Here is a 144,179-nt window from a genome sequence, read left to right on the forward strand (position 1 = left end):
AAGTGGCTCCCGCGCCGGCTCCCCGCAGTCAAGTGGCTCCCGCGCCGGCTCCCCGCAGTCAAGTGGCTCCCGCGCCGGCTCCCCGCAGTCAAGTGGCTCCCGCGCCGGCTCCCCGCAGTCAAGTGGCTCCCGCGCCGGCTCCCCGCAGTCAAGTGGCTCCCGCGCCGGCTCCCCGCAGTCAAGTGGCTCCCGCGCCGGCTCCCCGCAGTCAAGTGGCTCCCGCGCCGACTCCCCGCAGTCAAGTGGCTCCCGCGCCGACTCCCCGCAGTCAAGTGGCTCCCGCGCCGACTCCCCCGCAGTCAAGTGGCTCCCGCGCCGACTCTCCGCAGTCAAGTGGCTCCCGCGCCGACTCTCCGCAGTCAAGTGGCTCCCGCGCCGACTCTCCGCAGTCAAGTGGCTCCCGCGCCGACTCCCCGCAGTCTTGTTCTCCCGCCAGCAGTCTCCTGCGACTCCGCTGCTGTTCCGCCAGCAGTCTCCTGCGACTCCGCTGCTGTTCCGCCAGCAGTCTCCTGCGACTCCGCTGCTGTTCCGCCAGCAGTCTCCTGCGACGCCGCTGCTGTTCCGCCAGCAGCCTCCTGCGACGCCGCTGCTGTTCCGCCAGCAGCCTCCTGCGACGCCGCTGCTGTTCCGCCAGCAGCCTCCTGCGACGCCGCTGCTGTTCCGCCAGCAGCCTCCTGCGACGCCGCTGCTGTTCCGCCAGCAGCCTCCTGCGACGCCGCTGCTGTTCCGCCAGCAGCCTCCTGCGACGCCGCTGCTGTTCCGCCAGCAGCCTCCTGCGACTCCGCTGCTGTTCCGCCAGCAGCCTCCTGCGACTCCGCTGCTGCTCCGCCAGCAGCCTCCTGCGACTCCGCTGCTGCTCCGCCAGCAGGCTCCTGCGACTCCGCTGCTGCTCCGCCAGCAGGCTCCTGCGACTCCGCTGCTGCTCCGCCAGCAGGCTCCTGCGACTCCGCTGCTGTCCCGCCAGCAGACGACTCCGCTGCTGTCCCGCCAGCAGACGACTCCGCTGCTGTCCCGCCAGCAGACGACACCGCTGCTGTCCCGCCAGCAGACGACACCGCTGCTGTCCCGCCAGCAGACGACACCGCTGCTGTCCCGCCAGCAGACGACACCGCTGCTGTCCCGCCAGCAGACGACACCGCTGCTGTCCCGCCAGCAGACGACACCGCTGCTGTCCCGCCAGCAGACGACACCGCTGCTGTCCCGCCAGCAGACGACACCGCTGCTGTCCCGCCAGCAGACGACGACGACTCCGACTCAGACTCCGACTCTGTTCCTGGTCCGCACGACGACTCCGACTCCGACTCCGACTCTGTTCCTGGTCCGCACGACGACTCAGACTCTGTTCCTGGTCCGCACGACGACTCAGACTCTGTTCCTGGTCCGCACGACGACTCAGACTCCGTTCCTGGTCCGCACGACGACTCAGACTCTGTTCCTGACCCTCGCCCCGATGATGCTGCTCCCCGTTTCCTGCCAAAACGTGGCGGTATGGACAACCGAGCACTACCTCGTCGGGGACGCCCGCCTGATCTGCCTGTGCGGTCGCCCAATGTCTGGCGCCCCGGGCGCCCTCCCGATCGACCCGTGCGATCGGCCCACGTCTGGCGTCCTGGACGCCCGCCTGACTGGCCCTGATGGGCTGGTGTTGCTCCCTCCCCCGAGCAACCTTCTGACTTTTTGTTTCTTCAGGACGTCTGGGATCCGTCCCTTGAGGGGGGGGTACTGTTAGGTTTTGTGTTTGTTTTCTCCTAGTGTGACTTGTCCCTGTGATTGCCCATTGATTTCACCTGATGTGCCTTCTCCTAGACTATCCTCCTGTGCTCACCTGTTCCTTGTTGTCTCGTTATCCCTTGTCTGCTTGTGTGTATATAAGCTCCCATTTTCTGTTCACTCCTTGCTGCGTCATTGTCTATGTCTATGTCCGTCTCTGCCAAACTTCAAGTCCGTTCCAAGCCCTCGTGTACCAGTCCCTCTGATTAAAGTAAGTTTTGTTTGATTCTTGCCCGTTGATCCCCAGTGGTTTTGTTTGTACTTTGTGTTTTTGTTAGATATCATTAAAACGTTTTTTGAGTTCATTGCCATCTGCCTCCTGCCTTGCATTTTTGTTTCCTGCGTTTGGGTCCACACACACACCTGCCTGCCCAGCATTCCTGACAACTACGAACGGAGTTCAACCTCCCCAGAAGTAATCCTGCTTACCAGCGGTTAACAACAGTTGACAAAACCTGGATTCCTAGTTTGCGGGTGCTACGACTCTGATTATGAGGTTGATTAGTCGAATCTGTGTCAACCCAGTCATAATTACTGCACGTTCACATAAAAGGGGGTGGAGACCAGAGTCAAACACTACTTGTGAAGATGGCACGGGCACCTTACTTCACTGAGGAGGAATGCGCGACAATCATGTGGAGTTATGAGGAAATAAAATCCACCCTTACCGTGGAATCCAACACCGTTTCAGCGAGTAGATCGCGACTGGTCTGTTGGCAGCGAATTACAGATCGTGTGATTTGCTAATGCTTCAATATACCAGTTTGCTTAAGTCCATGAAAAGAAATAAAGCCTGCTGTCAGGACAATAAAATAAGATTTGGTACCTTAACTGTAAGAAAAAATTGATCGTATGTGCATCACCACATGAAGCAGGATGATTACAATATATGATTAGTTCCCTTGACTGTATGAATATGTATGTCCTTTGAACATCTTCAGAGGAGAGGTTAGATCGGGCCTAAAAAAATCCAGCACGACCCGGCCCGATCCGATCAATTAACTTGATTTGCAGGCTCGAGCCCGAACCCGCCCCCGCAATTTTATGTTATATTTGTGAGGATTCAGGAGAAGAAGGAAATGCGGGGATGCGATGCGTGGTTGTGTTTTGTGTGATCACATTTGTGACGATGCCTGTGCATAATGATAACAAATTAAAGCCTGTTTTTTTTTTATAACAAATTCTCACAGTTAAACAAGACTGTAAGATGCATATTCATTAAACATTTATATCTTTTATATTTGTGTGTCTGTTCTATCAGTGGATTTGACATTTATTTTAATCTGAGTTGGCAGAAAAAACACAACGAAATAACACTGGAAAAGTTTGTTAAATATATTTCTCATATGAGAGCAAAGCGCCACATTCGTTTACTGTACATTCAGCAAAGCCGACACAGGTTTCTATATAGCATCTTCAACAATCAATTTGAAGCCTTCCCATACCCCACTCCTACCAATTTCCGAATCACACGGCATACAGTGCTCTTACTCAGATATTCAGCATCACCGATGGAATACATATATTGTCAGCTGGCGAAATAGCGCAAGGACAGGCACACATTCTGCTTGATTGTGAGGGCCTGACTTCGGCGGGTTACATTAGAGATGTCCGCTTCGATTAGTTGGCACAGATGACGAATTCCCTCATCTTAAAATCTATATGTTTCATGGAGAGCATTGTCCTGGTACGCCAGCGGATTCTCGCGGTCCTTAAATACTCGTGTCCTCCAAAGAGAGCCCCTCACAAGCCGTGCGCCAATGTCATACATACAGTGTCCAGGTACGCTGTCAATGTAAAGGGGAAACGTCCGCGGAGGAGTGCTGTTTCAATAGAGCGTGGTTAATCAGTGGGGGTTAAGCAAGATCTAACTCTGAGACGTATGTCGCCATGGCAACATTCCCCGGTTTCAACATATCCACCTTTCGTAGTCCCGGTTAGCCGGGAAGTTAGGCTGCACGTGATGAAGTTACTCTCGAAATTACCCTGATAAGCCAGAAAACCGGCTTCGTAGTAAAGGCCACTGGTGTTGAATTCTGCTATACAAATAAAATTGCCCTGCCTTACTGATATCTTTAATAGAAGAGGAACAGTTCAACTTTTGACAAGATTTTAAGGTTAAAGGTTCTTGCATCTGAGCATTGTGAGTTTGACCTGTGAATTCACACCAGTACCAAGCAGCAAACAACTACACAGTCATGTCATGTGGCCAAGAAATAGAATGCAAGTAACTGTGTTGATCTCAGTTGCTGTCGACATTTTGGCTGTAAACGCGGCAAGATAAATGAATAGTTCAGTCATTTTCCTGGTATGTTCTACACATTCTGTATGCGGTTGTTTTTTTAATAAACACCCCCAGAGAACTAACAAGTGATCTTGAGTTTAGAACTCCACACCAAAAGCCCCCTTACCCAGAAACCAGATTGTAGAGCAGACCGCCTCCAGAGCTAATATTCGGTCTGCCGTCTTTGGATGCATAATTGGTAGTCTAGTAATTCTTTGACTTTGATCGTGAAGCTGTTGGCTTTATGGGACCTCCGCACAAGTGCAAGAATTATAAGTTACAGTTATATAGTCAAACAGACGGCAGCACAGCGACTTAGTGGTTAGAGTGCATACTTCATTTTGCTGATATTTTGAGTTCGAATCTTGTCTTAGATCTTCCTTTCAGTTTGCACATTCTCCTGACCTCTATAGCTGTAGGATTATGGGAACTGTTTGTTTGGCTGCAGCTATGGTGTAATTGTATCAAATTGTTCTTGGCATTACCAGTCACCTTCTCTCACTTAAAGGTGTTAATGACAGGATATGCTCATAATTGTTTATGTGTCGTGCTTAAGTAGGAACTTAAATTAATGACCCTCAAAAACATACTAACGTTCCCTGAGAATAGATTCAGCAGTGCACCAGCTGGCTAATAAAGTGACTGAGGTGTGCAAAGGTCAAAGCCCAGAGGTTACAACCTGCTTAGGGGTGAGGACCTTACAAATAGAATGCAGCCTAAACTTTCTCCTGTGTGATTTATATTTAGAAATAAGACACATTTTTGTTCCTGTACTGCAGAAAATTCATCTTTTTAATATCAACGTCATCCAGAAAGCAAACTGTTTGTATACAAGACATGACATCGTAAAATGTCTTCTCTTCCAAATGGTTTGGTGGTTGAGGTGTCATGTTTTGCACTGACAAGAGCAACTTTGCAATACTTGGTGCAAGTGATATTTCCATGAATTATTGTGGTCCAGCGCAAACCGCCCCAAAAATATGTGCGCTTTTGAACCAACCTGTCGAGGCAAAATGCGGCGGTATTTTCAAGTAAGCCTCGGGGTGCGATCAGATAGCTTTTTATGTCGTATTCTACATGAAGTGGCATTTTAGTAACTTTTGAGTCGGAAAAAAATTGTGCAGTACCGTTTACTGTATGTATGATTTGTGTGTTTTTCTCCACATAACACCTGTTGCAGTGCATTGAGGTCACAACAAAGCAAAAAAAAAAGCTGCATGAAAATCTTTCTATGAACCCTGCAGGAAGGAAAGGGGGGAGGGAAGCAAAGTTGAGAAGAAAGTTATTTTTTGAGAGGGGGCTTCAGTGGCAGCACGTGGGGAAAGGAGTGGTCTGGGACTGATGGAGGGGGGGACCAGGGAGACAGAATGGGAGGGAAAGTGGGCTCAAGTTTCAGCCTCACTGGGGGTAAGGGGCTGGACTCATATTTGGGAATATACGAAGATTCAATGAATGCAACTGGGACATAAAACTACTGCTTGTGGCCCTCAAAGCGGTCGGTGCTGAGCTGGTACCTGCAGGTCCGAGTCCTGCCCGCTGGATTTCCCCCTCCTCCCCTGGTCGCCGCTTGGCAAGGGTGACTCTCGAATGGTGTTGAAATTACTGGAGATCACACGCACTTGAGAGACTCCATTCGGGCAAGAGGTTTTTCTTCCTCCAGGGCCACTGCGTGTCTAATATTTAGACATGGTCAGCTTCCTGGATTCAAGGACTTTACTGCTACTTGCAGCCGCACATGTGTGCCTATTAGCCGTTGTCAGATGTCAGGACAACAACCGTAAGTGGCTTTTACTTTTCCTGTGAGGCTGATTGGTTAATCTTTTTGCAAAGTAGGGTGATTATACGCACGAGTTGGAAATACTTTGCGGACTCTGGAGCGCAGGTGTGTGTCTGACTGTTAGGTGTGTGGACCTTCTGGCTAATAAGAAAGGTTCTTGTCAGTGTCTATTGCTTTCCATAAGGAATAAAATTCATTTTTTGTTAGAATGTGAGTTAAAGTAATATTTGATGAATAACTTGAACAAAACTTGAGCCAAGATCTTTAAGTTAATTTTTACTTTTCCTGGGTGCCTTTATTACTTTCCTTCAGCCTCTCCCTACTATCAGAAGATGAACACCTGTGGGCGCTTTATGAGCATTGCCACTAGATACACTTGTAGAGGTAGCAGAGGATTTTACAGTTTAAAAAATCCTTCTCCAAGTTCCAACAGAGCCCCAAACTTTTTTTTTTTTCTTTTTTAAACTTAATGCACAGTTGCCCCTATAAGCTGAAACCTGCAATGTAAATCAACTCATGCAGTTAATATCTAGGAAATAGTTTATTTGCCCGAATTAAGTAGTTAATCTCATAATATTCATTTTCTCCATACGGTATATTTTAAACGTTTTTTTTTTAAACAACCAACAACTGGGCTAAGGTTTCAAACAGAAGTTTCGTAGCAACAATAACAAAAAATAAAATACTCAAGAAAAAAATGCAATATTACTTGTTGCACAAGTGCGAGTAGATAAAACGTTTACTTAAATTGTGTCAAGTTTTGAGGGAAAATACATTTTTTAGAAACGTCTGGAGCTCTTCCATAAGACACAACATTAAAGTGTAGTAGTCAGTAGTCAGTGTAGTAGTCCCAAGTGTTCAACAAGATATTAATCATCCTAATTCATTCACTGCCATTGACAGCGATAGACGTCGAATCTATTTGAACTGCGAGAGGCAACGAATGATCGCCGCCAACCCTTCCAGTTCAAATGCATTGGACGTCTGTCGTTGTCAATGGCAGCCATTAAGTAATATTTAATATTGCCATATACATACATAATATATTAAAAATATTCACCAATTTTCACTATATATTATATTTAAACTTTAATTTTTAAAGCATATGAATAATACCCGAGAATTACAATTTTTTTTTTTTTTTTTTTTTTTTTTTTTTAATGCAAATTTACGATTTTGCGACACGCGAGTAGATGACAAGTTTACTTATATTGTTTCAAATTTTAAGGCCAGAATGCCTCCATTTGGGGACAATAACAAGGTCTGACCACCATAAATTAACATTAAAGTACAGTAATGTACTAGCCCTAAACGTTCAACATGTATATGTTTCTAATCCTGAACTCATTAACTGCCAGTGACAGAAATACACGTCCAATCCATTGGAACTGGAAGGGTTGGCAGCGGTAATTCACTGTAAGACTGTCACAGTTCCAGTGGAATGGACGTCTATTGCCGTCAATGGCAGCCATTAAATAATATTTCATATTGTAAATCATGTCAATATTATTCACTGTTTAATCACTATTACAGTACATTAATATTAGAAAAGCTCACATAAATAATACTTAAATCCTGTAATATTTGGACGTTATATTCAGTCATTCTTGTACATACCACTAGAGTGAAGCAGTGTAGCATACTTTGAGTATCACTGGTAGCCAAAAAAATAAATGAAAGGTGGTCAGGCTGAAGGGCCTTTGGTGAAGTTTTCACATTCCATTACCGTCAGAGGGCATCCAGGCGAATCTGAGCTTGCCTACTCTTTTCAAGTTCACCTCTAAATAATATACATGAAAAATTTCAATGGTAGCCACTCCATTGGTGATCAAGTAAAATGCCCTTTTTGTCCCTGTGAAGTCAAATTATTACCCACAGGAGATTTAAGAGTGAAGGATCGGCTCCAGGAATAATGTTCCATAAGCAAGTTTTCCATCTGCTTTAAAGATTACCGGTAGCCATAAAATGTGACAGTCGCTCTGCGTGCAAGCAAGAGATGATTGGAAAAAATATAAGACTAGGGCTTTTGTTATCGTCTAGACTGAGAGCAAATTAATGGTGTATTTACATCTAAAAATGGGTGGGGAAAGAGGGCAAAAATAAAAGCCAGTCAGTTCTCAGGTTACCCTCACCAAAATGTAGGCCCCTGTTATAATGCACCCCATTCTTTTCTCACTGTTAACCAGGGTGAGAAAGCTTTTGGCTGGAGAGTTCTAGGAGAGTCATCTGAGGAGGCTTTGGTCACTTTTTGACCCTTTTAGTAAGTAAAAAAAAAACGAAACCCCCTCAAAAAAATAGTGTCCTGGAGTGCAATAAGCTAACCAGACAGCATAAGATGGAAAACAGCTCTTCAAGATGCACCTGGGAACACTTTATGCTTTTCATTCCCCACCTCCTCTCTTCTGGATGTTGCCAACACCAGAGAGAGGCGACTTATTTGCATCGTCAGAATGTCTTTTAAGATTGAAACGATCAAAATGCCAAAAAGGGTAGTGATGTGAGACAGCAACCCCCACCCCTCCACAACCCGGCACCCAGGTGGGCTTGCATGCTGTGTTTATGGAAGGCAAAAACGTAGTGAATTGCCCGCTCTGTCCGCGCCCACCAGAAAGGCCTCATTCATTCATTGCATACATGGGGGAGCTTTTGGTGACCTCCACCTGAGCATTTTTCCGAAAGGTAAACACGACTACTGTACTTGAAGGGCAGGGGTCTTTTTTTTTTTTTTTTTTTTTTTTTTTTTTAATGCATCCTTCCCCATATGCGAGTGGGAAATTTTATGACCTTGCTACAAAGGACTAATAACATTGTGAGGAGGTCTATTTTTAATGTACAGTAGCAGCATTTAGAGGCTTCAGAGTAGCGTGCCAAGTTAGCGTCTGAATGCCAAGTCTGTCTCTCCTGTTCGATAAATGTAAACCAGCCCTGTACAAATTTTTGCACATGGTCTCCAGCGCTTGTGATTTCCTGCGAGACTCAATCCTGCAATATTATACCATCACCCAGTGGTCATGTCATAGGTTGACTGTAAATGGGGTTATAGCGTTCCAGTTTGTAATTTGGTACGAATTTAACCAATGTGATTCATGACTAACATCGAGTTTGTTTATTTTACCAAAGACAATTTCATTTTTTCATTTTTAGTAAAATTCCACATTCGTATCTACTCACTTTTTTATTTTATTAGTCAGCGGGGGGCCATTTTTTTTCAGCCATCGACATTTATGAGCAAATGACTAAGCAACAATCACCCAATGCATTTCAAGCTTTTGTCGGTTACATTCTTTTAGGTGGCTTTTTAAACACACTTAGCCTCAGGTTGTTTTTCTTTTAAGAATTGCATAGCAGGCCGAAGCGCTTGTGTGCCTTTTATGGGCCACAGGCCTTAGTTTGCCCACCACTTCTCTAGGTTATGAAGATCTCTTGGGAATGGTGCCAAATATAAGGAAAACTATTGGAATGTCTTTCAGTCTTTTGCCACTTACTTGTTTCATTTTACAACAGAATAAATCCACTTTTTAAGGACAAAATTGGACAGGATGTGAGTCATTTTGGGTTTATGTCATGCTTCATTCAAAAGTTTCGAACAGAGAATAATGCCAAAAATTGAGGCATGTATGCACAAAACTGTCTCTTATAAAAGTGATTATGCTTGATTTTGCTATGTTAAGTTTTTTTGTATTGGTGAACTGCATTACACTGAGAAGTATATTAGCATAATACTAAGCCTCTCATTCTGTGCTAAATGTCAAGCATCATGGTAGCATCACAATGCTTATAATGTGTGTTTGTGAAGCAATAATTGGTAAGTATAAGCTGTTAGTCGAATTTTTCTCCGTACTGCTGTTCACATACAGGTGCATCTTGAGTAATTTGAACAGGGGTACTCAAACATGGGCCTACAAATTAATTCGCAAAAAAAAAAAAAAAAAAAAATCTCATGTTGTATCATTAAAAATTAATTCCTACTTATCTGGAACAGAGTATAAAACAAAGTAAACAAATTAGAGTACTCCTCCTTAGGTTATCTTTGAGTCAAATGAAATATTAGTTATTACAGTGATTATTTGATAAATCTGAAATCTCTGGGAAAATAAAGACAGGGTGGGGGCGTGTTTATAGAAAAAGCAGATAGTGACGGGAAAAAGAAAAACCTTTGAGACCAAAAGACAAAGGATATACATATATGGAGAGTCCTTTTTTCTTAATATTTTTTTGTAAAATTACATAATTCCCTTATCAAACTTTAACATGAAATGTCATATTGTGATTTTTTTGAAAAATGATAACTTTATCATTTTAAGGTCATGATCATATAATGTGACAAAATCATCGTAACCCTTTCAATTCAAGAGGATTTTTTTTCTTAAAAATTACAACTATGTGTGTAAATATACAATTTCATGACAATACAATATCAATTTTTTGGACAACGTTGCAATATATGCTGATATTACCAGGTCAGACACGATATGATTCGATTTGATTTCATCTGATCTTTGATCTTCCTTTGATCGATTTAATACAATATTATGTACACCGTTAATACAGACCATAGGACATGGTTCCAGTAATCCATGTACTTTGTTGACATGTCTTCAGCAAACTGTTTGCGGGCTTTCTTGTGTACAGTCTTCAGAAGAGGCTTCCTCCTGGGGTGTCAGCCAAGCACACCAATTTGATGTAGAGTGCGGCGTATGGTCTGAGCACTAGCAGGCTGACCCCCCACCTCTTCAATTGCTGCAGCAATGCTGACAGCACTCCTGTAACGAGTCACATGATATTTTGGAGGGAAAATGACAAGCAGTACTCAATTTGGACATTTAGGGATGTACGTAGTTTATATGGGGTGTAGTGTACTCACTTTTGTTGCCAGGGGTTTCGATATTAATGGCTACATTTTGAGTTACTTTGAGGGGAAAATAAATTAACTCTATCATATAAGCAGCACACACATTTTATTGTGTCAAAGTGTTATGTTGTCGGTGTTGTCCCATGAAAAGATATACTTAAATATCTGCAGAAATGTGAGGGGTGTATTCACTTTTGTGATACACTGTATATATATATATATATATATATATATATATATATTTATTTATATATATATATATATATATATATGTGTGTATATATATATATATATATATATATATATATATATATATGTGTGTGTGTATATATATATATATATTCTTTTTTTTTTTTTAATTGAAAAAAAAATCCGCACGAAGATTGAAGCGCGAAGTAGCGAGGGATCACTGTATTGTAGAAAACTTTGTTTCAAAAGTTCCACAACTGAAATTAATATATAGAGTATACTGTATTAGCCCGAATATAAGACAGTGTTTTTTGCATTGAAATGAGACTAAAAAAGTTGGGGTCGTCTTATATTCGCGGTCTAGACATTATACCCATTCACGACGCTAGATGGCGCCAGATATCATTGAAGCGATGTTCTGTCATGACAGATCTCAGCTACTCTCAAGTTTAACCAGTTTGCATTATTTTATTGCAATGTTTTTCCTTATTCAGATTTGTTTTAAGACTACAGTTACAGTTAGACCTCACTTTGATGGTTAATGCAGTTATTGCAATTTTGTTATTTTATCACAATAGATTGGTTTATTTACATTCAAAAACCAGAAGCCATTCATTTACGAATGTGATTGCACTTTAGTTTACATATTTAAATGTTCAGATAAGGCAAAATAACATGCTTTTTCCTCTCACATGTATTGTTATAATAATTTGTTTCAGATGTACTGTAATTATTTTCTGTATAAAAATTAATTTGGTGTTCAAAAAATCTTTTTCAAACTTGAGTCTTGAAAAAGAGGGGGTCGTCTTATAATCAGGGCCGTCTTATATTCGGGCCAGTATGGTATATTCACTGCACAGATTGTAAGAAACTAGGCTAACTCTATATCAAATTACGATCAAAATATTTATAATTCAGAAATAAGGGAGGAATTGGCCTTCTTTAAATTACCCGCTGCCATTGATGGGGATGGATGTCCACTCTGTTCTAACTGGGAGGGCTAGCAGCGAATGATAGTGGAACCCCTTCCAGTTAAAATAGTTTGGATGTCCATCGCTGTCAATGGCAGAGAAATAGTTAATTAAAAAGTACCTTATTATTTGAACTACAGCAACAAATTAACTTTTCTACTTTACTAAGATGCACCTGTATCTGTTAAATCTATGTAATGTGCACATCTTGTTACATAATCTCACCCACCATCCCCTCCACACATTCTGGCCGACCCAGAGGAGGATGCATCTACCTGCTTGCAGGATGGACAACGCTATAGTGACAAGGACGTGTGGAAGCCCGAGCCGTGTCGCATCTGCGTGTGCGACACCGGGACCGTCCTGTGCGACGAAATAGTCTGCGACGAGCTCAGAGACTGCCCCAAGCCCGAAATCCCATTCGGAGAGTGTTGCCCCATCTGCGCCGCTGACCCATCAACGCCCATTGGTTGTAATTTATTTATCTTAGTTCTAATCATAAATAAATTACCCAACTCTTGCAGGATCATGTTGTTTACTTTGAGGGAATGGAGAAAATGCCATATTTTCTGTTTGAGCCTTCAAAGTAAAGACATGATTTGAAAGTAAAGCAGATTTCACTCTTATGCTTTCCTTTAAGTTTTTCCCCCTCAAGCGCACCTTGGCCCCACCTTGCCGTAATAGACTTTTCCTAGCACGGTGTTAAAATAGAACATGTGGGAGCTATTAAATGAAATACTTCAAGTCAAGGAGAAGCAGCTTCACATTTTTCCTCCATATCCCTCAATCTTTCTGTACTTTGTGTGATGTGGGGAGAAAACTGTGGCAGCCCCTCTATTTAATGTTCATGAATGAGTTTTATATTTTAGGAAAAACAACTTCCTGGGGAAGCATGAGTGAAATCAAGTGCCTGCCTGCTGATTGAATCAGAAGCTTTTATTGTTTCAGCTCATGTGCTTGTTAACTATGCAGCACATACTCTAATGGCAGTAATACTACAGGTGCAGCCATAGCTATCAGCGCTGTTAAATTGCATAGTTTCTTGCTGGATTTCTACATTTTTCAGTACAATTTTTAAGGTTAACATTAGGAAATCTATTTTTTCAATTTTCACTGTCCAATGAAATGTACATCTTTTCCATCCCCCCATCCATCTATTCAAATTCACAACTAGAGATGCACTTAGAAAGAGTAGCTGCTGCCTAAGCAGCCAGATTCAAAGCAGCACCATCATATTTGGTAGCATGGGTGGTACAGTTGTACCTCTATTTACGAACATCTCTACATACAGAATTTTCAGGTTAAGACACGCCTCAACGGGAGAAAAATTGCTTCTTGTTACGATAGAAATTTCAAGACACGAAAGGCAAAAATACAGTATGGTTTACCGTAACGTAGTATGTAACATACTTATAGCTGCTTTGTGAGGAAGCACCATAAAAAATGAACTATTTGATATAGAGCACTGCCCACAACATGACTCGAAAGCACGGATTTTAACTTCTCTCCCAGTTTTTATTTGGCACCGATTGACCACGGAAAACCGGAGATATGATCCTTTTAAAAATTTAATTATGAAGGACTCTTTTTCTCTCGTCGGAATTCAATGATTTGTGTTTTATTTCTTTGGCTTAATGTGGTTATGCAATGGGTTATTGTACAGTATCATTATAACAACAGTTCACATAGATTAGTTTGTGCTAAGAAAAAAAAATACCATTGTTTAAAACAAAAAAATCAACAAAAATATAAGCAGTTACTCAGAATGTTACTCATTATGTGAGTATTCTTTTCACCAAATACTTTTTTACTTGTACTTGAGTACATTTTTTGGATGACTGCTTTTTCTTGAGTAATGATATTTTGAAGTAACGCTACTCTTACTTGATTAAAATTTTTTGGCTACTCTACCCACCTCTGTAATTTGCGCTCATGTTCCTACAGCTTTACATGAGTGTATTAACTTTTATTCTTTATTCTTGTTTTTTTACATTATGCACATATCTGATTTTATGTTTATTGTGCAATAATCTAATTGTAACTTGTATTTGGTACATGTTTTTATGCATTTTTATGCATTATAAAAGATTTATTTTTGAATTTTGGGGGAGCTTGGAATGGATTAGGGCATTTACATGGAAAATGCGTCTCTACTTACAGAATTTTCAGGTTACTTACCCTGCAAATTTGAGTAAAATAGGTCAATGTGTATTCAAGTTATTGCAAAATTTAATCACATTTCCATTTCATATTAAAAAAAAAAAAAGTTTGATACTAATCCTTTTAACCTTGTGTTATCTTGAACATGAACAGACAGACATATGGAAACCAATACGCAACCTCTGCCTTCTGTACGTTTCACTGACTGCTGGAGATAATTATAGTCAACTTAAATATGCAAAGCCCACTTATAAAGGCTAAATGCTGGATTTAAAAAACCACTACAATAACGTGCCAAAGCTTTTAATTCCATACAAAAAACATATTCTCAATTAAATCTATTTCTGTTATTTTAATTCCCTTATACTTTGATCCTTTTCACTGGACAGTGGAAATGCTTTTTTACCTTACTTTATGTCATCAAGTGTTTCAACTTTGCTTTCAATCTAGAACTTTATGTCATCAAGTGTTTCAACGTTGCTTTCAATCTAGAACAATGCGTTAATACATATTGCATATTTACATATATGTGAGGTGCCTCAAAAAATGTACTCACTCTTTGACTGCCCAGTATTTTATGTTCATCAGTGGTTCTAAAACGTTTAGCACCAAGTGCCACCCAAAAAACTTACAAGTACCACCATGATATCATAATTCATAATTAACTCATTGACGAAAGTGGGAGAGCTGGACGTACTGTAAATTGTTGTCAATGGCAGTGGATGAGTTCATATTTTTCCGCTACAACATTATGCACAATGTGCATACTAACATTGTGCTTTAATTGAATATTGTATTTCTTAAATTGATCTGCAGATAGAAAGACTTGTAGTTCTTAAAAGATAAACGTTATTATGAGTTAAAATAATTTGTTATTGAAACCCAGGTTGGTGTTTTCGTTTTAATACAATTTGTAAAATTAGTTTAACTAGAAGGTCACCATTGTTGTTGACGTCGCAGAGCAGTGACGTCAAATGGTTACGCTGCCGGGCTTCCAGAGTATGACCCTAGCGACATAAACATGTCGTCTGCTCAACCTTTTCTATTCAAACCTGAGAAGAACATTAATGAGCATGACAGCACTGTTGATATTTCACAAAACGAGCAGCAAAAGCAAAATGAACAGGAAAGACGGGATGGGTTGTGACGAGAGTATGGTAAAAAAAAAAAAAAACGGTGTTCTGCCAAAATGTGCTACACCGGCGAAATGTCCTACAAGAGGCAAATTTGACACCGAAAGATTACCGTGCGCTTTCAGCTTATTTTGTTTAGATGACTACAGACAGAACATACTAAAGATGCCTTAAGAAAATACTCATTTATGGCAATGAAAAGGTAATAAAACACTCAATAAAAACACAAATAGTAAGTACTCACCGCTTATAACCGATGAGCGCATTTGTTGGTGGACGTCTCGCTGCGTAGAAGTAATTGTAGTAACCCGGTAGTATTCGTCACGTGACAGTGACAATCTACGTCATCACCTTGAGCGTCCATAAAATATGGCGCCCTCCGTAGGACAAAACATGTACTAAAAATTATAGATTTTTAAATCAATGGCAATATTATATGTGTTTCTAATAACATATTTTCGTAAAAGACAACAATTGTGGCTTATTAGAGTCTACAAGTCTTTAAGTCCGAGGTTCCCTTTAAGAAGGGCTTGTACAGGCACTGATTTAAAATCTATTGAATAAACTTTTTAAGAAGATTTGTAGAACAAACAAACGTAGTTAACAGTTTAATATGATATACACACCGTACTTTAAATATAAGGTATATAAAGTGTCAGTCACGATAATATTAGCACATATTGAACATTTAATTCATTCACGAGTGATAGTCGTATCAAATTTGACTTTTTAAATGGCCAGTGACTATTTTTGGTAATTAAAAAAAAGCCCCATAAAGACCTGGTGTCCACATACATGGGCATCCCATTGGGTCATGTAGGCAACAATATTAACATTAGCTATGCATGCCCTCAATTACTAAAAATTGGATATTAGACTCAAGTGCTGTCAATGTTTGTGAATGAGTTCAATAAATGCCCAATGATAAATGTCATGAAATTACTCTCATTTGACTCGTATATACAGTAAGTCAATACTGTAGTTTAAAGCAGGCCAGTCAGAGTGAGTACATATTTTGGGGTGACCCTGTATTAAACCATGCTTTCTACCATTGCCTGTTGTCATACGGTTGGTATGAAGCATCTGCTTTTTCTGCTTTTAATGCTCTTGAGCTCAAGATGGAGAGTCAGCAATATCCAAATGGGTCATTAGGGGTAGCAAAATATCACATTTTTGCAGGTTTCTCTTTAGAGTAGGATGATTTAAATTGGGAATGGAACAGGTTATCAACATGTTGAGAGAGAAATTTGAGATGTCGTTTTTGCATCATTTCATAAAATGTATGCTAACTCTTTCTCTCGTCTCTACTGTTACGCCACAGGAACACCTGGATCTAAGGTGAGCTTTATGTGTACATGTGCGTGTGTTTGTGTACTAAAAGTCCTGTCTTCAATTTCAAACCAGCTCCTATAAGGATTTAGCTGTTGTGGGGGCAGTTTTTTTTTTCCATGAAATGCTGTGCCAAGTGAAACTATACGAAATGTTCATTTCTTTATCTTACTTGGCAGATAATACAAAGAAGAATTTATTGTACAATAACTTGAGTGTAGTCATATCTGGGTTTGTCCATCCACGACTGGGCACAGGGCAACATTTATGATCATGTTATATGCCTTTTATGATGATTTTCTAAGATATTTAACGATAGGGAAAAAAAGAATGTTTCACGTCATCACTCATTTTGTCATTGACTTCACTGTAAAGTAATTCTAGGTAGATGCCCAGCTTGATGTAATATTTGATTTTTATAGTAAACGCCATGTGTTAATGTGTTTAAATTGCAAGGGCAAAAAGGCCTGTAATTGATGTGTGGCATTTATCTATTAAACTAGAAGATGTGTTAATCAAACAAGGAGTCTACTAGCACAACGCTAATATGCAATATACAGTGTGCAAATAAGTATATAGTCAACCACCAATTGTGCATTCTCCTACTTGAAAAGATTAGAGAGGCCTGTAACTGTCAACATGGGGAAGCCTCAACCATGAGAGACAGAATGTGGAAAAAAAAAAACCTGAAAATCCCATTGTTTGATTTACAAAGAATTTATCTCCGAATTAGAGTGGAAAATAAGTATTTGGTCACCTACAAACAAGCAAGATTTCTAGCTGTCAAAGAGGTCTAACTTCTTCTAACGAGGCCTAACGAGGCTCCCCTCGTTACCTGTATTAATGGCACCTGTTAAAACTCATTATCGGTTATAAAAGACACCTGTCCACAACTCAGTCAGCCACATTCCGAACTCCACTATGGCCAAGAACAAAGAGCTGTCGAAGGACACCAGAGACAAAATTGTAGACCTGCACCAGGCTGGGAAGACTGAATCTGCAATAGATAAAACCCTTAGTGTAAAGAGATCAACTGTGGAAGCAATTATTAGAAAATGAAAGACATACAAACCACTGATAATCTCCCTCGATCTGGGGCTCCATGCAAGATGTCACCCCGTGGCGTCAAAATGATAACAAGAACAGTGAGTTAAGTCCTAGAACCACACGGGGGGACCTAGTGAATGACCTACAGAGAGCTAGGACCACAGTAACAAAGGCTACTATCAGTAACACAATGCGCCGCCAGGGACTCAAATCCTGCACTGCCAGACGTATCCACCTGCTGAAGAAAGTACATGTCCAGGTCAGTCTGCGGTTCGTTAGAGAGCATTTGGATGATCCAGAAGAGGACTGGGAGAATGTGTTATGGGCAGATGAAACCAAAATAGAAGTTTTTGGTAGAAACCCAGGTTCTCGTGTTTGGAGGAGAAAGAATACCAAATTGCATCCGAAGAACACCATACCCACTGTGAAGCATGGGGGTGGAAACATCATTCTTTGGGGCTGTTTTTCTGCAAAGGGACCAGGGCGACTGATCTGTGTAAAGGAAAGAATGAATAGGGCCATGTATCGAGAGACTTTGAGTGAAAATCTCTTTCCATCAGCAAGGGCATTGAAGATGAGACGTGGCTGGGTCTTTCAGCATGACAATGATCCCAAACACACAGCCAGGGCAACAAAGGAGTGGCTTGGTAAGAAGCATTTCAAGGTCCCGGAGTGGCCTAGCCAGTCTCCAGATCTCAACACCATAGAAAATCTGTGGAGGGAGTTGAAAGTCCTTGTTGCCCAAGGACAGCCCCAAAACATCACTGCTCTAGAGGAGATCTTCATGGAAGAATGGGCCAAAATTCTAGCAACAGTGTGTGAAAAGCTTGTGAAGAGTTACAGAAAACGTTTGGCCCGCGTTATTGCCAACAAAGGGTACATAACAAAGTATTGAGATGAACTTTTAATGTTGACCAAATACTTATTTCCCACCATGATTTTCAAATAACTTCTTCAAAAATCAAAAAATTTGATCCCCCCCCCCCCCCCCCCCCCACATTCTGTCTCTCATGGTTGAGGTTTACCCATGTTGACAATTACAGGCCTCTCTAATATTTTCAAGTGGGAGAACTTGCACAATTAGTGGTTGACTAAATACTTATTTGCCCCACTGTATGTGTTAATCTTGTTCTTGGGATTTAGATATATATATATAATTTTTTGTTCTCTGGGGGGGGTTTCTCACACAGGGCCAGAAAGGGGAACCCGGAGATATTACTGATGTAAGTCACCACCACACAATAGTCAGCCAACAAGTATCAGATCAGATTGTAAAGTATATGTTGTCAGTGGACTAGAAAGGCCCGATTGTTTCCCTAAAAGGCCCGTGTAAACTGGGGCCACATGTAAATGCTTTGCCCTTTTGAGCGTGCATTAGTTTGCAGTAGCAAATAAAAACGGAATTGTTTATCCTATCTTTGGTTTAAATGCTTTCCCCCCTTCGAGGTTTGCCCTTAACAAGTCTGCTGTGATGAATGATTGGGGAGGCATGGTCCCCTCTCTTTCTAAAAAAGAAAACATCAAAAACCTGGAAAGCTTTTAAAGCTCTGCTAAGGAAAATTGAAAGATTCATTTGTGCCCTGCTCTTAGACTTTTAGTCATGAACAACAAGCCTGTTATTGTATGAATGTAAACGCGTATTCACACGTGTGTTATTCTTCGGGGGTCATTTGAAGGCCCGAGGCAAATACAGTCATGGGCTAATGATTTTAAAAATTAAAAGTTTGTTATTAACTGCAAAGTGTGAATTTGAGTAAGTTATTCTATTTCCTGCGATAGATATATATCTGTAAATTCCTTTGTGTCTTTGATATTTCTTATTGCGTAGTATAGATATATTCTTTTCTATACAATTTCATAAAGTTTTCTTCTTAACCAATCCAAACCATACAGAGCTAATTGATGTCTTTCTCTTATTCCCATTTTTCCCAACACAGGTTATAGGACCAAGAGGACCAGCTGGCCCAATGGTCTTTTCCCATCCTTACTTTTTTCATTGATTCAGTGCACATGACTCAAGTAATCCTCAGATCCAACATAACTTACACACTCAGGGCCCACCAGGTGAGCAGGGACATCGAGGACCAAGAGGAGAAAAGGGAGAGAGGGTCAGTGTGCTTAATTTCGCTGATATTTTGTAATCGACTCAATAGGTCCCTTTTACTGTATGTGGCATGGTCTTACAAAGATGTGCAGGTGGCTTTCCACAAACTGTAGTTCCCTCTGCATTTTAACCAGTGCAACGATATGTGTTTTACAATGAGTTTGTTTCATTTTATGTACAGTGATCCATCATTTTTAGCATTTAATGGGGACCAGAATCCGCCGCGTTAAGCGAAGAAGCACAAAATAGCCCCCCCCCCCCCCCCCCCAAATTTAAAAAAAAAAAACTTTTATATATCAGGCATGAAAATCCCTCACCTTTCGGCGAAATTCGGCGTTTTAAAGTCAAAAAGGCTGACCTACGGGAATTGGGGGGGGGGGCGGACTTGAAAGACTTGAAAATAAATTGGTGTATGAGACAGCCACAAACCCGGCGGTCGTACTCCTGTGCGCAAGTTATTTTTTAGTGCGAGAGTGGAAGAGAGATAGTTCGTTGCTTCTTGCCTTTCAGTTGTCCAGCACTAGGTTCAAGTCGTGTTAATTGAAAAATGTCCCGAATTTGTTGCTAAATCCCGTGTGCGTCTACAATAAGTGAGTACACGAACCCTTTTGCACTGTTTAGCCTTTGTTGTCGTTGTTTTTGAGATGTTATTAGTTAGCGGCGAGCGCTATGCTAATTACCGACTTCGTTAACATGTATTTCCATGTCAAGTTGTGCGTTGTGTGGTGGTGTACCAAAGTTATTCAAGATGCTGAACGTGTAAAACCTGGTGTAAAACCTGGATTAAGTACAGCGGTAACACTACAAACCTGCAAAATAGTTCAGAAATCTGTGAAAACAAAGTATATTGGTTAAAAGTCGTTTTATTTCTGAAGACACTTCCAGAAAATGTGGAATTCATTTAACCAGTGTAAATTTTATTTTATTGTTGAAATTGGTTAATGTTTTTGCCCTGTCTTGTTCAAAAAACAAAAAACAAAAAAAAAAAGCAGTTTAAGAGCAGCTTTTTGTTGTATGGGCATGTTTCCATCGTTCCTGTTGAATCATTAGGATATTTTAAATGAAGAATGGACATGAATTTTGGCTACTTTATTAATTAGTTATGTATGATGCATCGATAATCGTGATAATCGTGATCACCATCAATACCGTCATCATCGTTCAATAATCAAATCATAGCACCCTGACTCGTAATCGAATCCAATCGTGGGGTGCCTCAGATGGCCAAACACTGTGTGGTGCCTCCTGCAGATCACTGAAACACAGTGTGGGTTGTACAGTGTACTGGAACATATTTCCTCCACATCCTTTTCACCTTTTTAACCCCTGACCCATTTTCATGCCTGATATATACTGTATGTATTTATAAATGTTTTTTAGGCACTTTAAATGTATTAATTATGATGAGTTTCAAAATGTTACTGTCCCACCGAATTATTTTTAAACAAGAATAAAGTAGGAAAACGCTTGGCTTTATTAAATGCTTCATTGAGTGAGTCCACTCAAATCCGGTCAAGCTGCTCACTTACACACAATGAGTTGCCAGAGCAACGATGACTGATGCATGCGGCGCTTAGAAGTTTCACTTCCAGGCATCTCTGGCAAGATCAAACCTTAACGTCTGTCAATCATCGTTAACGGATGATCCCGGATTGTGAAAGCTCATCTGTATTTATTTATTTATTGGGGGGAAAAAATCAGCAAAGTTTGAAGCGCGAAGTAGCAAGGGATCACTGTACATGATTTTATGTCCACTCCGTCAATAGTGAAATATCAGCTATATCAAATAACAGATTTTAGGAATTCAAAGTACATTTTGTTAACAATACATTCATCTAAATAACTGATTCATGTTGCTCAGGAAAGAAAAAAACAGATCATTTTATGGATGCAAACATTGGGCAAAAATGTGCATCCACACTTAATGTACATTGCTGTTTGCAAATACATTGTCTGTTTGCAATCACAGTATATGGTCTAAAATGAGGAAGTCTAATAAATACCTTATAATGTTATTGATTTGCCACTTCTTCTTAAGCTGTAGTTGGTGTTTCAGTGACAACAATCTACAATATTACTGAAAGTTATCAGTGATTATCTACGGCCGTGGTATCTTGAGTTGTCCTGGGACCAAAGGGTTAGCGGTCTGATTCCCGGCTACGACTGCCCACTAATGAAGTGCTCTTGGGCAAGACACTGAACCCTAATCTGCCCCCAATGGGTTGGCAGTGCCTTGTATGGCAACAGCACCATTGCTCTGTGAATGTTTGTGTGGAAGGATAAATTTGTGCTAATGTAAAGCGCTTTGGGCATACTAGCATGCTAACCATGTAGATAAATGCGCTATATAAGTACAGTACTCTCCATTTACCACCTGCTTTGTGCTTTGAACAGAAGCATTGCACAGTCGAATGAAGTTTTGATTGACACTGTAAATGGTAAATGGAGAGTACTTATATAGTGGATTTATCTACATGTTTACCATGCCCAAAGCGCTTTACATTAGCACACATTTACCCTTTCACGTACACATTCAGACCCCAATGGTGCTGCTGCCATGCAAGGCGCTGCCATTGTCACTCACTGTGACTACGATGCATTTTAAATGTACTTATGGAAGAAAGCGATTTTTTAAAAATACAGTTAAAGTGTCCCATTCATCAATTTTAATGAAGTTTTAATATTCTTTGCTGTCCTTTTATTGGATTTGCAACATGAAATACCAACAATATACGATTCTTAATGTATTTTTTTTTTCTGCCTTACAGTTGTGACAGTCTGATTTTTTATTATACGGCATGTAAATATATTAAACCTTGTTCTGATTGAATTAAATAGCTTCACTCCCAATTAAATGAACCTAAACAGAGCACAAAACTCATTATGGCCCATTTTATGCTTAAAATACAAAAACATATATATATATTTTTTATTTTATTTATTTATTTATTTTTTAAGTACTAATCATTATGTGTAGTCAATAAATGTTGTTTGAATGTACACAATAGTTATTTTTTCTTCCTATTGATTCCAGGGAACACCAGGTCCACGTGGCAGAGATGGCGAGCCTGGCACCCCAGGAAACCCTGGACCCCCTGGACCACCAGGCCCTAATGGACCCCCTGGCCTTGGTGGAGTAAGTGTCAGCTCAAAGACAGAATTCAGCAAAAATATAAATTGAAAGCTATCATTATTTTTGAAATACAAAAAAGTAGGGTATTGATTGACGAGACAAGGGAAGTATGTACCGTACCTTATTTTTCAAAGGGGCGGGGGGTCTAATTGCTAAAAAACAAGTAGACTTTTTGTGAAGGAGCCACGGAGCCCCTATAATAATAATGAAAACCTCAGGACACAAGGCAGTTAATCAGAATTAAAAATTTTGAGCGAGACCATTCACACAGCTGTAATGTGCGCATGCTTTGAATGGGGAAAAAAAGTGTGACCTGGTGGATAAATACAGTGATTATACATCCAAATTTAAATTTTAACATATAGGGTTGTATTAATTTTTTTTAACTATAGAGAATGAAATATTGTGTTTAGTTTGTGAACGTCGACTTCTGCAGCACTGAACTCATGGTATGAGCTCTAACCAATGATGTGTTTTGTTTTTCAGAACTTTGCTGCTCAGATGGCAGGCGGCTTCGACGAGAAGGCCGGTGGTGGCGCTCAAATGGGTGTGATGCAAGGACCTATGGTGAGCCAGAAACTTCCCCTTTTTCTTTCATTGTGCAAATGCTCATCCAAATGATAAAAAAAGAAAAGAAAATTACAAAATCTGGATGCGGTACCAAATTTTTACCCTGGAATGGATACGTAATCCTCAGGAAGGGGTTCAAAAATGATCAGGAAGGAGAATAAAGCAGTAGGTTTTGGATTGAAGAATCTTATTCTACCTGGAAAGTTCTGGAAGATGGAATAAAGAGGTCAGGATTTGACCAGCCCCTTTACCTTGGCTGTCATTCAGCCTGTAAAAGTGACATTTAATCAAAAAACACACTCGCTGGACCCCGTTTCATACCACACTTTGGAACAACACGACCACTGAGACCCTCTTAAACACACATATACTACTGTATACGCAGAGGTTGTGATCCTACAGAGCTCCATTGATAATCCTCAAGCCACAGTGGTGAAAGCTTCCCGCTCCCACTGAAAGGTGACTTTCATTTACTTCTGAGGACCACTGTGCTACATTTATTTGATTTTTTTTGGATTATTTCAAAACAGAGCCAAGATGCTGAAAGGCACATTTATGTAAAAATATGTTTAAAACTCCAAACATTTGACAAACTTCCATCTATTTTCTATAGTCTTAAAAACAGTTAGAGAAGTGGAAGTTCTAGCTACACATTTATCTCATTGGCTGCCACTGATGGCAATGGATGTCCAATCCATTTGAACAGGGAGGGTTGACAGTGAATGTGAATTCGCTGCCAACTCTCCTAGTTTAAAAGGAATCCATTAAATGGATTTGATCCATTTAAACTAGGAGAGTTGGCAGCGAATTCACATTCACTGTTAACCCTCCCTGTTCAAATGGATTGGACGTTTATTAATGAAAAACTAAGTTCACACTGTAGGGAAACAGTCCATGGTACTCAAAGAGTTATAAATCTTGTCAACGCTTAATGTCTTTTCACCAAAGTGAGTGTTTGGCTCATCACCTTCACAGAATGTGATTTTTTCATGTTAAGCGTTTTAAGTGGTCAGGGTGTGTGTGTGTGTGGGGGGGGGGGTGACATTGAGACTGAACGGAACAGAAATGAGTCAGAGGAATCTCACCTGCTGCTGCTCAGTGGAGCCGGAAGACCCACGTTCGCCTTGATTTTAACTTTGCGTCTCGCCTGAAAGAAGTCATGCAGAGTTCAAACATGTCGCTGAACTGTCAACTATGAATGACACTGTGGAATTCTAAATGATTTTTTAACATGCAGTAGTGTAGCTTGAGGCCTGAGAAAGACAGTGTTTTATGGCCATAATTGGGTTTCAAATACTAACGCTGCCAAAGGTGGCAAAGAAACTGTATTTAAGTAGAGGTACAGAAACTTGTTTAAAATACATACATACATACATACATACATACATACATACATACATACATATATATATATATATATATATATATATATATATATATATATATATATATATATATATATATATATATATATATATATATATGGCAGAAAACACTCAGGTGACTTAAAGTTCCGCTCTGAGACCCCCAATTTAGCCAACTTTCAAAATTGTCCAATATGCATGCGTGATACATCATTGGAAAGCTTAAAATCTCAATTTTTTTGAATTTTTTGAAATTTTGAACTGGAGGGCATTAAAAAAAAAAAAAAAAAGTTTTTTAAACAGCAAAACCCTATCTGGAGGTGAGAGCACGCGAGAACAGAATTACAGACGCTGTGACTTTAACGAGAGATTATCGGGTACTTACCTTGTTTCGATCCAAAAACTCCATCTAGCATGTATCACTGAGTGTCAGGACACAGCTGTGAATGGCCACAGCTGGATTTTTGGGGGATTTTATGGGTGAAACATGGTAATATAACAAGGGTCGCAATGCAGAAATCGCAGACATCAAAGAGTGGTCGAGATTTTCTTTTTCATATATTCACCCTTTTAAATGTTTTTTTTTTTTTTTTTACTTTTTTTGTCTGGATAAATTATTTATCTAACATATGGGAGAAAATGCGATAGTAACAAAAAATATACAATTAAGCGATAGTTATGAGGTAGATATCCGTGACTTTTTTACAGATGCCATTTTTTTCATTGTGATATTATTTGTTTAAAAGTTTAAAATATGTGAGTGAATAATTTTTTAAAGTCGTTTTTTTTTTTTTAAACGAAATATGAGACATCAATGAATGATTCTAAGTTAAAAACGACAGACATTTTGAATGATAAATATAATTAATTACCTTTGTTTTGTGGCTGGGTTGAAACAAAAGCGGTTGCGCGACGTCTGTAAACGGGTGTTTTCAGGGTAAAACGGACAAATTAAAAATAGTTCGGGGGCTTAATGTGCCATGAATCTGTTATGGCAGCATATAGACATATTGTTCTAGCAAACACAACAGTTGTTTTAGCTTAAAATACAGCAGTTTATTTTAAAGAGGGGTTCAAGAGCAGAAACTGCTTTTTCAGTCTTGTCTGTGTTTTCCGCCATATAATATATATATATATATATATATATATATATATATATATATATATATATATATATATATATATATATATATATATATATATATATATATATATATATATATATATATATATATATATATACTGGTGGGGGAAAAAACTGGAATTACTGGTATAACTCCTGTAATTTTAAATGCTGTAATGTAGGAACAAACTCTCATATTGAATTGCGCTGATATAGAAATAGTCCTCCATTTCAGTTTAACTCATTATTTTGATTGAGAGTTGATGAGAGCATGCTTTCACAGAACCGCACACCATGTTTGAGTGCAGACAACAACAGATTAAAAATAAATAAATAAAGATCATACCTTCCCAGAATTTTCAGTCCAGTACAAGACACAACACATTTGGGGAATGTCTTTCTTTGCCGAATATTTTGCAGTTGTGGTATGAAAATGTGTATATCTGTTTCTGAAAAAATAAGGAGTAGAAAGTGCAGATGTCCCTTTTCAAATGTCGCGAGCGAAAGTAAAATTCACCAACAAAAGCAAGAGTGTGCTATCACGAGCTAAAGGCTGTCCTTTACTGGCTAAATCGTAGGCTATAGGCTACAGGCTCCAATAAGTCAATGTGCTGTGCGCACATGACCTCGACTGTTAAATTCTTAACCTATTGAAGGCTTCCTTCTAATAGCTAACTCCTAACACAACTGATTAATCAGCCCTGATAAAAAAAAAAAAAGATCAAAAATCGTGTTCTGAGGATCGATAGATACTGACCAATGTTACATAGCTACCAGGTTTCAGTACAATCGGTTCACAAATTACACAGGAGTAGAACATCAAAGTTGTGTCCACAAGAACAATAACTATTTGAGTGGCTACTTGACAGGCCTTCAGCCTGTAAAAACTAGGTAGCTAAAAATGTTCTTAAAGGCATAGAAAACACCTTGATCATGTGCATCCCAACAAAAAGACTTTTGTTCAATATGAGGTGAAATGACACCAAATTTCATTTTGTTGTCTATGAGTTACAGTGGAGATAAATTAAAAACAGTATTTCCCAGAAGTAGGCGAAGTAACCATTATCAGTGATTTTTATGTTTTTATGTTGTTATTTTAGACATTTACAATGTGTCTCAGATTGTCCCGCCTACTCGTCATAGCTTGGCTACCCACTGTAGTATACGCGGCTATTAGAGAAGAGAAGAGAAACAAGCTATACTGCACACAGGAAGCTTCTTATGAGTCTCAGACAGAGAAAAAAGAAAGATAACAACATATTGAACCGGTAAAGAAATTATAAAGAGTGTGTGCGTATTAGCTACTTGTGCTATATGAACGTCGTGTGACAGACATCATGTTCACTATACAATGGCTCAGCTTGTAAGCAGTGTCATTTTCGTGTTTAAACAATATTTTCTCCATCATCAGATGTCTAAAAAATGGACGATTTGGGTACTTTAAATGCTTTACATGAAAGTCATTTATAACAGATGTTGTCTACAGTATTGCTTTAAGGGTTTACACTGTTAAAATTGTAGCCACATTCCACTAATCACAGCTTCAGCAAAACTACCAAAGCCCAGTGTATCAAGTCAGAGTGCCTATGAGTGAGCTGCAAATAATTCACACCTCGTCATGCTGACAGTTTAAACCAATATGACTAAAGCCCTTTTCACACACACCGAAATACCGGGGAAATCGCAGGATTTACACAGAGTTTACGCGGACATTTCACGGGTCGCGTCTAAGTATAATGTCCGGGACTTTCCCGGGAAGCGGTGTGCGAGAAAGCAGGTGTTAAAGTCCTGGGTCACAGCTCGATGGCTGATGACGTGAATATCATGGCGGGCCGATCGTCACTTCCTCTCTCTTCGCAGTAAGACAAAAAGCGGTAAACAAACATCGCAATTATCAACATAGCAAGCTGAAATAGCTAAATTAAACTGAAAACATAACAAAATTAAATTGCTACGAGATCGTAGAGCCGAGGAAGAGAGTCCATCGTCCATCTTTGGAAATGTGTGGTTTATTTTGTTGCCGATGTTAGGGTCCGCTACTGCGGAAACAAGGTTGTACTTCAAAGCCGAAAACAACGAAGAGATGCGTTCAAGGGTTTATTAAATACAAACAAAAATACACACGATCGCGAAAAAGGGGGAATAACACAATGGGTCTGTGACAGTCAGTGTTGTAAATCTTACTTTAAAAAAGTAAATAATTACAGTTACAAATTACTTCTCCTAAAAAGTAATTGAGTTTGTAACTCAGCTGAATGTAAGAGTAATCAGTTACTTAGCAACGTAATTGGTTGTGCTTTTCATGTTTTTTTCCATTCCAAAAAAAAACAAAAACAAAAAAAACATACATAGCACTATGTGAAGTTCACAGGGATTTTGGGACAGTCACCCTATCCCAATTCCAAGATCTTTTACTCTTTACTTTACTCTTACTCTACTAGACACAGGGGTATTGTGGATATTGCGATAACTAGATAGTAACCTTTGCTATTTTTGGAAGTCATTTATTGTTGTGAATCAACCGTTAAAATTGCTCCCGTTATTGCATTAGTTCCCTTCTGTCTACTTCCTACACGTGAAAGTTTTAAAACTGTTTCATCATATAAAGATAGAGTCAAGTCAAGATTTTGCAGATTTAGGAGTATTTTAGATAAAAAGTTACTTAGGTTTGCTAGGAAGGTTCTCTACACCAGAGCCTTTCTGCGAATTCTGCTGCTATGCTTTCTGCGAATTCTGCTGCTATAGGATGGCGGCTGTTTACTAATGCTGACAAGTGTATCATTTTGCATCTAGTTCTCTATAAATTTTCTATCGCAGCCAAGTCTGTCATTTCACCTCTAGTTCAAATACATGTGGTATGTAGCGTACCATCATGTGGGCGTACTTTGTAGGCTGTCGGCTACAGTCAGGTATTATTGAAGCCACCTAGCCTAGTATCGCGTTTTCAACGGCGTCACAACTCCCTCTTTCCCTCGCAGACTTTTCTCGCATCATTCAACCAATGTAGTAATGCAAAGTAACGTACGCCTTTAATCCTCAATAACAGAAATGGCGTTGCAAAGATGAGAAAAGTAATTAATTAAATTACTCACTATTGAAAAAATAATGCCGTTAGTAACGCTGTTATACTGTAACGCCGTTATTAACAACATTGGTGACAGTAGGTCGACGGGGATCAATAATACTAACCTATATGGTAGGCAGAGAGCCGATAAGACAAAAAAACAAAGCCTGAGGCATTCCTTCTTCCCCTGGCAGCTTTCAGGCTGGCTCTCCAGCGATTAGAAGCCACCGTATGAAATACCAGCACAACGTAGGTGATTTCAAAACAATGGCGGCAGAAGTGTCAAATGGCGCCCAGCAAGTTAATATCATGACAAACTTCTCTTCGATCGACTAGGCTTAAATATAGTCTTGATGAGCTTGAATTGGCTGCAATTACGACATCGGGAATGCTCCCTCCGGAGCAAAACACGATTTGACCAACATTGTAACAGCAGATGCCGCCCCAAAATAACATAATGTCTGGGTTATAAAATCGCACCAGCAAACCCCCCAACCCCGCCCCCACGCACAGAGAGCTCCAGCGGGCACCACGCGAAAAGTCTGTGAAGGTGTCCAACCAGCGTCATTTTCGGGACATCTCTACATGCGTAAAAGCAATGACGCGAGTAAATCCCGCGTCACTTTACACGGGAATTTCCCTGGATATATGTGTGAAAAGGGCTAAAGTAATACATAAGAATGAAAACAAGCTCAACTGTGTCATTAATTTACTTTGAGAATTGCAGGCATTTATGATTGAAGAAATGAATAGAGCAAAACCACATTTATAATTATTAAATGAATATATTTTTGTATCTGCTAGATTTGAACCAAGCACATTGTATGAATTTTATACGAAAAAGCATAAACTGCAATATTTCTTCCCCCTCTCTTTTCAGGGCCCAATGGGTCCCCGCGGACCACCTGGCCCAACTGGATCCCCTGTAAGTACCATCTTTACAACAGACACTTTCCGCTTCCTGTCACACGCTCTTGCAATAATTTTTATCAAGAACTTATACTCGTAAGTAGGGATGGGAATTGATACGATTTTTACGATTCCGATTCCATTATCGATATTGCTTAACAATTCGATTCTTTATCGATTCTCTTGTCGATTCTAATTTCGGGAAAAAGAAGAACAAACTTTTTTTTTTTTTTTTTTTTTTTTTTTTTTGAAACCTGTCCTGTACAGCTGTTTGACACAGAGAATGGAAGTCTAAGTGCCCGGATAGTCTGAACAGTTTTAATGTTTCACATTGAGAGTCTGACATACTCCCATTGTGATCATTCAAAATACCTTTTTATTATGACAAAACAGTGAACAGGAAGGGATTATGGGGGGACAGAAGAAAAGAAATCCAAAAGAAGAAAGAAAAGAAACACATACACAAACAAAACAAGAAATACATTGAACAACTAGACTAGTTACTAATATGCTGGTGCTATCGTCAGCGAGATGTATTTCCGGTTTACACCATGTGGGGGCCTATTGGCCAGTGAAAGAGGGGGATGGGGTGGGGGTGTCTATAAGCCTATAAGCCAAATGATTGAAAGGGGTAGAGTGTACACAAATCAGTTCTGTGATCTAGAACCCAGTAATCGTGTGAATCTCTTATGATATATATATATTGCTATATTGCTTAACGATTCGATTCTTTATCGATTCTCTTATCGATTCTAATTTCGGGAAAAAGAAGAACAAACATTTTGATTGGCATCAAGTTTGTTTAATCAGAAGTCACAACCTTACAAACTCACAATGAGGTCAAAAGAGGCCCAAAGCCTCAATGTTAACTGTGGCAATAAGTTTTACTGAAACATTTTTCTAATAGAAATAAAAAATATTGGTATATTTTGGCATATAGGTCGTTGTTCTGCCTTTGGCAATGCCCCCAAACTTTTTCCTGTGAGGGCCACATAACTTTTCCCTTCTCTGATGAGAGGCCGGGGTCAGTTTGTAACAGAAAAAGTGTGACGATTGCAGGAGTGCGTAAATGTAAAAAAAATATTGTTTTTCAGAAAGCCACAATCAAATAACCCTCTGTGGATTCTTCACGGAACAAAAGTAAATAAAATAAAAATAATAATATAATATAATAATAAGAAATAATAATATCACTGTTAATTAAATAGATAATAACCAAATAACCTCTCTGAGTTATTCACTGAAAAAGGCCAGGAAATAAATAACACTACTGAGGGAGAAAAAAACAAAAAAAATTCAAAATGCTCTCTGGAATTGTTCAGGGGGCCAGACCAAATATGGAGCCGCGGGCCGTAGTTTGGGGACCCCTGTTTTTATTTACCAGTATATTGAAATGCATGCCTTTTAGTTTTTATGGTGCTTTCACGCTCAAGTGGTGGCGCCCTTGCGCTTCCTCACGCGAAGAAGAACACGCAGAAGAAATGCTGCATCCAAGCGAGTGAGCGAGTTAGTGAGAAAGGGAAACACTGCCACGAGCCTACTTCTTTGTTAATGTTTGTAAAATATCTACAGAGCCAACGCCTGTATGTATCACCTTCTGTGTTGTTATTGTGTGTTTCCACTCGCGATCGGACACTTAAATCCAGTTGTGTAGTGGTTTAAACGATGTGCTAATGCTAGCGAACGCATGCTAACTGTTTGTTATTACTGTGTTAGCAGCTAATCATTGCTGATTTACGTTGATGCAAACCTGTTTGTTATTGGGGATGAAATTGATTTGTTTCATTTCTATTTTTAGTTTTAAGTGATGGTTGAATAAAGTCAGCAAATTATACCAATGTCTTCTGCATCGTCATTTGGGAGTTTAGCTAGCTGTATAGCCAGGACTGAGCCTTAGCGTCTCGGTGAGGACAGTGCAGTCTACAGTATTCCCTCCCGATGCAGTTATTTCCATCTCGCAATGACTGCAAGTCGCTTTGTTGTAATTTTTCCTCGTGAAGTGAAGACACACTTACGAGCGTTCGAACCTACGTGCTGTCATTGTTATGTTTACGGCGGCAATGCTCGTGCTAAACTATCGTAACCTTTCATTTTCACCCTTCTTCCTGGTGAAGTGTAGCCAAACTTTGGAGCGAGTGGTTCTTGGCGCCATGCTAGTTTGATTCGTCTGGACAACAAGACATGTCACGACGCAATATGCGTCTTTAGGGATCGTTAAAGGGATTGTTCAGGCTTTTTCATTGTGATGTCGAGGCCTCGAAACACTCGGAACCGGTTCCAAATTGGAATCGGATTTCGATTCCCATCCCTACTCGTAAGACTTAATCATGACAAACTAGATGTTTACAAAGAGTCCTATGTAAGGAAAACTTCCAGCTGCAAGCTTGAGGGTGTGTGATTCACCACCCCACCCCAACCTTTTTCACTCCGCTCCCTGCCCTCGGAACACCTACAATTTACGTCTGGCACCCACAACCTCATGTTCAAGCCTTCTCCTCCTCCTCCTCACCTGTAAGCCTCGCAGCTTTCTCCCAGCCTGTGGAGGGAAGGGAAATTATGAAGGCGGTGCCCCAGACGGGTCTCCACTTGATATACAGTACAAGGACGTGTTTCATGTTTGGAAGCCTCTGGATGCTTCCAGGAAGAGAATGAAAGCTTGTGTGTAATGTTTGTGTGTACATTACATTTCACTACATTTTCGGTGGATTTCATTTGAGTATACATCTTAGCATTTAGTCCATTTTTTCCCTGCATCTGCAACTTTTCTTTGTCTTGATTGAAGCTTTTTTCACTAGACAAAAAGACAAAGCAATATCTCATCAAAAAGCCATACTCTTAACTCATAACTCAAATCTCTAGTCATTCGTATCTTAAGACACCACTGACTTTACTTATTTTCTTTTTTTGTGGTACTTTGACATAAAACTTTTGCATCAATACTAAATTGGTTGCTCCTGTTCTCGTGCCTTGAACATTTTTTTTTTTAATTTAAGTGAAAGGATTTCTTTTATATATGCTACATACTTTTTAGCTCAAACAATCCATTATTTTCACCATGTTTATGTGTTTTATTAATTGATATTTTAACATTAGAATGAGTGATTTTTACATTCTTGCTATTCAGTGATCCCTCACTACTTCGCGCTTCAAACTTCGTGCCCTCAGTCCATCACAGATTTTTTTTTTTTTTCAATTAAAAAATAAGTAAATAAATTAGGGGTGTCAAACGATTGAAATTTTTAATCGAGTTAATTACAGCTTAAAAATTAATTAATCGTAATTAATCGCAATTCAAACCATCATAAAATATGCCATATTTTTCTGTAAATTCTTGTTGGAATGGAAAGATGAGACACAAGATGGATATGTACATTCAACATACGGTACATAAGTACTGTATTTGTTTATTATAACAATAAATCAACAAGATGGCATTACCATTATTAACATTCTGTTAAAGTGATCCATGGATAGAAAGACTTGTAGTTCTTAAAAGATAAATGTTAGTACAAGTTATAGAAATTTTATATTAAAACCCCTCGTAATGTTTTCGTTTTAATAAAATTTGTAAAAATTTCAGTCAAAAAATAAACTAGTAGCCCGCCATTGTTGATGCCAATAATTACTTACACAATGCTCATGGGTGCTGAACCCTATAAAATCAGTTGCACCCAAGCGCCAGCAGAGGGTGACAAAACTCCGAAAAACACAACAAGTACACATTTCACTGTGCTGTCATTTTAATGTTTGAGCGGGGCATGTGCGTTAATTGCGTCAAATATTTTAACGTGATTAATTTAAAAAATTAATTACTACGCGTTAATTTTGACAGCCCTGAAATAAATACAGATGAGCCGTTCTGAACCGATCACGTTGTTTCACTCTCCCTCCTGCTGCTCTTTGTTGGTCAGGCAGTGCACTGGAGTTGCTTATTAAAGTTAACGATGATTAACAGACGTTTGATGTTGGTCCATATGCTTGGAAGCCGAAGCTTCAAAGCACCGCTTGCGTCAATTATCTTTTAACTTGTTAAAAAGTTGCTGTGGCCACTCATTTTGTGTAAGTGACTCACTCAATGAAGCATTTAATAAAGACAAGCATTTTTCTACTTTATTCCTTTTTAAAAATAATTTGGTGGGACAGTAACATGTTTAAAACTTATCAGAATTATTATATATGAAGTGCTTAAAACAAGGGCGTAGGTTTAGTCTCAACATTGGAAGGGACGATATAACTGCATAATCTTCATGTACACTTTTTGCTAAGGACAGGACATTAGAAGACCAAACTGATTGGGTGAATGGGGGTCAAGGCTGCATTCCTCACGAATATTAACCAAATTAATTGACAGCCTAAAGGATAATGCAAAATAAGTGTGTATTGACTTATGCTAACTTTCATATTTATTGATTCAGGTGATAAACCGTTCGATTCAAACCTTTGTTTTCAAAAAAGAAGAAACATTTTGAAAACACAAATGTCTGGATTTTTACTAGCAAATTTAAATTGCAATATCTGAACATATCTTAAATTACATTAAGATACACAATGAATACAAACTTGTTAATAATCTGTTAACTATCCAGGAATGCAAAAAAATAAACAGTTGTCTTAAGACCACTAAACATTGTCGGTCTAAATAAATTAATGAAATATAACTGAAAAGCTTCTTAGTCAGGGAATAACAAAAATAAATAAAAATGGAGCCTTCCTTCAGATAAAACACTACTGCTTATGTCTACAAGCACAGCCAAACTCAACAGAAAATGAAAGCCCCTTTGGGCTGCTTTAAGGCCACATAAATCAAACCAAAATGACAATTGGGGAGAAGGAAGTAAACCTTGGTTTACTACATTTCTTACAGTTTACGGAGTAAACACATACAGGGGGACACTTCTCTCTAAGCAGCTTTCTACTCGAGTTTTTCAGGTTAGCAAATTCACACCGTTTAATGTTAAGCTAACTCTGATGCATGTCGGATTTACAGTGGCAAAATTAGTGGTGTGTTCCCCACCTCCACAACATTGACGTCTTTTTACATTATTTACACTGGCTGCTGGTGCTGCTGGCTGAAAAGAAAAACTTCTAATATCCCTCCTGTATGAAGGGGGCGGAGGAGGCGGCATGTTGTCAAAATATTGTATAAGAAATCAACCAATCAAACATGCGTTTGAGGGAAAAATGGACTGGCACATTCAGCAAGTGAAAAGGGGTAAATGTAAATCTGAAGATAATGAAAATAATTCACTTAATAATGGTAGGGTCAATTCTATCCTTACGGAATATGGGGAGAAAATCTAATATAACTGAAGTCATTATATAATGCAAATAAATTTGCTTAAAAGTTGGTGGGGACAATTTGATCATCCTAAAAAGTTGGTAGTGTTAGTTAGTGTCCCTAAGAATAATAATAATAATAATAATACAAAATATATATTTATATACAAGATACATACAGTACATACATTTTTTAAAAATTATACTTTGGGGGAAAAAAAGTAAAAAAAAAAAACAGGTCTTCTATGTATCGTTTTCCAACGCTACTTCCCGGTTTTTCACCTTTCGCGACGGGCACTGGTCCCCATTAACCGCGAAAAACTAGGGATCACTGTAATGTATTTCATTCACTGTACTCATTTTATTACAATAGAGAATACAATCAGATCATGTACTTGGTTCTTTTATTTTACAATTTTATTTGTTTCTTTCCATTCATTACCGTAAAAAAAAAAAAAAAAATCAGTTTTAGATAACTTATTCATGCATTTGAAATTTATTGTTATTAATTGTACTGTCTTGACTTTAATACACTGCATTATCTTTTATTACTACTACTACTTTCAGTTTTGTTATTATTGTTTCCTTTGGATTTCATAATTTCGTGACCTACACATTGATTAATAATTTTGTTTAGTTTTTTTTTTCCAATTTATTTATTTATTATTTTATACAAAATGTTAGTAGTAATATTATAGTTTTGGAGAATGGTATACATACATTAGCTCGTTAATGTGTCACTATTTTAGCTATTTTTTGCTATTTGTTTATTTATTACAGTATCATTGAACACACCACATTGATGGAATCTGTAAGATTTACTATTTGTATTTTTCTTGAATTACTGCTATTTTATATTTGATTTATTTACACAATCTTAATCTGTGTATTTTTAGGGATTTTATTTTTATTTTAACTTTTTAATTTTCATTTATACTTTTTTATTAGGTGTATTGTATTTTTCAAAAGGTATGAAACACATTAGAATAATGGATTTTTAGCTAATTTTTCCACACTTGGGTATATTTACTCATCTATACCTTTGTAATGTTTCATACTTTTTTTCCATTGTATTTAAAAAAAAAAAAACGTCATCTTTTCTTCATCTTTAACCATTATATTTTCTATTTGTTAAATGTGGATGAGCTTTACAGTGGATGGCTATTTTTCACAAATCTTTTTCTGTTTTCTCCAGGGCCCTCAAGGATTCCAAGGTAGCCCAGGAGAGGCTGGAGAACCAGGACAATCTGTGAGTGTTATTCCCACCTCCTCGCACCTTCTACTACATCTTTCAATACATCATCTTACTTTATTATATGTCCTTTCTTCTGCTCAACCACCTCTTTACTATTCCTCCCTACGGCATCTACTAATACAAATTCACTGCTTTGCTCCACTTCAGCGTGAAAACTGAGCTTCTACCATTGTGCAGAAATTCCCAGGTGCAGATTGCAATAACATCTGTGTTCCTCTTTTATTGATTTATGCATGTAGACAAACTCGCAGTCATTTTACTTCTACTCGCTGCTCCCTCCATCTCATTTATTTACCCATAATGAAGCTTCCAGAAACCACACGACCCTGCCTGGTCTTTCCTCAATCCCTCAGCAGGTAGAATGAACCCTGGGCTGTGCTAATCTTCCCCCGTGGAGTTTGGGATTATCTTGCTTTTCCCCCTTGACGCCGCATCATTATGTGTGATTAAAATCAATGCTCGCCAAACGGGGAAAAACTCGACGGGCATGCAGAGGGGTCTCGTGCAGATCACGTGTTTGGGAAGTAAAGACCCGATGCCAATGGCGTCTTAGTCTCTTACCTGTGCTTGTTTTGTTGCCTTTTAAAGGGTCCCATGGGACCTCGTGGACCCCCAGGGCCTTCTGGAAAACCTGGAGATGATGTAAGTGTGTGAAAGTTGATTAGCATTATTGAGATTTAAAGAGATGGGTTTGAGTTTTCCTTGATCAATTGCATTAGAACCCAATTTAGACCGTAGCTCTACTAGTCCAAACACGCAATGAACCTCATTCGGGGGATGTATATAAAGAGGACAGAATCTGGTTAAAAAGATTGTTTTAATTTTGAAATATTAAAAAAAAAAAAAAAAAAAAATTAAGGGCTAAAAAGTATCAAAATAATCCAGAAATACTATGGCATTGCCAAATAAAACAAAAATATATATGTTTTATACTCTGCAACACTCCTGGGAAAAGCGGAAGAGGAAGTACTGTAAACAGTACAGTACTGTAACATGTTTGGAACTTTGGTTCAAATAAAAAAATAATAAAATACGTTTTTTTCCAGCATCGGATCAAGACTCTGTATCAGCAGATTCTCAAAATTGGGTGACTAGGACTCTGGTGCAAAAATATGCAATCGGACATCCCTACAAATGACATTTTTAAAAATCTGAAGAAAGTTGCCCAATAATGCGTGATGAATCTGACAGGAATGTTTTTTTCATGCACACAACATTTGTGCACTGGGTAAAAACACAATGTAATTATTAGGGAATGAGGCATAAAGTATTTTCAGTCAAAATGCTATTTTTGTGAATGAAAGTTTTAAAATAGTCTAAAATGTTGTACGAGCAACATGCAGATATTTACTATAATTTTTAATGTATGAATATATTTTTTTAATTCTGATTTTACATATCTTCCACTCTGTTTTGGTGTTTCAAATACCTTTTTTAAATTATTTTAATTAAATTATTATAAACTAAAAACCGCAATTTCTGGAGAAATTACGATGGGCCTTTGTTGTGGTAGATACAGATCCATAATGCCACTTTGTGTTGAGTTGGGGACATTTGGGGGTCACGTTCAGTTGCATGGCTGTCAATGGCATCGACTTACTTGGGTGCAGGTTGAATGCCATTGGGCTGTAATACTAAGTTTTTGGTAAAAAATCACAACCACACGTCTTTTCTGCCATTGAAAATGAATGGGAAATTTAGACGTATATGGCCGTCAATGGCTTGGAAGTGCATGACTGTCTATGGCATCGACTTATTTGGGTGCCAGTTTAAAGTCAATGGGCTGTCATGGTAAATGGTCAAAAATCACAAAGGGCAAGGGTTCCCTGCCGTTAAAGAATAATGGGAAATTTGGACGTACATGGATGTCAATGGTATCCAGGTTTTTAGCAAATTTGGGGGGACCGTAGGTTTTTGCCAAATTCTGTGAACAACTTTTATACCCCTTACCGTCCTTTTTATGTGTAAATTTTGTAATTTGGTCAAAAATTGTAGGGCAAGTAGCGTTTTGAATTTTTTTTCTGTTAAAAAAAACCCTGCGTTTACGGGTAAACGGAAACTTTTGGGAGGGGGGGGGGGGGGTCATCCGAAAGAATCCCTGCATCGTGTAAACATTTTTGTCATTTCAATATTGGAACGATGCCGATCGGTCAAACGGTTCAGGTTGTGCGCCGCGCAAAAGAAATGGCATTCAAACAAAAAAAAAAAGGAATTTTACTATATGGGCCTTTGCCTTGCAAATCCCCATCTAATAATCAAAATTGTGTCCAATATTTAAATGTAAAAAGTGGCATTTATTTGGTTGTTTGTGTCATTGTATTTATTTTGTTTTTTTGCCATTTTTTAAAGTTGTTTGAAATTTTTTTGTGATAATTCAAATTCAGACAATTTTCAGTCCGACCAGTGACAACACAATTAGATTCCTAATTGAAAAAACTTTCAAAATGCAATAGGATATTCTGCAATATAATATGATATACAGTGCCTTGCAAAAGTATTCGGCCCCCTTGAATCTTGCAACCTTTCGCCACATTTCAGGCTTCAAACATAAAGATATGAAATTTAATTTTTTTGTCAAGAATCAACAACAAGTGGGACACAGTCGTGAAGTGGAACAACATTTATTGGATAATTTAAACTTTTTTAACAAATAAAAAACTGAAAAGTGGCGCGTGCAATATTATTCGGCCCCTTTACTTTCAGTGCAGCAAACTCACTCCAGAAGTTCAGTGAGGATCTCTGAATGATCCAATGTTGTCCTAAATGACCGATGATGATAAATAGAATCCACCTATGTGTAATCAAGTCTCCGTATAAATGCACCTGCTCTGTGATAGTTTCAGGGTTCTGTTTAAAGTGCAGAGAGCATTATGAAAACCAAGGAACACACCAGGCAGGTCCGAGATACTGTTGTGGAGAAGTTTAAAGCAGGATTTGGATACAAAAAGATTTCCCAAGCTTTAAACATCTCAAGGAGCACTGTGCAAGCCATCATATTGAAATGGAAGGAGCATCAGACCACTGCAAATCTACCAGGACCCGGCCGTCCTTCCAAACTTTCTTCTCAAACAAGGAGAAAACTGATCAGAGATGCAGCCAAGAGGCCCATGATCACTCTGGATGAACTGCAGAGATCTACAGCTGAGGTGGGAGAGTCTGTCCATAGGACAACAATCAGTCGTACACTGCACAAATCTGGCCTTTATGGAAGAGTGGCAAGAAGAAAGCCATTTCTCAAAGATATCCATAAAAAGTCTCGTTTAAAGTTTGCCACAAGCCACCTGGGAGACACACCAAACATGTGGAAGAAGGTGCTCTGGTCAGATGAAACCAAAATTGAACTTTTTGGCCACAATGCAAAACGATATGTTTGGCGTAAAAGCAACACAGCTCATCACCCTGAACACACCATCCCCACTGTCAAACATGGTGGTGGTAGCATCATGGTTTGGGCCTGCTTTTCTTCAGCAGGGACAGGGAAGATGGTTAAAATTGACGGGAAGATGGATGCAGCCAAATACAGGAACATTCTGGAAGAAAACCTGTTGGTATCTGCACAAGACCTGAGACTGGGACGGAGATTTATCTTGCAACAGGACAATGATCCAAAACATAAAGCCAAATCTACAATGGAATGGTTCAATATAAATGTATCCAGGTGTTAGAATGGCCAAGTCACAGTCCAGACCTGAATCCAATCGAGAATCTGTGGAAAGAGCTGAAGACTGCTGTTCACAAACATTCTCCATTCAACCTCACTGAGCTCGAGCTGTTTTGCAAGGAAGAATGAGCAAGAATGTCAGTCTCTCGATGTGCAAAACTGATAGAAACATACCCCAAGCGACTTGCAGCTGTAATTGGAGCAAAAGGTGGCGCTACAAAGTATTAACGCAAGGGGGCCGAATAATATTGCACGCCCCACTTTTCAGTTTTTTATTTGTTAAAAAAGTTTAAATTATCCAATAAATGTTGTTCCACTTCACGATTGTGTCCCACTTGTTGTTGATTCTTGACAAAAAATTAAAATTTTATATCTTTATGTTTGAAGCCTGAAATGTGGCGAAAGGTTGCAAGGTTCAAGGGGGCCGAATACTTTTGCAAGGCACTGTATATTGCAATAGGATATTCTACAAGCAACTTATACACAGAAAAACACAATTTTCATCCTTCGGCTGTGTGTTTATCACTAGTAGACGTCCAATCCATTTGAACTAGGAGCGTGTCAGCGTCATTCGCTGCCATCCCTACCACTTCAAACAGATTGAACGTCTATGGCTGTCAGTGGCAGCAAATGCCAGGCAATGAGGTAATTTTGGGCAATTTAAGGTCATTTACCAGTTGATTTTCAGTTTTTTTCTGTTGATTTTGGGGTATTTTATGGGTCACTTCCTGTTTATTATGAGTTACAGAACAGGAAGTGACCTGGGAATCACCCGAATAAATAGGCAGTGACTCAAACTCAACAGTAAATGACCTGTAATGCCCTAAAATGAACAGTAGGTGATAGGGGTGTGACAAAATATCGAAATGGTGATTTATCGTGATACTATGTATCCCAAAAGGTTATCAATATGCTCCTGTCAAGAATCGAGATATTGTTTTAAAAAGGTGTCAATACAAAAAAAAAAAAAAGGCTGCCATTGACAGTGCTCGACGCCCAATCCATTTAGACTGGGAACATTCGTTCATTCAAAACCAGAGCATTCACAGTCATTCGGTCTGAATTTCGGAGCATTTACAGGTCACTTGCTTTTCATTTTAGGGCATTTACAGGTCATTTCCTGTTGAGTTTGTGTCACTGCCTATTCATTTGGGTGATCCTTAGGTCACTTCCTGTTCTGTAACGCAATATAAACAGCAAGTGACCCATAAAATACCCCAAAATCAACAGGAAGTAACTGAAAATCAACAGGTAAATGACCTTAAATGGCCCAAAATTACTCATTGCCTAGCATTGGCTGCCACTGACAGCCATAGACGTTCAATCTGTTTGAAGTGGGAGGGATGGCAGCGAATGAACGAATGTTCATGAACGAATGTTCATTCGCTGCCACCCTCCCAGTTCAAATGGATTGGACGTCTACTCGTGATAAACTCATTCCAATTCGCAGCAGAAGCTTGCTTGCTTTTGCTGTTTATTAGTTTTTTTGTAGAATATCCTAGAATGATTTCCAGACCAATGTATCTAAAATCATTGTATCGCTATACGGTCAGATCTTCGTTATCGTGAGCTTTGTATCGCAAATCGTATCGTATCGTGAGGTACCAAGAGGTTCCCGCTCCTAGCAAGTGACTTGTAAATGCCCTGAAAATCGGACCGAATGTCTGTTAATGTTTTGGCTTTGAATGAACGAACGTTCCCAGTCTAAATGGATTTGGCGTCGAGCACCATCAATGGCAGCCTTAGAGTTAACTAAGACACGATTATGGTGGAAGATTTTGTTAGCAACTCGATGGTTCTTTTTTTTTTTTTTTTTTCTAAAAACACCTTTTTAAAACAATATCTCGATTCTTGAAAGGAGCATATCGATAACCTTTTGGGATACAAATTATCACGATATATCATTTTGGTATTTTGTCACATCCCTAGTATTCATACTTCATATCCTTACACGCTTCAAGATGTAATTCTCTGTTGAGCCACTGGATGGCAGAAGACATAAAATGTCCATATGTAACCACAAGATCCTAATGACTAGGCAGGCACAAACAATAAATACAAACAATAATTAACAAATAATAGTGATAAGATGTAGGACTTAACAAAGCTCATTTGTTGAAATGTATTTATTTCCATTTTTGTTTATAATGTAGGGCGAGGCTGGCAAACCTGGCAAATCAGGTGAGCGTGGGCCTTCTGGACCTCAGGTGAGTGCCACATGGCATTACTTAACTGTAGAAGCTTGATGCACTGGTTTAGTCTAAAAGTGACTTCTTTTGTAGGGAGCACGCGGATTCCCTGGAACGCCCGGGCTGCCTGGCATCAAGGGACATCGAGTGAGCGCATTGACTTTTCTTTTTGTTTCCAACATTGTTTTTCAAATTCTTTATTAATTATATTTTCCTTTATCTGTTCTTTTAGGGATACCCTGGTCTTGATGGAGCAAAGGGAGAGACTGGTGCAGTTGGGGCAAAGGTATTATCAACTGTGTTTGTTTATCCATTATACCTATTCCCATTTATAGTACTTGCTTATGTTTTTTCCGTGTTCACTTTTTTGTAATTGTGATCAAATATATTTTGGACAAATTTTGAGGCATTTTTTAGATACAACAACAAATTAAATTTCCGTGTTAAATTAGAAACTGAATTTCGACTTGGTTATTCCTTATTTTTATTTGAACAATAAGATGGGGATTATCCCCCCCCCCCCCCCCCCCCAAAATGGCCTTTCTTTAAAAAATATAATTACTGTATTTCTCTATGCTGAAAAAATAGTACTTTGAAAAAATATTTTATTCTTGTCATAAAATGGCTTTTTTAATGAAAGAAAAGTTGACATTTTCAAAAATATGATACAATTTATCGTAAAAAAAAAAAATACAATGAAAAACTTTTTTTCTACTATCGCCAAAAGAATTGATTTTTTTCCATAATATTATGACCACATGTCATATTATGAGCACATTCATTCTTACTTTATTACAGCTTTTTATTTCCCCAAAAAATAAAAATTATTTGGAAAAGAAATCAATCTTTTTAATCATGTTTTAATCTTAATAAATATTTTTTCTTCTCTCTCAAGATTTAATTTTATAACTATTTTACTCTATTACCTTAAACAAAAATCTAGTTAAAAAACAACAACTTTTTGTTGAATAAAATATAAAGTTTCATCCCAATAGCATTTTTTTTCCTAGTGTAACTCAAAGTAGCTGTAAAGTCAAGAAAATATATGATCATGTTTTAAAAATTATGATTATGAGATGAGATGTCAATTTCCTGTTTGTAGGGAGAGTCTGGTGCTGGTGGAGAGAGTGGAGCTCCTGGACCAATGGTATGTATGTTTACATTATTTACGACAGTACCTTGATTTTAAGTGTTTTTCAATAGATGAGCTTTCGCTCATGTCAGGGAAATTCAACTTTGAACTCCAAGACAAGTGTCAACTCGATAGCTCGATGAGAAATCAGACCAGCCAAAGATTGCCGACTTCGAAGACTTTATGAACAAGAGCTCTCGGGTACAAACGTGGAGCCACGCACAAGGCGTCCTCTCCGCATGTGGACAAAAGAGAAATGCAGGGCATGCCTCTATTTATGGGTTGACATCATAGTAATAGTAACAAAACCGAAACTTACTATAGGATAACCTGGTAAAAACATCTCAAGTTACAGAAAAATATCCTCTATTAGGGGAAAAACACCTAAAGTTATGACCTTGAACACTGGCTCTGGCTAGAAAGATGATGAGCTCAGCCTGATAAGCCACAGTCCTCCCTTGTATTCATTCAGGGCATATTGGAAAACACAGGAACATAACAGTCCATATTTGGGCATATTGTGATACAGTCTACTATAGTCAAGGCTATGAGGAGGCACACTCCAACAGATTAATATAACAATGGTGCTGTATGCTACAATGTTCTCATGCAAGCATAACAAAAGCATACAAAATATAATGTATAATGGTTGTGTTTTAAGCCTGATTAAAATTCTCTCACAGCTCGGTGGACAATAATTGTTGTCACCAGCTCAATGCTAACACTAAGTAAAATGTTATGAATGCACAACAAAACCAGGGGTAAATACACTTTGAGCTTCTCATATTTGAACACTAACAGACTAAGACTGAACAAATGAAACACATTAGTCTAGCCTTGCGTTTGAGTCCAATTTTAATGACACCATCGTCACCTGTACAGGGGCCTCGAGGTCTTCCGGGTGAGAGAGGACGTCCTGGACCCAGTGGTGTTGCTGTGAGTGCCCAAAAGAATTAAGCGCCAATCAGAAAGCAATAGTTCATTTAACATACCATGACTTTGTTGCTGCTTTTGTTTATTGCAGGGTGCCCGTGGTAATGATGGTTTGCCTGGTCCTGCCGGTCCCCCGGTAGGTACCCAATGTTAAAGATGTCTCTGTACAGCCGTCCAATGGAAAGCATGCATGCAAATTTGGAAATTTTATGAGTCCGAAAATCGAAACTTCACACAGCAAATATCCAGAAAGTTCCACATATTTTTCCGTCTCCATCTCATAAAAGAGATTCAGAATATACAGTACGAGTGACTTCCCTGCTGCTTCATTCACATGAGGAGCACCTATAATGTATATATATATATTTTTTTTTCTGTTCTTTGTATAGGGCCCGGTTGGTCCTTCTGGAGCTCCGGGCTTCCCTGGCTCTCCTGGTTCAAAGGTCAGTCAAAACTGTCAATGAACATTCAAAGAAAATGTTAACACACTATTCTCTCTTTGTATGTTGAGAAAATGAATGACATATACTAAAATAAAAACTTTTCATCTAATACCAAAAAATATTTTTATTCAAATTAATTACATTTACTGTATTCATATAATACTAATAACTCTAATTAAAAATAATAGACAATTTAACATTTACAAAGTCTAATAAATATGATGTTTTTGAAAGAAAACATTGAATACAGTAGAGTTGAATGACAAAGAATGGGGGGGCGGGTGAATACGAAAAATCAATACAATACAGAATAAGTCATTTTTTTAATGGTTATATGGACAAAATATAAATATTATTTAACTTAAACAAAATCAAACTTAATTAAATGAAAGTGTATTAAAGCAAAACTAGGTAACTTTTCAACCTTCAGAAAACATTTTCATAACATAAGTGATAATATGTCGACTAACAACTAGCAACAACTTAGCCATACTAAGCCACGCGGTTGCTAACCGTCATATGCTATTGTTTAGCCATTAATGGATTCATTACCTTATTTTAATTCATCTTTTACACAGCCGCTGGAAACAGTAATGTTGTTTAATCCATTCACAGGTGACCAGGAGATTGGTTTTTGGATTGATTGTTGATTTTGCGACACTGTACAGGTGTGCGCTGGTCATCATGGGAAACGCAGTGCTGGTCTTCATGGGAAACGCAGTCTTCATTAGGGCAAAACACTATCGCTTTTGTCCACTGGCGTTGCTAAAATCGCCGAAAACTGAAAAGTTACCAAGTGCTGCTTTAAATAGAATAATAAAGAATGAAATGTATTAAATACTGTATATTCAACCCGTTAAAATAAACTGAAACTATAAATAAAAATTCCAATTAAAAATATAAAACAATGAAATACATGAACATTAAAATTTTGTTGAACAAAATCTAATTTGTACGGTAAAAAAAAAAAGTTTAAAATGGTTAATTCAAATAAAAATAAACAAAAATAAACTATACAAAGTAAATCTGAATTAAAATGTCAAACAGAATTTGATTGAAATGATGTATTAAATATCATAAAATCACTAAAAATTCAATGAAATTTCTTCATTTATAATTTTACAACACACTGTAAAAAAAATCAAATTTGGCCTTCATATAAAGCAACACTAGGTAAATTTTCAACCTTTATGAAATATTTTCAGAACATTTCATAACATAACTTGTTGAATGGCACTTCTTTTATATCTTGAGTGAGTCTGTATCGCTTTCACCAGCACTAATTACCTTTGAGGAGGGTGGCAGGAACCCTGCCACACAAAAAAACTACAAATATGCTGACAGTTTCACGTCACTTCATCCTTTCCCAGTTCGTTATAAAGACGGAAGTCGATGCTAACGCTTTCGTGGGAATTTTGCATAGATTGCAGAGCAACAAAAGAGACAAAAAGTTTTGTCTCAGGAGGGAAGAAATAGGGAGGCTACCAGGATAAAAGCATATTCGAGAATAACATTGTTCCGGCTTTCACTCGCTGGCATGACACCCACCCCCCTCAAACTTGTCAGTGCTGACGAGTTTGGGTCGGGTGGGGGCTTGGCCTCCTCTGCAGGCAACTAGGAGATCATGATTTTACGACACTGTTCACGTGTGCGCCAGTCCTCATGGGAAACGCAGTCTTCCTTGAGGCAAAACACTACTGCTTTTTTCCACTGGTGTCACTAAAATTGAAAAGTTACCTAGTGTTGATTTAAATCAAGGAAACTAAATAAAAAAATAAATCAAAGAAAATTGAAATACTCAACATGTTCAATGTACTGAATGAAATAATTAAATTAGGAACAAACAAAAAAAAGAAATTAGTAAATTAAAAAATGGTCTCAGATAAATTAATTGATAACAATTTCCTGTCAGACAACTACAAAAAAATTCTATTCTACCTTATGTTGCAATGTTATTGGCACTAAATCTGCAATCTGTTTTTACATCTAACATTTGAATTTTAACCCAAAGAAACGTACAGTATATGAACTTTTTTTTCCCTTTTTTCCGTTTAATACAGACACAAATCCTATACCAAATGGCGTCGATGTGGCCAGGAAAGTTTTTCTTGAGATTAGTCATGGTGTTCGGATCGAAGAGAGATTATGTTAGGGACAAGTGGTCAAGCTTTGAAATAAGAGAAAGCTGCGTCGCATTGAAAAGCGCTTTTAGAGCGGTCGTCTGTATGGAAACTTGGACCAAGGGTCTCACTCCCGCCCCTTCCAACTCTGATTTATTCGTCCGGAATGTGCAGACAGTCTCAGCAAGCTCGGATCTGCTTTAAGGGCCTCGCCATTGATGCTCTGCCGTCTTTTTTAATCTTTTGGGAATTCATAAGTGAATTTGGAAAATCTGACAGTTCTGGAGGCGCTTTTTTATCGTCTACCTTTTGTGTAGCTTGACTTTGGACTGTTAAAATCCTTATACGGGCTGCTCCGGGAGTCCTAAATTAGATTTTCCAAAATCAAGTCTATAGCTATCCTTAATTAACACGAGGTCTCAAATTTGCCTTCTCAAACCGTCAGACACTGTAATAGCAGTGCAGCTATTAGAGGGTATTTCATGTACCACGTTTAAGCACTAAACTGACCCAAGAGAAACAAAAGCATTTATTCGAATTTCATCTGAATAAACCCAGACTAAAAATATCCGCCTCGAAGCGTTTCCTGACCTCAAAATGGTTTTGGCAAGAACTTCTTGTTCTTGCCAATTATTTTCCCTCGATTGACAGCCATTAAGTGTCACTTGGTCAGAATTTTTTTTTTTCCCGAGATACGCTGTAGTTATGTCACGCTCCTGAAGCCTATAGCAGGTATTTCATTCACTGCTAGATGTAATAACAGAAAGTATACTGAGATATCTGGCAAGTTCCCAAACACACGGGGGAAGTACTTAAAAACAGAAAAAATGTGCATCTCTGCCTATTTGACTGCCGTAAAGTGACTTACTGTGATATAAATCCTTAGCAAGTGGAATTTGACATACCGTTGAATGTACAATAATATTCCAAACATTCACAGTTTACTATCCCTGAATTCTCCTCTTGTTTTTTTTTAATCTATTCCACATTATTTGCTGAAAAACTCAACTACAGTGGTACGAAAAGGTATCTGAGCCTTTTGGAATTTCTTACATTTCTGCATAAAATCACCCATAGACTTCATAATGTAATTGACGGGACACGGGGCCGATAAATAGGGGGCCTGCATTGTTGGCGAGGCCGTCAAAGCTGACCGAGTGGAATCACAGACAAAGAGCTTTTTTCGTTGGAAATTCTTGTGAATAAATGCCAAAATCCCTGAATTCTTTATTGATATGGATGTAAAAGAGAACATAGATAGATCAGTGTTTCTTAACCTGGGTTGGAGTGAACCCCAGGGGTTCGGTGAGTAAGTCTAAGGGGTTCAGCGAAGGTAAAGAAACACAGACCCATATTTTCATAAGATGATTAAATCTCGGCAAAGAGGCTTCTTAGAACAGGTTTTGAACTGGTTTGCTCCCAATTTACAGGCTTAATCCATTTCTTTTAACTGCTAGTCCTAGATCTAATGGGAGGAGGAACTGGTTTGCTCAGTGGAAGGTCGACACGCACTTGGTATGAGGGAATACAACAGACCAATGGGCAGCGTGGTCTCAAATTTGGACCTGTTTATAAAACATGCTGTCAAAATGAGAAGATTTTTGAATGGGAATTTGCTAAATTATTCGCTTGCTAGCTTAGATATATCGGTTTTGAATTTGAAACAAAGAATCTTTATTATCTAGTTCCGAAGGGTTCGGTGAATCCGCATGTGAAAGTTGTTGGGTTCGGTACCTTTAGCAAGGTTAAGAACCATTGAGATGGATGGATGGATGGATGGATGGATGGATGGATGGATGGATGGATGGATGGATGGATGGATGGATGGATGGATGGATGGATGGATGGATGGATGGATGGATGGATGGATGGATGGATGGATGGATGGATGGATGGATGGATGGATGGATGGATGGATGGATGGATGGATGGATGGATAAAAAAAGTCTCTGTACCTCTGCTTAAGTACAGAGTTTCTTTGCCACCTTTGGCAGGGATAGTATTTGAAACCCAAGTATGACCATGAAAAACTGTCTTTCTCAGGCCTCAAACTACACTACCACATGTAAAACCACAACAAAGAGCTTTTTACGTTGAAATTCTTGTGAATAAATGCTCAAATCCCTGAATTCTTCATAGATATGGACGTAAAACAGTCTCAAGTCTTGGTTAAAAGCAAAAAAAAAAGTGCAGGTAGCATTTATTTTACGTAAATATGTCAAATGTGTGGCTCGTCTTTAAAGTTCACTGTTGCTCCGCCTTACCACAACAAAGAGCTTTTTACGTTGAAATTCTTGTGAATTAATGCTTAAATCACTGAATTCTTTTTATATATATGGACATAAAACAGTCTCGATTCTTGGTTAAAAGAAAAATAAAAGAGCAGTTAGCATCTATTTTACGTAAATATTGCGAACTATGATGTCAATGCCTTAGCGGCTAATTTCTCCATTTTTTTCACAACATTTCAAAATGCATGCAAGGTACGAAAATATTATAATTACCTTGAATCCTCGGACAAATCACTCCTGAGACAATCCTTCCTGTTTGTATGTGGTACAGCTTTCTTACTTTTTGAACCGAAATCCACCGTTAGTTTGCTGCCTGCGTGTTTGTGAATAGCTCCTCTTGATGTGTGCGGCCCCCTTCTTAAAGAAGTTGTGCAGTGCATGTCCGAGCTGACCCGTCAATCATGATGATGTCTATGAAACACCATCAAATGTGCTCTGATCTTTGTCAAAATCTCACAGATGTGAAAACGGTGTCTGCTTTACCTAAAATGACCCAAACATTTATAGGTTTTCATATTTTAATAAGGCTCGCATGCAAACATTGACAGAAGGGGGAAAATAAATCACTGAAACCTCTACCTAAGGAGACTTAAAGAGCAATTGAAACCAATTTTTACCAAACAATTTAAGTCAGGTGTGTGCCCAATCTCTGATGAGTGGTTTAAAGCTGCCCTGCCCACTATAAAACACACATCTGGTAAGATTTGTCTTGATGAGAAGCATTGTTTGATGTGCATCATGGCTCGGTCAAAAGAGCTGTCTGAAGACCTGCGATCAAGGATTTGTATAAAGCTGGGAAAGGATACAAAACCTTTCTCTATAAGTTTGGCTGTTAATCAATCGGCAGTCAGAGAAGTTGTCTACAAATGGAGAGAGTTTGGCAATGTTGCTTCTCTTCCAAGGAGTGGCCGTCCACCAAAGATGACGCCAAGAGTTCAGCACAGAATACTCAGGGAAGTAAAAAAGAACCCTAGAGCGTCTGCTAAAGACTTAAAGAAATCACTGGCACAGTCCAATATTTCTGTGCACACATCAACTATATTTAATCTTCACAAAAAGGCACTTGGACACTGCACAGAAGTTTTTGCAAAATATTTTGTGGACTGTTGAAGCCAAAGTAGAATTTTTTGGGAGTAACACAACGTCATGTGTGGAGGAAAAATGAAACAGCTCACCAACATTTTTTTTTTATGCTGCCACAGGGCCTGGGCAACTTGCAATCATTAATGGAAGAATGAATTCAAAAGTTGGTCTGGATGTTTTGCAGCAAAACAGTCTTTCAAACAGTTAAAGCTAAAAAGAGGATGGATGCTGCAACAAGACAATGATCCAAAACACAGAAGTAAATCAACTTCAGAATGGTTTCAGAAGAACAAAATACACGATCTGGAGTGGCCAAGTCAAAGTCTGGACTTGAACCTCATTGAGATGCTGTGGCATGACCTAAAGACAGTGATTCATGTCAGACATCCCAGGAATCTGAACTGAACTACAGCAGTTGTGTAGAGAAGAATGGGCCAAGATTAGTCCTGATCGATGTGCCAGTCTGATCTGCAACTACAGGAAGCGTCTGGTTAAAGTGATTTCTGGCAAAGGGGGTGCCACAAAATATTAAATTTGATGGTTCACTTACTTATTTCCCCCCCTTCTGTCATTGTTTGCATAATATCCTCAAAAAAAATATGAAAACCTTTAAATGTTTGGGTGGTTTTAGTTAAAGCAGACACTTTTTTCATCTGTGTGATTTTTACAAAGATCAGATCACATTTGATAGTGATTTCATTCAGAATTGTGGGCGAATCCAAAAGGTTCAGATACTTTTTCATACCACTGTAGTTCACTGTTTTGTTGCCTATTGTGAAACGCCATCACTGTCTAATTAACAAAGTAAGACAGAATAGTTGGTTATTGTTGGGCTAAGATGTCAAGAAACAGTGAGGGAAAATGAGTAGGGTGTACATTGTGTGGATTCGTGATTTTTGCAATTGTAATCATTTGTGCTCGTTGAGTGTAGGACTGAATTGAGCCAGTGTGTTTTGCTTGTCGCATGTTTAAATGTCACGTGATTGGTCGTAGGGAGGAAAGAGCAGGCTTTCGAGTTGGGCAGTTTAGATGAAACCAGCTCATGTGGAAGCGAGACAGGTTATGATCAGCAGATTACAGCAGCACTATTTTCTTTCTTATTTATAATAAAAAAGTTCAAAGACAAAGTCGTGCTGTCATTGTCTGCTGCGACAAGACTCATCATTTGCCGGCTTCAAGGTGCTTATTTATAAGATCGCACCAAAATTGAAATAAAGTAATATAAATAAGTGGATTACAGTATGTGTAGCATAAAACACATGGTGTCCACTTGCCGTGCTGTTGCCTTGGAATTAAATCAAACCAACACAGTAAGCCTTTTTACTTACTTTAACCATAAATGTTGGATTTCAAAGACAACAGATTAAATATGGTTGATTAGAAAAAAACATGCAGTTACATATTCATTATTTGCAAATGTACAGACACTCTGTATTTTACATGAAAATAATTCAATTAAATGAATCCACCACAAAGTAACATACCCTAGTTTATGATGCTATTTTTATGTGGATGGTCCATTAATTATCATAGTTTATGATGCTATTTTTATGTGGATGGTCCATTTATTATCATAGTTTATGATGCTATTTTTATGTGGATGGTCCATTTATTATCAATGTAATCCACTGTAACATAGTCTGAACAAGCAAAGTACATAGGATTTTTTTTTTAAATCAATGAATAACGTTCTAACTAAATCACATTGCACGTTAACGAATGAATGAATGAATGAATAAACATTCAATAATTATACATAAATATTGTCCCCAAAAACCGATAACAAATATTAAATATATTCATCTCAAAACAGTTAATAAGTATTTCATGATCTTGATCTTTTATAGGTCAAGTACCGGTAACTATTTTTAGTAATTAGAAAAAAACAACTTCATAGAGGCCTGGTGGCCATCCACCAACTCTATGTGGACGTTATGTCTGGATTATAATTGTTTTTGGATTATTAAGATTTCATATTTAATTCTTTTATGAACAAAGAAAATATGCATTAATAACGCATGAATATAAAACCATCCATCTGTTTTCAACACTGCTTATCCTTGTCAGGGTTGCGGGGTGTTGGAGTCTATCCAAGCTGACTTCGGGCGAAAGGTGGAATACACCCTAAATTGGTCGCTAGTCAGTCTTAGGCCAAAGACAGAGACAGACAACTATTTGCACTCACAATCACGTCATCACTGAGTGGGATTCAAACCCACAATTGCCTGTACCCAAGTCAGGCGAATGTAGCACAACATCATCACCATTAAACCAATTTTTCAAAACAAAATGAAAAACAAAAACACTCTGATTACTGCCTCCAATAATGCTCGAAAGTATTTTTTTCCCCACAGGATTTAACTCATTATCATTGAGGGTGAAAGTCGTGCAATTCATTTGAACGGGAGGACTGGCTGTGATGCCAGTCTTTCGTTGCTATTGACAGCTGCCAGCCGCTACCATTCAAAATGGATTGGACGTCTAGTACCGTCAATAGCAGACAATGAATTAAATGAACACCCTAAAAGCAACTGAACGCACTTAGGCAGTGATTCACACACGTATGACCAGAGGGAGCCCGCACTCAACAACATTACGTTGTCTTGCTCATCAGGGAGAAGCTGGTCCCACTGGTGCTCGCGGACCAGAGGGTGCTCAGGGACCCCGCGGAGAGTCAGGCACACCTGGATCATCTGGACCTTCTGGCGCTTCTGTAAATGATTTGAAATGAAATACTAGCTTATTAGAAGGATGGACTCCGGTGATGCTCACTTGAGTGTTTTGTTCATTGAAGGGAAACCCTGGTACCGATGGGATCCCTGGATCTAAGGGATCATCTGTAAGTAGAGGTTTTGAGTTCTTATTTTAATAAAGCAGAAATGAATGAATGAAACTGTGTGTTTTTCTTCAAAGGGTGCTCCCGGTATCGCAGGCGCTCCCGGCTTCCCGGGACCTCGTGGGCCTCCCGGGCCTCAGGGAGCAACCGGACCTCTCGGGCCAAAAGGAACATCTGTACGTGATCACATTATAATACAGGGAACAGAGATAGTGGCTTTCGTCTGGAAAATACATGGGTTTCCACTGTTGAAGTAGTTCAGGATGATGGTCTTTTTTTTTGTCCTTTAGGGAGATCCAGGTATCACGGGCTTCAAGGGAGAGGCTGGGCCTAAAGGAGAGATTGTAAGTCACATTTGATTTTTATTGAGATTTACTATGTGAAACACATTTTCCTTTAGACACAGCGCACTTTATTAATACTTACAAAAGTCATACCAAATATATTTCCATCCCTATTTTTTAGCTTATCCCAGCAAACTTTTGGCAGCAAAACCAAAGTTGCAATGGCATTTCTTTGTTTTTTGTTGAAATAGAGCTAGACTGAAATCTCTAGCAAAGATGTCAAACTTGTTTTTGTCGCAGGTATCCAGAAAAATTGGTTCAATATTTCTGTTCTATCATATACCTTACTATCAGTTGACGGGAAACGGGGCGCGAGGCTGCTCCGTAGGGGGCCTATTTTCAAAAACTTAAAATTCAAATATTTTCCAAACCAAAGCCGCCAGCGACCTAAAACCAAAACATGCACCTCCCTTAGGCATATATGGGTCTCCATGAGCTGTGGCATATAAAATTTAAAGTCGTTCCCTAATAAAATTCCGATTAATTATTTTTTATATTCCGTATTTTTCGGACTATAAGTCGCACTTGAGTATAAGTCGCACCAGCCAATAAATGCCCAACGAAGAGGGAAAAAACATATATAAGTCGCACCGGAGTATGAGTCGCATTTTTGGGGGAAATTTACTTGATAAAATCTAACACATAGAACAGATATGTCATCTTGAAAGGCAATTTAATATAAAAATACAATAGAGAACAACATGTTGAATAAGTGTACAGTGCATGAACAACGAAATGCGAATATACTGTCCTCACCAGGACGCTACGGCTCGGTCCTGGCTATACAGCGAGCTAAACTCCCAAATGACGATGCTGGACGTCCGTATAATTTGCTGATTCAATTTCGTGCTCGATACCAAACAGGTTCGCATCAGTGTAATAAATCATAATTAGGTGCTATTACAGCAATGACACAAACAGTTAGCATGCATTCGCTAGCATTAGCACATCGTTCAAACAACCACACAATTGGCTCTAAGTGTCCAATCGTGGGTGGAAAACACACAATAACAACAGAAAAGATGATACACACTCGCGTTGCCTCTGTAGAGATATTTTACAAGCATAAACAATGAGCGTAGGTTTGCAGCCGTGTTTCTCTCTCTCTCTCTCTCTCTCTCTCTCTCGTCCACTCGCTCAGACGCTGCGTAGCTGTCTGTCTTCTTCTGGCGTATGAGCGCTCTTCTTCGCGTAAACAAGTGCAAGTGCGCCCCCACTTGGGCGCGAAAGCGCCACAAACTAAAAGCATTATTTTCAATATAAAAAAGTCAATAATACAATTGAGCACCCATTGCCAAAGGCAGAACGCGAACGTTGCCATAGCTATCAAGAGTTATTCAGATAACTATAGCATAAAGAACATAGTTTACCAAACCATCAGTGTCACTCCAAAACACCAAAATAACATGAAATGATATCATAATGTGTTAATAATTTCACACATAAGTCGCTCCTGAGTATAAATTGCACCCCCAGCCAGACTATGAAAAAAAACTGCGACTTATAGTCCGAAAAATATGGTAAGTGTAACAAAACTTAATGGTTATAAAATTAACTAATAACTAATAAATCACTCAATTTTCACATCAGAAACTTAATACTTGAGGAAAGCATGCAAAATCATCTTAATTATAACTCAACAAAAGCAGATTTTGCATTTTTCTATATACAATCACAACTCATTTAGGTTGAAATATGATGTCACTATTGCCTCAGCATGGTTTGTCGACCATCTGGCCCTCGTCATTTTTAGACTGAAATCTTACATAAAATAAAACACGTAAAAACCGAATGTTTTTATGTATGGATGCAGAAATGTCTAAATTACTACTTTTTTGCCAAAAAACGGGCAGATAGCTGAAAATTACCTGATTATTTGAATTTAAAGTTACGCTGTTCTGTATGGATACAAAATCCAACATGGCGGCCATCACAAAACAGAGTTTTTAAAGCTGAAAATTCTTCTAAATAAATGTGTGAATCCCGGAATTACTATAGGTATGAAAAGCAAAAAAGCGGGCAGTTATCATTCATTTTACGTAAATATTTCAAGCTAAAGTTTTTTCCATTCATTTCATTTTTTTCACAACGTTTCAAAATGCCTTCATGGTCCTTTTTTATATAATAATTACCATGAATCGTAGACCAAATCACTCTTGAGACACTCCTGCGCTGTCTTGTCAACTGATATTGAAGTCTATGGTCCTATTTAGTCCTTGCTCTCTTTTCACTTTATTTTAGAGCGTATTCACACCTGCCCTGTTTGGGTCAGACCAAACCAAAAAAGTTTGTTGTGCGCACCTTTGTGGCTGGTGTGAATACAAACCAGCGAACTCAGGTGCACACCAAACAGCCAATCCGAGACCACACCAGATAGGTGATGTTGGTTCGCTTCCAAGCTGACCACGGTGCGGTTCGCTATAGGTGTGAAAGCGACCACACCGTGATCCGGACCATAGTTGAAATCACACACCTTTTTGCACGTAACAGGCTTCCGTAGCAAGGAAATGCTGTTTGTTTAGCATCACAGTCTGTAGTTTGCAGTACGTCAGCTAATTTGAGTCAGGGTTCAACGTGGAGCAATGAGGAACGAAATGTCTATTGTCCTTGTAAAATGAACATGGTGTCAGAGACCTCTGTTGCTCCAAATTTCCCGCAAACGCTTGTTATTGGATAAAACAAATCATTATGACTACATTTGTAGTACTCTGGAGCTCCGTGATTGTTTACTTGCTTTTTTTACCATGTTACCCCGCCCAGACTGTTTTGTCGAATGATTGAATGATTTTTGTACATGTGTAGGTTTGTTGTCAAATCCTGAGTTGCTTGCTCATATTGTAATGTGAAAAGGAACCACATCAAAAAAGTCTGGACCAAATGTATTTTGGTTTGGATTAGGGTTGCCAACAGTCCTGGATTGAGCGGGACAACCTGGGTCCCGCTCAATCCAGGACTGTTGGCAACCCTAGTGCGGACCAAAGAAAGATGACTATGGCCTTTTCAATATGCCCTGGTACCAACTAGCATTGCACCAACACCATTTTTTGGCTCTTGATATCGATGCCTGGCTGTGTGGTATCGGCCAATGCCGATACTGTACCGATATCACGTTTTTTCCTTTTTTTCTTTTAATATTCAATTACTGCATACTGACTTCAATGTTAAGTAATTGCTATCATGGCTTGGTCAGACGCTACTTAACCCTTTAAGTGCCAGTACAAAATCAAGCATCATTGCTGACTTTTAACAATCCAGAGCTACAAATACAGTGCTCCGTGTAATAACTACTTTGCACCAAAAGATGGCAGACGTTTGCCATATTTCCTCATGTAGTTACTGCATGTACAGTTGTAACTACACGAGGCACTATATTTGCAGCTCTGTCTTGTGAAAAGTCAGCAATGTTCTTGTCGCAATTTTATGACTTTGGCGCTTGAAGGGTTAACTCATTAGCTGTCATTGACGCCGCTAGATGTTTGTTCATTCACTGCCAGCCTCTTCTTCAAATGGATTGGACATCCACTAGTCAAAGCTCATATAAATTCACAGCAAAAGCATGTTTGAACGCCACACGATTGGACGTCTATCATCGTCTTGGATATGGCGATAGGTGCTCCTTTTTTTATTGCAGTGTGTGTAGCTGGCAGCCGTATTGGGTAGGGCAACTGGTGATTGGAAACTAGATCTTAAAGCAGAGGTGGGCAAACCGGTCCTCAAGGGCCGTAGTGTGTCCTGATCTGTGTTCCAACTGATCCAGCACAGACAGTTAAACCAATGAGGTTTCTGCTGAAACAAGAAGCACCTGACTGCGATCAAATAATTGTGCTTGCAAGCCAACAGATTGGAGGAACGGTTTCCTCCTGATGGGTTGGAACGGAAACCGGCACCCACTATGGACCTTTGTAGAATACTTTGCCCACCCCTGTCTTGAGAGTACATATTGCGCAGCAGTAGCACATTATTCCTTACTACTCCCTGACACCGATTTGTTTTTACTGATACTAGGTGTCGGTGCAACACTAGTACCGCTAACTCACTTCTAACTTTGAGGAAACATTGTTTCTAGAAAAATCCACTACTAACTGTAATGCTGATAACGGCTGTCCTTTGCAGGGACCAGCTGGTCCTCAGGGAGCCCCCGGCCCACAAGGAGAAGAGGGCAAAAGAGGACCCAGAGGGGAACCTGGTGCTGCTGGACCACTTGGACCTCACGGAGAGAGAGTGAGTAATGTTAAATGTCGGGCTGTTGACCATTCGATTCATGGCTGCTGATTCGATTTAAAGATGATATAGGTTGAATTAGAACAGGGGCGTCCAAACGACGGCCTACAGACCAACCCCGGCCATCGGGACAGTTTTTAGTGGCCTCCAGAAAATTAGAAAAAACATCAGTGAACATGGGCCGCATAAGACACTTGAGCACTTCTCAGCCTTACCTCTAGATGGGGCTAGTCTCTTAAATAGTGCTTTTCCATTAGCTCCGGGATCAAAACCTGGCAACATTTTGGATTCATTGTAGAAAACTGCACGGGTGTTAGTGGGCCGCAACGGACTGGAACGCTGTTCGGTTATAAGATTCGGAGCCGGAACAGTGTTCCGGTATACGGAGCTTTGATCCCAAAAATATATCGGCAACTGTCAAAACCCTATGTAAAAAAAAAAAAAAAAAAGGAAAAAAAACTGCTAGGCTGCCCCACACGCATCTCATCTCCATGGAGAAAACCATCTACCAACATCAGATTTACATAAACAAGTGTTAACATCAAGCATAACAAAGTTCTTGTGTGGTGTCATCTGTTTCCACCGATATTAATTATTTATTTATTCCACGGACGGCATGGAGGTTTTTCCAGCTGGTGCAGTTATCCGAGTCTGACGATGACGAGTCACGTCAATATGGGCATGCACTCAGCACTTTCTAGTGCATACCAGATTGCTTAGATTTACTTTATTTCTGTCGATGTCCCTTTAGGGGCTCTGTAGTAGATGGGGAGAAACAGAGCATCTTACCTGTCATTGTGCACTCTGGACTTATTTTTGTTCATTTATGTTAGGATATTTATTTAGTTATTTATTTTTATTTATAAAAGTCAATGTTTGTGCAATCTTCAAAATATTATTCAATTTTACTGCGCGTATTATAAATCATTTGTACATATTTTTGTGAATGTATGTATATATTATATCTTTGTTATTTAAAAATCAAAAAGTAAATGTTTACATTGACTTAAATTTTAATGTACATCCTATGTTCTTAAGTACCGGTAGTTAAAATTAAGATTTTGCATTTAGAAGTGAGGAAATGAGGGAAAATAGAAATTAGGAGATTGAGGAAATTGGGATTACTGCTGTTTTTGTTAACTTTTATATTGCAAATCATTGAAAAAATACAATTTTTAATGAAAATCTTTTTTTTTTTTTTATGTGTTATAGGCGCCAAAGGCAATTTTCTTTCATTTCAGTGGTTTTAGGAGGTTTGACCCCCAATGCCCCCCCCTACACACACACCCGTAAAAAAAAAAAATGTGGCGACTTTCATGTCAGGGAGTTCCGGCAAAAAATTCTAGGCACTTTCACCACTGGGAAACTGTTAAATTGTATTATTCTGTTTTACATTAGAAACATAACAAATATACTACAGTATAAGAAATAATACAATGTGATAAACTGAGCTCGTTCGATCTCGTTGTGATTTTTAAGAGAGCACAGAGGTGCTAATCATGGCAGCACAGGAGCATGCCTTGAGCACCAAAGCAATAGAGGCCCAGATATACCACACCAGGCAGGTTCCAGGGTGCAGGCTGTGCAAAGAACCCTCTGAAACAGTCCAACAAATAATAGCATGGTGTAAGATACTGGTAAGGAATACATGGAACGCCATAACCAAGTAGCCGGTATAGTGTACAGAAACATCTGTGCACAGTATGGACTGGAGACCCCAACATCGCAATGGTAAACATCACCCAAGGTGGTGGAAAATGAGAGGGCTAAGATCCTGTGGGACATCCGGGTACAGACCGATAAGACGGTCGTGGCCAACCAACCGGACATCGTGATTATAGATAAGCAGCAGAGGACATCCGTTGTGATCGATGTAGCCATCCCCAATGATGGCAATATCAGGAAAATGGAACACAAGAAACTAGAGAAATCTCAAGGGTTTAAGGAAAAGCTGGAGAGAACCTGGAAGGTGAAAGCAACAGTGTTGCCCGTGGTCATAGGAGCACTCGGCCGTGTCTCCCACACTGGAGAAGTGGCTCCAGCAGATACCTGGAGAAACATCAGCTATCTCCATCCAGAATAGCGCAGTCCTAGGAACAGCAGAAATACTGCGCATGGGCCTCTGGTAGAAGACTCGAGTTTGAGATGAAGTGCCACCCACCCTACCAGGAGAGATGGGGGAGGGGGAGGGAAGAGTTTTTTTGTTTTTTTTTTGCAATATCCTCTACCCTTAACTCATTCACTGCCATTGATGGCAATAGACGTTCAATCCAATTTGACTTGGGGGCTGGTATCGATTGAACGATCGCTGCCAGCCCTCCCAGTGAAAATGGATTTCACGTGTTTTGCCGGCAGTGGCAGCCAGTGAGTTAATATGTAAAAATAAAAATATACACTCATACATACAATACATATTATATACCCTTTTTTAACCCCTGAATTAGTACAATACCATCCAGAATAATTTAAATTCTGTAACTTTATAGCCTAAATGTGTCTAATTCATCATCAGGTCATAATCATGTTAAATGATTTATGTTAATGGAATATAAAGATTTTCCTGATGTAATTAAAGAACAAAGGGTAAAGGAGTCACACATCCATATTGATAAAGTCTCTCTCGTCACCTTCACATCTGCCATCCACCAGACCGGGTCGACATCTTTATCAATAAAAGTGCTCAAAACATAAATAAAACGTCCGCAAGAAAAAAAATTTAAAAAAATAACACTCACACGTACAGTGATATCAGGCCAACCAATCTGCAGTTTTCGATGGCCAACCAAACAATGTGAAAGGTTTTGATGACTTTCTGTAAAGCTTAGTGAAAATTTGCTATGTAACTGTAAATAAGAATCAAGTAGGTACATTATTGGCGAATTTGCATTTTTTTGTTGTTTGTGGCTTGGCCAAATAGAAAACGTTGCAATGGCGTCATCTAGTGGGATCCTAGTGCAAAGTACATGTTGACGTGATGGTAGAATCTTAATTTAGCAAGGGCACAACTTTTTCTTATAGAAATGAATGCTTTACTGCTGTCTTTTGGCATCTAGAGACAATTGGGGTTTGCTCTAAAACTGGTAATAAATATGGATTCTAATTTGTCCCAAGAATACATAATTACTATCACACATTTCATGGAGAAGCCAAATAACTAAAATGTTTTAAAAAGCTTTCGCGTATATATTGAAAGTTTGAGAATGAGTAACTAGTACCATTCTAATATTGACTGGTTTGTTTCCAGGGATCTCCTGGTAACCGTGGCTTCCCAGGTCAGGATGGTCTGGCTGGTCCCAAGGTGAGTCCTCATTTCTTAGAAGACAGCTAATATGATTACGTTGCTGCTAAAATAGAAATATGCCCTTATTAAAATGCATTAGCAAGAGATAGGAAGGTGCTGTGGCTCGCATATAGTCGAAGTTTACAATTTGCAATTGCAACTTTTTGCTATCATAATCATAAAATGTCATTTGTGAGTCAATGTTATCTCTTCCCACACAACTGTAATTCCATTTCAATCCTCTAGACACCTTAACCTTCAGCCACCCTAAAAATACTGCTGCCCATCTTTCCTGACATATTTACTAGCGTCTAGGATAAACACTTTTAGCCTCTAAATTTCCCTAAGATCACAATAACGCATTGTCTTGCATTATATAATCTGTGCTATTTCGGGTGGACATTACGCACCTCATTAGCTCTGTATAACTTTTTTTTTTTTTTTTTTAATTACTCGCATGCACTAGAAATGTGTTTAATGATGCATGTAGCAGTAATAAGTCCGGTGTTTCAGAGAGTGAACGCCAAGTTACACCCTCATTAACCATTCTTAAAGGGATCCACGGATAGAAAGACTTGAGGTTCTTAAAAGATAAATGTTATTAAGAGATAAAATAATTTTATATGGAAACCCCTTTTGACGTTTTCATTTTTATACAATTTGTAAACATTTGTTTAGCTAGTAAGTTGCCATTGTTGTTCACGTCGTAGGGCGGTGATTATCACACGGTTACGCTGCTGTCCTTCCAGAGTATAACTCTAGATCAGTGCTTCTCAATTATTTTCTGTTACGCCCCCCCCCCCCCCCAGGGAGACGTAAACGTTCCGTGCCCCCCCCAACTCTCTGCCACCACTGTAAATATACTGTAGTATCATTTGTATATAAAATTCTTATTATTATAAGTGCAACTCTGCATAACATTGTGTTCTTTTTAATATTAAAGAAAAAACTAATATAGATCAACTTACAATAAAGTGTAAAAAAAAAAAAAAAACAACAACAACAAACACATCCATTCTGTAAAAATACACTCGATACATTTTTTGACAGTTTGATGCTGAAAAATAAAATTTAACAAAATCAATAAATAATAATGAATTCAAATTGATGAGCAAAATTAACTCATTAGGACAATATGTCGAACAATTAGACCGAACAAAACTAAAATTAATACAACAAAAGGACAGTGCCATTGGACAGAGGGACGTTTTTTATTTTTGCTCCAGGCAGTATCAGTTCCTTTGCTATGGTGTGGGGTTATTTTGCACTGAGCAGCTTGGTATGCCACCTTATATGATGCTGACAGTGCTCGCTGGTTTGCTGATGTAACACTAACAAAGTGGGAGGATTATTGGCAATATTTGGCACTTGCTGAAAAAAATGATTCCTGCTGTCCGCTGCGAAAGTAAACAGTCTGGTCTTTCCTCATCTCCCACTGTTCTAAAAGTCAAAGTCTACAGCTAAATGCTACATATGCTTCGTCATATTTCCTTGTCTAAGCTTTTCATATCTCCAGAGCTCTTTGCTGTGTGCTCGTTTTGTTCAAAAGTACTGTGCACCCACTGAAAATTAGAGTTGCACTGCCACCCACTGAGTGGATGTGAAATTACACTTTGTTCTAGTTTGACAAAAATGTATGTTCCCCAAGGTCACATGCGCCACCCCCAGCATCGCTCTGCGCCCCCCTAGGAGGATCCGCCCCACTGTTTGAGAAGTACTGCTCTAGATGCATAAACATGTCATCTGTTCAACCCTTTCAATTTGAACCCGAGAGGAACATTAATGATGTTGTTGACAGCACTGTCGATATTTCACAAAACGAGCAGCAAAAGCAAAATGAAAAGGAAAGACAGGATGAGACGAGATGAGAGTAGGGGGGAAAAAAAGGGGTTCTGCCAAAATGTGCTACACCGGTCAAACGTCTACAAGAGGCAAATTTGACACCCAAAGAACTACGGTACGCTTTCAGCTTGTTTTGTTTAGATGCATACAGACAGAACATACTAAAGATGCCTTAAGAAAAAAATAATAAGGCTGGTTTAAGTATACTACGTGACTAATATGGTCAACAGATCAACAATCTGCTGTAAAGCTACCACAAGGAAACACAATGATTAAGAGTATGAAAGGGAAACTCATGCAAAAAGTATTTTGAGACAATGAAAAGGTAATAAAGACTCAATAAAAACAACAGTCGTAAGTACTCACCGTTTTGAACCGATGAGCGCATGTATTGGACGTCTCGCCGCATAGAAGGAATAGACCCTACTCACGTGACGTCACAGCCACGCCCCCGCGCCATGTTGTCCGTATACTCGTCATGTTAATGCATTAGCGCTTCGTAAATTCCTCCTATTGTGGCGTGTTTTTCTGCTCGTTAACATTAATAATCAAAATGGTGAAGTCGTGTGTGGCGGTCGGTTGCAAAAACAGAGCAGATAGACGGGGAGACTTGAAGTTTTACCGTATTCCGAGAGACCCGGACAGGAGAGCGAGATTGACTGCTGCAATTCGACGAGAAAACTGGGCTCCAAACGACTACCACGGATTATGTAGTAGTCATTTTATATCTGGTAAGATGCATTTAATATATATTTAGAGGGTTTTGGGCTGACAACCACAATTAAGATCATTGCTAGGCTAATCGGGGACGTTGTGAATGAACTACCTGAAAATATATAATTGTAAGGGGATAATAAGACAGTTGTCATACAATTAATTTACAATTTCACTATTGAGGTCAAAAGCCAAAAAATAAATTCAACTAGGGACAATCTGGAGTAGTGCTATCGCACTTCATATTTATTACATATTATATATGTATGTAGTGAGAGTGCTATCGCTAAACCATATAAACATTAAAAGCCCTAGCTCCATTGACAAATGACATGAAATACATTAGACTTGACAGTGGATGTTAGCAAGAACAAAAGATTTTGAATTGAAAATTTCGTAACTCACCTTCCCGAGCACAAAATAGATTCCTGCCGAATTTTTGTGGACGAGGACCTGTTTCACCTAACCAGCAACGAAGTATTTATAAGCCTCCAAGCTCTTAAAGTTTTTCAAACTTTCGTGAGAATAGGCTGATTTTGTGTGGACAAGATAGTTGGAAATATCGTGGTAGCAGATGTCAGGCAAAGACGGCGAAGACAGCGGGTCGAAAAACATCGATTTAGGCATCAAATATGGATCTGGCGAATGGATAAACTGAAGCTTTTCCACATAACGCCTTTTATGCAACGCATCCAATGAGTTTACAGCGTCAGATAACACCGGGGCTTCCATGAATTGCTCTATAACTTGCACGACTAATTGAAAACAATGTGAATAAGTCTAAAAAATACGGACAATATGGCGGCCGGATACAGCGACACGTCATTTTGTGACATAGGTGGATAGGGTCTATAACGTACCGTACGAATACTATTTTTGGACCACAAGGCAGCGTGACGTCACCATCGTAAACCGAAAGTGGGTCAAAAGAAGCGCGCTCACATACACCCCATGCTAGTACTGCTTGTTTTCTGCCCGTAATCTTTCAAAAAAGAACATTGTGCGTAAACACTGCTGCTATGGAATTTTTAAAAACGACTCCAGACATTACAACCGTCCACATATGAAGGAGGTTGTCTTCTTACGTTTCCCGAAGTTTAAATGGTATCTGACTGTCTGACTGAGTCAGACTCACATATATACTGTATTATATTTATGAACAATCTTTAGTGGTTGAGAACTGGGAATTAAAAGAATTTCTTGTGTTTGTGTGTGTACGTGTATATATACTGTATATATATTATATGGCCTCCTACCTAGTTACTTGTAGATACTACTACTGCTTTGACTGACATTTATATATCACAACAGTCATGTCGGCATATTTTTCCAAAAAACGGGACATAATATATAAGAAAGACAGGGCATATAGTGTTAAAGGATAGCTTGTTGAAACAGGAGAATGTCATTGTCAGTGGCGTAAGGCAATGCACACAAGAAAAAGGTGTCGATAAAAAGGTTACCTCTGGATCAGGTCTGCTATTTTCCCGTCTTTTTCAGCCCTCGACACTCAAGCCATCTCTTTAACTGAACATTTGTATGTTCTTCCACATCTTTACCATTGCATTTGGCACCAGGGACATCATTTTCAAACAGAATTGGTAGGTTTAGCTCAGTAAACATCTTGTTCGTACACTATTTACATGCATCTAGCATGAGGGACAAACGCGAGTTTTGACCCTCCTAGCAACAGTTGCTAACATCATCAGTACTGTATTGGCCCGAATATAAGACGGCGCTGATAATAAGACGACCCTCTTTTTTTCAAGACTCAAGTTTGAAAAAAGACTTTCTGAACACCAAATTAGTTTTTATACAGAAAATAATTACAATACATCTGAAACAAATGATTATAACAATATATCTGAGAGACAAAGCATGTTATTTTGCCTCATTCGAATCTTAATATCTGAACATTTTAAATACGTAAACTAAAGTGCAACCACATTCGTAAATGAATGGTTTCTAGTTTTTGAAATGTAAATAATCCAATCTATTGTGATAAAACAACAAATTTGGAATAACTGCATTAACCATAAGGGGTTCGCGTTGGCCTGGGGAGTCAAGTTCAGCATTCGCTTCCATGATATCTGGCGCCATCTAGCGTCGTGAATGGGTATAATGTCTAGACCCCGAATATAAGACGACCCCCACTTTTTCAGTCTTATTTCAATGCAAAAAACACCGTCGTATATTCGGGCCAATACAGTATTAATGAGCAAATGTGACATGTTACGTGCGGTACGCTATTGCCGTTACCCGGTAGTATTCGTCGAGTGGCAGTGACAAACTACGTCATCACCCCGAGCGTTCATTGTGCTCTTAAAACAGGCGCCCTCCGTAGGTCATAGCATGTACTAAATATTATAGATTTTTAAATCAATGGCAATATTTTGTGTGTTTCTAATAACATTTTAGTAAAAGTGAACAATTGTGGCTTATAAGAACCTACAAGTCTTTAAGTTCAAGGTTCCCTTTAAGCACTCATCTAATAATTAAGATAGGTTGTCCTACAATTACACATGCATAGCCGAAATAATTAACTGTTTTGTATTATTTTTTTCAATAGGATTGCGTTAAAAAGAAAAAAGAAAAAAATTAAAAAACTTTTAGCTCTATATTTCTCAAAGTGTGAGGGCTTGAAAAACTACATGTATGAATAGTAATAATGTTCCAAGGAGTTTATGGTGGTAAATGGTGTTATACTTATATAGCGCTTTTCCACCTTTCAAGGCGCTCAAAGCGCTTTACACTATCTCGTCATCTACCTACTGGTGACGCAGCACCAGGAGCAACGTGGGGTTCAGTATCTTGCTCAAGGACACTTAGACGAGTTCATCAGGGCGGAGAATCGAACCCACAAACCTCTGGTTTGGGGGACAACTACTCTACCACTGAGCCACGCCACCCCCACCCCATGATGGTCTGTGCTTTCCTGTGCAAACGGTAAATAAGCAGCCAAGCATGTCATTTCAATTGATGGCCACCCGGTGGTAGCATAGCTCCAGATCCGTCTCTGCACCAATGGCCCAAAAGTCTCGTATATCAGAAGCAGAATCTCATCTAACGTCATCTACCCGCACACAAATCTCATTTACACTCAAATGAACCTGCCAGAATTTAATCTGCTCATCTGAAGTGGGTCAATGAAAGGCTTCACACCATTAATGAGGAGACCATCTACTCTTATGAGTTTTATTTGGGGGGGGGGGGGGGGGGGGTGTAAGAGGCCTGTTTTTAATGTTCACTCTCTCTTAGGGTGCCCCCGGTGAGCGCGGACCCGCCGGTGCCAGTGGTCCAAAGGGTGCTAATGGTGACCCCGGCCGTCCTGGAGAGTCTGGTCTACCTGGTGCCAGAGTAAGTTGAAAGAAATAATGATTAAATTAGGTATGGATCATACTTGAGAATAATGCGTCAGTGATGTGTCAAATGATCTGATATCACGTTTATTGTGTCAAAATTATCATTCGGAACTTATCATAATTTTACCAAAAGGAATATGTCAGGGATTCGTTCATGCAAATAAAAAAAATAGGTGCACAGTCATGATGTGCTTACAGGCAGAGAATTAATTTAATGTACAATTAAGAGGTTTTTAAATAATGTTATCAAACACGGACACATTTATTAACTGTGTAGAGAAGTTGTCATTTATTGACATTGTGACCTTTGTTGCCTAGCCAAAAACTTTGTATTGTAATTAGGGCTGCAGCTATCGATTATTTAAGTAATCGATTAATCTATCCATTAGATAGTTCAAATAATAATAATCGATAAGGAACATTTAATGAGTTGCAGAATAAGAGTTGTAAAACGAAGGCCTGCTCAGATTGCACATCAAAAGAGCATTAAATGCAAATACAGAATAAAATTCCTGAGTGTTTTTTTCAAACCATGCAAAATTACTCTATCATTTCACAAGAACAAAAAATGCATTTAAAAATACATTGAAATACCTGAGCTTAGCCTCAAACAGTACAAAAAAATAAATAAATGAGGATCGATGTAGGTGCCTAAAATAACGTTTGGATAATATTTATGTTAATTGTAAAGAATTAATTTGGTTATATAAGACAGGCTTGTTCTTTGTTTATTTGGGTTTGTGGGATGGGTTTGTGACCTCATGTCGTACAGTGTAAAGGCTAAGCGAAAGCTGTTTTGGGCAAGTCTGTCGACGTGAAGGCAGGATGGAGTAAGGAGTAGAGCCCAGACAATATTTTTGGCATCCTATTTATCTCTTCCTCTTTTTGTATCAATCTCTCAGTTGCTCTTTTGTTTACGTTTTGGATGTCAAGCTGTGGATTAATTTTTGTTGGATTATGAATGAATAAAGTAACGAACTCAAGAGAGCGGCGTGAGAGTTTTTCTTCGCCGCTGTCCCACGGTGTGCGAGGGAGACGGAAGAGGATAGCGTCAGGCTGAAGGGCTTTGTTGTGGATCCTACAATCGAAGTACAACAAAAGAAATATTAGCTGGCTTGAATAGCAAAAGGCTGCTATCTTAAATGCTATAAAATACAATTTTTTTTTTTTTTGTACAATACTCATACCAAATCGTTTAAACACATTACTAAAAAAAATTCTAACAATTGTTATAAACTAAATTACGAATACATAAACATATTAGCTCAAACATAAACTTACAACTTTATGTTGGTCTTAACAGGGAGCAGCTGGATCCAGCCATGTTAGATGAGTTATGTCCTATTCAAAGTAGCCACCTAAAGAGCATACGACATGAGAAAAAAAGTCTTAAATGGCATTATTATGTGAATTAGAATCATATTCTGAGACGATTCGACTATATACAACAATTTAGCAAAGCGCAGATGACAAGAAATTAGTCTTTTAATCTGCTGATTAGCCACGCCTACCATTATAGGGCTTTAGCGTCCCCAACAGGTGGATGACGTCGGTGGTAGACTGGGCTCATCGGTTTTACTATTCAGCCCATTGAGGGGGAATTATTCAGAACGAGGAAAACGCGACGAAGAGAGCCGCAAAACGTCATTGTTTCAGTCTCTCTACTCCAATATTTTTACAGGATATTCTTTTTATCCAAGTATTTATCCCCAATAGCTATATAAATGGCTTGAGAAGGACCAGTCAGTCCGTCGAGGGGGAACTATTCACAACGAGGAAAACGCGACGAAGAGAGCTGCAAAATGTCATTGTTTCTGTCTCTTTACTTCAATATTTTTACAAAATATTCTTTTTATCCAAGTATTTTCCCCAATTGCTAAATAAACGGCATGGTCATGACAAATAACAGTCTTGTGCTAAATGGAATATGAAATAATAAAAATGCATTTATTCAGGACGACATGGCAAAATTACTCCATAATGGTCAAAACTGTCGACTTCACCTTTAATGTCGCACCTCCCGAACGATATTTTATGACACCTAAATCGGACATACTGTATGTCATTTCCCTTCCCCGGCTTCGGAGAATGTAAACAAAGCAAAAGGCGTGACAGCTAGCCGACATGCTAACCCAAACCGAGTGATGTTTCAAAGTCTTCGAAGCGGAAAATCACACATAACTCTCCTGAATTATTTGACATGATGACTGAGTTGTCGATTGTCTTCGCGGATTGACAAACCGCCCGGCGGAGAGCAATTTACAGTTCGTTCCCCGGAGGAGGGTGGCTGCAGTTGTTGTGCAACTAACGTGCTAATGTGCATGAGGAGAGCTTTTTACATGCCTACCAATGATCAAACGTAAGTAGTCCTTTATTTAAAGAAAGTTTGTAGTGTTTACTTTGTAATAGCTGTATTAATATTTGACATAATACTAAACAAGATGTTTACTCACTTCCTCGTAAGTCCAATGGTCCCACAGTAGTCGTCGGGCTTCTTTTGGCCAATATCCACGGTGAATGGGAGCCTTTTGAAACTCCTAAAAGGCGCATACGCCTCTCCCTCATACAGAATGATTTTTCTGCAGCCATTTGGCTGGCGTGATGCGAAAAATAAACGTATTAATCCGCAAAATCAGCTGAATCCTTCGTCCTCATACACAACAGTACGCTGTATAGTGAAGAGGACGTCTTCTACCGTACACGTCACAGCGCCCTCCTCCTCAATGCAAGATCGAAGCCGGAAGTCACTCATTTTCATGGCGCGGGATTCAAAAAACTAAATAAATATAGCGATCGCTTCCACACACATCCAAGCGGTCCATATCATTCAGGAGCATAAAATACCACGTGTATTATGAAATAAACATGCTTTTTCATGTCACATGCACGGGTCTTAACAGGGAGCAGCTGGATCCAGCCATGTTAGATGAGTTATGTCCTATTCAAAGTATCCACCTAAAGGGCAGTGTATCCACCCAAATCAATAAAACTAAATGCAAAGGCTTTCAAAACAAACCATTACAACGCCACTCTAATTAAACGAATCCTCGAAACAGTAAAATTTGATTTGAAGCTTTTTTCCAATCGAATTCCTCGAGTTGATTTATTAATCGTTGCAACACTAATTGTAATGCAGTCTTTAGATTTAGTATATATTTATATTTGTCTCGAAGTTGTAACGGGATATGCAAATCAATCTTTTCCTATTTATATATCAATTGATACTTTTAGATTAGTTGTGTTTGTACTTTGTAATTACCGTTAATTGGAAAATTAACTCAAAAAATTAACCCCCAACCCCCCCAAAAAAAAATTTGAAGATTAAGGGCACTTTCACACTTTAGGCAAGCAAAAGCTTAAAATAGATCAAAACTTTCAGAAAACAGTTTTTAAAAAAGGGGACTTAATAACCTCTTTTTCACCTTATTCATTTTTTTCTCCTTCTGGGACCATCAAGAGACAAAAACTACCTTCAGCAACACTGAATTCTAAATTAACAACACAGTAATTACAATTGTAGGAGTTCCAGAATGTGATCATGTTTTATTAGCAAAGCAACAACGGCATCATCCCCAATCAAATCAAGTTCTACCACCTTATACTCCTTTATGTGCCTCCATTTATTGCCGTAGCAATGCAATCTAGAAGACGATTCCATTCCAGCATGCAGCTGTGCCTCTCATCTCTAGGCAAATTAAGTGTTTGTTGATTGTGTGTGTGTGCTCTGACAGGGTCTTACAGGACGTCCCGGTGATGCGGGTCCCCAAGGCAAAGTCGGACCTTCTGTGAGTGCATTTTTTTTGTGACTGCTGTCAATCAAAATGAAACAAAAAGACCGCCTCCAGCTTCAGGGGCTATTATTTAGCTTCTTTTTAGTAATTGCACAATCCAATGACAATTCACATTATTACCTCCCAGCCTGCCATTCCCAATGTGTTTGTGTCTTTGGCATATTATTGTTCCCCAGTTCATTCTTCCTTTATTCAATATTAATAACTTTGCTATCTTAAAAACACCAGAAACTACAATTGACTTTTTCCAACCATACAGGGAGCTCCCGGTGAAGATGGCCGACCAGGACCCCCAGGGCCACAGGGGGCACGCGGACAACCTGGCGTTATGGGATTCCCTGGCCCCAAAGGAGCAACTGTACGTGAGCTTTCACGGCATCAGACTTAGTATTGTCTCAATGCAGCTATTAATTATTTATTTGTCAATACATTATTTTGCAACTAAAGGAATCTCAATGGTGCCCATCAACCATCTGCTCGATGTGATGGGAATCTCCAATTTTTGTTGATCAAATCTCACTTGTCCATTCTGTTTCGATGACTTGTTTTTAGGGCGAACCTGGCAAATCTGGAGAAAAGGGATTGGTTGGAGCTCATGGTCTGAGAGTATGTGTCACCCAATCATCAACAAAAGAAAACCCAAACAACACAGTCACATGATCATTGAATTTGTTTCTTCTTCTCAGGGTTTGCCTGGCAAAGATGGTGAAACTGGTGCTGCCGGACCTCCTGGTCCTGCTGTATGTATCCACATTGGATGGTTGTTCATAAGGATTTTTTTTTTTTTTTTTTGGTAAGAAAAATGTATTTCATGGCAATCGCTAATTTGACTACTTGAAACTTTAGGGCCCCGCTGGTGAGAGAGGAGAGCAAGGTCAGCCAGGTCCTTCTGGTTTCCAGGTATACAGCAGACACTTACGCACACATTTGCTCAGTTATCCAATGAAAGGCATGCACTTTGTATCAAAATTGTGCTGTTTTGTGTCAATAGAAAAAAAATCTTGCTGTATTTTAGACAAAAGACTACAAAAAACCTAGAATCATACAAAAACTAGTGGAGCCCTTTGAGGGGCCGTTTACATGGTGACTCTCCGAGAATATGAAAAATTTCAAATTTTCATTTACTGTTTATGGTTCTGTCTCCATTCGAACAATGTCGCAATTCCAAATGAAAACGATGTAGTATTCATGCCACCCAATGATGCACTTTGACCCCGACGACCTCCTCAGCCCGGAAGACAACATACCTGCCCACTCCAGGCAATAGCTTTTTTCTTTTGCTCCAAAAGGCACAAAACAGAAACATTGAAAATATATAAATTAAAAATATTGTAAAAACAGTTAATTCAAGCCGACGTTCTGCCATATTTGCTATTTTTAACGTTTAGTAGCACCGCTGCGCACGCCCAATGTGACATGTGCGAGTGCGCCCCTGAGAGTATACCTCCGCTTAAGCAGCCAAGTTCAAAGCATTGCCATATTTGGAGGACTGGGCACTCTAACTTTTCCCGCATGCCCCCAAAATGCTATTACTCTATCTCTTATCACATCATATACCTTGCAAATTTGAGTTAAATAATCTAATCCAGGGGTCTGCAAGTCCAGTCCTCGAGAGCCGCTATCCATCTTGTTTTCCATGTCTCCCTCCTTTAATACACCTAAATCAAATGATCAGCTCATCAGCAAGCTCTGCAGGAGGAGCCTGATAATGATCCTGATTATTTGATTGTATATTTATATACAATATACAGTGGGGCAAATAAGTATTTAGTCAACGCAGAGGTTGCGCTAGACTTTTTCGTTGTCTGTCATTTTGACTGACAGGTTCATAAAAATCCAGTCATAATCTATTTTTACCCGTCACTTAAATTTTTAAAATGAAATGAAAAAATGAAATAAAATGCAACTTGCTCGCTCAGTAGTTGCAGAGGGTTGATTGCTTGTTTGTGTCGCGTTCTGCTGCTTGTCAGAATTTGTTTTTGTTGCAGAGTCGGCTGTAGGGGCGTGCCGACGTCGCACCTGCAGCTAATCCCTGCTCGTCAACTACAGCAGGGGTCCCCAACCTTTTTTGCACCACGGACCGGTGTCCTGTCAAATTTTGCACCGTTATAAAATTTTGCTTCCAAAGCTTTTGTGGCGGTGAAAAAAAAAGCCCTCATTTATATTCAGTTGGACTCTCAATGTTATCCAATGGTGCTAAAAAACTATTTACATCACAAACATACATGTGCAACACGGAAATGGCGTAAATGAATGCTTAACGACACGGCGAAGTCGTTAAGTGAGAGGGCTACGTGCAGTTGTTGTGTGCGCCTAACATGGCAAACGTAAGTTAATATTCCTTTCTTTAAAGAAAGTTTGTAGTGTGTACTTAGGAATCGCTCCATTCGCGGTCCTTTTTAACGTTACGCGCATGCCAACTTTGTCAGAACACCGGCAATGTGCGGCACAAAAATACATCAAATATAAAACAACATTTGTTTTTAGCCCCGTCGTGTTAAGTGCAGGGAAAAAATACAACTCACCCGCTGAATAGTTGGGAGGCCTGAGTTTGTTTCGTTGAGACGAGATGGTCCCGAGATGGGAGAGTGAGAGAAGCTAGCATCTCAAATACACGATGTTGGAAATTGTAGCACAGATTTCAGCGCGCTCCTAGCGATGGCAGGATATTCCGAAATGACTTTAATCCAGAACTTCGGTAGAGTTGTTGTCTCAAATGTACGTTTAAGTCGCCGTGATTTGCGATCTCTACAAGCTGATATTCTGGGGTGGCGTGGCTCAGTGGTAGAGTAGTTGTCCCCCAACCCAGAGGTTGTGGGTTCGATTCTTCGCCCTGATGAACTCGCCTAAGTATCCTTGAGCAAGATACTGAACCCCATGTTGCTCCTGGTGCTGCGTCACCAGTAGGTGAATAGTGAGATAGTGTAAAGCGCTTTGAGCGCCTTGAAAGGTGGAAAAGCGCTATATAAGTATAACACCATTTACCATATTCCTGTTCCACAGACATGCTCGAATCACTCGATTTATTCACATACGGGTCACGAATTCACTCCTTCGCAGTTCGTGGGTCTTTAGTGATTGGGAAGTAGCATACATTTTGTTTTCTTTGAGGTTGTAGGCACATCTTCTGGCTCGTCAGGTTCCCTTTTCCCCGTAAAAAGTCTGTCCAAAGACGTCTGTTATTCAGTCATTCTAGTGTGGGGGCTAATTATTTCCGGGAAGAAATGTGATTGGCGACGACCTACGTCATACGTTATTATCGAGTCCAAGCACACGTAGATATACAAAACGAGATTTAGTGCTAACAGCCCAATCAATGCATTTCTATGACGACCTCCTATCCTGTAGTTGTATATCTAGAGTAGACGGGGATATTAGTGTGTTAAGCGGAACAGGCCAAAGTCAATTGGCCAGAATGCAGTCGTTAATAAATTATTTATTATTTCTGCGCGGCCCGGCACCAAATGCGCCACGGACCGCCCGGTCGTTGGGGACCCCTGAGCTACAGTATATAAACGCAAACTATCCGGGAGAAGAACGCCGAGATATATCCCTTGCTGGTCGCCATTAACACGTACTGCTTTCGAGTCGCTTGGTATATGCCTTCTAGTTCGTCAGACGTCTTAGTTTTGTGATCCTCTACCTTGTGCAGGTATTGAGTGTATTTTTGTTTGTCTTTTGGCTCTGTCCTCCGCTCGGTTTTCGCGTTTTTGATCCCCGTCGACCTATTTGTCACGGACCCTTTTTGTTATTCCCTTTTTACCACGTTCGCGTGTTTTGTTTTATTTGTGATTAATAAATCCCCGAACGCTTCCCCTCTGTTGTCTGCTTTTGGGTTCAATCTTGTTCGCCGCATTCGCGGATCTCAACAGTGTGTCCTTCATCCTTCACTGCATCAGTCCCTCTTTTTTCACCTCTTTTATCAACACAATCGTCGTTTTGGGGCTTTTTAAAGAAAAGACACTCAGTTGCCTTGACATTTTTCCGAGTAAGGCCAACGACGTCATGCATCAAGAGAGACAATCGCTAATTAATATGCTCACTCGCCACCCTGTGGTCTGGGGTGTGAATTGCAACCTGTCAAAATGACTGATGGACTTCAGTTTTTTCCGTCACCGTTTTAAAAAAACGGTCAACGACGGAAAATATTCGGTTAACGCGACCCCTGAGTCAACCACTAATTGTGCAAGTTCTCCCACTTGAAAAGATTAGAGAGGCCTGTAATTGTCAACATGGGTTAAACTCAACCATGAGAGACAGAATGTAGAAAAAAAACAGAAAATCACATTGTTTGATTTTTAAATAATTTATTTCCAAATGAGATTGGAAAATAAGTATTTGGTCACCTACAAACAAGCAAGATTTCTGGCTGTCAAAGAGGTCTAACTTCTTCTAACGAGGTCTAACGAGGCTCCACTCGTTACCTGTATTAATGTCACCTGTTTTTACTCATTATCGGTATAAAAGACACCTGTCCCCAACTTCAGTCAGTCACACTCCAAACTCCACTATGGCCAAGACCAAGGAGTTGTCGAAGGACAGCAGGGAAAAAGTGTAGACCTGCACCAGGCTGGGAAGACTGAATCTGCAATAGGTACAACGCTTGGTGTAAAGAAATCAACTGTGGGAGCAATTATTAGAAAATGGACGACATAAAAGACCACTGATAATCTCCCTCAATCTGGGGCTCCATGCAAGATCTCACCCCGTGGCGTCAAAATGATAACAAGAACGGTGAGCAAAAATCCCGCTTCACAAAAATACGATGTTGGAAATTGTAGAAAGGTTTTCATTGCTCTTTTAGCGATGTCAGGATATTCCAGAATGACTTCAATCCAGAACCTCGGTAGAGTTGTTGTCTCAAATGTATGTTTAATAAGGTCGCCGTCATTTGCGATCTCTACAGGTTGAGCTTCCTGTTGCACGGACATGCTAGAATCACTCGGTTTATTCACAAACGGGTCACGAATCCACTCCTTCGCAGTTTGTGGGTCTTCGAGGTTGTAGGCTAGGCTCGTCAGGTGCCCTTTTCGCCGTAAAAATATCTCCAAAGACGTCTGTTTTCCAGTCATCTTCGCTCGTGTGGGGGCTAATTATTACCGGGAACAAATGTGCTTCGCCCGTGGCCTAGGAATGCGTTATTATCGAGGACAAGCGCACATAGATATATTATATACACAAACAAGATGTACTGCTAGCAGTCCAATCAATGGATTTCCATGACGACATTCTAATCCATCCCGTAGTATTATATCTAGAGTAGACAGGGATATTGGTGTGTTAAGCAGGGGCACAGGGTTAATTCTGCCAGAATGCGGTCGTTATTAAATTATTATTTCTGTGCGGCCCGGTAGCAAATGCGCCACGGACTGGTACCGGTCCGCGTCCCGGCAGATGGGGACCCTTGGTGTAGAGGAAAGAATGAATGGGGCCATGTATCGAGAGATTCTGGGGTCAAATCTCCTTCCATCAGCAAGGGCATTGAAGAGGAGACGTGGCTGGGTGTTTCAGCATGACCCCAAACACACAGCCAGGGTAACAAAGGAGTGGCTTCGTAATAAGCATTTCAAGGTCCTGGAGTGGCCCAGCCAGTCTCCAGATCTCAACCCCATAGAAAATCTGTGGAGGGAGTTGAAAGTCCGTGTTGCCCAATGACAGCATCAAAACATCACTGCTCTAAAGGAGATCTGCATGGAGGAATGGGCCAAAATACCAGCAACTGTGTGTGAAAAGCTTGTGAAGAGTTACCGAAAACGTTTGGCCTCTTATTGCCAACAGGGGTACATAACAAAGTATTGAGATGAACTTTTGGTATTGACCAAATACTTATTTTCCACCATGATTTGCAAATAAATCCTTTAAAAAGCAAACAATGCGATTTTCAGTATTTTTTTTTTTCCCACATTCAGTCTCTCATGGTTGAGGTTTACCCATGTTGACAATTACAGGCCTCTAATATTTTCAAGTAGGAGAACTTGCACAATTCGTGGTTGACTAAATACTTATTTGCCCCACTGCATATACATGACTGCTGTCAGTTCACTCATTAATAACGGAGTTAACCCAAACCTCTTTTGACATCGGCAATTTTTTTACCATGCGATTAAACATGGCCCCTACCCCATCCGCCCACCGTAGTTTGGGCTTCAAGACAAGTCAAATACTGCTTTTTCAGACGAAACTGTTACAGGTTTGTCAGGAAAAGCCGACGACTCAGTTGCAGAGGTGGTTGAGATTTTATTTTCAAAACAAATGTTAAAATAAAAATTCAATACAAATGGAAAAAAATGAACTTTCTGAAACAACAAAAAATGTGACCAGGACAACAACTCACTGGGACAGCAACAAATTGAGTACTCGGGGAAGCATGGTCTTCTCAGGAGCGAGGCTATTTACAGTGCTAATGCTGAAATCCTCTAGCAACTGGTGTGTGTTTGGCCTGGGCTTAAAAAGGCTCTACTGAGATACAGGTGTTGCTGGTTAGCCTCACTCCTGAGGAGTGCGTCCCTCTTGCACCCATGCAGCCTGCAGACAGGGAGAAGCGCATCAATGCGGAATGAAAGGCAGGATCACAACAGAAACATCATTTTGGATTTTGATGGCCAATATGGGGCACGTTGAGGCAGAGTGAAGAGTGTAAACCCACCATAGTCCTTTTCAAGCGTTTTTGGGTGAAAGTAGAGGGATGAACCTCCTGCCGCCGTGCGCAGCTCTCGGGCCACCTGAGACGCACTTCAGTGCCCTTCATAATTATTGGCACCCCTGAAAAAGATGTGTTTTTTAGCTGCTAATATTTTTTTTTTCAAATAATATGGGACCATAATGGAAAAAAAGAGAAAAATCCAACCTTCAATACAAGTGCATTTATTCAGTGGGGAAAAAAATTCCACATAAAGAAAAAAATATTTGACATCAAATAATGTGTGTCACAATCATTAGCACCCCATATGTTTAGGGTCATTGTCTTGCTGAAAGACCCAGTGACGACCCATCTTCAGCTTTCGGGCAGAGGGCAACAGATTTTGATTTAAAATGTCCTGGTATTTCAAAGCATTCATGATGCCATGCACCCTAACAAGGTTCCCAGGGCCTTTGGAAGCGAAACAGCCCCACAGAATTACTGACCCACCCCCATACTTCACAGTGGGTATGAAGTGCTTTTCAGCATGCGCATCTTTTGTGGCACACCAGACCCACTTAGATTGTTGCCAAAAAGCTCAATCTTGGTCTCACACAAAAATACACACGGCCCCAGGCTTCAACTGGGACCGTGTGCTTTGGTCAGATTTTTCTCTTTTTTTCCATTAATGTCCCATATTATTTGATTTTAAAAAAAATTATTAGAAGCTAAAAAAAACATCTTTTTCAGGGGTGCCAATAATTATGGAGGGCACTGTATATGCTGGCAAAAGCACATGGGGGATCGAAGTGGATTCCTCGTGTCAGGCCCAACGTAACTCTGACTATTTTAGCCCCAAATATGGCACTCTGAGGCTGTTTGTGACATCTAACGTATTTTTCGGACTACAAGTCGCACCTGAGTATAAGTCGCACCAGCCATAAAATGCCTAACTAAGAGGAAAAAAACAAAAAAAGTTGCACCGGAAGACAAGTCGCATTTTTGGGGGAAATTTAGTTGATAAAATCCAATACATAGAACAGATACATCATCTTAAAAGGAAATTTAATATAAAAATACAATAGAGAACAACATGCTGAATAGGTGTACAGTGCATGAACAATGAATACTGTCCTCACTAGGACGCTACGGCTCGGTCCTGGCTATACAGCGAGCTAAACTCCCAAATGACGATGCTGGATGTCCGTATAATTTGCTGAATCAATTTCATCCACGATACCAAACAGGTTTGCATCAACGTAAATAAATGATTATTAGGTGCTATTACAGCAATGACACAAACGGTTAGCATCCGTTCGCTAGCATTAGCACATCGTTCAAACAATCACACAACTTGCTCTGTCCGATCGCGGGTGGAAAACACACAACAATAACAGAAAAGATGATCCACGCAGGCGTTGCCTCTGTAGAGATATTTTACAAGCATAAACAATGAACGTAGGTTCGCAGCCGTCTCTCTCGCTCTCCCTCTCTCTCTCTCGCCCACTTGCTCAGACAGAGATGCTGCGTAGCTGTCCGTCTTCTTCTGGCGTATGAGCGCTCTTCTTCGCATAAACAAGTGCGAGTGCGCCCCCACGTGGGCGTGAAAGCGCCACAAACTAAAAGCATGCATTTCAATATAAAAAAAGTCAATGATACAATTGAACACACATTTTCAAAGGCAGAACGCAAACGTGGCCATAGCTATTAAGAGTTATTCAGATAACTATAGCATAAAGAACATGCTAACAAGTTTACCAAACTATCAGTGTCACTCCACAACACCAAAATAACGTGAAATGATATTATAATGTGTTAATAATTTCAAACATAAGTCGCTCCTGAGTATAAGTCACACCCCCAGCCAAACTATGAAAATAACTGCGACTTATAGTCCAAAAAATACGGTATTGTCATTTATTGAGCACGTAAGACGGAGGTTCCGGGCGGTTCGCAGTCCTCGCGCGGCTGCCCGGAGCTCACCGTTTTCAGGCATGAGGACATGGAGGACCAGGGTGAAATCCACGTTCTCAGGCGAAATGTAACTTTGGTGGCTTAATCCAAAATGTGGCTTTCTGAGGTGGATTGACTGGTGCAAATCCTCCTAAAATGCACAGATGAAGTATATAAATGCTTGAGAAACATTTTGGTGAGTTTATATATTTTATCTCATTTTTCAACTTTTGGGGTAATTTTCTTTCATAAATAGTATGAAACCAATGACAACCAATGTTATATTTCATAAAGGTATACTTGTATATAGAAATGTAAGGTATATAAAATAAAGATATATAAAACAAAATACAAGGACCTGTGCTTTAAACCTTTGATCTCAGAACGTTGAGCGGACATGCTTTAATTTAGAGTTATTTGGGGAAATAGGATGTTTAATTCATCTTTACAAATGTAAACTTTTGTTTCTAATGAGGGTTAAATTTGAATGATGTAAGGTAAGCCCATTGTTCAACTCTTTTGCTAATAGGTGTATTTAAAACTTCAAAATATATAATCGTTTTTGCATTTTTAAAAATTATTCGAAAAATATATATATATATTGTGAACTAACTGTGGACTGCATGCTATTAATCTTTTAATCGCTTGACCGGTGCCAGTGTTTGGTCCGCATTGCCGGCGGTAAGTCGGATTCGTTCTCAGTGAGGGTTGGACTCCAACCAAGGTTGCCCTTTGTCACCGATTCGGTTCATAATTTTTATGGACAGAATTTCTAGGCGCATTTTGTAGATGATGTGGTGCTGTTGGCTTCATCAAGCCGCGATCTCCAACTCTGACTGGAGCGGTTCGCAGACAAGTGTAAAGCGGTTGGGATGAAGATCAGCACCTCTAAATCCCAGACCATGGTCGTCAGTCGGAAAGAGGTGACGTGCCCTCTCTGGGTTGGGGATGAGAGCCTGCCCCAAGTGGAGGAGTTCAAGTATCTTGGGGTGTGTTTCACAAGTGAGGGTAGTAGGGAGCGAGAGATCGATAGGCGGATCGGTGCAGTGTCTGCAGTGATGCCGACTCTGTTCTGATCCGTTGTGGTGAAGAAGGAGCTGAGCAAAGAGGCGTAGCTCGCGATTTACCAGTTGATCTACATTCCTACCCTAACCGATGGTCACAAGCTGTGGATTTAAGTGGCCTAAATGAATTTCTTCTGCAGGGTTTCTGGGCTCTCCATTTAGAGATAGGATGAGAAGCTCGGTCATCCAAGAGGAAGCCAGGGTTGCAATGTTACTCCTTCGCGTTGAGAGGAGCCAGCTGAGATGGCTCGGGCATCTGGTTCGGATGCCTCCTGGACACCTCCCTGGAGAGGTGTTCCGGGCATGTCCGACCGGCGGGAGGCCCCGGGGACGACCAAGGACATACGGGAGAGACTTTGTCTCTCGACTGGCTTGGGAATGCCTTGGGATCCCACCGGAGGGGCTGGTTAAAGTGACTAGGGAAAGGGAAGTCTGGGCTTTCCTGCTAAAACTGCTACCCCCGCGACCCAACCCTGGATTAAGCGGTAGATTAATGGATGATTGGATGGCACTAGTGTTAACATTTGATAAAATAATGGGACAGAAATCAAGGAATTATTTTTACAACAAAAAAAAAGTGAGTTAACTACAAGTTAACTATGCAAATATGTGATTAACTGCAATTAAACATTTATATATTTTAGGGCTGCCAAAATTATCGCGTTAACGGGTGGTAATTAATTTTTTACATTAATCACGTTAAAATATTTGACGCAATTAATGCACATACCCCGCTCAAACAGATTAAAATGACAGCACAGAGCAATGTCCACTTGTTACTTGTGTTTTGGGGAGTTTTGTCGCCCTCTGCTGGCGCTTGGGTGCGACTGATTTTATGGGCTTCAGCATGCATGAGCATTGTGTAATTATTGACATCAACAATGGCGGGCTACTGGTTTATTTTTTTATTGAAAATTTTACAAATTTTATTAAAACTAAACCATTAAGAGGGGTTTTAATATAGCATTTCTATAACTTGTACTAACATTTATCTTTTAAGAACTACAAGTCTTTCTATAGATGGATCGCTTTAACAGAATGTTAATAATGTTAATGCCATCTTGTTGATCTATTATAATAAACAAATACAGTACTTATGTACTGTATGTTGAATGTATATATCCATCTTGTGTCTTATCTTTCCATTCCAACAATAATTTACAGAAAAATATGGCATATTTTATAGATGGTTTGAACTGCGATTAATTACGATTAATTAATTTTTAAGCTGAGATTAAGTCGATTAAAAATTTTAATCGTTTGACAGCCCTAATATATTTACATACTATACATGTGTAAATATGTATGTACTGTAGATGCTGTCCAGTATGTATTTGTATATATGTACAGTATGTATATGTATTGAATAATCTCCGCCTTTTGTAGGTTTCACCTACTTGCGGACGTAATAAACTGTCCCATGTATTTAAAATTGCACTTATTGTTCTACGAACCGCAACGTGTGAGCACTGTATCATTATCATTTTGTCCACGTATCATAATGTGTATGTTGTGTGTGTACATAGGGTCTGCCTGGCCCGCCCGGTCCCCCTGGCGAGGGAGGCAAGCCTGGAGATCAGGTGCGTACTAAGCATTCAGTCAATCATTCATGTCAAGCTCGAAGGTTCCACTTGGATGTTTGACAGGGTTGCTTATTTAGTCCTCAACCAGTCTGGCAAAGGTTGAGCTAAATTATTTTGCTTCTACTGCAAGTCAGTCTTCTAGCTGCTTGTTGTGAGTGACTCATAATAGATGTTTTTTGCATTTTTGGAACGTATCACTGACATTCATTTCACAATTTATTGACAATGGAAATTATTTTTTTCTGTCCATAGGGCATTTGCTATACTGCACTGTGTGTGTGTTTTGGGGCTAAGAATAAATCTTAGTTGTTTTGTCGTCTAATGTAAATCGGGTTTAATATCAGATTAACAAAATATTTTATTAATATATTTTGATTGGGTATTCTTTTAGTACATTTTCCCGATTTTAGGATGATGCCAACTTCCTTTCTCTCTTGCTCGAAAGGGTGTTCCAGGAGAAGGTGGAGCTGCCGGTGCCACTGGACCCAGGGTACGTTCACAGAATGTGTTTGAATTATTGATTCATTGACACAGTTGTTGCTAAATTTTTACACTGTGTATTACTCAAAAAAAACTCGGCTCTCTCAGCAACACCATAATGACCAACGTGGATAGTATTTACAGGGTATGTGTTGCGATAGTTGGTAAAAGAATGCAATTTATGATTTTTTTAAGAACACATATTGACGGATATACGTAGACACCAAATGTCTTTTGACTGGGAATGAGCGAATGATCACTGCCTGCCCCTCCCAGTCAAAGTAGTCAAAGATTGGGTGTCTGTTACTATCAATGGCAGCCAATAAAATACAGTAGTAGTAAAAAAAATAATAATAAAATGAAAAAAAAATACTTTCCCCCTCAAAAAAACTTTTTTAAAAAACTATGCACCAGACTACAGTGGACAGCTACTGAAATGTACCTTTCTCTTAAATGCATTGGTTTCTAAAGTTTATCTGCATAGCGACCTCAAGAGTCCTCTCTGCTGTGTTGAGGTCAATTCAGTGGTTAGTTGGTGTAACTGCAATTAAATATCCTCTGATTCCAAGATAGCCGACAAACTGCCACCTGTGTCGACTTCAACTGGCCAGTGTTGTTAATCTTACTTTAAAAAAGTAATTAATTACAGTTACACATTACTTCTCCCAAAAAGTAATTGAATTACCTGAATGTAAGAGAAATTAGTGACTTGGCAAAGTAACTGGTGTTACTTTTCATGTTTTTTTTTTTTTTTTCCATTCCAAAAAAAAAACAAAAACAAACAAAAAACATCAGTCACACTATGTGAAGTTCAAAGGGTTTTGGCACAATTGGCCTTAGCCCAATTTCTTACCCTAAGCTTAACTAGACGCAGGTGTATTGTGGATATTGCGATAACTAGATAGTAACCTTGGCTATGTTTGGAAGTCATTAATGTTGGAAATCAACTGTTAAAGTTGTTAAAATTGCTTCCGTTATTGCATTAGTTCCCTTCTGTCTACTTTCGATATGTGAAAGTTTTAAATTCATTGATTCATTCAAAAATTAATTAATTCATTCATTCAATCATTGAAAGATTCAAGTCAAAATTTTCCCGATTTAGGAGTATTTAAGATAAAAGGTTACTTAGGTTCGCTAGGAAGGTTCTCTACAACCAGTATTGTTAATAATGGCGTTACTAACGGCGTTATTTTCTTCAGTCGTGAGTAATCTAATTAATTACTTTTTTCATCTTGGCAATGCCGGTACTGTTACTGAGGTGTGAAAGGTGTGCGTTACCATGCGTTACGATGTTGGTTGACTGACGCGAAAAAAGTCAGAAAAAGACGGACTCACGGAGACGAGAGAGCAGAGCAGGAGTGGGGAGAGGCTAGGGAGTGTGACGCCATTGCAAACGCGATGCTACTATGCTAGGTGGCTCCAATAATACCTGACTGTAGCCGATAGCCTACAAACTACGCCCACATGATGCTTCGGTAGATATCACATATATACAGAACTAAATGCAAATGACAGACATGCCCGGCATTAGCAACATGTATAATGAAGAACTAGATGCGTTAGTAAACAGCCGCCATCTTAAACCAGTAGACTTCTCAGGAAGGCTCTGTTGTAGAGAACCTTCCTAGCGAACCTAAGTATCTTTTTATCTAAAATGTTCCTAAATCGGCAAAGCTTAACTTAAATCTATCTTTAAATGATGAAACAGTTTTAAAACTTACACATGTCGAAAATAGACAGAAGGGAACTAATGCAATAACGGGAGCAATTTTAATAACTTTAACGGTTGATTCACAGCATTAAAAGAGTTCCACACATAGCAAAGGTTATTATCTAGTTATCGCAATATCCGCAATACCCCTGTGTCTATTTATGTTTAGGGTAAAGAATTGGGCTACGGCCAATTGTCCCAAAAACCCTTTAAACTTCACATTGTGTGACCTGTTTTTTTGTTTGTTTGGGTTTTTTTTTTTTTTTTTGAGAAAAAAAAACATGAAAATTATCACCAGTTACTTTGCCAAGTAACTAATTACTCATACATTCAGGTAACTGAGTTACGATATACTACAATTACTTTTTGGGAGAAGTAATTTGTAACTGTAATTAATTACTTTTTTAAAGTAAGATTAACAACACTGTCTACAACAGAGCCTTCCTTAGAAGTGCTTTAAGATGGCGGCTGTTTACTAACGCCAGCGAGTCTATCATTTCGCATCTAGTTCTCTATACATATAATATCTATCGTAGCATCATTTGGCGTAGTTTGTAGGCTATCGGCTACAGTCAGGTATTATTGGCGCCACCTAGCATTGTGTTTGCAACGGCGTCCTCCTCCCCTCCTCCCGCTCTGCTTTCTACGTGAGTGGGTGACTCTCACTTTTCTCGCGTCATTCAACCAACATAGTAGCGCATAGTAACGCACGCCTTTACATCCTCAGTAACGATAACGGCGTTGCAAAGATGAGAAAAGTAATTAATGAGATTACTCACTACTGAAAAAACTAACGCCGTTAGTAACGCCGTTATACTCTAACGCCGTTATTAACAACACTGCAACTGGCATATCCTGTCAATACTTCTATGCCCGAAGAGCTACGGTGGTAAAAAAAAAAAATTATATACAGTAACATCTAGGGAAAGATAATATCTGTTTGGAATATGAAATATTTGTGTATAGTACATATAAATCTATGATTAACCATGTGTCCAATGAAGTGGACATCAGAATCCCCCAGTATATTTTAGAACACATAATTGTTTTATTCTTTTTATGACTGTTTTGGTTATAAGTTGGTATGTAATTTATATATTTATAAGCAATTAATTTAAAAATAGACATTTTTGTGCAGATTAACTGTAATTTGTATTACTATATGCATTTTATCTTAGCTGTAGTTTGCATTAGGCTATTACTAGTATATGCATTTCATCTTTTTTTATAGACTTCAAAAGCAGCAAAGAATAAGGCAGTTTACAGAATAGCCCAGGAAATTCCATCCAGCTTCAGTGATGATGACTGTAGTGTCAACAGTTCTGATGAATAGTTGCCAGACATTGGTGCTTAGGTGTAGGAGTCACAACTAGAAATTTCATTGGTTTTCTTATTCAGGCCTATGCATTATGCCTATAGTGTTGAAAGTGTAGAAATTTCCCCAAAAATGTTGAAATGTTTATCTAGGCATAAAAGGGATCAAGGGTTTCTATATTTACGATAGAACTCAAATTAATTCATTTTTGATAGTAAATTTACATTGTTTTATGTTAAAGGTGCAGGTGCATGTCGTCCATTGGATTGGACATGTCTGAAACTTCATGAAAAAAAATCATATTTTTGAAAAATAAGAAATTGAACATGATTTTATGTCCTAAGAAGAATAAAAAATCTCCAGAAAAAGTATTGACCAAGGATTTCATAATTCCTGCATCAGAGGGTTAATATACACATGACCCAATTTCTCAATATCCGAGCTGTTATTTGTCCCTGTTTTTGCTTTGATTTGTGAGGACAAACTTGAGATTCTAATCCTGTATGGTAGAAGTTAACTGAATTCAAATCCGTTCACAACTAGCGGAGCAAAGTGAGCAGACTCTCGCCTAAGCAGCCAAATTCAAAGCATCGCCATATTTGGTACATTGGGCACTCCCTTTAATTAGGAAACAAGTTATCGCGAAATTCTTTTTCTGACCTCTCTGACTATTGACCTCATTACCCCCAAATTTAGTCACTTATTCAATTTCATATTACAAACATATCCCGCAAGTTTACATAAATACTTTGTTTATTCGTTCTTGAGTTATCGTGATCACAAACACATGGACAGACAGACCTACAGAACCGAATCCATAACCACCTACTGTAGGTTTCACCGACTGGTGTAGGTAATAAACATTGGTTTGGCAAATAATGAACATTTAATTACAGTTTTTCTCAATTGCTTTGGTTTCTCAGATCAGAATTTAAATTCTCAAAACTTCTTGTTCCCTCCTCACAACGTTGTATCACTAGTGCACATTAAAAAAAGCAGTTTCTCATTTCTTTGAGCAAGTTGCAGATTTTTTTGTGCATCCATGCAAATGTTTTTGTACAATTCTCTGCTGTTTCCTACATCATCAGTTGCATCTGTCATGATGCTCAAAATGGATGATCATGGGTCTCTATTGAATAGTCTCACCACCCACAACATTTAGTCATTACTTCATTGCATTAGTCTTTACATGCAAAATGGATGAACATGTTGTCAGAGTATGTCAACATGTGTGTGCTTATTTCTAAGCATTTTCGTTACTTATTTTACATAACTTATTTTAACCTGCTAAAATTTGTGATAGTTTGGGACAATGTGGGTTTCCGCCACTCCAACATAATCAGGGAATGGTTTGCAACCCACAACAGAATGGTAATGGAGTTCTTCCCACCATACTCCTCATTCCTCAACCCAATCGAAGAATTTTTCTCCACACGCAGAGTGCAAGAGTATGATCGCCAGCCTCATGTTCAGATGACTCTTCTGGATGCCATGAATGCAGCATGCAGTGACATCACAGCAGATGCCTGCAGAGGCTGGATAAGGCATTCAAGAATATTCTCCACGCTGTATAGCAAAAGAAATCCATTGTGACGTAGAACATGTGTGGCCCAACAGGGAGGAATGTCAAGATGTGAAGAAAGAATATGGAAAAAAATCCCAACATGTAGCACTCCAAGTTTACTTGTGCCGATTAACTTATATTCACATTTCTAATTTTGCTTTTGTTTTGTTTTTTCTTTGTGATACTCAGTGCTGTCTTTTACTTTCTGTATCGCAATAACATGATCTGTCAAGACAGTGTAAAAACAGTAAAAGTGTCAGCTGAATCTTGTTCAGTCCCTTGCAATCAATCTCCCACACACAAAGGTGTAACTCACAGTTTTCATCAAAACTTATATAAACCACCTTCAGCATCATAGCCTTCCACCAGAGTAACCGTTATATTGAGACCAAGACAAAGCAATTTGACTGTCTTGTCTGCACACATGAAACAAGGACTTGTCATTCTGACAGCACTGACATGTTCATTGACACAGAAATTTAATTTTGAGTGATAGACTATTAGTATTTTATGCAAAAAAACTGGCTTTTGAATGTAATCCATGTTGTTTTGCTACTTGTGCGACATGTTGTGAGGATTGAACAAGTAGTTTTGAGAATTTCAATTCTGATCTGAAAAACGTACCAAAGCAATCGAGAAAAACTGTAACACATGTAGTCTTAATAAGTAGGCCACTGTAGTGGATTCATAAAAAGCTAAAGTCATAAAAAATATAAACGCAGTTTGAAAATTAAATCCAAGTAGCACACTGAGAAAAAAACTGCATGAACTAACTGAATTGTGTTGATGTGCAGGGAGAGCGCGGCTTCCCCGGAGAGAGAGGAGCCGCCGGCCCTCAGGGTCTGCAGGGACCCCGCGGCCTGCCCGGAACTCCTGGAACTGACGGCCCCAAGGTGAGTCATTATGAGTCATCAATGCAACACACCTCACCGCTCCATTTATGACATCCAAAATCAATAGCTTCCTGCTGCTCTCCTGTTTTGCTGCTTTCCCTGGAGGGGAAATGTTATTAGAGAATCCGTGTGATAAGGCTTCGCAACACTCACCGTCAAACAATCATTATTTAAGTACAAATTGACTTCGTACAGGTGCAATCCATTGTGTGTTACCAGTTCTGCTCCAGGCACAATTAAGACACTTCATTGTAGCAACGTTGTTGAAGCAGAGATGGTGTGCTGTTGCAGCTATGAGCTTAGTTCATTATGTCTACCATTTCATCTCACTATGTAGGGTGCCATTGGACCTGCTGGAGGTGCTGGAGCTCAGGGACCTCCTGGTCTGCAGGGTATGCCCGGAGAGAGAGGCGGCTCAGGTATTCCAGGACCCAAAGGAGACAGAGTAAGGATGTTGGATTTTGACTTTGTCTGCGCACTCAAACACACACAATATTGTTCTTTTAAAAACAAGTTTTGTTTTGTTTTTCAACCTTGATAGGGTGACATTGGAGAAAAAGGACCTGAAGGTGCTCCAGGAAAAGACGGCGGAAGGGTGAGTATAGAGTTGTCGATGAAAGTATAAGGCTGCAACAAGCTGCTTGGTACACTTGTGGAGTGTTACTACAAATAATTGAACTCTGAATGAAACTAAAACTTTTAGCAATTTGGCATCAACTGTTGGCCTGCTATTTATGGTTCAAACTTGGTAGAATTCAGACAAAATTCCTAGAGAAGGTTTTCTTTGTGATCCATTGTTTGCAATTTAAAATGCTGTAATTCTAAATTTGATTTTATATTGATTTGTTTATTAAGATTGTGTTAGTGGTGTTTATAATTTTGAAAGTTTTATTTTAAATTGTATTCAATTTTGTTGAATTAATTAAAGAATGATGTTTTTTGAATAAGTTTATGTGCGTTTTTTGTTTGTTTGTTTGTTTGTTTGTTTGTTTGTTTGTTTGTTTGTTTGTTTGTTTGTTTGTTTGTTTGTTTGTTTGTTTGTTTGTTTGTTTGTTTGTTTGTTTGTTTGTTTGTTTGTTTGTTTGTTTGGGTGTGGGGGTTATTGGTTCAAGAACTGTTGAAGCACTGGAGCCGTTTTCTAAGTAACCGGTATCAGATAAAACCCAAATGATACCCAACCAAACCACACTGTCAAGTGTATGTAGTTCAAATTTGGCAGCAAGCAGACGAAATTTGTCGGTCAAGTTTCTCTTTAAAGGACCTCAAAATTATCCAGTGACCCCCAACATTTGGCCTTCAAAGCAAAATGGCCAACTTTCTGTGTCTTTTTGGGTGGATTTTTTTTTAGTTGTTGTTGTTGAATTTTCCCATGACAGAGATGCTTACCAAATTTAGTGTTTCTTAAATGAACTCACTCTGTCAACTTTCAATCAATAAATTTTTACCAGGAATAGAAAAATATATCCATAACTTTCTCCTTTTTTTTTTTTTTTTTACATTTTTCTTCATCAATAACAACTTAAATACTACTTGAATGAACATGACTATATATTTCTTTGACTTTTTTAGGGTCTTACTGGTCCCATCGGCCCTCCTGGTCCTGGTGGTCCCAATGGAGAAAAAGTAAGGTTCATTTTTCCACACATAAGCCCCTTTCACACACACCGAAACACCGTGAAAATTCAGGGATTTAAACGGGCATCCCTTGTATGTGAAAGCAATTTCCCTGGTCGACTGACATGAAATTACGCGGACATTTCACAGGTCGCATCTTAGTGTAATGCTCGGGAAAGTCCCGGGACGAGGCGTATGTGAAAGCAAGCGTTAAATTACCGGGTCACAGCACAACAGCTGAGGACGTAAATATTCCGGTGGGCCCATCGTGACTTCCTCTTTATTCACAGTAAGACGAAAAGCGACAAACAAATATCGCCTTCATCAACATAGCAAGTTGGAAATAGCTAAATTAAACTGAAAACATAACGAAATGAAATTGCTACTGGATCGTAGAGCCGAGGAAGAGAGTCCATCGTCCATCTTTGGAAATGTGTGGTTTATTTTGTTGCCGATGTTAGGGTTCGCAACTGTGAAAACAATGTTGTACCTCAAAGCAGAAAACAACGGAGGGAAGTGTTCAAGGGTTTGTTAAATAGAAAAAAAAATAAATGCAATCTTGGAAAAGGGGGAATAACACAATGAGTCTGTGAGAGTAGGTCCACGGGGATCAATAATATTTACCTAAGCGGTAGGCAGAGAGCCGATAACACAACAAAACAAATACACTCAAATACCAGCACAACATAGGGGATTTCAAAACAAGGGCGGCAGAGGTGTCAAATGGCGCCCAGCAAGTTAATATCTCGGCACCCTTCTCTTGGATCGCCTGGGCTTAAATACAGTCTTGATGAGCTTGAATTGGCTGCAGTTACAACGTCGGGAACGCTCCCACAAATAGTTCTTTAAAAAAAACACATTTTGACTAACATTGTGACAGCCGATGCCCACCAAAAATGACTTAATTCCGGGTTGTAAATTCGCGCCAGCAGCCCTCCCCACACAGCGCCAGCGGGCAACACGGGACAAGCCTGTGAAAGTGTCCAACCTGCGTCATTGCCGGGATATCTCTACATGCATAAAAGCAATGACACAAGTAAATCCCTCGTCACCTTACACGGGAATTTAGACCTTACACCGGAATTTACCGGGATATGTTTGTGAAAGGAGCTATAATATTTCATTTTGAAACATATATAGGTGTAATTCTATTGTGTTCTTTTAAAGGGTGAATCTGGTCCAGCTGGTCCTTCTGGTGCTCCTGGTACCCGCGGCGCTCCTGTAGGTTTTTTCCTTCCTACTAAGCCTGCTCAATAATTGCAATTTCCCATCACAGCTATTGTGTCCTCCTACAGGGTGATCGAGGCGAGACTGGGCCTCCTGGGCCAGTTGGATTTGCTGGACCCCCTGTAAGTAACACCTAGACCGGCGTGATGTTAGCACAGCTAATTATGGCGTTTATAACAGTATGGTATGCAACAGGATGACGCACGCTGTCGTTCTTGTGATTTCAATTCCTCTTCCTTTCATAGCTGTCTCAGTTTAACACCCCACACACTGAAAATAGAGATGCAACAAAAACAGGTCTTTATTCCTGTTGTCACCTTTACTTGTTAATGAGCCACCCTTAATTGGAGGCTTGCATATTCTGTTCTTAAACCCTTGGCAATCTTTTAACTATCCCCACTTGTTTCTGTCTAATTGTTAGAAACAGAAAAAAATGTAAACGTAATTTTCTGTGTAAATATGATATGCAGAAGTGGGTAGTAACGCGATACATTTACTCCGTTACATTTACTTGAGTAACTCTTTGAGAAAAATGTACTTCTAGAAATAGTTTAACCACAGCATACTTTTTTATTTCTTTTACGTGAGATTTTTGAAGAAGAAATGCTCTAGGACCGTTACATTTTTCCCCTCTACTCTACATTTTACTTTATTTTTGACAGAGAAACTTGGCTCTGCCAGTTTCACCAATGAAACGTCGCAACTATAATCACAGTACCTGTAATAGGTTATAGTACAGTATAAAATAACAGATGGCTTGTGTAGAACAGTATATACCATTACTTAAATTTTTTTTTTAAATCAGACGTTTGGAAGCAGTTCGTTAAACTCATTAAAGTGATCCCTCGTTTTTTGCGGTTAATGGGGACTAATACCCGCTGTGAAAAGTGAAAAACCGCAGTTTTTTTTTTTTAATTTTATGGGTGAAACATGGTCATATAACAAGGGTCACGATGCAGAAATCGCAGACATCAAGCGGTGGTCGAGATTTTCTTTTTCATATATTTACTCTTTTAAAAAATTTTCAATATTTTTGTGTTTGGATCAATTATTTATCATCTAACATATCGGAGAAACTGCGACAGTAACAAAAAAAAATACAATTAAGCGATAGTTATGAGGTAGATATCCGTGACTTTTTTACAGACACCATTATTTTCATTGTGACGTCATTTGTTTAAAACATGCGAGTGAATAATTTTTTTAAGTCGTTTTTTTTTTTTTTAACGAAATATTAAAAATTAATTAATGATTCTAGAATTTCTAAGCTAAAAATGACAGACATTTTGAATAATAAATATAATTAATTACCTTCGTTTTATGGCTGGGTTAAAACAAAAGCGACGTCTGTAAACGGGGGTTTTTAGGGTAAAATGGACAAATTAAAAATAGTTTGGGGGCTTAATGCGCCATAATTCTGCTATGGCAGCATATAGACATATTGTTCTATCAAACACAACAGTTTTCTTTTGGCTTAAAATACAGCAGTTTCTTTTAAAGAGGAGTGCAAGAGCAGAAACTGCTTTTTCAGTCTTGTCTGTGTTTGCCGCCATACATATATATATATTTTCTTTTTTTTAATAAATGTTTTTTAAGCACTTCAAATGCAAAAATTATGATGATAAGTTGTAAACTTATTACTGTCCCACCAAATTATTTTTAAACAAGAATAAAGCAAAAAAATGCTTGGCTTTATTAAATGCTTCATTGATTGAGTCCACTCAAATCCGCTCAGCTGCTCACTTACACACAATGAGTTGACGCAGCAACTGTTTAACAAGTTAAACAATCATTGACGCATACACCGCTTTGATCTTGCCAGAGAGTTGAACTTCAAACATTAAACGTCTGTAAATAATTGTTTACCTTAATAACCAACTCCAGTGCAACCTCTGCCTGACCAACAAAGAGCAGGGAGAGGTAGGAAGGGAGAGTGAGACTACGTGTTCGGCTTGGGACAGCTCATCTGTATTTTATTTTATTTTTTCCCAAATTGAAAAAAAAACACAATGGACTGAGGGCACAAAGTCTGAAGCGCAACGTAGCGAGGGATCTCTGTACTTGAGTATTATTTTTGGCTACTCTACTTCCCTCTAATGATTTGCAGTTTTTTCGGTGAGAGGAATTCAGCCACTTGTAGCTGAAAGGTCTCCAGTTGGCTCCAAATGCTGCTGCTGGTCTCTTAACTGGAATACGAAAGAGGCAGCGCATAACTCCCTTTTTTTTATCTCTTTTTACTGGCTTCCTTAGCGCTTAGATCATTCACAGTCATTGACAGCGATTGGACATGAACTATACACAGACAGTACATACTTTTTCATTTTCACAAGACAACCTTATAATTTGATGGTCAAATTGAAATGTTAATATCAAGGACTGCAAAAAGGCCTTTTTAAATGGAACACATTTTGTCTTTTAGAAAAAATGACAGCTTTTGTATAACTTTGCCATTTTGGAGGGATTTCACCATCCTACAAAACAAAAATGTAGGCTATATAACCTCTCCTCCAGTTTTCACCACGCCATATATTATATACATTTTTTAAGTACATGCTAATGCTGATTAATAGCACTAGCACATCAATTAGCCACCACAAGCTAACATTAAATCATCAAGATGACTCAAGTCAAAAGTGTCCATGTCTTTCCATTAGGGCTCTGATGGACAACCTGGACTTAAGGGAGAGATGGGAGAGTCTGGCCAGAAGGGTGACGCCGGTGCCCCCGGCCCACAAGGACCATCCGGTGCCCCTGGCCCCGCTGTGAGTGACCTGGCAGAAATTGGCATTTTACCTGGGCATTATCCTCCCATTAAGGTATATCGTATTGTCTGTTTGTTTTCCAGGGCCCAACTGGTGTTTCTGGACCCAAAGGCGCACGTGGTGCTCAGGGACCTTCCGTAAGCGACCCAAAGACACCCAACGGCGTTGCCATTACTTCTATTGAGTTGTTATCTCCTCTCTGTCTTTCAGGGTGCCACCGGTTTCCCTGGAGCCGCCGGCCGAGTCGGACCCCCTGGTCCCAATGTAAGTTACCTATACAGATTTGTCTTGTCTGTTTTAATTTACGGTACTGACCAAACAAGCTGCACCAAAATATTTATTAGTTACATAAAAGCTATTGAACAGAATTTTACATTTTCGTAATTGTTAAAAAAAATATTTTAAAATTCTTTTTTGCACTAGAAAAATGCAGTCAGTTGTTGAGAAAGCTAGAGATACATACTTTTCTTTTATCGAAAATAATGTATTTCCTTACAAGGAATTTGGAATCCTCAATAAATGTTGATTCTGTTGCTCATTTCTATTAAACATTATTATTTACAAAGCATGTTGTTTATTATCTTGTTTTTTTTTTTTTTTTTTTAAATACATTCAAATTTGAGTATGCTTTCTTTACACATACAAAAAAATAGTGATGTATACCAGTTTTTTTGGTCCAAATTAAAGGGAAAACACAATTGTGATTGATTAAAAAAAAAAAAAAAAAAAACTCGAGATACATGCTTTGCTTTGTCCAACACTGACGCCATTGTTTTTAGATTAAATGACACAAAAATTAAATTTAAAACAATTGGAAATTAAAATATATTCTTATAATAGGATTTGATGAAATTGTGAGTACATTGTGTTTTATTTCAGAGGGGAAAATAAAACATTTTAAATACACTAAGAAACTATATACTTATCATATAGTCTTTTTTTTTTTGACAAAATTACCTTGCAAACATCTTACTTTGAATAAAATATTGTGATTTTACGAATGTTAATAATTTTTTAATATGTTTTCTATCTTGTAATATTAAACTATTTCTTGGTTCTGGTTACAGTGTTCAACAATCATATGTGTTATTATTCATTCATTAGTTTAGTTACAAAAATTAAACTCCTGTCTCCTCTTGAGTCAACAATGATATGCTTCAATTATCTTGGGACATAATTAAAGGAATGACAAACTCCATCGTAAATATTTTCATATTAATGCTCAAACTAATGGAACTAGAGTTCATGGATACTCATCATGTTATTGGATGCTTCCTAGGGCAATCCTGGACCCGCCGGTCCCGCAGGTCCATCTGGCAAAGACGGCCCCAAGGGCGTGAGGGGAGACGGTGGCCCCCCAGGCAGACAGGGCGACGCTGGGCTCCGTGGTCCTGCTGGGGCTCCTGGAGAGAAGGGAGACGCTGGAGAGGATGGTCCTCCTGTGAGTGCACCATCTTTTGACAGTGAAGTTAGGAGGGATATCTCTGAAAAGTATATTTCAAGTTGAAAACAGTGCTGTCAGCCCGCAAAGAGACAATTCCATCCATTAATACAGCGAGCTGTCATTGAGCATAATGGCAGGGTAGTGCAGAGGAGAGCGGCGCCATCTTACTGACAGATTGATGACTGGGCCCTAGGCGTCTGTCTACCTGACATACAGACAATCGCAGATGACAAGGCCTGTCCAGAAAATAATGTCTGACAAATAATTACATACGCAACATAATGAGCCTCTGCTATCTAGATGTACGTTATCGTCATCTTTAACGCACCCGAGTTTTGTCAGCTCCAACACACCCAAGTGCGTGCTGTGGGAGGAGTCACTGCATAGATGGCCAATTTATTTCGTAAAGGTGATCAGGCACTGATGTTGAAGGCATCAGACAGACTATCAGATGGTATGGAAAGAGAAATGAGAAATGATTTAACTTTCTTTCATATTTTTGCATTAATTTTCCCGGGGCATACTGTACTTTTGCACAGTCTCTTGTTACTAGGCAGAATTGGTGGAGTGCAATTCTAACCACCAGGCCAACAATATTAAACTATTGAATGACTGCTATGTATTATATATAGAAAGATATTGTCAGAAGAACGAGGGACCCACAAAAAAATGTTTTTTTGCCGATTTCAACCTCTCAAACTTCAAACTGTTTTAACTCGCGCCACAAGAGGTAATTTTGGGGGAAATTGTATCATAAAGTCACATATTGGACTTTATGAAATAATTGGACTCCTTGATCAACGTTGTTGGACCCACAAAAACTCCCCATTGACCCCCATTCATATTGAACTCCAACCCACAAACAAATGTCCCATTGACATTAAACCTGGACCCACAAAATCAATATCCATTGCTTTCATTGACCCTCAGAATCACAAGGTCATCATTTTTGACCAAAAAATATTTGGAAATGCTCCATATCAACAGGAAGTGACCTGGTAATGCACCAAAATTAACAGGAAGTGATCTGTAAATGCTGAAAATCAACAGAAAATGGCCCCAAATCAACATGAAGTTACCTGGATTTGCCTCAAAATCAACAAGAAGTGACTGAAGTGAGTTTACACAATTCCTCCAAAAATTGCGTTTTCTACTATATACTGTAAATAGATATTGTCAGAAGAACAAAATGTACCATCAACTCAAGGGCGTAGGTTTGCATAGGGACGATAGGGACATAACACTACCAACTTGTCAGGACGCTCAAATTGTCCCCACCAACTTTTAAGCAACCTTATTTGCATTTTATAATGACTTCAGTTACATGGGTCATTTAAATTGTCTTTCCAGATGTTGTGAGGATAGAATTGACTTGAATTTTTCATTATGTACAAACTTACATTTATCCCTTTACACTTGCTGAATGTGCCAGTCCATTTTTCCCTCAAACACACGTTTGATTGGCTGATGACTTGACACCCCCCACACACCAACTCACTCATAGCGGCGACAGAAATACAACATGTCGACAACATGACACCTCCTCCACCCCTTCGAAGAAGAGGGATATTAGAAGTTATATTTGGCCAGCAGCAGCGGCAGGTTCTGCAGCAGCCACTGTAAATAATGTAGAAAGACGTCAGTGTGGTGGAGGTGGGGAACAAACCAGTAATTTTGCGAGTTAGCATAACATTAAACTGTGTGAATTTGCTAACCTGCAAAACCTGAATAGAAGCTGCTTGGTCTTCCTGTATGTGTTTCCAACATTAATTAAACTTTGATAAATGTAGTAAATCGAGGTTTACTCCTTTCTCTCCAATTTACATTTTTATTTTATTTATGTGGTCTAAAACCAGCCCAAAGGAGCTTTAATTTTTTGTTGAGTTAAGCTGTGTTAGTGGACAAAAACAGTAGTGCTTTCCCTGAAGGAAGGCTCCATTTTTAATTTGTTATTCCCTGACTAAGAAGTTTTTTCAGTTATATTTAATTTCTTTATTTAGACGTACAATGTTGAGTGCTCTGATTAACAAGTTTGTATTTATTGTGTACGTTAATATAAATGATGTTCAAATATTGCAATTTAAGGTTGCTAATAAAATCCAGAATTTTTTTCTGCAAGTTTTCAAAATGTTTCTGTAGTAGTTTTTCAAAACAAAGGTTTGAATCGAATGGTTTATCACCTGAACCAATATGTATGACAGCTAGTATAAGTCAGTACAGATTTATTTTGCAATGATCATTTAGCTGATCAATTAATTAGGTATATATTAGTGAGAAATGTAGCCCTGACCCCCGTTCACCCAATCTGTTTTCTGGTCTTATTATTGTACCTTCCCCAGCAAAAACTGTACATAAAGGTTATGCTGTCACATCATCCTTACTAGAGGCGTGCGAAATTTTCGATTCTTAGATTATATGCGATTCAGCCGTGGAAGATTCGAGAACGATTTACAAACATCCAAATTCCGATTAATGAATTATACCAGGTAAAGCGGAAATAAAACACAGTCAGCGCGGTCTTCAGGACGCAATGAGGAACGGACCAACGAGTAAATATCATGTTCAACTCTTGCCGCTAGATTAAAAAATAAAAAACAATACCTGACTGCGGCCCTCAGCCGCTACAAACAGCGCCCAGTTGCTAGTTGCTACAAATATACGGCAACATACGACAGGGCCATTTGGGGGCCCTAAGCAAAATAATGCCAAGGGGCCCATATTTTTGGCCCACCATTTCGTCACAGTGTACTGTGAAACCCATACATGCAATCCAACCTATATGTCCATATATTGTATATTAATCAGATTTTGTTGCACTGCATTCTTCAAACTTCTCACCCCAAATGATTGTCAGTACTTACAGTAGATAACGCCAAACTTTTTTCTAAAAGAGGAACGAAAGAAGTTAAGGAAGAACTTTTATTTTTTAAGCTTGTAATCAAGTATCAAAACTCACAAAAGTCAAATTAAGCAAACTGTAGTCAACAAAATAGAATATAAATTAAACAATTGCCAGATTGCCCCCTATCTGGGCCCCCTAGTGGTCAGGGGCCCTAAGCAGCTGCATAGTCTGCGTATAGGCTGGGCCGGCCCTGACATACGGCTATGGTAGATATCACATATATCTAGAACTAGATGTGAAATGACAGACAATGGCCGTGTTAGATCATATACCAAGAACTAGATGCAAAATGACAGACTTTCCCACGCTAGTAAACAGGCGCCATCTTAAAGCAGTAGACTTCTCTAGAAGGCTCTGTTGTAGCGAACCTAATTACTTTTTATCCCAAAAAAAAACAAATCGGCAAAATCTTGATTTGAATTTTTCTTTAAATGATGAAACAGTTTTAAAACTTTCACGTCGAAAGTAGACAGAAGGGAAATTATGGAATAACGGGAGGAATTTCAACAACTTTAACAGTTGATTCACAACATTAAATTAATTGAATCTAGTTTAAAGCTGCTGATAGAGAATGGGGATTTGAGTATTTTATTTACCGTTTTTAACGGTTAACTTGATACTGAAATAGTAGTTTGTTTAGCCTGAGAGGATTCTGAACAATTTTGGAACTAGTGTACAAAAAATTAAAAGCGGAGGGCAGTTTGTGGTGCATCAATAATCGATTTATAATCGAATCGGAGCCTCTGAATCGTAATCATAATCGAATCGTTAGGTGCCCAAAGATTCCCACCTCTAATCCCTACCAATGTTGTGACCAAACCTACGCCCTTGCATCAACTGCGTATTGTGGGAACTACACGTAATGTGAACTTTAACCCTTTTTAAGGACAGTGGTCACTACAGTGGACAGCTATACAAAAGACGACAACAATTCATTCACCCCCCCCCCCCCCCCAGCAGTCAAATTGGATTGGACATCTAGCACTGTCACTGGCAACAAATAAGTTACATGAGTGCCCTGTAAGGGTTTAAAAAAAATAAACAACAACTCATAATTAATAATTTATGCATGAAAGTGTTGTTAGCTGCCATTAACAATGATAGATTTCCAATCCATTTTGACTGGTAGGGCTTGCGGCGAACATGCTGACGGAATTATTGCTTTTGATTTGACAATTTCTCCATTTCTTTCAACCCAGGGTGCTCTCGGGCCCTCTGGTCCTCAAGGTTTGGCCGGCCAGCGTGGTATTGTGGGTTTGCCCGGACAGCGTGGCGAGAGAGGCTTCCCCGGCCTTCCTGGACCCTCTGTAAGTCAACATAACAGAGAACCTATGACATTATCTGATGGCATCTGCATCCGTTAGCTCTCAGTCCGTGTAATATTGGTTGTCATGGTAATCAGCAGGCAGTCATGTCGGGCGTGACTGGTTGAAGGTATCATTTATCTGACAGGGAATCGAATTTGCTTGACTTTTTTTTTTCCCATTGTAAAAATAGGCACTGTGACTACATCTTCTACTAATAATAAAACATTTAGCCAATTTTTTAAAAAGGTAACTAATGTACTCCGTTGCATGATTTAACCCTTTCATGCATAAATTAGGATTTTTTTTTTTTTTTTTTTAACTTAATGTTCTTATTACATTCGTATAGGACAGTTGTCTCAAACTTGCGGGCCAGGGCCAATTGCGGCCTGCAGAACAATATGTTTTGGGTCATATGACATCTATTTGTTGTATTAGTGTTGCCTGCAAAAATAATGATGATACAGTGAAGAAAATAAGTATTTGAACACCCTGCTATTATGCAAGTTCTCCCACTTATAAATCATGGAAGAGTCTGAAATTATAATAATAATCTAAAACAAAAATCCAGAAATCGCATTGCATGATTATTTAACAATTTATTTGTGTGATACAGCTGCAAATAAGTATTTGAACACCTGTCTATCAGCTACAATTCTGACCCTGAAAGACCTGTTAGTCCACCTATTAAAAGTCCCCCTCCACTCCATGTATTATCCTGAATCAGATGCACTTGTTTGAGGCCGATAGCAGCATAAAGACACCTGTCCACCCCATACAATCAGTAAGACTCAAATTTGTAACATGGTCAATATCAAAGAGCTGTCCAAAGACACTAGAGACAAAATTGCTCACCTCCACAAGGCTCGAAAGGGCTACGGAGCAATTGCCAAGCAGCTTGCTGAAAAAAAGTTCCGCTGTTGGAGCAATCATTAGAAAATGAAAGAAGCTAAACATGATGGTCAATCTCAATCAGAATGGAGCCCAATGTAAGATATCACTTCATCGGGTCTCAATGATCCTAGGAATAGTGAGGAATCAGCCCAGAACTACACGACAGAAGTTGGTCAATGACTTGAAAAGAGCTGGGACCACCGTCTCCAAGGTTACTGTTGGTAATACACTAAGACGTCATGGTTTGAAATCATGCACGGCACGAAAGTTTCCCCTGCCTAAACCAGCACATGTCAAGGCCCGTCCTAAGTTTGCCTATGACCATTTGGATGATGCAAAGGAGTCATGCGAGCATGTTTTCTGTTCAGATGAGAGTAAAATAGAGCTTTTAGGTCATAATTCCACTAACCGTGTTTGGAGGAAAAAGAATGATGAGTACTATATCAAGAACACCATCCCCACTGTGAAGCATGGGGGTGGTGGAATCATGCTTTGGGGGTGTTTTTCTGCGCATGGTACAGGACAAGTGCACTGTATTAAAGACAGGATGACTGGGGCCCTGTATTGTGAGATTTTGGGGAACGATCTCCTTCCTTCAGTCAGAGCATTGAAGATGGGTCCTTCAACATAACAATAACCTGAAGCACACAGCCAGGAAAACAAAGGAGTGGCTCCGTAAGAAGCATAATTAGGTTCTAGCATGGCCCAGTCGGTCTCCAGAACTAAACCCAAGACTCTGGAGTTTTGGGAGTTTTTCCTTGCCGACATGGAGGGTCTAAGGATGGGGGATACCCAGGACTTGAACTTTATTTCTTCATCTTTGTTGCTTCATTTGCTGTTTCTGATTGTGTATCATATTGCCTCTGCAAAGCCCTTTGAGACAACCTTGTTGTGATCCAGGGCTATACATATAAAATTGAATTGATTTGAACTGAAAACCTTTGAAGGGAGCTCAAACTCTGTGTTTCTCAGCGACAGCCCAGAAACCTGACTGATGGGTTGACCAAGATCCCTCCTACAGCGTGTGCAAACTTAGTGAAAAACTACAGGAAATGTTTGACCTCTGTAATTCCTAACAAAGGCTACTGTACCAAATATTAACATTGGTTTTCTCAGGTGTTCAAATACTTATTTGTAGCTGTAGCACACAAATAAATTGTTAAAAAAAAATCATACATTATGATTTCTGGATTTTTCTTTTTAGATTATCTCTCTCACAGTGGACATACACATCTGATGAAAATTTCAGACCGCTCCATGATTTCTAAGTGGGAGAACTTGCAAAATAGCAGGGTGTTGAAATATTTTTTTCCTTTACTGTAGAATTTTAAAATATATATATATGTTTCCAAATTAAATGAATGAACGAATCAGTAATTTAAATATTAATTTAAAAAATGCAAATTTAAAATATACATGAGTAGTAAAAATGTAGTTCGATTACAATAGTACAAAATTGAAATAGTAAAAAATACAAAACAAAAAAGAAGATGAAAGACCTTTTTTTTTTTTTTTTTATCTCTTGTGACCTCACATACAATATCTTAACACTTTGGTTGCCATTGACGGCAATAGACGTCCAATCATTTCAACTGAGAGGGCCTGGAAGCGATCAATCGCTTCCAGGCCCTCCCAGTTAAAATGGATTGGACGCCCACTGCTGTCAATAGGTGTTTTCAATATCAATTGAATATAATAATACCAATTTCATCATTTTGATTAAATTTCCTGAACCAAGTCGGTCTCTTGGCTGTTTCAGCAATTTGGTCAATAAGTCACTTTCTACAATGCTTTTTAATTGAAGCGCGTGTAGTAAGCTCATAGAATGAAACACCTTTATGTGACTCATGTAATCATGTCAATTTCAACCTCTAAATTATGCACAAGTGGCTACTATTTTACAGCAAAAATGGCCGTAAAGCCCTTTTGATTCAAATTGAATCCAATAAAATTGTATAAAAAAAAAAAAAAGATGAAACTTCCTCACCACTGGCAGATTTAGTAAACTGTCTTGTAAAATTTATCTTTCATTTTTAAAAGTACATTTTCATAAAAATTGCCCTCATTTGCTTCTGCAGTCGCTAAACTAGAAATAGTCATTTTGTATCTACAGTAAGTCACGACTGTGACATTTTCCAAACGCTTTTGACTCAGAGCCCTCTCATCTCCATCCACAGGAGCTTTTACCAGCGTGACACATGCGTACTCTGATGACTCACTTCCTCATCTTTCTATTCTCGCAGGGCGAGCCTGGAAAGCAAGGAGCCCCCGGCGGCAGCGGAGACCGCGGACCCCCCGGGCCCGTCGGACCGCCCGGGCTCACCGGACCTGCGGGAGAGCCCGGCAGAGAGGTCAGTCAAAGGCCGAGTGCGCGGCGGGGTGGCCGCAGGCCATTAAAATGACTTCCCATATGCGCAGTACAAGCATGTACTACTCAACCTAGTACTCAAGGGCGGAGCAACAGGTGTTCATTTCAGAGGAGGTCAACAAGTGCTCGTTAGCAGTAGCTACTGCTTTTATTCTTGCCACTATCAATAATGCATTGTTTTATTCTATTTTAGTCTCAAGTGAAGGAAAAAAGAACAGTTAGTTACTTTGAAACTGCTTCTACCAACGGAGCCATATTTTCAGAACCAATTTTCAAAGGAAGAATCCATGGTTTTGTTGCTGTGTTATTTTTAATTACTTTTTTTTTAATTATTAAAGAGAACCTCGGACTTAAAGGCTCTAATAAGCCACAATTGTTCTCTTTTATAAAAATATGATATTAGAAACACATAAAACATTGCCATTGATTTAAAAATCTATGATATTTAGTGCATGTTTTGACCTACGGAGGACGCCATGTTTTATGGACGCTCGGGATGATGACGTAGATCGTCACTGTCACTCGACGAATACTACCAGGTTACAGCGATTTCTTCCACGCGGCGGGACGTCCAACACATGCGCTCATCGGTTAAAAGCGGCGAGTATTTACTATTTGTAGCTGTATTGAGTTCATTTTGTGTACACTTATAGATTGTCTGGCAAAAAAGAAAAAAACTTACTAATTGTGTTTTTATTGAGTCTTTTATTACCTTTTCATTGCCTCAAAATACTTTTTGCATACATTTAACCATAGTGTTTTCTTGTGGTAGCTTTAAACAGATTGTCGATCTGTTGACCACATTAGTCACGTAGCACATTTAAACCCCCCTTATTTGATATCACTACGTTTAAGTATTTTCTTAAGGCATCTTTAGAATGTTCTGTCTGTATACATCTAAACAAAACAAGCTGAAAGCGCACGGTAGTACTTTGGGTGTCAAATTCGCGTCTTGTAGACGTTTCACCGGTGTAGCACATTTTGGCAGAACAGTTTTTTTTCCTGCTCTGGTCACAGCTCATCCCGTCTTTGCTGTTCATTTTGCTTTTGCTGCTCGTTTTGTGAAATATCGACAGTGCTGCCATGCTTATTAATGTTCCTTTCGTGTTCAAATTGAAAGGGTTGAACAGCTCTCATATTTATGTCGCTAGAGTGATACTCTGGAAGCCCGGCAGCGTAACCATGTGACGTCGCCGCCAGGTGACGTCAACAACAATGGCGATCTGCTAGTTAAACTAATTTTACAAGTTGTATAAAAACGAAAGAATCGAGGGGTTTCATTATCAAATTATTTTAACTCATAATAACGTTTATCTTTTAAGAACTACTGTACAAGTCTCTATCAGTGGATCCCTTTAAGAATGATAGAATCAGGTTTTTGGTCATTTTTGATCACCATAACTAAAAAGTTCACAAAAAATGAAATCCCCTTTTAAGATTATTAGAATCAAGTTGTTGTTTTTTTTATTTCAAATATATATATATTTACTTAATTTTATAGTAAGTTATTCGCTTAAAGGGTATGTCATGCCCTGGGAAAATGTTAATATTCCATCATTTATCCATAAACGCATGCCTTTTGTATTCATATCATGCCACTTCGTGTAATTACACACAAGAAAATGAGAGAAATTTGGCTGGATTGTCTAGCTAAATCGACCGGCGCCCGAGATCTGGCAGATTGTGTGCGTGACGTCACGACAAGTGAAGAGAGTGCCACCGGCCACTAGGGGGGCAGCGCCTGTCTGCATCAATATAATTCCTTCTAGTGAGGGGAGAATTAGGGGTGTTTTGAGCTGTTTATGCTGATGCATTGTGTTCGTCCTGCACATATTCCAGGTTCCCTCATGAAGAAACACCCCTCGTTGTCAATAAAAGAGAATTCAGAATTGACAGTGAGGGGTGTTTCTTCAACAAGAAAAAGGCTCAGTGCTTTAATACTGAATGGCGGCGATGATGGCAGACAATTTCGTTTCTAGTTTCAGCGACGAATCCGACGTAGAAGGAAGTAACGAATGTTCATCTAATGGTGACGAGGAGAGTTACGAAGCTTTAATCGGTGCTTTACGTTACCAATTTGAGCCCAAACGAACGCCAATGCAGCGTAATGAAACGGTCATTGAGGGGAGCAATGACACTGATGAAACATCGGCAGCAGATCGTGTGGGAAACACCAATGATTCGTTTTGCATTTCTTTTTGTGAAGCTGATACACCGTGACTGCAAAATAAAGGAATGTATAGAATAATTATCATTTATTGCGCTATCATAGCTTTTTGCTCTGCCAACAGACACAAATATGAATGGGATCAGAGGACTTGTTCTATATATTTTACGAACAATAATTTATACATGTGTCCAGTCCTGTATCCAATGCGTGACATTTTTTTATTATAAAAGCGTACTCACTCTGGCCATTTCGAGCTTGGCTGCTCCCCTCCTTTGCTTAGCCTTAGCCTCCTTTGCTAGTCATCGTCCTCTTTCTTGATATTTCGGGACATTTAGGTGGCTGCGTGTGTATGGTCGGCACCGCATCTCCTTTGAGCAGCAATCTTTTAGCAAAATCCGATTTCACTTGTCCATAGTTCGAGAAGCTTTCAGGTGGAAAATGCGCACCACAGAAAAGCGTGCCGGAGGCTGTTTCTAGAAAATTAGCCGTCTTTGCACGGACGAACTTTACCCATTGTCTGCGTAGTCCAGCTTTTTTTTTCGCGTTTGGGAACTCATGGATATTATATTCCGATAAATAACTATTTGTACACCACATAGCACAGCAGTTTTGAACCATTTTTGTGATGTTTTCGTCAAACAAACCCCAACGCTACTCTCTCGTCGTTAAAAAACAATGGCACCTGGCTCCGCCTCGACTGTCAATCACTTGTCGTGACGTCCCCGCCCCATTCAGCTGTTTCTGGAACACTTTCGGGAATGTTCGTCATTTTCGATCTATTTTCGATAATTGCTCATTAATGTGATTGATTTTTTTGTTAACTTTATCAATATTTGTTATCTTGGCACATAACGGTTCTATTGATGTCTCACACCCACTTTGCCGCTACATACCTTTTAAAAGGAGTTTAAATTGTTTTAAAATTTTGAAACGGCTGGGCAGATTTTGACAGCATTTTACACAGTTGTACTTTGTTTCTTGGAGTGTTCTTAGATGAGTTTGCTCTTTGTAGGCCTCCTTTTAGTGTGGAAAATTATTTCGATACTTCAAAAATTAGCATAGAAAATCCCTGATTGTGGAAGCGACAGCGCCGTCTTTGGGGCAAAAGACGCGTCTCTTGAGATTGCAATGTTACAGTTGGCTTTCAAACTTTACAGTTTCGTGTACAAATTTAAACGTACTGTGATGATATGTTATGGTTTTAAGAACGCCACAACAACATGCTGGATTAAAAAAAAAAAAAAAAAAGAACAATTCATTTCCGCTGGATATTCATACTGTAGACAGTGATGGAAATGCATTTGTGCATTAACCCCTTTACCGGTGTCATTTGTGATTCCGTTGTATTGCGTTTACGTTACACTAACCCGAGCAACGCTGGGCCATACTGGTAGTAGTATAAAAATACAAGAATATTGTAGATGGAAAGCTACAGTCACTTTTTTTTTAATTAAAAAGGATTGACTTTGTTAAAGTTCATGTTAGTTCACCAAAAGTACATTTACAAAAAAAAAAAAAACTTTTTTTTAAATTAACAAAAAAAATAGTCAAAACGACACTGACATATTTTTTCTTTTTTCTTTAATTACAATAAATTAATTTAATTAATTAATCAAAAAATGTTTCGAAATTTAAACATTAAATACCTAACACAATTCACAATGTGGTTTTGTGTTTTTTTTTTTTTTTTTCAAAAAAAATAAATTAATTAAATTACCAGTAAATTACTGATTTTCAAAGATAAATTTATATTATCATATGCAAAAAATCTATTTCTTAATTTATTTTCTATGTGATGGCAGAGTGATTAGCACGTACGCTTCAAAGTTTTAAGATTGTTGGTTGGATCCCAGCTCCGGTGTTCTGTCATACTTTGTACCCCATCAGAAATTGCAACTTTGCAGTTCTACGCATGCACGTAATATTAAAAATGGCTGCGAATGCAGCGGTTCCAAAGTAAACACTACAAACTTTCTTTAATGAAAGGAATATTTACTTACGATTGATCATGGACGGACATGTAGAAAAGTTCTCCTCAGACACATCCTGCCATGTTAGCTCCACAGCATAACTGCACGCCGCTCTCTCACTGTTAACATATTTGCCGTGTTGTTAAGCATTAATTTACGCCATATTCGTGTTGCACATGTATGTTTATCATGTTTATTTAGCACCTTTGGATAACATTGGGAGTCCAACTGAATGTAAAACAGGGCTTTTTCTCAGCTACAACAGATTTGGGAGCAAAATATTATAAGGGTGAAAAATTTGACAGAACGCCAGTCACCCTGCGTGGGGTTTACATGTTCTCTCCGGGTACTCCGGCTTCCTCCGAAATCCCAAAAAATGCATTGTAGGCTGATTGAACACTCTGACTTGTCCGCACGTGTGAATGTGTCTGTGGATGGTTGTCTGTCTCGATGTGCTCTACGACTTGCTGGCAAACAGTTCAGCTGTACCTTTCCTTCCTGCCTATTGTTAGCTGGGTTTGGCTCCAGCACCTCCACAACTCTCGTGAGGATAAGCAGTTCAGAAGATAAATTATTTTCAATATATATTTTTTTTAAATGTAAACTATCTAAAATGTATTTTCAACTTTCAATTCACACTTTTGTTTATCACTGGACTAACCATACATGTATTTTTTGATGAAAATAAAAAAGTAGGGCTGCAGCTATCGAATATTTTAGTAGTCAATTAATCGATGGACTAGTTAGTTCGAATAGTCGAGTAATTGAATAAGGAACATGAAAAATTAAAATACCTGAGCTGAGCCTCAAACGGTATTTTTTTTTTTTAAATGAGGATCTATGTACAACAAAAGAACAATTACATACATAAAAAAGTCCGCTTGCTTAAATGCTATAAAATGCTAGGTTTTTTTTCAATGCTCTTAACAAATGGTTCAGACACATATTCCCACAAAAAAACGGCTAAATATACCTATAAACTATATTATGAATGCATTAAAAAAAACATTAGCTCAAACAAAACTTAGCTTGCGTTGGTCTTAACAGGGAGCAGTTGGATTCAGCCATGTCAAAAGAGGCAGACCAGAGGGCAGTGTATCCACACTAATCAATAAAACTAAATGCAAACACTTTCAAAATAAACCATTACAACGCCACTTTAATTAAACGAATATTCAAAGCAACAAAATTTAATTCGAATATTTTTTTCTAATCGAATACTCGAGTTAATCGATTAATCGTTGCAGCACTAATAAAAACACAACATGGAATTGTTTAAAGGCCATAAGGCTATGAGGCTGTTTATATGGGTAATCAGTATCTCATTATAAATATACATGAAAATAGCCTTGAATTTTAAATCCAGCTTTAATTTTTGGCTACCAAGTGGTAATGACCTGTTTTCAAGATACAGTTTGAATGTATTTCCCTTTTGACAGGGCAGCCCTGGATCTGATGGACCTCCTGGTAGAGATGGTTCTCCTGGAATCAAGGTGAGACTTTCCATTCCATTTCTGGTTGTTGGTTGTAATATGAATTGGTAATCTCGTTCAAACTGTATTTTTCTTTTTTTGTATGTTTTTACTTCAGGGTGACCGCGGAAACACCGGTCCAGCCGGTGCTCCTGGTGCCCCAGGTGCCCCCGGATCCACGGGCCCGGTTGGTCCCACTGGAAAGCAGGGAAACCGAGGAGAGGCTGTGAGTGCTAGCATTTTGTAGTCACGTGACGGTCCTGTCTGACTTTCACTCGACTCACTGTGATTTTTTTCCCCCCGTCTTTCTTACTAAGGGCGCACAAGGACCCGCCGGACCTCCGGGACCTGCTGGAGCTAGAGGAATGCCCGTATGTAACACCTTGACAGAAATAATTTCATTTTAATGATTACATCATTGACACGTTTTTTAATTGATTACTTGTTCCCAGGGACCCCAAGGACCTCGTGGTGACAAGGGTGAAGGTGGAGAGTCTGGTGAGAGAGGACAGAAGGGACACAGAGGTTTCACCGGTCTGCAGGGTTTGCCTGGACCTCCGGTGAGCAGCCGTGAAGGCCTCTACTCAAAATTAGACTTGTTTTATAGGAGGAGAGCATTTAGTAAACAGTTTGTCTTTTTTAGGGTCAAGCTGGAGACCAGGGCGCTACTGGACCTGCTGGACCTTCTGGACAAAGAGTGAGAAAACAAATATTTGAATACACAGGCTCCACTTTGCGGCAGCAGCAGGGCTAATGGTTTAACTATGAATACAGGGACCACCTGGACCTATTGGGCCCAGTGGAAAGGAGGGTACGAATGGTTTGCCTGGACCCATCGGACCCCCCGGACCTCGCGGTCGTGGTGGAGATACTGGTCCTTCAGTGAGTGCCAGACCGAAAGAACAAACAATTAACAAAAAAAATGCAGACATACTCAACACCCTGCTTCGTCCGTCAGGGCCCTCCCGGAAACCCCGGCCCCCCCGGACCTCCCGGTCCCCCCGGCCCCGGCATCGACATGTCCGCCTTTGCCGGCCTGGGTCACACAGAGAAGTCTCCCGACCCTCTCAGGTACATGAGAGCCGACCAGGCTTCCGGAAACCTGCGTCAGCACGACGCCGAGGTGGACGCCACGCTCAAGTCCCTCAACAACCAGATTGAGAACATCCGCAGTCCCGAGGGGTCCAAGAAGAACCCTGCTCGTACCTGTAGGGACCTCAAACTCTGCCATCCCGACTGGAAGAGCGGTAAGTGGAGCAGAGACACTTTCTACAACCTATTAGCGATTGAACCCATTTGCTGACCTCACTACTGCTGCATTGACTGTGATCGACGTCCAGTTCATTTGAACTGGTAGGGGCTGAAATCGAGTAATCACTGAATTTGGGGCCAACGTGTTTCACTGCTAGCCCTAGCTCAGTGGTTCTTAACCTTGCTAAAGGTATTGAACCCCACCAGTTTCACAGGTGCATCCACCAAAGACTTCGGAATTAGATTTCTAATTTAATACTGCTATATCTAATAGGGTTGTTCTGATCATGTTTTTTTGCTCCCAATCCGATCCCGATCGTTTTAGTTTGAGTATCTGCCGATCCCGATATTTCTCGATCCGATTGCTTTTTTTTTGCTGCCGATTCAATTCCAATCATTCCCGATAATTTTTCCCGATCATATACATTTTGGCAATGCATTATGAAAAAAATGAATAAAACTTGGACGAATATATAAATTCAACATACAGTACATAAGTACTGTATTTGTTTATTATGACAATAAATCCTCAAGATGGCATTTACATTATTAACATTCTTTCTGTGAGAGGGATCCACGGATAGAAAGACTTGTGACTTTGTATATTGTGACTAAATATTGCCATCTAGTGTATTTGTTGAGCTTTCCGTAAATGATACTGTAGCCATGCCCAAATGCATGATGGGAAGTGGAACCATGACTGTGTCTAGTGCTACCAATTGATATATCTTCTCTGCGTTGGGAAATAACATAAGGTGTTAAGAAAAAGATCAATTGCTACCTTGGTTCCCATGATATATCTAATCATAGGGAGAGGGATTGTAAGGCTTTAGCCAATTAAAAAAAGGCTCCAAAGGCTGCCAAAATTCTCTCTACTCATTTTACGCTGTCTTTTATCTCTCTATCTAGGTAAAACTGCGCCATTACAGATTGAGCGCGACAATGCGTAAGTGGGTCGTGCAGCGCATGCATTAATTGCGTTAAATATTTTAACGTGATACATTTTTTTTTTAAATTATTTACCGCCGTCATCGGGATAAATTTGATAACCCTACCTTAAGGCTAAACCAATGACTCTGGAAGAGTGTAACATATTATGTCTGTAACGTTAAATACAATTAGAAAACGATTTAATTAAAAAATATATATATATTAAAAAAGGGCATGGCCGATATTTTTTTTGTCAATTCCGATACTTTGAAAATGACGTGATCGGACCCGATCGCCGATCGATCGGGACATCTCCAATATCTAAGCTAGCGAGCTAATATCTAAACGAATTCCTGTTTAAATTTCTTCACATTTTGACAGCATGTTTTTTTAAACGGATCAAAATTTGAGTCCACGCTGCCCATAGGTTTCTTTTACTTTTTTATATCAAATGCGAGTCAACCTTCCACTGAGCAAACCAGTTTCTGCTACAACAAGATAAAGGATTGGCAATTAAAATAAATGGAATAAAGCAAGGGTGTCAAACTACTTTTGTTTCGCAGGCCGCATTTAGAGCTCATGTGGGCTGGACCAGTGTATTTTGGACCAATCAAGTTAACTCACTGGCTGTCATTGCCGCTACTAGATATCCACTATGCAAATGATTTGCCACTCCCAGTCAAAATTTATTGAACATCTAGCGCAGTCTGTGGCACTAGAATATGAGCATTCACATCCAGGCTTTCCTGTTTAATTCAAATGGGTGTCTATTGTTGTCAATGGAAGCCAAACAGTTCATTTGAGGTCACTTCTTTGTTATTTTGGGATACTCTTGGATCAATTCATGTACATTTTGGGCATTTCCAGGTTATTTCCTGTTGATTTTGGGTCATTTCCTATTGGTTTTGGTGCATGTTTGGGTCACTTCTTTGTTATCTCATTAGCAGCTATTGACTGGGAGGGGGCGAGTGAACATATGTGACTGCAGACACAAAAGTGACCAAAGTATAGTAATGCACTCGATCATAAAAAATATATATATATATATTTAAAAAAATCACAAATCTCCAGCAAGTGTCAAAATAAAAGCATGTGATTCACTATGTGGGCTGTACGTTTAACACGAATTGAATAACTCTAAATAGGGGGCAAACCTGTCCAAAACCTGGTCTAAAATGTCAGTTTGTACAGATTTAGTCAGCGTATTAAAATGGGGCCCTGCGTGTCTTACTTGCCGAACCCCTGACACTTTCTCACTGAACCCATGGGTTTAGATTGAACCCAGGTTAAAAACCATTGCCCTAGCTTAAAATTTTAACTAACATGTGCGTAACAAACTTCACTAGCAGGGTAAGAGCATAGCAGTTTCATCGTAGCAAACTCTCCATTCTTTTTAAACTTTTTACTTGTCTTGTAAAAGTTGTTGAAAAATTGATGAACTGTGAGTGTCTTAATCAATTGATGCAACAGCCCGAAATGACTAAATTTAATAAAAAAATTACAAAATAACTCATGGTTAACCTTATCTTGTACCTAGCAAACTTGGCTAGTAGGGTACTACCATAGAATAGTAGTTTTGTCATAGCAAATTATTGACATAATTGTTTTTTGTTTTTGTTTTTTTTATGTGTGTGTGTGTGTATATATATATATATATATATACACAGTATATAAATTTGTCAAACTGACCTTTTATAGCCCTAACTTGTGCCTAACAAACTCATTGTGCTAGCGTAGCAGTTCCGTTGTATCAAACTGTGTGTGTGTGTGTGTGTGTATACATATATATATAGTGGGGGAAATAAGTATTTAGTCAACCACTAATTGTGCAAGTTCTCCCACTTGAACATATTAGAGGGGCCTGTAATTGTCAACATGGGTAAACCTCAACCATGAGAGACATAATGTGGAAAAAAAAAAACAGAAAATCGCATTGTTTGCTTTTTAAAGGATTTATTTGCAAATCATGGTGGAAAATAAGTATTTGGTCAATACCATGTTTGCGACACCAATATGATGTGCACCGGGTCCAGGCTGTGACAACATTACAAAGACTTTTCTGTCCCAGCAAAAGCCGGGGCCTTATGGAGTACAGTATGTATGCTCAACAATCCCAGTGGTGATAAACAACAAAAAAAGGGCTAGACTGGTGAGAAATAAAAAACGTTCAATAAATTCTGCCAACCTGTTAACCATAGTATGTCATTCCCAAAGCTCACCAGTGAATCCAGTCTGGCATCTCCAATTGGCTCTGCTAAATATTAGATCTTTAGCTGGCAAATCTTTCTTAATTAATGATTTTATCTGCAAACATAACCTTGACATGTTGTTCCTAACAGAAACTTGGTTAGATCAAGATAAGAGTTCGACAGTTCTGATCGAGGCAACCCCCGCAAACTTCAATTTCTTTAGTGCGCCAAGAACCCATAAGAAAGGAGGTGGGGTTGCCAGTCTGATCAGGGACAGTTTTCAATGCACGAATATTTCATGTGGTCAGTTTGATTCCTTTGAGTATATTGTCATTCAGCTAAAAAGCCCTTGCAGAGCTGCCTTGGTAACAATTTACAGACCACCGAAGTATAACACAATGTTTTTTGATGAGTTTACCAAAATACTGTCTTCTGTGTGCATGGACTTTGATTGTGTTGTTTTAGTGGGTGACTTTAACATTCATGTTGATAATCCTGAAGAAGGATGTGCTAGAGAGCTTTTAAATATTTTGGATACATTTGGTTTATCTCAGCATGTCACAGTTCCAACACATAACAGAGGGCACATACTGGACTTAATAATATCCAAAGGTCTTAACATCTCTGAGGTCACAGTGAATGATGTTGCTCTGTCTGATCACTACTGCATTATGTTTAAAATGACCACCCCTGTCCATCCTCTGAAAAGGGAAACAGAGTTTATTAGGAAGCGTTATATAAGTGATAACACATGTGCGTTATTCACACAGGCCTATGCCTCATTATTAACCCCTACAATAGCTCCAGTGGAAGAACTTGTAAATAGTTTCAGTTCCGGTGTGATGACTGTAATGGACACTATTGCCCCGATTAAGACAAAAACTTTGTCAAGAAAGAAGAGGTCACCCTGGAGAAATGCCATACTAGCTATAAAACAAAAGCAAGTTTGTAGACGAGCAGAACGCAGATGGCGAAAAAACAAACTCCTAGTTTTTTATGATATCTACAAAGAGAGTCTTCGCAAATACAACCAGGAACTGAAAAATGCTAGACAATCATATTTTTCAGAGATCATTAGTAGAAACACCAACAATACTCGCACACTATTTTCTGTTGTTGACAAACTGACAAACCCACAAGCATCAATACCTCAGGAATTGGCATCTGAGGTGTCCTGTAATAATTTCGCAGCATTTTTTACACACAAAGTACTAATGATTAGACAGACTGTGTGCAACTCCGGATTAACAAATGTTACACTAAATGCCTCCCAACATGTCCCCCACGTCAATCTTAGACAGTTTAGCCTCTTGGACTATGCCACTTTAACAGAAATTGTGTCGAAACTAAAGCCCACAACATGCTGCCTTGACATCCTTCCTTCAAACTTTTTCAAAACTGTTTTTCATTGCATAGCCCCAGACATACTTCAGATTATAAATACTTCCCTCCAAACAGGAGAGTTTCCTCAGACTTTAAAAACTTCAGTAATAAAACCTCTCCTAAAAAAACCTAATCTGGATGCCTCAACCATTAGTAATTACAGGCCAATATCAAATCTGACATTCCTGGGGAAAATTATCGAAAGGGTTGTGTTTGAACAGATCCAGACTTTTATGATCCAAAACAATCTTTTTGACTCATTTCAGTCTGGATTTCGGCCACAACACAGCACCGAGACCGTGCTTATCAAAGTCCTAAATGATATTCGTCAGAATACCGATGCAGGCAAATCATCTGTTCTGCTACTATTGGATCTCAGCGCCGCATTTGACACGGTTGATCACAACATACTACTCAGCAGATTGGAACAGTGGGTAGGGCTTACTGACACTATTCTTCAGTGGTTCACATCCTATTTACATGATAGGGATTTCTTTGTGTCAATCGGAAATTATCAGTCAGAACGAACCAAATTCACGTGTGGAGTCCCTCAAGGGTCAATTCTTGGACCACTCTTATTTAACATCTATATGCTTCCGTTAGCTCAGATAATGGAACAGTATGACATCTCCTATCACGCCTATGCAGATGACACACAACTGTACATTTCTGTGTCCCCACATGATTATAGTCCCTTAGTCTCCCTGAGTAAATGCATTCATCAAATCAATGAATGGATGTGCCAGAATTTTCTCCAGTTAAATGTGGAGAAAACAGAGGTGATCATTTTTGGGCCAAAAAAGGAAAGGTCAAAGATAAGCAGCCAACTTAGCACAATGTCACTTACAGCTACAAATCAAGTCAGAAACCTTGCCGTAATTATTGACTCAGACCTAAAATTTGATAGCCATCTAAAGTCCGTCACTAAATCCGCTTATTACCACCTAAAAAATATAACCAGAATTAAGGGGCTTCTGACTCAACAAGACATGGAAAAACTTATGCATGCATTCGTTTTCAGCAGATTGGACTACTGCAACGGTATATTTACAGGTCTTGATAAAAAATCAGTCAGGAAGCTGCAGCTAGTACAGAATGCTGCAGCCAGAGTCCTCACAAATACAAGGAAGCTGGACCACATTACACCGGTTTTGAAATCGCTACACTGGCTTCCAGTGAGTCAAAGGATAGACTATAAAATACTACTGCTCGTCTACAAAACACTTAATGGCCTTGGACCAAAATACATGCTTGACTTGTTAGATTCCTATGAGACATCTAGACCCCTAAGGTCGTCTGGAACGGGTCTTCTGCATGTTCCAAGAACCAGAACCAAGCAGGGTGAGGCAGCATTTAGTTATTATGCTCCTCACCTCTGGAACAAGTTACCCGAACGTCTGAAGTATGCTCAAACCGTTAGCTCCTTTAAATCAGGGCTAAAAACGCTTTTGTTTAGCACTGCATATCCATAACTGTCTATATATTTCAATCTACCTGCCTTCTATTCCTCTTGTGCATATCTCCATTGCTGATTTCAATGATTATTATTAGTAGTAGTTTTGGCTTTATTTCTATTTTTGTTTTATTTTCATTTATTTATTTTTATTCTGTGATTAAATGCGATCTTTTGTCTTGGTTTTTACGTTGTGTTGATTTAAATGTGATTTTTATGGTTTTCATGTGATGTAAAGCACTTTGAATTGCCTTGTGTTGAATTGTGCTATATAAATAAATTTGCCTTGCCTTGCCTTGCCTTACCAAAAGTTCATCTCAATACTTTGTTATGTACCCTTTGTTGGCAATAACGGAGGCCAAACGTTTTCTGTAACTCATCACAAGCTTTTCGCACACTGTTGCTGGTCATTTCGCCCATTCCTCCATGCAGATCTTCTCTAGAGCAGTGATGTTTTGGGGCTGTCGTTGGGCAACACTTTCAACTCCCTCCACAGATTTTCTATGGGTTGAGATCTGGAGACTGGCTAGGCCACTCCGGGACCTTGAAATGCTTCTTACGAAGCCACTCTTTTGTTGCCTTGGCTGTGTGTTTGGGATCATTGTCATGCTGAAAGACCCAGCCACGTCTCATCTTCAATGCCCTTGCTGATGGAAGGAGATTTTCACTCAAAATCTCTCGATACATGGCCCCATTCTTTCCTTTACACAGATCGGTCGTCCTGATCTCTTTGCAGAAAACAGCCCCAAAGCATGATGCTTCCACCCCTATGCTTCACAGTGGGTATAGTGTTCTTCGGATGCAATTCAGTATTCTTTCTCCTCCAAACACGAGAACCTGTGTTTCTACCAGTTCTATTTTGGTTTCAGCTGACCATAACACATTCTCCCAGTCCTCTTCTGAATCATCCAAATGCTCTCTAGCGAACCGCAGACAGACCTGGACATATACTTTCTTCAGCAGAAGGACACGTCTGGCAGTGCAGGATTTGAGTCCCTGGCAGCACATTTATGTTACTGTGGTCCCAGCTCTCTGTAGGTCAATCACTAGGTCCCCCCGTGTGGTTCTGGGATTTTTGCTCACCGGTCTTGTTATCATTTTGACGCCACGGAGTGAGATCTTGCATGGAGCCCTAGATCGAGGGAGATTATCAGTGGTCTTGTATGTCTTCCATTTTTTAATAATTGCTCCCACAGTTGACTTCTTTACACCAAGCGTTTTACCTATTGCAGATTCAGTCTTCCCAGCCTGTACAGGTCTACAATTTTGTCTCTGGTGTCCTTCGACAGCTCTTTGGTCTTGGCCATAGTGGAGTTCGGAGTGTGACTGACTGAGATTGTGCACAGGTGTCTTTTATACAGATAATGAGTTCAAACAGGTGCCATGAATACAGGTAACGACTGGAGCCTCGTTAGACCTCGTTAAACCTCGTTAGAAAAAGTTAGACCTTTTTGACAGCCAGAAACCTTGCTTGTTTGTAGGTGACCAAATACTTATTTTCCACTCTAATTTGAAAATAAATTCTTTAAAAATCCAACAATGTGATTTTCTGATTTTTTTCCCCCACATTCTGTCTCTCATGATTGAGGTTTACCCATGTTGACAATTAAAGGCCTCTAATCTTTTCAAGTAGGAGAACTTGCACAATTGGTGGTTGACTAAATACTTATTTGCCCCACTGTGTTTTTTGTTTTGTATTATTTTGCATATGCATATGTGTAAGCTGCTAGATAAAATAAACAAATGAAACATTTTCATTTTAACAAATAAGCATGATGCTTGTTTGGCTGGCCAATGGATGATTAGTGAAATTGAAACGCATGATACCGCACATCCAACACGTTTCTGCCTCCGTGTGCCCCCCAGGAGAGTACTGGATCGACCCCAATCAGGGTTGCACGGTGGACGCCATTAAAGTATTCTGCAACATGGAGACAGGCGAATCTTGCGTCCGCTCCAAACCGTCCAGCATCCCGCGCAAGAACTGGTGGTCCAGCAAGAGCAAAGACCGCAAACATGTGTGGTTCGGAGAGACCATGAACGGAGGATTCCACGTAAGTAGCCCTGAAACGTGCCTGAAAATGAAGGCAAATCACATTCTCGCTGACGTGCAAATCTTCCATCAGTTCAGCTACGGTGACGACAACCTGGCGCCTAACACGGCAGCGATCCAGATGACGTTCCTGCGCCTGCTGTCTACCGAGGCGTCACAGAACATCACCTACCACTGTAAGAACAGTGTGGCCTACATGGACGCCGCCGCTGGCAACCTGAAGAAGGCCGTGCTGCTGCAGGGCTCTAACGACGTGGAAATCCGCGCCGAGGGCAACAGCCGATTCACCTACAGCGTCATGGAGGATGGCTGCACGGTAAGAAGTTTAACATTTTCTCTCGATTTTTTTTTTTAACTCACCGTATGTTGTTGACCGGGACAAAGCAACCAAAAAAACATCCAATCTAATTGAACTGGGAGGGCTAGCAGCAAAATGTCAATGAGTGTTCTTAATATAAAACTGACCTGAGCTGGCAGTGAATGAGTCAAGACTTAAAGTCATTTGTTTTGTTTTGTTTTTGTTTTTTGCTGCCTTCAGAGACACACGGGCAAGTGGGGCAAGACAGTCTTTGAATACCGATCGCAGAAGACCTCGCGCCTTCCCATCGTGGACGTGGCCCCCATGGACATCGGCGGTCCCGAGCAGGAGTTCGGCGTGGAAGTGGGCGCAGTCTGTTTCTTGTAATAAGACGTGCCAGGACGAAGAGAAAAAAATCCCAAAAAATAAAAGTGGAGCACCAGGAGAGAAATCAAGACACTTTTTCCTTTCTTTTTTGTTTTTTTTAATGGGACTTCTTTTGCTAAGTCAAAAAAGTGTTTAATTCCCCCCTCTCTAAATTGAACTGACTACGTAGGATAGATATACCTGCACTGAAAGGCGCCGCCAACCAACCAACAGCAGCATCTCACCTTCACAGCTTCATGTGTCCGTGTTATTTATTTATTGTTTGGGCTCTGTGTGTTGCTTGAAGTCAATAAAAAGCCCACCTACACATGTTGCATTAAAAAAAATAACAAAAAACAGTCATATCTACAGATATTTCTCATATCAACTATTACTGTGTATTCTTACAATGGTGCTATAGTTCCATACATTTTTATTCCAAAGAAAAGTATGTTCCTTTGCCGAGCAGGTGCCTTTGCTCCATCATTTTTTAAATTTTATTTTCACGCACCCAACTCAAAGTTTGTCGTCTTTTTGTTTTCCAATTATGAAGCTACCTCACACGGCATCAAAAATGAGGACAAAAATCGACTAAATGTTTGTTTACAGACCCCTGAACAAAAAAAAAAGAAAATAAAAGGCGAGAATTCGTCCCCTACACAAAGTGTGACTTGACTTTATTTTGAAAGAAACAAAAAAGCTCACGTGCGTGCGTGATGTTGTGTATATTTTTTTATTATTAATAATAATAATATGATTGATAATAGCATTCTTTTATTAATTTTATGTTCGTGACTTTTTTTTTTGTTAATGTAAATTGGAAAATAAAAGACAAAAATCAAGGTTGACGGCTGTTTTTTTTTTTTTTTTCACGCTGGAAAAAATTTCAATTGCAATTTTTGATACGCCAATGCTGAAAAAAAAAATGTGAGTCTGTGCTTGACTAAACATGTTCAGTAAACTCAAATGATTCTTCTGTGGACTTTTGTGTTCATTTACCACAATTGAAATATACAATAATAAAAGGCACAAGTATTTCTATCAGCAACAAACGATGGATCTTGCTCTCATTTTGTAGATCACAAAACCGGTGTGTTAATGAACATTTTTATGGTCGAAAATTGTAATTATGTGAGAATGAAAGATTAAGAATAGGAAAAATTACCTTTCATAATTTTACGAACAGAAATGCTATGTATTTTAGTGTTATGGGGAAAAAAGTCCTGGTTCCAAAACATATTAGAAACAATGATTTTGAACAAGAAAAATATTTTTATATTTAGTATGAATGTCCTGCCAAAGTTTTCACGTTATGATGTGAAAATAAGTTTTGACAAAAATAGGATTGGGGTTCTCTACATTGTTTCAAACTAGGATTTTCAGTTCCAAATTACGGTTCTTAAATTAAGATTAGGATTTAGTTAGGTTTCAAACCAGGGTGAGGTTATCCATGTAGGGTTCAAACAACTGTAAACTGTCTTCCAATGCAGGGTTTTAAGCTTGGGTTAAGGTTTTAAACTATGGTTTCAACTTGAGAAGGGGTTCCAAAGTAGGGTTTTGAACAGGGTTCACGGTTTCAAACCAGAGTTCCAAAGTAGGGTTTCAAACTAGGGTTAAAGTGCCTGTGACACAATTTTAAAAATCTTAAATAACAATGTTATTGGAAGGAAAATCATATTTTGAGACAATTCGACTATATACAACAATTTGTCAAAGCGCAGATGATGAGAAATTAGTCTTTTAATCTGCCGTTTAGCCCTTCCTGTCATTACAGCGCTCTGGCACCTCCATCTGGGTGATGACGTCGCCGAAGTAGTGATTACAGCCCAACGGAGAAGGAAGCGTTTTTCAGCAATTCTGGTTCAAATGTGGATCTTTCAAGTGGTATTGTTGATCAAGAAGAAGCCTTTGGTGTACAGCCATGTCTTTGTGAGTCGTATTTGGAGAAGGAGGAAGATTCAGAGTGACAACAAACATGAGGCTGAAGACTAGAGCATACTGTAAAGTATCATCATTCTTATTTCTCTCCAATATTTTTACAGAATATTCTTTGTATCTAAGTATTTTTCCCCGATTGCTGAATAAATTGTATGGCCAGGACAAATAACATTCTTGTGCTAAATGGAATATGAAATATTAAAAATGCATTTATTCAGTACGACAGGGCTAAATTACAGCATCTTGTCATTTCCCAGCGGGGACTCGGGAGGAAAGTGTAAACAAAAGAGGAGTGTGATAGCTAGGCTAAATGCTAACGCAAACCGAGCGGCTCTTCCAAGTCTCTTCGTTGCCTTTCGAACACAAAAAAAAAATCACACAAAAATACCCTAACTAAATTCTCTTCACTAATCGGCCAGCCCCCGGCAGCGAGCAAGTTTCGGCTCGTCGTTCCCCTGCTGCGTCCCCGGCGATAAGCACTGCCAGCCTGCCAGGAATGAACGCCGAAAATGGCGCACTTTTGGTGGACAAACCTTGGCTGCCCAAGCCGAGGACAACGCACACAAAGAGGGCCAAGACGGCTGGAAGTCTCCACACAATCGAGAACCACAGACGAAAGCGGGGGGCTCCCCAGACCTAAGCCGAGGATAACGCTGTCTTGGCGGGCACATGAAGAGGGCCGAGAGGGGTGGAAGTCTCTACACAATCGTGTCTTCTCGGTGGGCTGGGATCATTGTCACCCACAAAATGCAAGCTACCTTCTTATTAAAACGTGTGCCATGATCCCAGTATTTGACATATTATAAAACACGTAGCTTATCCACTTCCTCGTCCGTCCAATGGTCGCTCCATTGTCATACTTGTTTTCTTCGCTGTGAACAGGACCTTTCTGAAACCCAGAAAGGCTCACACCGCTCTCCCTGGTGTAGCAACAACAGCTTGCAGCACATTGGGCTGGTATGACATAAAAATAAAAGAATAAGCAGATGGATTCTGACGGAGATAGTACCTTTTCTCGTAGGCACCGTCTATCGGTTTGCATTATTCTAACACATTTTAGTTCGGCTAGCACGGATCCGGCGGTCGGGCTAGAAGGTCAGATTCATTCAATCCGCAGTCCTTTTGCATACAATAGTTACCTGTATCGTGAACATTATGTCTCCCGTTAATGTCACATTCGCTTTTTTCTTCAATCCGAGACCGTGACCGGACTCTCTCATTTTCGTAGCGCGGGATTTAAAAATTGATTGAATATATCAATCGCTTCTGCAGAAATCCAAGTGGGCTATTTCATTCAGGAGCATAAAATACCGCATGTAATGTGAAATAAACATGCTTTTTTTTGTGTCACAGGTACTCAAGGTTTAAAACTACAGTTAGAGTTTCAAAGTAGGGTTTCAAACTAGGTTTACAGTTTCAAACCAGAGTTAAGATTTTGAACTAGGGTTTCAAATTGGGTTAGCGTTTTAACCTAAGGGTAGGGTTTTAAACTAGTGTTTCAAACATGGTTTTGTAGTATGTTTTCAAACTTTGGTTAGGGTTTCAAACTAGGGTTTCAACCAATGGTTAGGGTTTCAAACCAGGGTTAGGGTTTTGATGTCGGTTACAACTAGGGTTAGGATTTTGAAGTCAGGTTTCAATAAGGGCTATGAGTACATTCGACCAACACAAAAACACAAGTGTCCACATGGATTTATTGGGAAGGTCACATGACAAAAAACACCTATTTTTCCGCTCCTTAGAATAACAATCCCCCAAAATATTCCACTCATTACACAACATATAGAGTATGTCACAATTAGCACATTACGCTACATTTAGTTATGGTTATTCTAACAGAAAGTGCACGCATTGTCATCATGATGTCACGCAAAAGGCTGGAGACAAACAGACATAGTTAACGCAAAAAGTTTATGTTTTTGTGTGTTTGATCACACACACACATGTACACAGGGTGACAGTTTGGAAGAAAAGCAAGCAGGCACTTAAGAGAAATTTGAAAGGTGATGTTGCATTTGCAGGACAACAACAACAAAGTAGACTAATGTACATAAATTTTGTATAGTCTTATTCCAATATGCAATTACCGTATTAAGTGATGTGTGTGAGAGCCACTGAGGCTTCTGGTCCTCATTTTTTGACTGTTATCATATTCCTGAGGATAAACTAACAGTTCTCTTGGTACAATGCTGAATTTGAATAAAATAATTAAAAACACCTGAAAATTTGGATAATTTTCAAATCATATGAAATCGTCTATTCAATCAATAAAATACCGAAAGTAAATCAGAAAACTATTAGTGGCCTGCTTAAAAATTAGGTCAATTAAAAAAAAAAAAAAAAAAAAAAAACCTTCTTGATTAAAAAAAATATATATATATCAATAAAAACCTGATCCAAAATTAAACTCAAACATATGCTTAATCAATCAAAAAAAGTTTTAAGAGTTACATTAATGGAAATGAAAAATAAACAATAAAAATATTCCCCTTATTACTACCAAAACATGTAACTACTTGGTAAAAATAAAAAAAAAATTAACCCACTAAATGGGTAAAATATTTTTTCAAATCATCTGTTGCGAACTTAAAAAAAAAAAAAAAAAAAAAAACACCAGTTCAATAAAATAAACCAATTCAGGAATTATATATAAAAATAAATAAATAAAAAACACAGATAAAATTTTAATTAAAAAAAAAAAAGTTAATAAAGTTATACCAAAATACATTCATTTCAATAAAAGATTAATCTTTCCATTAAAAAATTTATTGTATAAAATCAAACCTAATGTTTACTGCTAACAAAATTAAACTATATCACCCGTTTAGTTCATTACAAATAAAAAAAAAAAAGAACTTTAAAGACTTTTCTTCGCTATTGACTGTTGGAGCTTTGACATGCACGTTTTATCCGTTAATTTACTGCCGTTGATGGCGATAGACGTCCAATCCACGATGAAAGGAGCCACATTACCAATTGGATTGGACGTCTATCACCGTCACTGGTAGCTAAACAGTTAATCCATGGGTCTCAAACACAACTTCAGGACTACATAGTAAAAAGTAGAAAAGTAGGATGTCAACTAATTAGTGCTCACAGGTAGGGTTGGGCATCGTTTGAAATTGAACGATTCCGGTTCAAATTCCGATTCCACATTTCGATTCCGGTTCCGAGCGATTCTCGATACGGATTCTTTTAAGAGGCATACTCAAAAAACAAACAAACAAACAAACAAAAACAGGGTCAAAAATTTTATAGTTTAAAAATTCATTAGTTTATATTAATGTCTTCTCTATGATTTTTTAAATTATATGAATTTTAAATTATTTATTATATTTTATTATTATTATTTATTATTTATACAATTAATATGAAATTTATTAATTATATGAACATCTGCCAGGGCTATTTTGAAGTTGTATATAAAAATATCAGTCTTTGAACATGAATATTGAAGTTTCTTTCCACAGGAGTGCACTTTTACGAAGATATTTTTCAAAAGCTCAGGGAGAAAACATTTACACATATTCTTTTGCCATACATGTACCTTAGCTGGGGGCTACGATGAAGCATTAGTATAAATTATTCTATTGATTATAATTTGAAAATCTTTTAATACTGTTGATTTTAACTGAGGCGTCTGCTGCTTTAAGATGGTGACTGTTTACTAACGCTGGCAAGTCTGTCATTTCGCAGCTAGTTCTATACACATGTGATATCGACCAAAGCCCGACGTGATAATATGATTTATTCTCCTGCTATTCCACTCATCCATCCATCATCTACTGCTTGATCTGGGGTCGGTCACGGGGACAGCAGAAGACAGACATAATGTATTGTTTTACATACCTGGTTCTGACGGCGCAGCATGTCAAAAACGTAGCACTCAGCTGAGCTATCTGGTCTTTTTTGTTTTTTGTGTGTGTGTGTTTTTTTTGTGAAGTTGAGCCAAACTTTTGAGCGCCACCGCACCGTGTCTATGGTTGTACTCAAGTTGCAATGCACAAACACACGCTTCTTGTGGCTTCATCTTTGTGGTTTTCGGCAGCAATTTTTTTCCGCTTGGCGGTCAGGGCACCGAAACATGGAATCGAAATTTTAAAATTCGAACGGTTCCAGGAGCATCAGAGTGTTAGAACCGGGTCCCATCGATGCTCGATGCCCAACCCTACTCACGGGTAATTTGTCCTAACACTGTGGTCTCCTGGCTTGCGCACTCACCATGACCTATCACACGCCTATCTGACCTATCTTCCCTTTTCCTATTCTTTTGGTTACTAGGTCTATTCCTCACCATGTGGTGTCACTTTGGCAAGATTGGTCATAAAGAGCTAGGTAACATTACTAGGTAGCATATGTCCACTGGTGTCAAATTCAAGGCTCAAGGGCAAAATGCGGTCTTGTGTCGAATAGATTGAGAACTACAGAAATTTGAGAATATGTGCTGTTTTTTCTGTCTTGTTTTTAAATTTAAAATTCAAATAATTTAAAAAGAGTCCACATATTATAGTTTATCACACTTTTTTCACTTTAAATAAAAGAAAATCATTTTAAATAAAATAAAGATTATAAAGATTATTTGAAGGTTTTTTTTCATCCATTTTAAAAAAAAATTTAAATGACAAATATGTAAAGAAAATATTTACGCTTCACACCTTTTTAATCTATTAAAATGCAAATAGATAATAATTGCAAATAGATGCAAATAATTTTTAAGAAAAACAAAATGTAAAAATGTTTTTTTCAAAATGATTCATTTCCCCCCTCCTCATTTGAAAATAAATAAATAAATGTTTTTTTTGAATTAGAAATAATAATATAAAAAGAGGATACTGTATTTGCATTTTTTTCTCATTGGAAGATAAAAATAAAGAAAATATTTACTGTTTCACCCCCCCCCCCCTTTTTTTTTTATTAATAATGTAAAGAGATTAAAAATAGAAATGGATTTGAAATAAATTTTTTAAGTCGATACCTCCAAATGATTAAAAATTGTTGTCATTGATTCATTTCTTAACCAAATAGTTGTCGATCAGTTGCTGGCTGGCAGACATAATGTCTATCCAAACTCAAAGATGAGTTTAACATCGCTTGCACTTGCCATACAAACAGTTAACCTATATGTCAAGTACAGGGCTGCAAAATATTGTCCTGCAGGCTGCAATTGGCCCTGGAGCCTCAATTTGACACCTATAAATTAATCCATTACTGATCTCCTAAAAACATTGTTTTTGGTCTGGACAGTTGCAAAGAAAACCCGCTCAAGCATAAAAAGGCAACGAGTTCCAACGTCTATCCAATCAGAAGCCTGTACTGAGGGTGTCAGTCTCAGTGGGAGTCTTGCGGGGGCTGGGCAGGCTTTTGAGGTACTCCAGGTGTCTCCGAGCTTCGGCCTGGTTCTGCCGGACGTAGTAGACCACGTAGACGATGACCATGAAGAACCAGACAAACATGGTGACCAGCATGGCCACGTCGGTGGTCTTCCTATGCAGACTGCAGAAGTTAACGCCCGAATCCAGAAGCCTGACGAGCGGCTGTCCGGCGTGCTCGCCGCCGGACGCCACCGGGTCCTCCCATCGGCCCAGCTCGCCGGGCCCCCGCGCCGAGCTCTCGCACACGATGCCGTTGACCGTCTCGGGTTCAAGGTTGAGCGACTCCATCAGTTCCTGGAGCGAACAGTCGCAGCGCCAGGGGTTATGGTAGAGGCGCGTCTTGGCCCGCGTGCCGCCGAACTCGTCCCGGCTGGCCTGCCTCAGCTGGTTGTGCGACAAGTCCAGGAGGCGCAACTCAGGGCCCAAGCGACGCAGGGCCCCCGAGGACAGCGAGTCGATGCGGTTGTGCGCCAGGTGGAGGTCCCGCAGGCGGGCCAGCTGGGCGAAGGCGTTCTCGGGGAGGCTGCGTATGTCGTTGCGCTCCAGGTGGAGGGACACCGTGTCTTCCGGGATCCCCTCGGGGACCTCGCGCAGCCCCGCGTCTGAGCACAGCACCGTGGCAGTGTCGCGGGTGCAGTGGCAGCCTTCGGGACACTGCGGGCGGACCGGAATCCAGAGGGAGAAGAAAAACAACGCACCGCACAGCCATCGCGCTGCATCGCCTCCTTATGTGTAGAAAGAGAAAGATCAATTATCATACTAGGTTAATTTTATTAGGGGTATCAAATTATCGTGTTAGTTGCATTTAACCCTTTATTGCCAAATGTATCACATTGGATACACCTAAAATTTCGTGATTTTGAGAGTAATTCAGAATTTTGACATTTCTTTTTTTAAAAAAAAAAAAAATGATGGATGCAAGTCAAGGCATGCATCTGAAGGTTCCATGAGGAAAAAAAAAAACAGGATTTACCTAGGGTTATACATATTAGAGCGCTTATTACACATATTCATTTGAGATTTCTTTTTCACAATTTTTGGAAAAAAAGTTTCATTAGGACCTTATTTTTCAAATTTTGGGATTCTCTGATGATTGCTTCATGTTGCAGGTCTTTAAGTGTTAAAAAATTACAGAGCGTTATGCTTCTTAACCTTTTGAACCCTGAATTTACTATTCTGAATTTCCCATTCTGCCATTGACGATGCCAGACGTATGTACAATCGTGTGGTGCCCCATCGTCCTTCTGTTGTGAATTGAATTGAGCTCATTGATACATCATTGGAAAGATAAAATCCCAATTTTCTGTGGAAAGAAAATTTTTGAACAAGAGGGCATTTAAAAAATTAAATAAAATAAACCCCTAAATCCTAACTCAAGGTGAGAGCATGCAAGAGCATAATTAAAGACACCATGAATTTAACGAGATATTATCGCGTACTTACCTTGTTTCGAACCAAAAACTCCATGTAGCATGTTTCACTGATTGTCAAGACACAACTGTGAATGGCCACAGCCGGACTTTTGGGGGATTTTATGGGTGAAACATGATAATATAACACTGTAATATAACAAGGGTTGCAATCAGGGCCGGAGTGGGACTCATTTTCGGCCCTGGAATTTCATGCCTCAGACCGGCCCACTCATTTAAAATTATGTCATTATGCATACACGTGTTAAGTTCAGTGTTCTCTAAAGCCGTGTACTGTAATTCTGTGTATTCCAATTCAGTGCAGGTCATGGTTGTTTAACAAGGTGGCTTTATTTTAACAAGTGCAACACAACATATTTTGAACAAATTTAAAAATGGATTTTAAAAAAAACTATATTAAATGATACATTTGAAAAATAAATTAGGCCTGTCAAATGATTAAAATTTTTGATCGAGTTAATTACAGCTTAAAAATTAATCGTAATTAATCGCAATTCAAACCATCTATAAAATATGCCATATTTTTCTGTAAATTATTGTTGGAATGGAAAGATGAGACACAAGATGGATATATACATTCAACATAAGGTACATAAGGACTGTATTTGTTTATTATAACAATAAATCAACAAGATGGCATTAACATTATTAACATTCTGTTAAAGCGATCCATGGATAGAAAGACTTGTAGTTCTTAAAAGATAAATGTTAGTACAAGCTATAGAAATTTTAATTTAAAACCCCTCTTAATGTTTTCGTTTTAATAAAATTTGTAAAATTTTCAATCAAAAAATAAACTAGTAGCCCGCCATTGTTGATGTCAATAATTACTTACACAATGCTCATGGGTGCTGAAGCCTATAAAATCAGTCGCACCCAAGCGCCAGCGGAGGGCGGCAAAACTCCATAAAGCACAATTAACAAGTGGGCATGTCATTGTACTGTCATTTAAATCTGTCTGAGCAGGGCATGTGCGTTAATTGCGTCAAATATTTTAACGTGATTCATTAAAAAAATTAATTACCGCCCGTTAACGCGATAATTTTGGCAGCCCCAAAATAAATGAATAAATAAGACCTTTTCTGCAACATCAAATATTAACAAAATGAGTGCTTACAGATAAAACAAACATAGCAACATAACAATATGAAAAATAAAGAATACGTATTGCACATTGTAACAACTTCTAATGATACTATTATCCATTTTCCATTTCCACTTTAAAAACGCCACGTAATTGATTATATTAATTCTAATGTTCACTCGCTGAACGACATGGCCATCCTACCTTCCAGCTCTGCACCTGTGGTGTGTTCATTATGGCTAATGCTTGCTGCTACATATCCCTTGTGAGGTGCTACAAGAAGCCAAAGTTTCCACAATTACATATTGTCGTATCACACGGTGCAAGTTGCATTTTATTCGCCATGTGGCCTTACCACTTTCGTTGTAATCCTCTGTAGTTTGAGGCAGCAAGGTCGTTGCATGAAAAAAATTAGCTATTTTCGCGCATTTTGCCGATTCTTTCACGAGTGCTTTTCTCTTTTTAATTCTTATTTTTCAGCGCCACCCTTGCTCTTTTTATCCATCCGAGCACCGAGATAGCAGCTAATTTGGCTCAATACAGACTACAATTAGGGGGCGGAGCTGCATGCTGTATTTTTCGTCTGCACACGTGAGGATGAGTCTGGAAAAAAAAATAATACTGTTTTTTTTTTTTTAAGACGGCCCACAGGGACAGCGGTAACAGAATGTAAGTTATACTCAGTGACACTGTCATAAATAAATACCAAACAAAAAATGATAACAGTGTAATTTTTTTTTTTTTTTTTAAATAAAACGCGGACCGGCCCATCTGGCCGGCCGGCCCTTCTGGAATCGTCCAGAAGCTCCCGATTAGTCACTCCGGGCCTGGTTGCAATGCAGAAATCGCAGACATCAAGGAATGGTCGAGATTTTCTTTTTCAATATTTACACTTTTAAACTTTTTTTTTTCAACGTTTTCTGTGTTTGAATTGATTATTTATCAACTAAAATATTGGGGGAAATGCAACAGTAACAAAAAAAAAAAAAAGCGATAGTTATGAGGTAGATATCCGTGACCTTCTGTATTTACAGACACAATTTTTTAATTGTGACATAATTTAAAAGTTTAAAATATGCGAGTGAATAATTTTATAAAGTTGTTTTTTGTTTTTTTTTCACTAAATATTAGAAAGCAATTAATCATTCTAAGCTAAAAATGATAGACATTTCGAATAATAAATATCATTTCTTACCTTCTTTATATGGCTGGGTTGAAACAAAAGCGGTTGCGCGGTGTCTGTAAACGTTAATTACTGCCGGTGAAAGCGATACAGACCCCCACAAGGTATAAAAGAGGTGTCACTCAACTAGTTGTCAGTCCACATATCACAAATGTTATGAAAATATTTTATAAAGGTTGAAAAGTTACATAGTGTTGCTTTAATTACAATTCTATATTTTCCACTATTTTGTTTTTTAAGGTATTGTTTTAATAACATTTTCTCCATATATTTATTATTATTATTTTCATATACAGTGGGGCAAATAAGTATTTAGTCAACCACTAATTGTGCAAGTTCTCCTTCTTGAAAAGATAAGAAAGGCCTGTAATTATCAACATGGGTAAACCTCAACTATGAGAGACAGAATGTGGAAAAAAAAAAGAAAGAAAATTACATTGTTTGATTTTTAAAGAATTTATTTCCAAATTAGAGTGGAAAATAAGTATTTGGTCACCTACATACAAGCAAGATTTCTGAGGTCTAACGAGGCTCCACTCGTTACCTGTATTAATGGCACCTGTTTTAACTCATTATTGGTATAAAAGACACCTGTCCCCAACCTCAGTCAGTCACACTCCAAACTCCACTATGGCCAAGACCAAAGAGCTGTCGAAGGACACCAGAGACAAAATTGTAGACCTGCACCAGGCTGGGAAGACTGAATCTGCAATAGGTAAAACGTTTGGGGTGAAGAAATCAATTTTTAGAAAATGGAACACATACAAGACTACTAATAATCTCCCTCGATCTGGGGCTTCATGCAAGATCTCACCCCGTGGCGTCAAAATGATAACAAGAACGGTGAGCAAAAATCCCAGAACCACACGGGGGGACCTAGTGAATGACCTACAGAGAGCTGGGACCACAGTAACAAAGGCTACTATCAGTAACACAATGTGCCGCCAGGGACTCAAATCCTGCACTGCCAGACGTGTCCCCCTGCTGAAGCCAGTAACACGTCCAGGCCCGTCTGCGGTTCGCTAGAGAGCATTTGAATGATCCAGAAGGGGATTGGGAGAATGTGTTATGGTCAGATGAAACCAAAATAGAACTTTTTGGTAGAAAGACAGGTTCCCGTGTTTGGAGGAGAAGTAATACTGAATTGCATCCGAAGAACACCATACCCACTGTGAGGCATGGGGGTGGAAACTTCATGCTTTGGGGCTGTTTTTCTGCAAAGGGACCAGGACGACTGATCTGTGTAAAGGAAAGAATGAATGGGGCCATGTATCGAGAGATTTTGAGTGAAAATCTCCTTCTATCAGCAAGGGCATTGAATTTGAGACGTGGCTGGGTCTTTCAGCATGACAATGATCCCAAACACACAGCCAGGGCAACAGAGGAGTGGGTTCGTAAGAAGCATTTCAAGGTCCTGGAGTGGCCTAGCCAGTCTCCAGATCTCAACCCCATAGAAAATCTGTGGAGGGAGTTGAAAGTCCGTGTTGCCCAACGACAGCCCCAAAACATCACTGCTCTAGAGAAGATCTGCATGGAGGAATGGGCCAAATGACCAGCAACAGTGTGTGAAAAGCTTGTGAAGAGTTACAGAAAACGTTTGGCCTCCGTTATTGCCAACAAAGGGTACATAACAAAGTATTGAGAAGAACTTTTGGTATTGACCAAATAGCAAATAAATTCTTTAAAAATCAAACAATGTGATTTTCTGTTTTTTTTTTTTTTTTTTCACATTCTGTCTCTCATGGTTGAGGTTTACCCATGTTGACAATTACAGGCCTCTCGAATATTTTCAAGTGGGAGAACTTGCACAGTTAGTGGTTGACTAAATACTTATTTGCCCCACTGTACTTATGTATTGCCGCAAGACTTTTTTGATGTATATTTGTTATGTGTAAATTCGGGTATCAAGGGGTTCATCATGTTGACACGTAAAAAGCTTTAAGTAAACAGTAATAGTTTAAACTTTTTCATAGTATCAGAGAGACAGAAAGAGACTAAGCCTTACGTCGGGGTCTTCTTTTTCCAGCGGTCTTCTCCATCGCTGCCATGTCGCAACTGGGCACATGTCCTCAGCGTAGCCCCCTGACACACCCCTCCACTCGGACGTATGCGCGGCAGTCTGACACGTTGAGGGGGGAAAAGGTTCACTTTGTGGCAGGGGATTCAAACACATGCTTCCAGATGACCTTTGCTAGGGGACGCCATTATTGAGGCAGACACCAATAAAAAGCCTTTCAGTGTGCGACTTGAGGAGCCAGCTACCTCATTTTCTTGTACAATCTTATCACTCGCACCTTCTGTGTACTTAACACTCACGGCTCTATGCTGGCCTTTGGCATTTATCCATTTTTAGCCTTTTGCTTCAGCCATTTGAATATAGTGGTAATATCATGCTTACATTACGTAAATTGTTCCTGATTGCTTTATAGATGCAAATTCAGACCTATGAAAATGACATTTTTATTTCCTTGTTATTTATGGGATCAAATGATAAAACTTGGGGGATATGGGTTTCACTAAATCGTTTTTTTGTATTTCTACCAAATGACAGCATTTAAACTTATTTATTGCCAGTGATGGCCTTTTAAAAGTGTTGTATGAGGAATGTCACGTGACCTGTGTATGATGTGCAAAAATGCATGTATACCATTGTTCAAATATATTTGTGCATATTAGGGGCGCAACAAAACATTGATTTGGCTCAGTATACATCGATCGAATAGAAGCAGACTTTGTAATATCGGCAAATATAATATCGTTGCCCAAAGAATCAATATCATTTCATCATGAAATTGATGATTTACCGGACAGTCCCAGTCATGAAAACTAATGGTGTAATGGCATATCAATCTGGATTGCTACATTTATCAGCAACGATCCAGTAAAATCAACTGAAACACAAAGACATTGATTAAGATCGGCATCTTTTAGTTATGCTCTTATGTTAAAAAAAAAAACAAAAAAACGTTTTTTAATTCAAATGTCTGTGTTTCAGAAACAAAATAGTTAAAAATGTTAAAATTGCTTTTATTTTTATTGATTTAACTAAAATGTAACTTATTGTGTTTAATGTGTACATTATAGTATGTATGTCATATTAAAAGCGATCGTTGGAATTTCATAAAATGAAATCGTGGTAGACTTTGTAATATGGGAAAATACCATATCAGTGCCCAAAGAATTTAAATCCTATTGTCATGAAATTGTTCTAGTACCAGTAGGTACACATGAATTAAACCCAAACATCAAATGTACCTTCTCTTGCATTCATCAGAGACAGACGAGCACTCCCACACTAAACTTTCTCTGTCCTTTATCCATCCCCTCCCATTGGCTGACTTCGTCTCGTGCTGTCTATGTCTCAATATCCGAGTCTCTCGCTGCATTCTATTTAAACTGGAAGTCATGAATGTGTTTAACTGGTCCATGATTTCACCAAACTCCTCAACGAGAGAAGTAGCTTCCTACCTTGACAGATCTTTTTCTGGCGAGGTTGTAGAAAATGTCTAAAAATTGAGACTATTGATAGCAGGCTTCTGCTGATTGGGGTGGGACCGGCAGATTCCTGTTCTTTCTTAATCTTCGACATGCATCAGCTTTACGCTTGGAATTTGGTAAGATCATCATTTTACTGGAGGGAATGGGCTCGGCTGTCAACGCTTAGACTCTGGGACTAAACTGCAAGCTGGTTGTAATGTATGAACTCCTATGAGGCTGGCATGGCCTGGCTGGCGAAGAAAGCCATATTAACCCTAATAACTCTTCTCATTTGGCCATGATATAGACAGGCTATATTGCTAAAATGGAACAGAAACTGGATTGCTCAGATCCTCTTCCTAACACTCTGAACAGACCTTCACCTTTGTCCATCATTCCTCAAACCGGAGTGTTCCCAAGTACTGTCACAGCTACCGGACGGACTGCGAGGAATAGCGTTTGGAGGGCAGAGGACCCCTGAGTTCAATGTCTTTGCACCTCCTCCACCCTCATTGGATGGGCAAGCACCCCCCGTTGCCGGCTACCCATACCTACACTGCTGGCCAAAAGTGGCACCCCTGCAATTCCGTCAGATAATGCCATTTTAACTGGCTGCAAGTGTGATTTACCGTAATTTCTGGACTATAAGGCGCACCTGACTATAAGCCGCCAGCCACCAAATTTGACATGAAAGCTGCATTTGTTCATAGATAAGCCACACTCGACTATAAGCCGCAGTTGTCCTCATTGTATTATGGGATATTTACACCAAAAGATATTAACTGGTAACACTTCATTTGACAATGGCATCATAAGACTGTCATCAAACCAAATGAACCACCATTAAGCTTTAAACCAATTTGGTGCAAAGCCTTATTGTTTTAAAAATCCTCATTTGGCCATCACTGCTCCCTTGGGGGAGACAGTCAACCTCTGCTGCCACCTGCTGTCAACAATGTTGTTGTTGTAATTTTTCCTCGTGAAGTGAAGACACACTTTCGAGCGTTCGAACCTACGTGCTGTCATTGTTATGTTTACTGCGGGTCGGCGGCAATGCTCGTGCTAAACTATCGTAACCTTTCATTTTCACCCTTTTTCCTGGTGAAATGTAGCCAAACTTTGGAGCGAGTGGTTCTTGGCGCCATGCTAGTTTGATGCGTCTGGACAAGACACGTCACAACGCAATATGCGTCTTTAGGGATCGTTAAAGGGATCGTTAAGGCTTTTTCATTGTGATGTCGAGGCCTCGAAACACTCGGAACCGGTTCGGAATTGGAATCGGATTTCGATTCCCATCCCTACTTATGACAGTCTTATGATGTCGCTGTCAAACAAAGTGTTACCTATTAACCCAAATAAATCCTCAAATAAGCCCCACTGGACTATAAACTGCAGGATTCAAAATGAGGGGGAAAAGTAGCGGCTTATAGTCCGAAAATTAGGGTAGTTATTGCCACCACCTGTTATGTGCCACAGGTATGCAACAGGTGATGCTAATTACACAAATTACAGGACTATCACATGCTTTCTTAAAGGGTGTCAATACTTTTGTCCGGCCCATTTTAAGAGTTTTGTGTAAAATGATAATGATTTTTTTTTTCTATTCTCTTTTGTGTTTTTTCATTGCAAGCAAAATAAATGAAGATATTACTACCAAAGCATTTGTAATTGCAATCATTTTCTGGGAGAAATTGAGCATTATCTGACAGAATTGCAGGGGTGCCAATATTTTTTCCCAGCAGTGTACAGTATGTGCTTCATGGCACACCCATCCCTATCCCAGCACCCTTCAACCTTGAGATGTCCAGTGATTTGGTGTGATGTCTTTTTGTGCGTTTTTCTATGGGTTGTCTTTTCTACCCCAGATCTCTCAATTTTCTTCCTTTAGAACAGAAGTGAGGAGTTTGTTTTGTCGCCCCCCCCCCCCCCATTCATCATCATTTCTTTCTCATTTAATGAACCAGAGCACATTCCATGGCGATCTGGCAGGCAACTTGTGCAGTCTACCCATCCACGTTCGTTGCATCTGTTCCCTTTGACGGGTTGTACCAGGAATCTATTCTGTTGCTCTAAAATATGTGCAGTGACATAAAAAAGCTAGTCTATTATCAATGTTTCTGGCTCTGTGGTTACATCTTCTGTTAAATTAAAGACACACACTCTGATTGACCTGAAAATGGGAAATACTGTATAACTCCCACACACAGAGTTAGTTCTTTTGAACGTTTAAAAAAAATAAAAAAATAAAAACTTTTCGGAAAAAAAAAAAAAAAAAATCTATGATACTTTTCAAGGTTTTAAAATCTAAAACAAAAACATAATCACTGAAAAGTGCTAATTACAATAGCGCGCTGGTCAAGGTTGCTTTCTGCCATGTCAGGTTCTATTGACACTTTAATGACATAACTCTCTTTAAAAAATCAACTGAAAAGAAGCAGTGACTGTTGTGCAAACATCAAATGTTTAGTTTGTGCATGTACATCCTCGAACATGATTAATTCTAGCTTCTCTCCCCATCTGGCTTTTTACACTGAGGGAAAAAAAAAAAAAAGAATCACATTACCCTATCTAACCTTAACCTTATCATTCTGAATAAAGCAAAGCACAGTCTTGACAATAAATAACTCCACATTCTTTACTGTTCTTTAATTCTGCCATATTTACACCACTGTGCAGAGGTCTGGGGTAATACTTATAAATGTACAACAAATTCACTGTCCATTTTACAAAAAAAGAGCCATACGAATGAAACATAATGCTGATTATAGGGATCATATTAATATATTATTTATTTATTTTAACATTAAAAGTCAAGGACTTGGTTCATTTACAAACAGCTCAGCTCATGTATACAGTTATCCCTCGCTACTTTGCGCCCTCAGTTCATCGCAGATTTTTTTTTCAATTAAAAAATAAATACAAATGAGCAATCCCCAGCCAGTCACGTAGGGGCCATTTACATGGTGACGCTGCGACACCAAGACGCAACAATTGTGTTGTGGAATGGCCTCGCCTTTATATGGTGACAGTAAAAACGGAGGGCGAAGACGCAAACCTTTGATTCCGGGCTCCAAAGTGGGAAGATTCGGTTGCGGGACTTGCTCCGCAACCAAGCTCTTGCACCGATGACGTCTGCACTCGCACACGTCACTTTGGGCATGTGCAGTGCTGCTACTAAACATTACAAACAGCAAACATGGCAGAATGTCGGCTTTAATTTGTTGTTTTTATGATATTTTTAACTTCAACATGTTGAATGTTTGTATTTTTTGTGCCTTTTGGAGCAAAAGAAAAATGCCATTGCTTGGAGTGGGCAGGTATGTTGTCTTCCGGGCTGAGGAGGTTGATGGTGTCAAGGAAGTGCATAACTGGCTGCCGCCTTGTAAATCTATACTGCCCCCTCGGGCCTGGCATGAATACTACATTGTTTTCAGGCAGAATTGCGACATAGTTTGATTGCAGACAGAACCATATCAATACAAACATGAAATTAGTCGTATTCTTGGAGCGTCACCATGTAAACGGCCCTGTACTCTCACTCTCCCTGCTGCTGCTCTTTGTTGGTCAGGCAGTGCACTGGTGTTGCTTATAAAAGTTAATGATTATTGACAGACATTAAGGTTTGGTGTTGCCACAGATGCTTGGAAGCCGAAACTTCGAAGCACTGCATGCGTCAATCATCGTTTAACTTGTTAAACAGTTGCTGTGGCAACTCATTGTGTGTAAGTCAGCAGCTTGAGCGAATTTGAGTGAACTCACTCAATGAAGCATTGAATAAAGAATCATTTTCTGCTTTTTTCTTTTTTTTAAATAATTTGGTGGGACAGTGTCATGTTCGAAACTTATAATAATTATTACATTCGAAGTGCTTAAAAACGATTAATATATATGGCGGAAAAAACAAACAATGCTGAAAAAGCAGTTTCGGCTCTTGCTCCACTCTTATAAAGTAAATAAACTGCTGTATTTTAATTAAAAAAAAAAAAAAACGATTGTGTTTGATAGAACAATATGTTATATGCTGCCATCGCAGATTTATGGCGCATTAAGCCCCCAAACTATTTTTAATTTGTCCGTTTTACCCTGGAGACCCCCGTTTACAAACGTCACGCAACCGCTTTTGCTTTAACCCAGCCATAAAAATAAGGTAAGTAATTATATTTATTATTCGAAATGTCTGTCATTTTTAGCTTAGAATAATTGGTGTCTAATAGTTAGTTAAAAAAAAAAAAAAGATTTTGAAAAATTATTCACTCGCATATTTTAAACTTTTAAACAAATTATGTCACAATGAAAAATATGGTGTCCGTAAATAAGTCACAGATATCTACCTCATAACTTTCGCTTGATTGTATTTTATTTTGCTACTGTCACATTTTCCCCGATATTTTAGATGATAAATAATCGATCCAAACAAAGAAAAATTGGAAGAAAAAAAAAGTTTCAAAGGGTAAATATATGAAAATGAAAATCTCGACCACTCCTTGATGTCTACGATTTCTGCATCGCGACCTTTGTTATATTACAGTGTTTCACCTATAAAATCCCCCAAAAATCCGGCTACGGCCATTCACAGCTGTTTCTTGACACTCTGTGATACATGGAGTTTTTGGATCAAAAAGAGGTAAGTACGCGATAATATCTCATTAAAATCATGGTGTCTTTTATTATGCTCTCTTACGCTCTCACCTCCAGTTAGGGTTTTGCTGTTTATTTTTATTCTTTTTAATGCCCTCCTGTTAAAATTTTTTTCCCCCAGATATTTTGAGATTTTAAGCTTTACAATGATGTATCACACATGCATATAGGACAATTTTGAAATTTGGCAAAATTGGGGGTCTCAGAGCGGAACTTTAAGTCACCTGAGTGTTTTCCACCATATACTGTATATACTAGTATATGTGTGTGTGTATATACATACGTTGTTTTTTTTTTATACTTTTGGGAAAAAAGTGAAAAAACATCACTTTTATGTATCTATAGATAAATAAATACATTGAAAACACTTTTTTTCTTGGCGGGGCGCTACTTTGCGGTTTTTCACTTATCTTGGCGGCTTCTGGTCCCCATTAACCGCAAAAAGAGGGATCACTGGAAGGCTATACACAGGTCACTTCCTGGCAACATAAAGAAATGTTTTTTTAACAGCAAAGGGAAATACCATTGGAGGGGGGGAGCTTCACTTACAACATCAGCGGGCACGGACTACAGTAATCCCTCATTTTTCGCGGTTAATGGGGACCAGAACCCGCCGCCAAATGTGGAGAAAAACTGCGAAGTAGCGCACCCCCCACCCCCAAAAAAAATGTTATGCTTCTGCGTGTTCAATATATTAGCATTTGAAAGAGATACATATAAGACATGTTTTTTCACTTTTTCCCGAAGTATAATTAAAAAGAAAAAAAAAATATTTTAATAAAGGGTTTTCAAGCAGAGTAAGGGATTTAATTATAAGGTGTTGTCACATATATGTTATTGGCTAGGTCCTTTTTATTTTGGTTCTCTTGCATCTTACAGTATGTATGTAATTATTCACTTTATTTCTTTTGTTGATATGAGGACTAGTTAACTAGGGCGGATTGATATAATTGAGAAATAGAATAGGGGGACGCTTCATCCTGCTCCTTCTTGGACACATTGAATTAATTCTGGTATTATTTATTAATTACTATTATCGTCTTACTATTGTTGCTGTTATCTCAAGTGTATCATTGGTTTTGTCAGATTTTTTTTTCTCATGTCCACAATAAAGCATTCATTCATTCATTCATTCATTCATACCATCCCTCTTTCTCTTCTCATGATGCGCCAACACCTTCATCATATTTCATTGGCGCTGATGCTCCATATGACACGTACATTTTGAGGATGAGGTTTAGAAAGAGGGTGAGATCGATGTGTAAGTAAGGCCTGGCGCTCTATTAACGGCTAAGACATCAATCCAGCTGGAGTCATTCGCATCAATAAGACGAACAGAGGGGACAAGTGGGACAGCCATGCCTAAGGCAGCCGAGGGGGGCAAGCGCTTCAATCCCTTATGCATTTAAAAGGCTAAAGTTTAACAAGATGTGTCGAGATGGATGTAAGACAAGCAGTGGAAAACATTTATATGGCACTTTTTGAACTAATTGGCTATTTGGGAGCCCTCTCAGTCAAAATGGATCGGACATCTAGCGCTGTTAATGGCACTGAACATGATCATTCACTGCTAGCCATCTCAGTTGAAACGGAATTGATGTCCATTAGCTATCAATGACAGTGAATGAGGTACAGTAAATATTATGAAATACAGAATAACAATTCAACTTTAGAGATTAATTAGGGGCCATTAAACAGAGTGTACTTCTGGTTTTATTCCTAGCAATTTTATTTTTCATTTTTTTAAATTAACATTTTACAAAATATTATATAGTTTTAATAGTTTTCGGACTATAATCCACTACCCCCCCCCCCCCCCCCCACACACACACACACACACTTTGCAATCTGTGACTAATAGTCCAGTGTGATTTATATATGGATTTGTACAGGCTAATGAGCTTTGTGTCTTTTTGTGTAAACATAACACAATTACAATGTGGACACCTGCACCTCATAGTCCAGTGCGGTTTACAGATAAACGAACACTTTCCTTTTGAAATTATGGCAGGTGCCGCTTATAGTCAGGTGCGCCTTGTAGTAGTTTTTTTTTTCTACAATCAGTATATATGAAATAAGGATCAATAATTAAAATATATATATATAATTATAATTGAGACCTGGTGTCGACATACTGTATGTGGACGTCAGATTTTGGGTCGTGAAGGCCACACTTGTATACCAAATGTTAATATTGTTATTTCCATGACCCAAAATGGGATGTCCACATAGCTGGTGCAAGGCTTTTATGGTGTCAAATTTTTTTTTTTCTTCTTTCAAAAATAGCTACTTGCCCTATGAAGGGTTTAGGTTTTTGTTTGTATTTTATTTCAATGTTTTTCTTAATTTTTTTTTTTTTTTTTGTCTGTTTGTTGTTTTTAAGTGTTTATTTTAGGGCTGTCAAAATTATCGCGTCAACGGGCGGTAATTGATTTTTTTAATTAATCACCTTAAAATATTTGACGCAATTAACGCACATGCCCCGCTCAAACAGATTAAAATGACAGCACAGTGTAATGTCCACTTATTACTTGTGTTTTTAGGGTTTTCTGTCGCCCTCTGCTGGCGCTTGGGTGCAACTGATTTTATGGGTTTCAGCACCATGAGCAATGTGTTATTATTGACATCAACAATGGCGAGGTACTAGTTCATTTTTTGATTGAAAATTTTACAAATTTTATTAAAATGAAAACATTAAGAGGGGTTTTAATATAAAATTTCTATAACTTGTACGAACATTTCTCTTTTAAGAACTACAAGTCTTTCTATACATGGATCGCTTTTATAATGTTAATTTTAATGCCATCTTGTTGATTTATTGTTACAATAAACAAATACAGTACTTATGTACAGTATTTTGAATGTATATATCTGTCTTGTGTCTTATCTTTCCATTCCAACAATACTTTACAGAAAAATAAGGCATATTTTATAGATGGTTTGAATTGCGATGAATTACGATTAATTAATTTTTAAGCTGTGATTAACTCGATTAAAAATTTTAACCGTTTGACAGCCCTAGTTTATTTATATATATTGTATATATTTGTTTATATTTTACATATTGTTCCAGTTCATTATTATTTGTTCAAAGGTGCTATTTGGACTTTGGCACTTTTGTACTCGCGACAGCCAGCTCCGGCCTAAAGCGTAGCTACAGCCTGTGGTAAGCTTGATCATGCTGCGCATGCTTGTATACACACGAACAAAAAGCAGTGCTTCTCAATTATTTTCTGTTACGCCCCCCCCCCCCCCCCCCCCCCAAAGGAAGACGTAAATGTTTTGCGCCCCCTCCCAAACTCTCTGCCGCCACTGTAAATAGTATCATTTGTCTATAAAATTACTATTATGCCAAACATTGTGTCCTTTTTCTATTAAAGAAAAAAAGTAACATAGATCAACTTACAATATAGTGCGCCTTTATTAACATTTTGTGTGTAACAGAAAAGACAAAGCGCATAAATTTGCCTAAATTCCAAACTATAAAAGTACACTGATAGCCCAATAGCCCCACTATTTGAGAAGTACTGACATAAAGCAATGAGCGTTTGACCCATCAAATCAGCACCAGAATCGTAATAACAGCTAACATGAATGTTTACTGGTAGTAACTAGTATTAAGTGGGTTAGTAAAGTGTTTTTGCAAGGCGGAGACTAGACGGAGGCTCGGTGAAACAGCACAGCTGCCATGGGGACGCACATGGACGGGCCCCGGCGCTTGTTTGCCCTGAGTGTTCAGGTCGAACACATCTCTTTGAAGGGAAGCAAAATTATTTTTTGAGGTAGTCTCAGTTAAAATGTCAGGGTGCTGTGTACTCATCAGGGCATCAGTGGAGCATGCATGGAGGAAAAAAAGTATTTTAAATTAAGACTAGAAATTCTGAATAGTACCTATAATGTAAATTAGGTCATGAATGAGTTAAAAAAAAAAATGGCTAAAGCAACATTGCATATTCTCTTTTGCCAGTGAATAAGGAGGCTCATGAGTGACATGACCCAAACACTGCTACGATGCAGATTGACGTACTACACGTAAAATAAGAAAATGTCACGCATCGCAAACATATGACAGAAACTGTCACATTTTTGTCTCACTGTCGTCTTATCAGGACAAAGCTGGCATTCGTCTCGTTAGGGTTTAGTATCCCAAGGCACATTTTTAGCTCGTCATCGACATGAAAAAATATTAAATATTTTTGTTATTGCCATCATTTAGGAAAACAACAATGACTAATATCATTTTCTGTTTATCCCAGTGCTTTATAAACCTGGTGGACTGCCAGGATTTTCTTGCCCCCATCCCGCCAGGCTAAAACTGTGTTACAAAAGAGGGTATAAAGATTCTACAAACTGTATTTTAACCACATTTTAACCATATCTGGGGATACGGCTGAATGCGTAATGGTGACATCTTATGGTTGATAGGTGAACAAACCTGTCCCAGCTCTCTGCCACTGCAATACAATATTATTGTATTTTGGCGTGTTAGTTAAAACTGTTTTTCAAGTCTGCTTTTATGCAGGACGCTTCTTTTAAATATTTTTAGTAAATGGCTTGTAATAACACATAATGATCATAATTTAAAATTCCTGTGAATTTAGTGTTCTGAGGCCAGTGGGCTGCTATACAACCAGGCTTTGCAGGTTTTCTGGGTTGAACCCTGTGTATAAATATGAAAAGCAATTGAAATTAAAATAAAATTGAAAACAAATCTGAATTGCATTGCAATTAAAACTGAAGTACAGCTTTCCAGCTCAGGCTGAAGGTATAGTAAATGGAGAGTACTTATATAGCACATTATCTACATTGTTGCAATGCCAAAAGTGCTTTACATTGGCACACATTTACCCTGTCTCACACACACATTCACACACCAATGGTGCTGCTGCCATGCAAGGCGCTGCCAACACATTGGGTAGAGTAGATTAAACAAATAAATTTATATTTAGGGCAAAGGAGAATGAAGTGTGGTCACACACTTGAAAGGTCGAATTACCATGATGCACAATCTATTTACTTATTTTTCATCTAATGAAATCATGTTATTACTGTATTTTTCAATCAATGTTTGTTGGGACTTGTAACGGATTAATGACGTTTTCATTAATTTCAATGGAAAAAGATGACTGAGGGTGTGTCGAGTTACAAGCAAAATGAAATGGGAGGGGCTGGCAGTTCATCAGTTAAGGAACACATTTTCAACTCACTAAAATATATTTATAGATCAGTTTTATCCGAAAGTGAACTCAAGTGAGACCGTGACATTTAATGAATGACGTAGCGTAAATGAAGAGTCTGCTATTAACATTCTGGGCAAAGAAGTGACAAATACTAATCATGATGTGCTGCATGCATGATAAAATGTGTTGCGAGATCCAAAGGTTAGACTTGCCACATTTACACCGTTTCCTTTCCCCTCCAATTATATATATATATATTTTTTTAATGAAACAGTCCATGTACATGTATTTTATGAGCTTTTTAACTGTTATAAAGCAGTTAAACCAATCTATTGAGAGCAAATAAAAGATTCAAGTCCAATAAAAATCTCAACTTACATGTTAATGATTTCCCTTGAAGTTACTCTTTTCTCAAATCTGGTTTCTGGATCTTCACTCCAGTTCCCCTCGCAGTCTTGGTCCGTGGACATGAAAAGTCTACATCGAGGTGTAGTCTGCTCCGTGCTCATCAGTGACTGGAGTGAGAGCGAGGGAGCGCTTGTAATAAAGAGGAAGGGGCGTGTCTGTCTCTCTCAGCTCCTATTCTCGCTTTCCTCCCAAGGTGCATCTCACGTGTCATCGTTCCCCGCATCACCACCATGTGAACGACTATATTATTGTCTTATTGATTACAGGTGTCACGCGCTCTCTGAAGGGTTGACGCTTAATGAATGTGAGGGAGATGTCAAGAGGGGAATAAGGATATGAATATTTTAATGAGAAAGTGTTTTGTGTTTGAGACGGGTGATGAAACATGGCAAGCAAGAAATATGAAATGGAAAACCTGCGAAAACGTTCAGTTGGATGGTAAAGAATTGCCAATGTGTTTTCGTGATCATGCTCATCAATCAGTTGTATTTCAAACTAAAAAAGGCAATTTCTGAAGAAATTGAGTTGAGATTAATTGGCTCTGATGGTCGGTAAACTCTCGGGTGTCACTTCGTGTTGATTTTCAGGGCAATTCCGGGTCACTTCCTATTGATATCGGAGCATTCCAGGGTCATTTCTGAGTCACTTCCAGTTCATAACAGATAACTCCATGTCTATTTTGGGGCCTTCCTGTGACTGCAGACATAAGTGAGTCAAGTGCATTAGTACACACACACAGATCACAAATCTCCAGTTTTATTGTACCGATGTCAAAAAAAAAAAAAAAAAAAAAAAAAAAGATTTTAAATGTACAGTCTGAATGAGCTAAAATGTGCCTATCAGGCACCCAAGCTGGCCAGATTGGACCACCCTGGCGAACCAGTTCTGGCATGCGAGCTGTATGTTTGACATCTTTTCATTAAGTCATAGACATAAAAAAGTTTTCCATCACGATAACAATTCTTAACTCATTCAGTGACAGCAATAGACAATGTATTTGAGCTGGGATGTCTGGCATTGACTGTACTGTATATGTTCAAGTGCCATTGACGGTGATAGACATCAGGCTGTTTCAATGGCATTGAGGACCATTCGTCATCAATGCCACTGAAACATTCACTGCCAAAGTTAAGGGTTCAAAAAAAAAAAAAGCAATGAGTCGTCCAGGTCATTTCATTCTCAGGTCACTAAATCGATCGAACAACCACGATGCAATAAATTCAAGTTGCACAATACATGAAAGAGGATCAATCATACATTTTTGACTTCCTGCTCATAACAAAAAAAGCTGTATATACGCTATGTGAAGATATGTTTTCTCACAGGTTCATATTCAAGTCGAAAGCATCCTTCTTTATTCTGCTAACTAATAAGCAGCACCAAGCTCCCAAAGGAGCCTCATGCATTTGGTGGGGCCCTCCTCAAGAGCGATTCCATCAACGTAGTCAAAAATGACATTTGCAGGCTTCGCAAATGAAATCCAAAACACTGCAAGTAAAAAGATGCTCATTATTGTGGAAGGAAAGACTTTTCTTTTAGTGAGTGCATTTTTCCTGACAGGCAGCAGGTTGGCTGACAAGACAGACAGAGACGAATGAGGAGGACTGGCTGAGTTTTGCACATTTTCCACCGGAATGATGAGAAGGCAAAGGAAGGAGGACGGGCTTGGTTGACAATGTAAACC

At 39.0% G+C, this 144,179-nt stretch overlaps 2 protein-coding genes and 1 long non-coding RNA gene across 4 annotated transcripts; 1 reads left to right on the forward strand and 2 right to left on the reverse strand.

Moving 5' to 3' along the window:
- Positions 1-5,503: 5,503 nt before the first annotated feature.
- Positions 5,504-118,780, forward strand: col2a1b (collagen, type II, alpha 1b). 2 transcript variants are annotated; one of them, XM_057846087.1, is made up of 54 exons: positions 5,504-5,831; positions 12,103-12,312; positions 16,458-16,474; positions 18,703-18,735; positions 19,450-19,482; positions 19,567-19,620; positions 22,651-22,752; positions 23,236-23,316; positions 29,751-29,795; positions 36,252-36,305; positions 36,900-36,953; positions 42,126-42,179; positions 42,255-42,308; positions 42,394-42,447; positions 43,264-43,308; positions 44,176-44,229; positions 44,318-44,362; positions 44,616-44,669; positions 52,778-52,876; positions 52,958-53,002; positions 53,077-53,175; positions 53,290-53,343; positions 57,457-57,564; positions 60,809-60,862; positions 66,659-66,757; positions 70,494-70,547; positions 70,813-70,911; positions 71,106-71,159; positions 71,240-71,293; positions 71,400-71,453; positions 81,716-81,769; positions 82,218-82,262; positions 87,637-87,735; positions 88,073-88,180; positions 88,277-88,330; positions 89,305-89,358; positions 90,517-90,570; positions 90,645-90,698; positions 93,231-93,338; positions 93,422-93,475; positions 93,549-93,602; positions 94,618-94,779; positions 98,884-98,991; positions 102,126-102,233; positions 107,830-107,883; positions 107,981-108,088; positions 108,180-108,233; positions 108,315-108,422; positions 108,506-108,559; positions 108,637-108,744; positions 108,821-109,109; positions 116,935-117,122; positions 117,195-117,437; positions 117,660-118,780. In XM_057846087.1, the coding sequence occupies exons 1-54, from the start codon at positions 5,741-5,743 to the stop codon at positions 117,804-117,806; spliced, it is 4,476 nt and encodes a 1,491-aa protein (XP_057702070.1). In that variant the 5' UTR covers positions 5,504-5,740; the 3' UTR covers positions 117,807-118,780. The 2 variants fall into 2 exon arrangements, with proteins under 2 accessions (XP_057702070.1, XP_057702071.1); XM_057846088.1 differs by lacking the exon at positions 12,103-12,312.
- Positions 66,650-68,161, reverse strand: LOC130921799 (uncharacterized). The gene is made up of 3 exons (XR_009064400.1): positions 68,044-68,161; positions 67,742-67,840; positions 66,650-66,746 (listed from the first exon to the last, which is right to left on the reverse strand). It is a non-coding gene; the product is annotated as an uncharacterized LOC130921799 (long non-coding RNA).
- Positions 118,781-124,728: 5,948 nt separating the features above from the next.
- LOC130921916 (leucine-rich repeat-containing protein 3-like) lies at positions 124,729-142,581 on the reverse strand. Its single transcript, XM_057846287.1, has 3 exons — positions 142,466-142,581; positions 130,798-130,911; positions 124,729-125,820 (listed from the first exon to the last, which is right to left on the reverse strand). Exons 2-3 carry the CDS (start codon positions 130,838-130,840, stop codon positions 125,024-125,026), a joined length of 840 nt encoding a protein of 279 aa, XP_057702270.1. The 5' UTR covers positions 130,841-130,911; positions 142,466-142,581; the 3' UTR covers positions 124,729-125,023.
- Positions 142,582-144,179: the final 1,598 nt, after the last annotated feature.

The sequence above is a fragment of the Corythoichthys intestinalis genome, chromosome 9, assembly GCF_030265065.1.
Source record: "Corythoichthys intestinalis isolate RoL2023-P3 chromosome 9, ASM3026506v1, whole genome shotgun sequence".
Lineage (NCBI taxonomy): Eukaryota > Metazoa > Chordata > Actinopteri > Syngnathiformes > Syngnathidae > Corythoichthys > Corythoichthys intestinalis.

Bases quoted from the DNA above. Each gene is read 5' to 3' on its own strand.
- LOC130921916 (XM_057846287.1), bottom strand. From the start codon at position 130,840: ATGGCAGCGATGGAGAAGACCGCTGGAAAAAGAAGACCCCGAC. The intron at 125,821-130,797 runs GTAAGGCTTAGT...TCTACACATAAG, and splicing joins TGGAAAAAGAAGACCCCGAC to GAGGCGATGCAGCGCGATGG.
- col2a1b (XM_057846087.1), top strand. From the start codon at position 5,741: ATGGTCAGCTTCCTGGATTCAAGGACTTTACTGCTACTTGCAGCCGCA. The intron at 19,483-19,566 runs GTCTTTTCCCAT...TTACACACTCAG, and splicing joins GAGGACCAGCTGGCCCAATG to GGCCCACCAGGTGAGCAGGG. The intron at 53,344-57,456 runs GTAAGTCACATT...TGTCCTTTGCAG, and splicing joins CTGGGCCTAAAGGAGAGATT to GGACCAGCTGGTCCTCAGGG.